The following is a 144,179-nucleotide window of genomic DNA, read 5'->3' as shown; positions in this document are numbered from 1 at the left end:
ATCTTTTTAAGGCATACTGACCACGTGACCCCGGCACACCTCAGGTCACTTTTCCTGTTTTCCCCTCAGACCTTTCCCTAGCATGATTACCTGAGACTCTGAATATAAATACTTTTTTGCCCCACTGTATTTTCACTACCTATAGGTAAGCCTTATTATAGGCTTACCTATAGGTAAAACTTGAAGATGGAAATTGACTTCCTCTTTAACCCCTTAACGCCCGCCGCACGACTATTTGCATCCGCAAAATGGCACGGACAGGCAGATGGGCGTATATATACGTCCCTGCCTTCTAGCGGGTGGGGGGTCCGATCGGGACCCCCTCCGCTGCGTGCGGCGGGCGGATTCCCTCGGGGAGCGATCCGGGACGACGGCGCGGCTATTCGTTTATAGCTGCTCCATCGCGATCGCTCCCCGGAGCTGAAGAACGGGGAGAGGCGTATGTAAACACGGCTTCCCCGTGCTTCACTGTGGCGGCGTATCGATCGAGTGATCCTTTTTATAAGGGAGACTCGATCGATGACGTCAGTATTACAGCCACACCCCCCTACAGTTGTAAACACACACTAAGTGAACACTAAATCCTACAGCGCCCCCTGTGGTTAACTCCCAAACTGCAACTGTCATTTTCACAATAAAGAATGCAATTTAAATGCATTTTTTGCTGTGAAAATGACAATGGCCCCAAAAATGTGTCAAAATTGTCCGAAGTGTCCGCCATATTGTCGCAGTCACGAAAAAAATCGCTGATCGCCGCCAATAGTAGTAAAAAAAAAATTATTAAAAAAAATGCAATAAAACTATCCCCCATTTTGTAAACGCTATAAATTTTGCGCAAACCAATCGATAAACGCTTATTGCGATTTTTTTTTCCAAAAATAGGTAGAAGAATACGTATTGGCCTAAACTGAGGAATTTTTTTTTTATATATATGTTTTTGGGGGATATTTATTATAGCAAAAAGTAAAAAATATTGAATTTTTTTCAAAATTGTCGCTCTATTTTTGTTTATAGCGCAAAAAATAAAAACGCAGAGGTGATCAAATACCACCAAAAGAAAGCTCTATTTGTAGGGAAAAAAGGACGTCAATTTTGTTTGGGAGCCAAGTCGCACGACCGCACAATTGTCTGTTAAAGCGATGCAGTGCCGAATCGCAAAACCTGGCCTGGGCATTTAGCTGCCTAAAGGTCCGGGGCTTAAGTGGTTAAAGTGCTCTGTATCTTTCTCTATAACCTTTACCTTAAGCATAAGTGATATATAGGTGACTTCAGAGTGAAAAGGAAAGGGTACCATTGGTTAAGGCAGCCCCTGTGCTCTAGTGCACTTTTGCTGGTTTGACAGAAGTTCTAATTAGAAGTCCACCCATGGCCCACCCTGCATGACAGTTTAAACCAATGAAACCATAAGGGCCAGTTATAATGGTACTGTTATTTAGGACATCTTTTGGCCCCATGAATCTGCAGGCCAAGGATCCTGTTTATTATGAAAGCACTGGGAGAAATGCTCTGTTACCAAACAGTATGTTTCAATTAGCATGAAATGTAATACATAGTATTGAAGGACAAAGCTGTACAGTGGTATCAATACAAAAATAGAGGTTAATACAGAAAAATGTGGGGCAGAGAGAATACTAAAACCTTTAATAATACCCATGTTGGTGCTGAATATAGACTTTACAAGACATATTAACAGCCTATTGGCATCAGCATGCGAGCAACCAGTTTGGAACTGGTGTCATCATTTACACTATGCCATTGAAATACTGGGAACCTTATTTACTTGCAGATAATGTTTTCTAAATCACAGTACAACTAAGATGATTAGTAATATCATTGCTGATTTGCCATAGTACAGGGGCAGTTTTTCTATTTTATTGGTACAAGATTAGGTGAGGTACATTGAAAACACTTTGAGCTCTTATTTCTCTTCAAGAACCTTCAAACACACCAGCCTTCTAGTTAAATACTAGTAGTTAGATCGCTAGTCCAGGTGATTCCCAAGACAAGCCTATGCACTGTATTTCCATGTATAATACTGTATACCAGCTCACAAACATAAATTGACTTGTACTTCATACACCACTTTTTATGCATTACAGACATTTTTGACTAATATGTGTACAGGCAAAGAAGAGTAGAGCAAATGTGTAATACTAATGGAATGTGTAGTACAATGAAAGATGTAGCACAATGTACAGTTCTTTGTCTTGCATATATGCCAGTTTTTTATTCTTACCTTTGTTTTTAAAAGGGTAATTATTATTTTAAGGCACTGAGTGACACAATATTCTATATACAATATTCATTTTTTGTTGAAATGGAGGAACATTTTACTAATTTATCAGATTTTTGTGAAATATTTCCGCCCCGTACCTAAAATGTTTCACTTATTTCTTGGAATATTTTTTAAATAATGGCTGGTATTTTCTTCTCTTTAAGCTTGAAGCACAGGGTTAGAGATGAAAAAACATAGGTCTGTGTGAACGTGGTACAACTTTTGGTATTTCTTGTTCAATTGCACCTACTTGTTTTCAGAACAAATGTCAACAGTTGTTAGAATACAGTGAAAGAAAGTTCTGCTTGATTTTGTCAATAAAATACAAGGACTGAACTTAAAATAGTTAGACATTTCCTCTAGAAATAGTTTCCTGAAAGTTTTAATTGGCTTCACTACAGTAGAATGACATTCTTATACCCTTACATGGAATGGAGTGTGAGTAATTGTAAAAGCCACATATCTGGACTTCCTCAAATGTCAATAATTATTAACGCTTTTTCATATGGATGTTCCATATCACAATGTCATCTAAAAATAAAGGACAGCACAAATTGTTTATGTTAATTTTAGCCCCACTAATTTTTGTCTTAGTCAAAAACCTAAATTCAATCACCACAAGCTAACAATAATTGTATAAATATGCCCCAAATGCAAAATATAAGTAATGTGCAAACAATGTGTAGGTGACTTCACAACACCCTATATGATCTAATTTAACAAAAAATTGTGTAGCGCAAACATACATATCATTTATATGTGTATTGCCCATTTTATGTATGATAATGTGACTTTATATCAATCCCAAAATAACTGCAACGATTTTGATAACACCACTGGAAATTGGTAACTTAATCAGTCTTCACTCCTCAAAGTACCTCCACCATTAGGAAAAAGACCTGCAAGACCGCATACAGTATATGGGTCAGACAATGCATCTAACTCTCTCCTCCAAAGCAAGAATCGCCTCATCAATCTACCTTCTCACAGTCACGATACTTTTACCTCCCTTTTTGAGAATGCTCAGTCATCATATAAACGCCAATGTAAAACAAAAACCATTGTGCTCACTATTTCAACTTTTATTACCACATAAAAAGGATTATAACATTTTACCATGTTTAAAAACACACTAGCTTTGGTATATAATCACCACGGTTCACAACGTGGGCTTCAAGATGGCCACGGGTTGACATTACAAGCTCAGCTCCTCCCTCTGGACTTGAGGTTGTTAAACTGTCCCAGATTTGTATACAACTAAAATATGTGGAAGTCATACTGGATACAGCCTGCATGCTATGGAGCTGGTTGAAGATTTAAAGTGTGATGCAGCGTACACACGACCGTTTTTTATGACGAGAAAAATAAAAAAATTTAAATTGGTCGTTAAAAACGATCGTATGTAGGCTCCAGAGCATTTTTCTCTACGCGAAAAATGGCCATTACAAATTTGGAACCTGCTCTATTTTTTCATGTTGTTTTTCTCGTCATGAAAAACGGTCGTGTGTGGTTAAGTTAATCTCAATGACTAGGCAAACCCATGAGACATCAAGGATAATATATCCTCTACTGAAAATGTGGGGTGTACACTCTTACCGGAAGTGGTGTTGTCACCGACATTCGAGTCCAAGTCAATCAGGCATAGAAAGCCAAGATCGGCAAACTTCCAGGACGATCATGGGAACCCAGGCAACTCCAAGGGCAGCTTCAGGGAGTCATGCAGGTGAAGTTGGAACACCGAATGTGAGCAACCAGATGGGAGGGCCATTCTGTGTTGCAACTTAGAATTTTCCACTTATGGGACATTTTTATATTTATGCTTCCACTCATTTATATATGTTTTTTTATATTTGAGATTGATTATCATTTCTAGTTTTTTATTTGTACAACATTTTTGGTACATAGATTATTGTTTTCTTAGTGCTACATTTTCTCATCTACCTATTGAAGCTTCATATGACAAGTGGTTGACAGATGGAGCAGAAGACAAAGAGCTAGATGCATTTTGCGCAAATGTTAGCGCTTACTCATTATCTGAACACAGTTGGTCAATATGGCTGTCAGTTTTTAATTGACCATGATGTCATGCATACAGTGTTTCACTGCTTCAAAGCTGAGGACGGGAGACTTCCATGCTCTGGCATTGATAAGCTTTGTTGTTGTGAAAAGGTGAGCAGTGAGTTGTCGTTCAGCATGAAAGGAAACATCTATGGGCTTAAAAATAAGTGCTTCATAAGGGTTTCTCTTGAGACTGGAGTGTGACAATGTATGAAGAAAGGTGTAGTCTCAAATCTACGGTCTACTCACTCTTGGACAAAACCACCATTGTTCCTGGTTGGGCACATCTATGGAAGCAAGTTGAGGGATTGATACATACGATTCAACCTAAGCAAGCCAGCGTATAGTACCAGCGGTACAACAATTTGTAAAAATTCTCAAGTATTGTGATTTTTTTTGTCATATTTTCATAAATCTTGCATCTAGATTATAGCTGTACTATTGAAGCATTTCTCTCTACCCGAGCTGTGGATCCTGGCAACTCTGTATATGCGACCTCATGTTTTCTTCTTTAATCCCCAGGCTAATTGCCACAAAAATGTTGGTTATTCTATTTTTTTACCATTTTGTAATGATTTACAGTCATGTACGTAATGCTTTTTCTTTTATATTCAGTGAGATGTCTATTTATTGCAGTCTGTGTCACCACAGGGGATTATCACTCTCCTATTTTTCACTGTGCAATCCAACCTTTGTCCAGTTTATTCACAAGTGTAGAAAGTTGGCTGGAGATAAAAAGTAAGGAGCAATAATTTTCATTAAACCAGTCAATAGACCTGTAAATCAAGCAACAGGTTTGCCTTAAAGCCAAAATCCAGTGTAATTAGCTTTTTTTATTCTTAAAGCATCTGCATCTCGGAGGGGAAAATAATTAAAAGCTGTTCTTACCTCCCCTAGTTCTGACACTGCCCTCCACTTCTCCGCTTCATTCAACCACTTCTGGTGAGCCCAGGCTGTCAATGACTCAATTGGACTAGTATCACACAGCCTGGGCCCTTCAGTAAAATGTTGCATACTTAGATATCACAATGTAAGCTCCATTTATTGCAGCAGTGAATACATGCCACAGAAGGCAAACACTTGATCTAGCAAATCATGCAACCATGTGGAAGACAGACAAAGTGTGCATGCTTTGTATTTTTTTTTTTAACTAGGTTAGGGAGGATTGGAGGTGGGCTTTAATTTTTCTGTTTAGTGGCAAGTACAAATTTTTGCTTTGGTCTCCTGCAAATCCATTCAATGCCATAAGCAGAAGAAAGTTAAAGGGGTTGTAAAGGTTCATTTTTTTATTTTCTAAATAGGTTCCTTTAAGTTAGTGCATTGTTGGTTCACTTACCCTTTCCTTCGATTTCCCTTCTAAATATTTTTTTTCTTTGTCTGAATTTCTCACTTCCTGTTTCTCCTCAGTAAGCTTGCCCCATCATCAGCTGGGGGTTAGTCAGCCAGAACAGCTTACTGAGGAAGAACAGGAAGTGAGAAATTCAGACAAAGAAAAAAAAACATTTAGAAGGGAAATTGAAGGAAAAGGTTAGTGAAAAGTTAGTGAACCTTTAAAACCCCTTTAACCACTTAAGGACCGCCTAACGCCGATATACGCCGGCAGAATGGCACGGCTGGGCACAATCACGTACCTGTACGTGATTGTTAAATGCCGCCGGAATCCCGCGATCAGTCCTCGGAGCTGAAGAATGGGGAGAGGTGTGTGTAAACCTTCCCTGTTCTTCGTTGTGGCACTGTCATTGATCGTCTTTTCCCTGATATAGGGAAAGGCGATCAATGACATCACACGTCCAGCCCCCACCCCCCTACAGTTAGAAACACATATGAGGTCACACATAACCACTAGGGGGCCCTGAATGGGTTAACTCCCAAACTGCAATTGTCATTTGCACAGTAAACAATGCATTTTTATAGCATTTTTTGCTGTGAAAATAACAATGGTCCCAAAAATGTGTCAAAATAGTCCGATGGGTCCGCCATAATGTCGAAGTCACGCCATTAGTAGTAAAAAAAAAAAAAGAATTAATAAAAATGCAATAAAACTATCCCCTATTTTGCAAACAGTATAAATTTTGCGCACACCAATCGATAAACGTTTTTTTGCGATTTTTTTTTACCAAAAATAGGTAGAAGAATAGGTATCGGCCTAAACTGAGGGAAAAAAAAGTTTTATATATTTTTGGGGGATATTTATTATAGCAAAAAGTAAAAAATATTGACTTTTTTTCAAAATTGTCGCGCTATTTTTGTTTATAGCGCAAAAAATAAAAACCGCAGAGGTGATCAAATACCACCAAAAGAAAGCTCTATTTGTGGGAAAAAAAGGACGCCAATTTTGTTTGGGAGCCACGTCGCACGACTGCAATTGTCAATTAAAGTGACGCAGTGCCGAATCGCAAAAAGGGGGCTGGTCCTTTACCTGCATTTTGGTCCGGGTCTTAAGTGGTTAAGCGGTACTTCTGTGTAAGGAGAAGCATGTGACAGTGCTAGGCCAATCAGCAATGTCAAAAAGGAGTCCATAGTCTGGTGTAAAATTACAACTCTGGTGACTAGTAGCTTACACAAGATGTTTCCTTCATTCACTGCAGCTAAAGGAAATATCGTAGAGTGAAAGGAAGGTAGGTATATACATCTGTGGAGGTCTGTGAACCTATTGCTTTAACCTGTAGAACAATATCCAGCCAGATTCACTTTAAACTAAAAACTTACAAAGGAGCTAGTCATCAAAGCATGGAAAAATGCAAATTATAACATCCATGTTGAATTTTTAAGTTTTGATGAAAGTCATTAAAATTACTATACTTTATATTGTACCAAACATAAATAATTGCAAAGCTGAAATTAAAGAACTATTCAATTTATTCAGTGAACTAACCTTTAGATTTATTAACAACTATATAATGCTCACAGATTTGTTGATACATTTTATATTATATATATATATATATATATATATATATATCATACATACACACACGCACACACTTTTAATACATTCCCTAGCTAAAAATCGATGGCAAGTTTGTCTCACTGCTGTCATTAAAAGTTCATATTCCCCAAACGGTCTTAAGATTTACAAATGCTTTTTATTTCCTACATGTAGCCCATGAAACTGTGAAAATGCCTTGGATGTCAGCATCAGTAATCATAAAATCACTCATTTGTTGTGCAAGGTGACCTGCTTATAGCTGTCACTTTTAAGACTTTGGACAGTTTTCATTTTTGGTTTATAGGTCAGGAATTCAGATACAGCAACACACAAAGCCTAAGTGCATTTTTACATTGGTCTCTAGCACCTGACAATATAATAGGTTATGTAGTCTAAAGATACTATTTCTGCTGTTCCCAGTCACCACTAGAAGTCCCCGTTTGGATACTGTTGATATTCTCAGCAATTAAGGTTTATGCACACTAGACGTTGAAGCCCTTGTGCTTGAGATTTCGGTATTTTTGTGCGGGCAGAAGGAACAGGTGCACCCTCCAGCCCAACTAGCAGCTGCTGTATAAGTCTATGGGAGGCTAGAAAATGCGGCTAAATGCTGTACTGAGTGGCGCCTAGGGATGAGTGTTCAGAACTCAAGAAGTCTGTGCCTGTGCCAGTGGGCATGAGGCCATTAAACGATTGCCCTATCACACATAAATGGTGTATCACTACTGAGCAGAATACCAAACTCTGGAAGAGTTTTTACTACTCTGTACTAAAAGGTATATAAATCTTTTACATACTTAAATGTGTTGTTCAGCTGTTGCCAATTATATGTTGTACCATAAGGTTGTAGTAGATTTATTATGAATTATCATTCATACAAGTGTAGAAAACAAACTGTTTAACCATAACAAAACATGAACCATTTTTCTTCTTGATCATTGCTGGACTTTTTGCTATATAAACAAAAAAAGATAAAATTTTCTTTATATACAGTTGTATTCAAAATTATTCAACCCCCACTGAAATTGATTGTTTTGGCCAGTTTGACATTGATTTTGATCATTCAGTCATCCTGCTTACAATTAAATCAAAGAGGCACGTGTAGGTCAGACAAATATAACATAACATTTATAATGAAATAACCACAAATGTCTTTTCTGTGCTCACATCATTATCAGTTTTATTCAACCCCCAAGTGACATTCAATCTTAGTACTTGTACAACATCCTTTTACAGTTATAACAGCTTTTAAACGTGAAACATAGCTTGACACAAGTGTCTTGCAGCGATCTACGGTATCTTCGCCCATTCGTCATGGGCAAAAGCCTCCAGTTTAGTCACATTCTTAGGCTTGCGCACTGCAACTGCTTTCTTCAAGTCCCACCAGAGGTTCTCAATCGGATTTAAGTCTGGTGACTGCGATGGCCACTCCAAAATGTTCCAGCCTTTAATCTGGAACCATGCTCTAGTGGACTTGGAGGTATGCTTGGGATCATTGTCCTGTTGAAAGGTCCAACGTCTCCCAAGCCTCAGGTTTGTGACGGACTGCATCACATTGTCATCCAATATCTCCTGGTACTGAAGAGAATTCATGGTACCTTGCACACGCTGAAGCTTCCCTGTACCTGCAGAAGCAAAACGGCCCCAAAGCATGATTGACCCCCCGCCATGCTTCACAGTAGGCAAGGTGTTCTTTTCATCATAGGCCTTGTTCTTCCTCCTCCAAACATAGCGTTGATCCATGGGCCCAAACACTTCTAATTTTGTTTCATCAGTCCACAGAACACAATCCCAAAACTTGTGTGGTTTGTCCACATGACTTTTGGCATACTGCAGTCGTCTCTTCTTATTCTTTGGAGACAGCAAGGGGGTGCGCCTGGGAGTTCTGGCATGGAGGCCTTCATTACGCAGTGTGCGCCGTATTGTCTGAGCGGAAACTTCAGTACCCACATCTGACAAATCTTTTCTCAGTTCCTCAGCAGTCACACAGGGACTTTTCTCCACTCTACGCTTCAGGTAGCACACAGCAGTCGAAGTCAGCATCTTCTTTCTGCCACGACCAGGTAGCGTTTCAACAGTGCCATTTGCCTTGAATTTGCGAATGATGCTTCCTATGGTGTCTCTTGGTATGTTTAACATCTTTGCAATCTTCTTATAGCCATTGCCCTTCCTGTGAAGAGTAATCACCTCGTCTCTTGTCTTCCTGGACCATTCTCTTGACTTCCCCATGTTTGTAACCACACCAGTAAATGTCTAGAAGGAGCTGAGTATCACAGTCATTTTAAAGCTGCCTAATTGGTGCTTATTAGGCTTTATGGCTGCTCCCTGACATCCACAGGTGTTTTCAATACCTGATTGAAAACACTTCAATGAACCTCTGTTCTTCAGAGTGGTAGTCTTTAAAGGGGTTGAATAATTGTGTAAATGAAGAATATACAAAAGAAACTGACTACTGTATTACAAAACCAATGGATGTAATTTTAGTTGCATATGGTTCTTTAAGAAGTCCTTGTAGAATTTCATTCTGAATACAATTACAAATGTACACTAAATTCCCTAAAACCCTTTACAGCATTGGGGGGTTGAATAATTTTGAACACAACTGTATTTAAGCCAAAATGTATTCTAATTTCAATAATTTTTTTTTATTAAAGTATAAGAAGTACAGTTAACATCCTAAAGCATCAGCAATTTTTGGATCGGTAAATAAAAAAAAAAAAACAGAAAACAAGTTGTATTTTTTATTATATTGCTCCAATTTAGTCCTGCGAAGTAACTCTGATAGTATATGTGTAAGAACATAAAGGGCCGGATTCACAAAGAGTTACGCCGGCGTATCAGTAGATACGCCGACGTAACTCAGAATCTAAGCCCGTCGTAGGTTTAAGTGTATGCTCAAACTGAGATACACTTAAACCTAGCTAAGATACGACGGCCTGCGCGGTCGTATCTTGGGGTGCAATTTTTCCGCTGGCCGCTAGGTGGCGCTTCTGTTGATTTCGGCATAGAATATGTAAATTACTAGATACGCTGATTCACGAACGTATGCTTGCCCGTCGCAGTAAAGATACGCCATTTCCGTAAGAAATACGCCGCGTAAAGATAAACATGCCCCCTAGGTGGCGTAGCCAATGTTAAGTATGGCCGTCGTTCCCGCGCCGAAATTTAAAAAAATTTGACGTCGTTTGCGTAACTCGTCCGTGAATGGGGCTGGACGTAATTTACGTTCACGTCGAAACAAATGACGTCCTTGTGGCGTACTTTTGAGCAATGCACACTGGGAAATTCCACGGACGGCGCATGCGCCGTTCGGGAAAAACGTCAATCACGTCGGGTCACCAAAAATTAACATAAAACACGCCCCCTCATCCTCATTTGAATTACGCGTGCTTACGCCGGCCCCATTTACGCTACGCTGCTGTAACTTAGGAGGCAAGTGCTTTGTGAATACAGCACTTGCCTCTCTGACTTACGGCGGCGTATCGTAAATACGATACGCTGCGCCGCCGTAACAATGCGCGCCCCTACCTGAATCAGGCCCAAAATAAACAAAATTGAGGAGAACTGAAAATTAAAATTAACTGACAAGAAATAAAAGAAAAGAAAATCATACATCTACAGTCCAGCAAATACTGATATAATGTGATCTTTATATATCTAATTAACATAATCAGTCTATTCTCTTACGAGAAAGTTAGGTAGATTCAAGCCAATCCTAAATTATGATTGGTAGTCGTCACTTCTTAATTTGTACCATTCAGTTCACGGTTTCCATCAAGAGCTCATTACTTGGTATTTACCTTGAGTTGCAGCGAACATTATGTGGTGTGTGTGTTGGTCATCTTAACAATTTCACTTAATGTGGGCATGATATGATCCCTCCAATGTCTCATTGACAGCTTGGTGCTTAACAGGACATGTAGGGATGGATTCTATTCACAGAGAAAAGGTGGCCATACATAGGTTTTGTGACGTTAATTGGAAGACCTTGGTCCAAAAGGCATGTATAAGCTGGCCATGACCATAATATATGATGAAACGTGCCTTTAGTTCTAAACTCCCTCCAACAAAGTGGAGAAATCGGGGCATCAAATTTTGACATGCTAAATGATGTCAAATACCAACAAAATTTAATTTTTTGGCTAATTCCCACAAGCTGACACTTTTTGTTGCTGCATAAGTTGTATGGAGTGCTTTTTGCCATTGTTCTGAGGTATAGGAAGTGTATAGGTTTTGTTCCCATGCTTTAATTTTAGAGGATTTAGTAAATATCATCTTATTGTTCAGTGTATTATAGAATAGAAAAATAACCTTGATATTAGTGGAGGGTTTGGTGAAATATAAAGCAATTCTCCATGGTAGTAATGTAGAGGTATGCAGGCTGGCATGAAGAAAATGATCAACCAGGAGAAACCGATATTGGTCGGAATCTTCTAGGCCATATTCAAATTGTACAGCCCTGAATGTTTTTAGGGTAGGTCTTACCATAAGGTTGGCTACTGTTATTATTCCCTTAGCTACCCAGTGTGCTATATGCAGACCTGGATTGATCAAGGCTAAACTACAGATGGGAAGTGAAAGGGGTATTGTAGTAGAATTCCCAACTTGCATATCTAATCATCTTTTCCAAGCATGAAGTGAGATTTTTTTAGTAGGAGAAAAAGCAGAGGTCAGAAGGGTGTTAAATCTGCTGGTCATTAATAAGTTATACAAATTATTACCAGGGATGTGGGATTCTTCCAGTTCTTGCCACCTTGTGTTTTGTGACTGGGGGAATCATGTTCTCAGTTGAGTAAGAATTGAAGCCATATAGTAATCCTTAAAGGGGTTGTAAAGGTACAATTTATTTTCCTAAATAGCTTCCTTTACCTTAGTGCAGTCCTCCTTCACTTACCTCATCCTTCGATTTTGCTTATTATTTTTATAAATCTTTTTATTGGTTTTAAAAAAAAAACAGTAATACATACATTGGTCTTACATTGTGTCAAGTCAATCCTTGCCAGGAGCACATCAGCACAACAGCAGAGTAATAAAACAAAGCATTCAGCATTGGTTGTGAAATAGAGCATAGCAGTGCGGCTCATGGGGCCATGCGATAGGGCAGTTCTCAGCCGTACAGTTTCAATTATTACAGTATTTATATATCAGTGAGCGCCTAGTACCCAACCGGGAGCTATTTAACAAGTTGGATCATTGGAGGGTCCGGAGGCAGTAGATGGGTCCCGCCAGCCATTTGGACCAGACTTTGTCATTTTTGAGCGGGCAGCCTCTGTTGGCATATGTGTCTTTGTAGAGTGGTAGGTTATCGTTAATTATTCGTTTCCACAGGGAAAGAGGTGGGGGAGTGGACTTGCGCCAGCTGAGGGCTATAGCTTTGCGGGCATAAAACAGGAGCAACCCTACCAGGGTGCGTCCCGCCACCATTGGAATAAGTAGTTCTACCAAGCCTAGCATGCAGATTGGCATTGATGGTTGCAACGAGATAGAGGTAACTTGTGTTATGCAGTCTACTATTTCTCTCCAATATTCGACAATTACCAGAAACGTCCAGAAAATATGAGTGAAGTCGCCGGGAGTCTCTCCACAGCGCCAACACTCTGGGAAGGAGTCAGGATTAATTTTGTGTAATCTATGAGGGGTGAAATATGCCTGGTGGACTATTTTGAATTGGATCAAGCAGTCTCTCAGAGAGACTAGGGAGCTAAAAGGGGAAGTCCCATATGTCATCCCAGTCATCAAAGTCCGGGATATCGTGTGACCATTGAGATCTCAGCTTCTCCAGAGACGGAAGGGAGGTGATTATCAATATAGGTGAGAAGTGTTTTTTTTTTTACACAATCTGTTCTATGAAGGTCTTCTAATGCAAACTGGACCAGCTGAGGGGGGGAGCCCGCGAATTGGCGGTTGAAGGCATGGGAGAGTTGAAGGAATCGAAAAAAGTAGGACTGTGGAACATTATAATCAGAGTTTAATTTGGAAAACGGGACCAGGGATTGGCCAGAGATAACTTGGGCCACTGTTTTGATGGTAAATTTGGTCCAGGCATGAGGCCCCCAGGTGACCACAGGCCGAACACCCGCTCAATAGTGGCTCCAGGTGCAGCAGGGGACAGAGAACAGGCAGGCAGGTTAGTTGGTCATTTTGAGTGGTTTAAAAGCACGGATGGCATCCTCACAAACACATCCCCCGCCGCTCACATCCAGACACGCCCCCTTCGATTTTGCTTTTAAATGTCCTTATTTCTTCTGAGAAATCCTCACTTCCTGTTCCTCCCACTAACACACAGCTCCCTACTCTATCTGCAACATAGAGAGCGTCCTGACTCTCCCGTAGTCCAAGAAAGGGGGAGAGCACGCCACTCCACACCAGGGAGAAAGCTTTGCATTACTGTGTGGAGTTACAGACAGAAGAACAGGAAGTGAGGATTTCTCAGAAGAAATAAGGACATGTAAAAGCAAAATAGAAGGATGAGGTAAATGAAGGGGGACTGCACTAAGGTAAAGGAAGCTATTTAGGAAGAAAAAATTGTACCTTTACAACCCCTTTAAGCAATATATGTGTCCCACCTCTCCCATTTTTCTTGATGCCATCAGTTTACTAAACGCACATCTTGCTCTTTTTCCTTGCCACAGATATTGGTTTACCAGAGACTGAGCAGTGGAGAAAAATAAGTTAGAGACTGGTATAGGCAAAGTTTGGAAGAGATTGAGCAATTGAGGTAACAACACCATCTTGAAAGCAGCTAGGCATCCTGACCATGATAGTTTCATCTTGGCTATATTCTGGAATTTGGAGCGGAGTGTACTGAGGAATGGAAGATAGTTAGCCATAACCAAACCTTCTATTGTGCCTGTCAATGTAATACCTAAATATTTTATCCCTTCGTCTCCCCAAGTGTATGGGAACCGTGAACCGAGTGTTAATTTTAGAGGTGGGTCTATACCCAATCCCAGTATATACGATTTGCTTTAGTTAACTTTGTAATAAGAAACCTGATTAATAATTCCTAAGCTAAATGAACCGAAGCCAGGAAAGTTTCTACCTCTGTAAGTACCATAATGATATCATCGTCAAAGAGGGTTCCCAGAAAGCCCCCCCCCCCCATACATCAGGGTTCCCAGATAGCCCCCCCCATACATCATGGTTCCCAGAAAGCCCCCCCATACATCATGGTTCCCAGAGAGCCCCCCTTTACATCAGAGTTCCCAGAGAGCCCCTACCTTACATCAGGGTTCCCAGAGAGCCCCCCATACATCATGGTTCCCAAAGAGCCCCCCCTTTACATCAGGGTTCTCAGAGAGCCCCCCCTTTACATCAGGGTTCCCAGAGAGCCCCCCCCAGACATCATGGTTCCCAGAGTCCCCTATACATCAGGGTCCCCAGACAGCCTCCCCCCATACATCAGGGTCCCCAAAGAACCCCCCACTTACACCAGGGTCCCCAGAGAGCCCCTCCTTACACCAGGGTCCCCAGAGAGTCTCCCCCATACATCAGGGTCCCCAGAGAGCCCTTCCTTGCATCAGGGTCCCCAAAAAGCCTCCCCCATACATCAGGGTCCCCAGAGAGCCCCTCCTTACTTCAGGGTCCCCAAATAGCCTCCCCCATACATCGGGGTCCCCAGAGAGCCCCTCCTTACAGAGTCCTCAAAGAGCCTCCCCCTTATATCAGGGTCCCTAGAGAGCCCCCCATACATCAGGGTCCCCAGAGAGCCCCTCCTTACATCAGGGTACCCAGAGAACCCCTCCTTACATCAGAGTCCCCAAAGAGCCTCCCCCTTACATCAGGGTCCCTAGAGAGCCCCCCATACATCAGGGTCCCCAGAGAACTCCCACATACATCAGGGGCCCCAGAGAGACCCCCCCATACATCAGGGTCCCCAGAGAGCCCCCCCATACATCAGGGTCCCCAGAGAGCCCCCCCATACATCAGGGTCCCCAGAGAGCCCCCCATACATCAGGGTTCACAGAGCCAATTCCATACATCAGGGTCCCCAGAGAGCCCCCCATACAGAGTCCCCAGAGAGCCCCCCTATACATCTGGGTCACCAGAAGCCCCCCCCATACATCAGGGTTCCCAGAGGCCCCCCATACATCAGGGTTCCCAGAGAGCCCACCCAATACATCAGGGTTGCCATACTTAAACATTCCCCCCCCAGAGCTTCCCCTGTACCTGGCTATGCACCTCCAACCCCCAGCACAGGGGGAGGTGGGAGGCCGCGATCGGCAGCTCTATGATGTCCATGGGCAGGGGGATCTCCCTGGGGCATGTAATTCTCTTCCTGGGTCTGTACAGTGGAGAGGATAGGGGCCTTTGACCCGAGCAACTCACTTGTACACTGAAGAGTGAAACTTGTAGCTGCCCGGGTCAGAGGCTTCCCCCCCCCCCCTCCACTGTATACACGCTGAAGGAGAAATACAAGTCCCAGGGAGAGGCCGCGAGCATCATACAGCTGCTGATCGCCACCTACCACTCCCCTCACTGCATCCCAAACTAAAAGCCGGAGATGCAGGGGGAGATGCCGGGTCTTGGGCCCCCCCCCCACAGCATCAGAACGGCAGGGCCCAGTCGCAACTGCAGCGACCCTGAAAGTTCCACCACTGGTGATCCGATATAGTTGGCTAGTGGTTAGATTAATACATTAAATATTAATGGAGATAGAGGACATCCCTGAAGTGTCCCGTTTGAGATGTCAAAAGGTTTGGAGTACAGAGCTGCAAAAATTGGACCAGAGAATCCAAATTTTTCCAGTACCAGGGCTAGATATTTCCAATGTATGCAATGAAAGGCCTTCTCTGCGTCCATTGATAACAGCAGAGAAGACCTTTGGTGGAGCTTGGCTAAATGTATAATGTTAGTCAGTCGTGTGGCATCTGAGGTCTGCCGTCTCTTGGTAAACCCTGTCTGATCAATGTGCATTATAAAGGGAAGTATATTTATTAGGCGTGTGGCAATAAGCTTAGCATACAATTTAAATTCAATGTTTAATAGTGAGATGGGTCTGAAGTTAGAAGGTGTATTCGGATCTTTCCCTGGCTTGGGTAGGGTCACAATCATAGCTTTAAGCATCTCGGGTGGGAGGGAGGAAGAGGCTGCAGCAGTATTAAAAATGCATTCTAGGTAAGGAGTCAATATGAGTTTAAAGTTTTGGAATATTCTCCAATAAAGCTGTCTGGACCAGATTTGTTTGCTGGGAGGAAATTGATTACTATATGCATTTCAGATGAGCTGAAGGGTAAGTTTAATGACATTAGTTCTTGAGAGAAGTGTGGAAGAGAATTTCTGTAGGAATCTATTCAGTGCTAGGTTGGCAAGTCCCTGCGTCATCTTTTAAAGCAGGGGTTCACCCAAAAAAAAATTTTTTAACATTACATCTAGCATACCCAGCATACTAAGGACATTTACTTTCTGCAGGTCATTTTTTTTTCTCCGTACATACCTTTATATTCTGATTTTGTCCAGGGCTTCCGGGTTCTGATGACTGCGGGACTGGGTGTTCCTATCCTTGGATTAGATGATTGACGGCTTGTGAAACAGTTCCCCTGTAGCACAACGCGCTTCACCAGATTTCCAGAAATAGCCGAGCTGCGAGTCGGCACTATACGGCGCCTGTGCAGTCAGCTCTACACGGCGGGCGCAGGTGCCGTATAGTGCCGACTCGCAGCTCGGCTATTTCCGGAAATCTGGTGACGCACAGACAGGGGAACTGTTTCACAAGCCGTCAATCATCTAACCGAAGGATAGGAACGCCCAGTCCCGCAGTCATCAGAACGCGGAAGCCCTGGACAAAATCAGAATACAAAAGGTATGTACGGAGAAAAAAAAATGACCTGCAGAAAGTAAATGTCCTTAGTATGCTGGCTCTAAGGTTAGAAATTTGTTTTTAGGGTGAACCCCCGCTTTAATTTGTTTAAAGTGCCATAATAATGACTGAAGACATCTGCTATATCCTGGGTGTGATATAATTTGTTATTAAATTGGGGATGTAATATACAAGATATGTTAGTTTTATACCTTAGGCCACGTAAGTTTTGCGCAAAAAATTTCTTGCCTTGTTTCCATTAGCGTAATATGTCAGTCAGACTTTTGGCTGTTCTTTCAAAGAATAAGTTCTTCAACAGGAGGCGGCTGAGATGGTATCTCAGTTGTGTTAACTTTTGGGACAGTAAGGGGGAAGATTGTGGTCTGTTGGTTTCTAGTAGAAACATTTTGTTGGCAAGAGCTTGCATACACATTTTCCGCTACCTCTTACTTCGCACCCAGTTTTATAAAGATACCTCTGATATACACTTTATGAGCGTTCCATAAAACAAACTGATCTTGCACAGAAGAATCATTATTGGAGAAAAATTCTAGTATATGATTTTCGAGTGTCTGTTTATATTCTGCCTGTTGCATAAGATATGGATTGGCTCTCCATATTGGAATTGGGTTAGTAGCGGCAGAATCTTCTATTGAAAGAGTTATGGAAGTGTGGTCTGACCACGTTATACTATTTATGTTTGAGGAAATAGACCTAGATAGGATGTTGATCAATTAAAAATAAGTCAATTTGTGTATAAACACGATGTGGTGGGGATAAGAAAGTGAAGTCCCTTTCACCTGTGTGTAGAGACCTCCAGGCATCAAATAAATCCTGGTTGTGAAGAGATGCTTGAAGAGAAGGGCTTGTGCATTTAGCACCTGATGTAAAGTCAATAGACAGGTCAGGAATGGCATTAAATTCTCCACAATGCACTAGAAGGCCCTTTTGGTGTGTGCATATTTTCTGGGGGAAAAAAAAAAAATCACACTCGGTGCTTGTTAGGCGAGTAGACATTCACAATTGTGTATGTAACAGAGTTGAGATTGCACACTAGGATCAGGAAACGACCCTGGGGAGCTTTGATTTCCTCATGTAGAGTAAACGCCACAGAGTTTACGATAGCTTTGAGAACTCCTTTTGTTTTGGAATCTGCATTAGCAGTGCATACATGAGAAAAACATCTGTGGGAGCAGATAGGAGATTGATTGCAAAAATGCGTTTCCTGCCCACAGATGATATTGCATTTATTAGAGATTGCTTCTTTCCAAAGGTATTTCTGCTTTACGGGTGATTGAGGCCTTTCCAGTTTATTGAAAGAAATGCGATTCCCATTTTGGTAGGGTTAATGGTTTTGTGTTAAATGGAGTTAATATTTTCATTGCTATAACAAGTGCTCCCTCTTGTGGCCAGAGCAGGAAGGAGGTAAAATATTTCTGGAAAGGATTTACAACATACTCACTGAGCGTGATGCATATCATGGATGCAGATGGGTAGATGATCTTCCAGGAAGATGATACTTCAGACAACTTTGCTGTGATGAGCTTACCATGAGTCATGGATATTCTGTGGCTTCCGACTGTTAGCAAAATAAGATAGAAAAGAAAAAGTCCAGAAACATAAAGAGAAAAACATTAGGCAACCATTCAAAATGTATAGGTACAAACCTTTAGGGAAATTACTCAAAACAGAAATGGGTGATACCCGCATGCAACACTATGCTGCTAAAATTAGGCAAGTTCAAGCCTAGGGATTTTCCTCTGTCTCCTCTTAGGGGACTCATATGGACTTGCAATTCCTAGCCGGGTTTAGACGTGCAATTTGGCGTTTTTGTTTGCAACTCTTTTCCTGTCAGATTCAACCTGTCACACAGGTCTAGTGGTGTCGTTGGCATTGATAGAATCAGGAAGGACCTTTCATTCTTTCAATAAGGAGAAACCTTTCTTCAGAGTCCACAACATGCTTTTGGCCTTCTTTTGTAATGCTGGTTTTAGTGGGGTTGCCCCATCTGTATATTATGTTGTGATTCCTGTGAAACTTTAGTGACAGTGCTCAAATTTTTCCTCTTTTGCAGGTTATGTTGGAATAAATCTGCATAAAATTGCAGATTTTGGTATTGAGAGGGTATTTGATTTTGCTTGCGCATTACCATCATAAGCTTCTCCTTAACGTGGTAGAAGTGGAGACACGTCACATCTCTAGGGAACTGATCTGGTAGGTACATTGGTTTGGGTAGGCGTTGAATTTTGTCAATGGTGACATCTAAATCAGAAAGGTCAGATAGGAGCGAATTGAACAGTGTTGAAGCATAGGATCGCATTTGAAGATCCCCCTTATTTTCATATTATTTCTTCTCAACCTATCTTCCATATCTGCTAATTTACTTTTAATCCATTCTGTCTCTCCTTCCTTTTCCCCATTTGCATCCACTAATTCATTCATGGTGGAAGCATATTCCCCCATTTTATTCTCTACGTGCTCCACTCTAGTGTCCATAGCCTGAATTGCACTGTTGAATCTGTGCATGCAAGTCATCATGTCAGCCCGAATTATGCTTTTTAAAGATAAAAGCATATCTTTTAGCAGTGTCCATAAAAGGCTGATTCATAGTGGGGAATGAATAAATGGATTCAGGGAGCTCAGCTCCTGAATCAGTGACAGGACTTGCTGCAGGGCTGCATCCAGCTCCATCCTTTCAAAATGTGGCTTTAGCCGGGCTGCCTGCTGTTGGGGTAGGAGGGTAGGACTGTGGGCTGTTAGGCGAATCACCATTTTGTGGCAAGATGTCAGTTTTGGATGTTTTTTTGAGCTTTAACTGCCAGGATGGATGATGACCCGGTGGCATCTTACCTACCTCCATGCTGTGTGTGAATGAAGAAATCTGTCAGGCGCTGTGGCTTTCTGTGCTCCTTTCTTTTGTTCTGATCCCTGGGTGTCCCAAAGTCGGATCGCCAGCAAAACGGGTGGAAAAGGTTCCCCCGGTGCCCGGTGAGTTGTTATGTGCCGCTGGGTCCCTTAGATAACTGGAGCTCTGGATTCAAGCTGACATCTAGCTCAGTAGCAGGACACGCCTCCCCTTGCCAAAATGTATTCAGCTACATAGTCTTTGGTAAAAAAAATAATTAAATACACTAACTGTAGAAAAATTGGCTTGTGTGCAAATTATAGAGTCTACAAACTATGGTGTATATAATTTCAAAATGAATCAATCCTGATGGCCTATCAGTAAATGTACTGTGGCCGGGCAGCAAGTGGTTAAAGTAGTTGTGAACATAGAAAGTGTTTAACATTGTAACACAGTTATGCAGGTAGCAACTGATTTTGCTTAGTTTCAGAAATTATTCTTCTGTTTTTAGAAGGTTAAACAGTTCTGTCATGTGACCATGCATCTCCTCTCCCTGATATTGGGGGGAAAGGTTACAGGACACTATGCAAACACACAGTGTGCCTGTGTTCCATAGTCTGTTCAGCCTGAGGCAAGATACAGGCTGTGGTAGAACAGGGGGAGTGTTCAAGAGGCAGGCTGTAGTTTGTTGGGGTTATGTACCAAAGGCAGGCTGTGATTGGTCAGGGGGTGTAGTGGCTAAACAAACTACCCCAAACAACCGAATACAAAGCAAGCATTACTACAAGACACTGTTGATTATTCAGCATCAGCAGGATCTCACACAAGAAGTTTGACTGCCATTAGAGTCACCCGAATGTGATGTTCAAGCTTTCCAGCAGATGCACAAACTGCCAAGATTGAGGACTGGCAACCCAGTTGTCTGCCATAGAAAATGTCTGCAACAATGTATAAATTGTTTACTTCTCATTTAAAATCAGATGTCTAGAATCACTATAGGGCTAGAAGGTATGTCCAAAAACAAAACATGGATGAATGTCTGCCAGATACAGTGAATCATATGGGAGGTTCCCTGTGAGTTTGGGCTGCATTTCTGTAAATTTGGTCACAACTGACGACATTCCCACTGCCAAGAAGTAAAGGCAGATTCTTAACCATTACGCAGTACCTCTGAGGGCTTAGAATTTGTCATAACTTCAAGTAAGAGAAAAGTGGTCACACAGAATATTGATTTTGTTTTATTTTCCGTTTACGGTACTTTCTATAAATTTCCTTATTTACTATATAAAAAAAAAAAATAAAGTAAAAAATAAAATTGTCATGGGGTTTCTGAAGACATTTATACTTGACAGCATTTTCCCCACAAGTGCTTTAATATTTTGCAAAACTCCTGACCTGAAAATTCAGTTTCACCAAAATTGATGTTTATTTCAATGCAATTGCCTGACATGCTGCCCTGAGAGGAATTCTGTGGTTGAATTAATTACCCAAAGAAATAAAATATATACATACACAGGAAGCAATTACTAGGCTATATACAGATTGGAACCGATAAAGATCTGGAGAGATCACCTGAAGGACACGATAATTTGGATCACCCCCCCCCCCCCCTTTTTCCTATGCTGTTATCTAACAGCAGTAAGGAAAGGAGCCATTGCACCTTTAGGTGTAATCGTACTGAAGATAAGAATAACCCAAGTCACATTGTCACCTTTGTCAGTTGAAATCCAGCACTTTAAGTCTTTGAAGACACCATTTACTGTTGAAGTTTTAGTCACTGTGAAGTTTTCAACACTTGCACTTTATTACGTGTAGATTCATAGAATAAAGCATATCGTATGAATTTTAATATTTTTTTTGCACATTGAAATTTTTTTTACTCATTTATTCTCTACTATGCATTACTTTTGATGTATGGAATGCATGATCTTCGCCACGTGTATTTGTAGGTTTTTGATCTTATACACTTAGCACTTTGTCACATTACTTTGGAGCGCAGCACCACACATTGGTTTATTTGACTCACAGGGGAGCAGTTCATTCTGCCCTCCTGTGACCCATTTTCAACAGACAGCAGGTTGGGCACTCTGACGGCTGAAGTCACAAAGCCAGTACAAGTCAGTGGCAAGATCATGACAAAGTCAGGATTTGTCCACAACCCTAGACTGCCACATGGCTCAGCCTCTCAGCGAGCCTGAGCCAGCTGCTCCTGCTCGCTCCACAGCCCAGTTTTCCAGTGAGCACAGGGGGGAAGAGACGGTGACTTACAGTCACCAGCTCTCTGCTCACGGAGCTCTAAAAATCTGAGCGATCAGCAGTCTTTTATCACTCGGTTCTCAGTCATAGAGCCAACGGGGGACTGATTCAGCATTCCACCAAGGTAAGTATTATAATAATAATAAATAATAATAAAAAAAAAACAACCCTTAGGCAAAAATAAGATTGGCTTTCAAAACTACCTTATCCTTGTAAAGGATGAAGGGTACCTTGCAGGACAAGGCTGCCAGCTCCAAAACCTTCCTTGCCAAAGCAATTGCTTTGAGGAAGGCTACATTCTGGGGAAAAGATAACAAGGGAATCTGACAAACAGGTTAAAAGGGAGAATATACTAGAAGTCACTGAAACACCAAGGCAAAGTTTTGTTCCTTGATAGTGCTGGAAACTCAGAGGTGGCTGTGGCCGGGGGGGAATACAGAGGTGGCTGTAAACGGGGGGATGCAGAGGTGGCTGTAAACAGGGGGGGATGCAGAGGTGGCTGTAAACAGGGGGGGATGCAGAGGTGGCTGTAAACAGGGGGGGAATACAGAGGTGGCTGTAAACAGGGGGAATGCAGAGGTGGCTGTGGCCGGGGGGAATACAGAGGTGGCTGTAAACGGGGGGGGGGGATACAGAGGTGGCTGTAAACAGGGGGGGGAATACAGAGGTGGCTGTGGCCGGGGGGAATACAGAGGTGGCTGTAAACAGGGGGGGGATACAGAGGTGGCTGTAAACAGGGGGGGGATACAGAGGTGGCTATAAACAGGGGGGGGGGTGCAGAGGTGGTTGTGGACAGGGGGAAATACAAAGGTGGCTGTGGACAGGAGGGAATACAGAGGTGGCTGAAGACGGAGGGTGCAGTGGTGGCTGCGGACGGGGGGGGGGGGGATACAGAGGTAGCTGTGGACAGGGGAATACAAAAGGTGGCTGTGGACTGTATTCCTATTATTCACTCTGTTTAACCGATTACCACCCGCATAACGTCATTTGACCTTGCAGACTGGAGCGGTCATATATAAATTATGCCTGAAGCTACAAGCATCATTCAGATATCTTCTTTTAGAGACAGCGATTTCCCTTCACCATAAGAATTATCATGGCTGCTGTTCAGCCACTTGATCATTCTTCCAGGCAGCGGGACGGGACGCCCCCGTCGCCCTCCGGTACTTCTCCTGGCTCGCCCCTGGCATCAGCGAACTGGAGAACTGACTGGCCCCGGATGCTGACCATAGAGACTTCAGTCAGGCAGATGGTTTCCGAGTCTCTATGATCGTTCAGAGGCCGGGCGCGATGTTATGATGTCACGCCCGGCCTCTGCAATTGAAAAACATTTCAGGCTTCCCTGCCTAGAGGCGAGATCCTATTCCTATTACAAGGGATGTTTACATTCCTTGTATTAGGAAAAAAAAAGTGATCAAACAAAAAAAAAAGAAAATGTAAAAAGAAAGTGTCAAAATAGAAAAATTAACAATTAAAAAAATAAAAATGAAAGCGCCCCTGTAACAGCTCGAAGAAGAAAATGCAAGTCGTGCCCACATATGTAAACGGCGTTCAAGCTATTGCTACGAATGTTAGAGCAAGAGTAATAATTCTAGCACTAGACCTCCTCTAATTCAAAACATGTAACCTGTAAAAAATGTTAAAGCGTCGCCTATGGGGATTTTTAAGTACCGAAGTTTGGCACCATTCCACGAGCGTGTGCAATTTTGAAGCGCAACATATTTATGTATCCATTTACTTGCCGTAACATCTTTCATATTATAGAAAAAAAAGCTGAGCTATCTTTACTGTTTTGTTTTAATACATTAAACTGTTTTTCTTTTTCCCCAAAAAATGCGTTTTTAAAAAATTGCTGCGCCAATTCCATGCAAGGTGCAATGACCGCCATCTTATTCTCAAGGGTCTCTGCTATAAAAAAAACAAAAAACAAAACATATGTTTGAGGGTTCTGTGCAATTTCCTAGCAAAAAAAAAAAAATTATGGTTTTTACATAGGAGAAAAATTTCACAAGTGGCCTGGGTAGCAAGTGGTTAACAATGTAATCTTCAAAAGTGTCCGTGTTATATAATAAACATGCAGCTATATACCTCATACCTCTCTCCTTTGGTCTGACAATTGCAGTGGGCAGGACCAAGGACATCAGTCAGGTGGGGAGGAGGCAAGTCACCTGAGCCCCAAGCAGTGCTCTTAGGGCCAATTCACACCAGATGCAGTTCTGTACAGTTTTGTGTGCATTTTTTCTGCACTAAAAATGCATGCACAGTGTTTTCCATGTATTCCAATGGCTCTAGTTCACACCATGCAGTTAGTTTCTGATGCAGAAACTGACTGCATGGTGTGAACTAGAGCAAACTAGAGCCATTGGAATACATGGAAAACACTGTGCATGCATTTTGTACAGAAAAAAGCACACTGAACTGAACAGAACTGCGTCTGGTGTGAACTGGCCCTAAAAGAGGTATATAACTGCATTCTTACATAACACAGACACTTTTGCAGACATTTATAAACAGACAACCACTTGTCCGTGGGCCAGGTGCCCATGAATTAAAGGGTCACTAAAGGAAATTTTTTTTTTTAGCTAAATAGCTTCCTTTACCTTACTGCAGTACTTGTTTCATGTTCTCATTGCTCGTTTTTGCTTTGAAGTAGCTGTAATTCTGCTGTGATCTCCACACTTCCTGGTTGTCTGGCTCCTTATGAAAAAACTCATGGGAGCTTCTCACGGTGGTCTAAGCTGTGTGTCTAAAACTCCTCAGAACCAATCAGATTCATTTTAAAAACAAAACACTGCCCTGGATTTGTTTGTTTTTGTTCTGTGGGTCTCTTTACTTCACATAAACATTAAACCAGGTTAAAACCGAAAGTGAAACTACAGGCACATTATATGATAGAATTTAATCTATTTTTAATCATTTTTAAAAGGAATCAGTTAACTTTTATGTCTCTATACCATGTAAACAGTCATTTCAGCAAAAAAAAATAAAAAAATAATCACAGGCATCGATGGGCTGGAGATTTAGCGACAGCGGGTCGGGTGCGGCCTGCCGACCGTTTAGAGCAGGGCACAAGGATGGCAGAACAATGTCCTCATTGAGATGGAATGCTGAAACCACTTTTGGAAGGAAAGATGGTTTAGGGCATTATATAAACTTGACATTGTGAAGTATGAGGAAGGGCTCTTTGTAGGAAAGAGCTACTGTTTCTGGTGTACATCTATCACATGTGATGGTCACCAGAAAGGCTACTTTGGAAAAAAAAACAACAACAAAAAAAAAGTGCCCTTTTATGGTGCCAAGAGCTAGATTCTGGTCAAGAGCGGCTTGTAGAAATGCCAGAACTCAGCATACAGAGTAATCTTTGGGTCTGAAATGAAGTAGGATTACCAAGTATGATAATAAATCTTCCAGCATGTGACTTTTTTTTGCCTTCATCAAGGCAAAACTGATAGGCTCAAGAGACCACTCTATCTTATAGGACCTGGGTTTCAACACCTTATTAAAGCCAGAGACTGTAAAAGCAGAATGATTAAAAGGGCCTTGAGATAGTAGGTCCAGTCTGTTGGGAGGAGGCCAGGAGCCTTCTGCAGAAAGTCCAAGTATGTCTGCGTACCAGAAGAAAATCACTGAATTCCTCTCCCATTGCACTTTGTGGCGCAGGGAAAATAGAATACTCAGTGGAGGAAAGGCATAAATTAGCATGAACTGAGACAAGGGATAACTAAAGCATCAGAACTAGATCTGGTGCTGGATACAAATAGGAGGTAGCTTCTTGTTGTATCTGGAGGCATCTGGAATTCCCCATTTTGGCATATCTGATTGAATTGGATCATTGCTCTTGGTCCTGGTGGGGGAGATAATCCACCTGCCAATTGTCCATCCTGGGATGTGGTCCGCAGGAAATGCTGTACAGGGAGTTCGTTCACGAGAGAATCTGGTTTACTTCCTTCAAGGCAGCCAACCTCATTCCCCCTTGATGGTTGATATATGCCACAGAGGTGGCATTCTGACTGCACACGATTTGGGTGTCCCTTTAGAAGGAGATCCAGTGCTGAGCTCCAAGATGTTGGTGGGTAGTTTGACATCCTCCTTTGACCATGTCCTTTGAATCATCATGAATGAAAAGACTCCTCCCGAGCCTGACAGACTTGCGCCTGTTGTATGAACTTGGTTGTACGTAAGGATTTTCACTCATCAGAATTGAAGTGCTGTTCCATCAGAATAAGGAATGTCTTTGGAGTTTGAGTTCACAGAAGCATGGATAGATCCAGAGAAAGAGCCTGCTTTTTTCCTCCCATGCTAAATGTAGGTTTTAGAGTGTTCTTGAATGAAATTGAGCAAAGAGCACTGCCTCGTAAGAGACCACTATTAACCCAGAACTGTCATAATGAATATCATTGTGGGATTTCTTTTGGCTCTCAATTGTCACGCACAAGCTTTTAGAGAAAGAACCTTCTTTTCTGGAAAACAGACCTTTGCTTAAGACCCATCTAGAATTAGACACACTTACATACTGTAGGTGCACAGTGGGCTGAAAAGCAGATGTTAGGCTGAAAGGCAGTACGAAAAAATAAAAATGGCCACCTGTCACTGCAAAATGTAGAAAACACTGGCAAATGGGAACACGTAGATGTCCACTGATGCCACGTGTTCGCCTTGTATCAGAGAGACAATTACTGACCTTGCTGATTTCATACAAAAATTTTGGAATGTAAAAGAATGAGGGATTTTAAGTTCAGTATAGAACAGATACTTTTGTTGGGTAGTGGTAGAGTGAACCTGTTCTGTGGTAGTACTGGTACAATGACTGCCTGGGACAAGAGGTGGGTCAGGGCCTTTTGAAAATCTGACTGCTCTTGGACAGTCTTTGGGGGAGTAGGTAGTGTTTAGAACTCGATCGTATATCCTTTAGAAAATTGATTGAACCACTGGTCTGGGATGAATGGGAAAGAATGCAAACTGCAACAGGCGTCTCCCCACTCGTAGGGGTGAGGGTGCCCTTTCATTGTTAAAAGTGCTTTGGTAAAAGTGTGGTGGCCTTTGTGGGCCCTGCCCTGTGCCGAAAGGAAGGGTGGAACATCTGCGTTAAATAGTTAAAGCCTGGGAAGATAGTGGAGGTGCTCCGTTTAGAGGAGCTAGAACCACATGAACAAGACGGCTTTGTTAACCGTCTTTGAGGAAGCAGACCTTTCCTCTAGTGACTGTTCTAATGATAGTGTCAAGTTCCTCTCCAAACAGGTGTCTTTTTTAAAGGAGTAGATGTGTAAGGCACATCTTACAGGCAGGTTTTGCTGTCCATGCATTTAACCAGGGAATTATTTGCAGATGGGGAACATTCTGAATATTTTTCATGCTGTTGTCCAGGGCATCTGCACAGAAAAGAGCAGATGTAAGTAGTTGTAATTGTTCTTCAACTGCCATATCCAGAAATAATATGGATATGTTGGTTAGTCATTGTCTTGGTACAGTTAGCTGTGATTTGATATACTGAAATAGCAGCAAAAGTTGGTTTCAGGGCTGGGCCTGGCAGGGGTAAGGAGCTTTTAAAAGCATCTCACATTTTCTGTCCAGTAAATGTTTAAAATATGGAACATTTTCATTGGGTACAGTGCGGTGCTCGTTTAGGACAGAAACAGCAGGGTCAACCACAGGAACAGCCCACTATTTTGTAAACTCTTTTTCAACTAGATAAAAGTTCAGAAAAGATTGCTGCGCTAGTAAAAATACTTTCAGGTGTGTCTTCCTAGACCGCACATTCTATCTGTGAACAGGGAAGGTTTTGCAAGACTTAGTACGTCTCTTTGTGCCAAAACAGGGGTGGGGAGACAGAAGAGAGTATACTTTTGCAGACAGAGGCAATAAGCTTTTCAACAATTGCAAGCATATTGTGGAAAGCTCCCTCTTCAATAAAGTAGACGAGCGTGGCTGAGAGAAACTTTTCCCCAGCTTCCTCCAAAAAACAGGAGTATAAGAGGTGGGGTGAGTAAGCATGTTTATGTAAAACGCATCCACCGAGCACCTTATTGGATCAATGCATGTCATGTTCCTTAATTTTATTTTCAATAAACTTTTTTGATTTTATTTCTGGATGTGCCGCCATGTTTCAATTGGATTATGGCCTTAATTCAGCAAGCTTTGTCCAGTGCTCAAAAACACCCCGCCTCTTCTCTCTGTGATACAGATGCAGACATTTCTGTTTTTGTAAAATAGGCTGTTTGTTGCATGCCTGAAATAGAGCTAGAATCAGATACTAAAACCGATGTTATGACTAGTTTCTGCTCTGCTGCAAGGGATGCATTATCACCGAGTATTGTGCAGACTTTTAGCAGAGGGAATGTTTGCCTGCTGTTCTGTTTGGAGTGGGCTTCCTTTTACCTGGTCTCCACCATATCTACAAGTAATGGCATGCCCCTCTGGGATACTCATGAGGTAGTGTGTGGGAGATGGGGTAAGTCTGTCTGGTCCATCAGAATTTAAAACAGTCCTTGAAGACCCCTTGCAGAATTGTTTACACCTGGTTTACTGCCTACTCCTACCACACTCCTGAACTGAATCACTCCCTGCAGCTATTAACACATTGCACCAAGTACCAAGGTGAGCATTCCACACAGGATCCCATGCTAGAAGCAACAAATACAGGCCATCCCCAGAGTGAGGTCCAGGTATGACTCCCAAGATTTTAATGAAGTTACACTGATCAGGCTACATGGCTTCAATAGACAGGGATGGTTGATTGAAGAATTCTTTAGCAAAATAATAAAAGTTGTGAAAATGTTCATTACCTACACACTAGCAAAAAAACTGAGGACTCTGCAGAGTGGGGTAGGGGGTTTAAGCCTTTAACCCAGGGTCTATGAGTACTCTGTGCCTGTACTGTAAAAATCAAGATAAAAGTTTGTCTGGCTTTAAAGAAAATATCCACCCAAAAATGAATTAGTTGTTTGCAGGATTGGGCTAACCAGATTGCTCATATGAATTTGGGTTGGTTCATCCAACTGTGAAACATCTTGTCCAGCAACAGCCTGGGCACTGGTAGCACATTCTATAATTAATTTATTCTCAGTAGATTAGGAACAGAGGATTTCTGCTGCTACATTGATGCTTGCTGTGTATTGTTAGGGCCTGGAACTACTGGCCTACTGAGACTGCAGTGCTCATTTCTGAAGACTGCCTTAACTCAGGTCTATTGTGAGAACTTTCAAGGCAGCAAGGCTGTGCAGACCAATGACACTTAATTTTCTCTGTTTCCCAAGTAGCTTTTGCAGTGCCAATCTTCTGTTCTGCAACTGTCACTTCTTGCTGGCTGCTCTTCAGGGACCACTGTACATCTTAATAGACAAGGGCTCTGAAGTGCTGCCTGTAAGTAGAGACGACAGCTGCAGATCACAGTAGGGGGCCATGATGGCCCAGGTTCCATACAATTGTGTTCCCCCATCCCGACTTGGTGATGTGAGAGGAATAACAGCTTATAGAAAAGCAGCCACAGGTTACTGGTAATAGTAGAGAAGACTATACATTGAAGGGAAGAAGACATTGTCGAGAGGGAATAGAGGAGCGTTCTGGCCAAAAACATAAAAGCACATGTCCTTGTGATGAAACCAGAGATAGACTTACCACAATATCTCTTGATAAGAATAGGAATGCAGATTTCACTTTTCTGTACCATTAACAAGAAATAAAAGTAAATGAGACTATAGCCAGGCAATCTTTATTGCTCACCTTTCACACAAACAGCATACATTCAGCTGGCTTTCTTCACAGCTTATCATGGCTTATTTACACAGTAAACCCAGCAAAAAGCATAATGTAGCTCTTGGAAAAGATCACACATCCACAAAAGGTTTTGATTCTTTTTAAATATTCCGGGCATAAACCCACTTTGCTCACAGAGTAGTGCATTGGTTGGGAGGCAGAAGAGGGAAAAAAATGGGGATAAAGTGGTGTGAAATCTTGCACACACAAGGGAGAAAAAAAAATGTTTAACGGTTTTCAAGTAATTTATCTGAAAATATTAGTGTTTTATGAAAGCAGCCGAGTCCTTTAAGGCAGCCACATTTGAAGACCACAGCTATGACTTGCTTAAGCAGCACTGATCCCCTTGAGCTGAATGTGATGTGCAATTGTTAGATGAAAGATGGAAGGCTTGATTGCCCTAAATACTGCTGTAGAGCTCATGTAATAATGGATTACCTTATCAGAAAAACAAATAGCAACACAATTTTTAAAGGGTAAGTGAACTTTATAATAAAAAGGAGCTTATCTTTTTTGCCCCCCTTCCCTGACTTAACTTAATACACACATGCATACTTAAGACAATCTGCTAGGCATGGTTTCATTGTTTGTTGGCATCCAGAGATGCAAGTCTTCCCTGCTCTGGCCGTGCCAGCAAATTATTTTTCCCCAGACTTATACAGGACCATCTCAGGAATTGAGTCAAAAGGGCACTCATGCTTAGGTGCAGCACTGCTGGATGTAAACAAACAGCCTTTAGATCAAGGTTTGTACACATCTCTGAAGGGGGGGGGGGGGGAGGAGGAGGGGGGGGTTAGGTCACGGTAAGTGGACAAAAAGAAAAAAAAATGCACTTTGTTTTAAAGTGCACTTGTACTTTAAAAAAAAATCACAATGTAATGCATTTGAAGGCAGTGTAAAATGTACACATTCATATAAAAATTATGTCAAAACCACAGAAGAAAAGCATATGGGGCTGCTAGTTTTCATCTGTAATGCAAGAAGGAAAAACATGCCAAGGGCATACTTAAGACAAAGTGCAGTAACCAATGCCGATCATCTTTTTCTATTTTGTTAGGAAATTTGACTGTTATCAAACATCGCTAACTGTCCTTTATGGCAGAATATGGCTGACATGGACACATCTCCTTTTCTTTTTATATTCATCTTTTATCATAATATGCATATGTGAAGAGACAGACAACATATTTTCATTGTAAAACTTATATGAAAGGCAGGATACCTTAAACTAAAAAGGAGCTCAAAGAAATCCCAAACAAGGTTAAATATATTTTCACTTTACTTAAGAAAAATATTTATATAAAAGAAAACATAAAAACAGCCCATTTATAAAAAAAAAAAAAAAGAAAGAATAAGAAAAAAAAAATGCAAACAGAAGTGGAGTTGCCGCCCATAGTGACCAATTAGGATGTATACTATTCATTGGGAAAATAAAACAAGGAAACCTACTTGTCATTTTGGGCTGACTCCACATTTGTTACAATGTGCCCCCCCCCCCCTAAAAAAATGTTTATTTTATAAAGATGCCCTAGCTTTGCAACAGAATATACTATTTGCACAGTCCAATTTTACAGTTAACAACCATTACCATATTTATTTCAAAGAACAAATAATTTTTGGAGATGTAGGGTGATAATGGCATCTAATGTATAAAGTCACACTTCCAGATCTGTGCTATGAATTTACCATCCCAGCAAGATTATTTACTTGTATAGTGCTTAATAGGCTGTCCTTGCCTAAAAAAAAAAAAAAAAAAAAAAAAAAAAAAAAATCAGACCGATTAAAATCTGACAGGCTGAAACAAGGAAAGGAGTATGCATTTGTTTTGTAAAGCAGATCTTTAATGGGGGGGGTTTGTAAAAAAAAAAAAAGAAAAAAAAAAAAACTGTCCTGAGCCAAGCAACTTAATACACACGTTTACTAAACTGTTGTAAACCGATAAAAATGTATGACGTCAACACATCCAGGGCACTAAATTTCTGGGTGGAGATTTTCATTTAACCTGTGAATATTACCACTCTGCAAACAGCATTTTCTTTGAGAATTTTGGAGTGAAAAATGTAACCTCAACAAACCGCATCTGAATAAACCCAACAGTGCGAACACATTTTTTTGTTATGTCCACACATGCATTAAAGCAATGGGACAGCGTAAAACAAAACCAAAACCAGCAAAAAAAAAAAAAAAAACTTTCTGATCAGGTTGTCACAACTATTACGTGAGCTCTACTTAATGTGAAACTAGAATGATCTCAACTGGTGTAATGTCTTCCTTGTCCAAAACCAGACTGATTATATTGATAACCTCCATGCTGAAAGTGCTGCTCAAACTGACCACCTTGGTTGTATGTTTGTGCACCACGGCCACCCCAACCCCCACCTTGCCCTCCTCTTCCACCACGACCACCTCTGCCTCCTCCACGGCCACTTCCTCGGTCATTGTGATGGCCACCATCTTGAAATCTGTTGTCTTGTTGATAGCCTCCTCCTTGATAACCACTACCAGAGTAGGATGAACCTTGGTAGCCTGCATAGCCTCCTCCCTGGTATCCACTTCCACCTTGATATCCACCACCTCCGCCTTGATATCCACCTCCTTGATACCCTCCTCCGCCACCCTGGTAGCCTCCAGATTGATAGCCAGAATCTCTAAAGCCTCCATCTTGGTAATGTCCACCAGAACCACTGCCACCACCATCTGTCCAGCCTCCTTGTACTTTACTTCCTCTACCGCCTCTGTTTCCTTGATCATAGTTACCACGTCCTCGTCCTCGGCCTCCACCTTGCTCATAGCCACCACGGCCACCTCCCTGTTCATAACCACCACGGCCACCTCCCTGTTCATAACCACCACGGCCACCATAAGACTGTTCATATCCACCTCTTCCTCCACCTCTACCACCACCTTGTTGTGGCCCATCTTGTCTCTTCTGCCAAGGTGGCATTTCTGGTGGAGGAGGTTCTATTTCATTGGGTCTTCCACCTCTGTCAGGAACTCTTCCCATTAACACCTGTAATAAAAAAAAAGTATAGTTTGTATGAACTGTGCAATATTAAAGACAGTACAGCTCATCATAAGAAGACAACAAAAATGGTATGGCTTAATACACAATGCACTTTATAGGAGGGAAAACATGCTCAGCCTGAAAATCAAAAGCAAGAAACTTGGGGTGTATCTTGCACTTATCACTTTGTAGGATGTCATTATTAAGCATCCCAGAGCAAAGTTCCTCAAACAGTGTATATTCAATCACAAGGGCAGTAGGGACAAAAATAAGCATGGGAAGGGGTAGAAACTCTGTGCATTAAAAGGAAGTCACCCATTGATCAGTGAACTGTATTCAGTAGGTCACCTTGTGTCTACTGCTGTGATTGAAATGCAATAAAACATGTTCTGCTGTAAAAAAAAGGTCAGTAAAGACGAGCAAGAGTTATAGTTTTTCTATGAAGCCAGCATACCCAGATTTTGCAATGTGTTTTAGAGTTTGCCCTTTGAAGATTACAAATCTCTGCCATCAAATGTATCCTACCGACTCTTAACATTCATTCCTCTGCTGATGGTGGTGTGGAACTTTTCCAATATCTGGGGGAACAAGCTTTTTGTCGCATACAGGTGGTAGGGTGGCAACAATTTCTTATATGCAACAGCAGAGACATTGTTTTCAGAAATAGGACGACACAAGAGTCTTGGAGGGTCACTGCAGTAATCTTACTATGAAGTTACAACCTGATACCAATAAGGCTGCATTCACACCGGAGCGTTTTTTTCGCCTGAAGCGCGACGCCCCAAAACGCTAGAGGGGAAAAAATACATTATTCTCTATGGAGATGGTTCACATCTCCACTACAAAACGCCCGACGCCCAAACAAGTTCTGGACCCTTTTTTGGCGCTCGAATTTGGGCGTTTTACATTGGTGACCCTAGACGCGTTTTGTCGCGGCAAATAACGTTGCGTTTTGTCGCGGCAAAAAACGCCGCAACACGATACGCTCAGGTGTGAATGCAGCCTAAGGTTCAATAAGAAGGCACTGCCACCAAATATGGAAAATTGTACAAGGTGCCAGTCCACACCTCCAGTGCATTGAAGAAACACAGGATTCCCACCTACATTAGTGCATTGGGTCTCTCTACCAATAAGCTACAATTTTAACCTTTTCACTGCCACCAACATATATCATAGTGCCGTAGCAAGGGGTTTAACAACACAGCAGCTTTGAGTGCGTGTAACTGACAGTTGTCTGTCAGGTGAAATAAATTAGATGGCTACATAGACCCCCCCATTACCAAGTAGCGTGCTCTCCCCCACCAGGTTTCCTGGGCTTTGCTGTTCAAATTGTGGGCCTGGGACCTCCATGACAAGTGTCATGGAATAGCAAGAATGAACATGAAAACAACGTAGTAGCATAGTTAAATTTGGACATGCAACACTGGATTGCTTACAAGCTGGACCAGTATAACCATGTATACATTCCAATGCCTAGAATTATTCTTTAACCACTTGCCGACCAGCTGTCCGCGTTATACGGTGGCAGGTCGGCACGATACAGCGAACCGTCGTAGCTGTACGTAGGTCCCTTTAAACAGGATAGCAGGCAAGCCTGCAGCATCGCAGGGGTGGCGATGCTTGTGACCGGCGGTCGCGTGCATGAGAGGCAGAACAGGGACGTGTGTGTAAACACACACATCCCTGTTTAGTTCTGTGAAAATAGACAGATCGTGAGTTCATAATAGCTAGAAACCACGATCTCTCATTTCTTCTAGGTCAGACCCATCTCCCTTACAGTTAGAATCACTCCCTAAGAACACATTTAACGCCTTGATCGCCCTCTAGTGTTAACCTCTTCCCTGCCGTGACATTTTTACAGTAATCAGTGCATTTTTATAGAACGATCGCTGTATAAATGCCAATGGTCACAAAAATGTGTCAAAAGTCTCCGACGTGTCTGCCAAAATGTCACAGTCCCGAGAAAAAAAAAATGCTATAAATCTATTCCCCATTTTGTAGACACTATAACTTTTGCACCAACCAATCTTATTACCAAAAATATGTAAAATACATATCAGCCTAAACTGAGAAAAAATTTGCTTTAAAAAAAAATAAAAAAATATAATGGGGATATTTATTATAGCAAAAAGTACAAAATATGGTGTTTTGTTTTCAAAATTGTCGCCCTTTGTTTATAGCGCAAAAAAATTTTTTATAAAAAAAAATGCAGAGATGATCAAACACCACCAAAAGAAAGCTCTATTTGTGGGGGAAAAAAAGGATGTCAATTTTGTTAATGTACAGGCTCGCATGACCGCGATGCAGTGCCGAATCGCAAACAATGGGCCGGTCAGTGAGCAGCCAATTCTTCAGGGGCTGAAGTGGTTAATGCCATCCCATATTTTTACACCGTTTAATGACCAAGTTTTTTGTTTATCTTTAGGACTGAGCCAGAAAACATTGTTAATGCCAAGTTGAAAAAAATTCTCCATAATCATTTTTATTTCACATTTTGCATAAGTCTGTTTTAGAGACACCCAGCAAAAACCAAACATTTACTATTTAATATTGGAAGACAGTGACTACATTTCAAATGTCAGTCAGTTGGAAGTTACATGAGCTAGAGGATCAGTTAAGGGAATGGAAATTAAATGCCATGTTCCTTTTTTGCAATAAGCTTGATGCTCTCAAGGGCCTAGGGACAAGACTTAAGAAATAAACAGTCATTACAGGTCCGTTTTTCCACATAATGAAATATGAAAATTAGGCTGGTTGTTATGAACAATGAAACATTTACTCAGGAATTCACAGGCCAATTATACTAGAATGTGTTCTCTTAGAATCATAATAATGCAGACTTTAAAGTGGAGGTTCACCCGGAAATTGCTATTTTTAACCTTAGATTGATGCTCATTTAGTCTAGGGGAATCGGCTAGTTTATTTAAAATCAAAGCTGTACTTACCTTTTTAGAGAGCGATCTCCGCCGCTTCCGGGTATGGGCTGCGGGACTGGGCGTTCCTATTTTGATTGACAGTCTTCTGAAAGGCTTCCGACGGTCGCATCCATCGCGTCACGATTTTCCGAAAGTAGCCGAACGTCGGTGCGCAGGTGCAGTATAGAGCCGCACCGACGTTCGGCTTCTTTCGGCTACTCGTGACGCGATGGATGCGACCGTCGGAAGACTGTCAATCAAGAAGGAACGCCCCGGTCCCGAAGATCGCTCTCAACAATGGTAAGTACTGCTCGGATTTTAAAACTAGCCGATTCCCCTAGGCAAAATGAGCATCGATCTAAGGGTAAAAAAAAAATGTATGGGTGAACTCCCACTTTAAATAAAACCATACATTGACACATTCAACTATGGATACGCCAACTTGAATGCAGTCAGATCTAAAAGTAGAAGGGGACTGGTAAATCATGTTTTTTGTTTTCCCTCTCCTTTCTGGCTCAACCCCATACTGGATGTTAATACCAGTGTTGTGTGTAGTCCACAATGTGCCACCTTTAAAATCATCAGTAAAAACAAATGTCAACTGCATTCCGTGACAATATGATCTGTGCAGCTTTTAATTCCATAGTCAATCTAGAAGATGAAATGGACATCTGGCATATGCATTTACCGGCATCTTTATTCAAAACAGGAAACCATGTCACAGCAGTTACACTGTCCGGTTATAAATTCTTATTAAAATGTTCAAATTAGCAGCTGGGAATTGTATTACTTAATAGAAAATTAATTTACACCTGAAATGACAGTTAGCAGGATGCCTTATGAAATCCAAATTTAAAAATCACAAGTACAGAGAAGGTAGCCCAGTGAAAGATGACAATATATTGCTCAGCCCAGCTTCACAGATGAGGAACTTTGACTTACCTGCATGTTCCATATGTTAGAGTACAGTACAGGACACGGGCAGAGTATTCATACACCATGTGTTACAGGCGTTTACCTTCAGGGGATTGGACACTAGCAAAGCTTTAGAGGATTTGCCATATTGATGAACACCCTTCGAGATGGCAAAGGACAGGGCCAAAAACTGGTATTGTAGGGGCCCCACAGCAAAGCTTGGGAAACCCCAAATGCACTGTAAAACTGGGGACACGTAAAATATGCATCTTTGATGTCCACAGGAGACAGAAAGCTCAATGACAAACCTGGTGAATTCTATACGTAAATTCTGAGCTTAAAGACATTCAGGGCTTTAAGGTTCAAGATGTCCCCCTTTAGGCTCCATTCACACCAAGGCTTCATGCCTTTTGCAGAAATGCAGGACATTTTTTTTTAACATGAGTTGACATTAATGCATTTTTGGAAAGGGTCAGGCTTTTTTTAAATGCAAAACGGTGCATTTTTTCACTAGACTTCAATGGAGAAGCTGCAAAAAAGCATGCAGTGAGTTTTTACTAGAATTTTGCCCAACACCCCCCCCCCCCCCCCCCAAAAAAAAAGCCTAAAAATGCAAAACACGGCAACATAAAAAAATTAAAAAAAATTGGAAAGTATAGCAAGAAGCACTGCAGAAACACTCAAAAGCAACATGCATAAATGTGAATCGAGCCTTAGGAAGGTGAACCGGTTGGAATAAAAGTCTTAAAAACAAACAGTTTTACCACAACTTTGGTCCAAAAGAACCAAGAGGGATTGACTGAGATTTACTAAAACTGGAGCACTCAGAATCTGGTGCAGCTGTGCATGGTAGCCAGTTTCTAACTTCAATCTAGTGGAACCAATTGTTTCAGAATTCACATAATTAGAAAATATAGTCCACCTGTGTGTAATTGAATTTCTGCATAAATACAGCCGTTAAGTGAAGCACTAGGTTTGTCAGAGAACCTTAGTGAACAAACAGCATCATGAAGGCCAAGAAACGCACCAGACAGGTCAGGGATAAAGTTGTGGAGAAGTTTAAAGCAGGGTTCGCTTATAAAAAAAAAAAAAAACATCCCAAGCTTTGAACATCTCACGGAGCACTGTTCAATCTATCATACGAAAATGTAAAAAGAGTTTGGCACAGCTGCAAACCTACCAAGACATGGCTGTCCACCTAAACTGACAGGCTGGGCAAGAAGAACTATAACAAGAGAAGCAGCCAAGAGGCCCATGGAAACTCTGGAGGAGCTGCAGAGAACCACAGCTCAGGTGGGAGAATCTGTCCACAGGACAATTATTAGTCGTGCACTCCACAAATCTGGCCTTTATGGAAGAGTGGCAAGAGAAAAGCCATAAGTTGTTCCATTTGCATTTTGCGAGAAGCCATGTAGGGGACACAGCAAACATGTGGAAGAAGGTGCTCTGGTCAGATGAGACCAAAATTGAACTTTCTGGCCTAAAATCAAAACTGCACATCACCATGAACACACCATCCTCATCTTAAAAAATGGCGTGGTGGCAGTATCATGTTGTGGGGATACTTTTCTTCAGCAGGGACAGGGAAGCTGGTCAGAGTTGATAGGAGGTTAGATGGAGCCAAATACAGGGCAATCTTAGAAGAAAACCTGTTGGAGGCTGCAAAAGACTTGAGACTGGGATGGATGTTCACCTTCCAGCAGGACAACAACCCTAAACATACAGCCAGAGCTACAATGGAATGGTTCAGATCAAAGCATATTCATGTGTTAGAATGGCCCAGTCAAAGTCCAGACCTAAATCCAATTGAGAATCCGTGGCAAGACTTGAAAATTGCTGTTCAGACGCTCTAGTCACTCTAGTTGTGCAAAGCTGGTAAAGACATACCCAAAAAGACTTGCAGCTGTAATTGCAGCTAAAGGTGGTTCGTCAAATTATTGACTCAGGGGGGCTGAACACAAATGCACGCCACACTATTCACATATTTGTAAAAAAAAAATCTGAAAACCATTTATCATTTTCCTTCCACTTCACAATTATGTGCCACTTTGTGTTGGTCTATCACATAAAATCCCAATAAAATACATTTACGTTTTTAGTTGGGAACACTTTAATGGTAAGGAAGGTTTTTTGTTGAGGATTCGTCAGAGTTAGAGTGTTACACCTTGTGGGAGGACTAGGAAGGAGCCAAGCTTGAGAGGCCTTGATGTGGAGGGATTGGGGGGAAAAAAAAAGCACACAGCCAAGACAGAATAGAGAGCATGGCCTGCCAGTGAGAACAGTCTGGCCAAAAGCCATTTCTTGGCCAAATTCTTTTTTTTTAAAGTTTTGGACAGACTTGGGAAGGGTAAATATCTTTTTATTTTTTAACTTGATAATTCCAATTGGGAGATTTCACCTCACATCCAATCTCTAAAGGCAAAGCAAGAAATAAGGTAAGCAGTTGTCACCAGGACAGGAAAATAAGGCAGGACGATCCATCCCTCTTCCTCTGAAAAATAGGTATTTTGTAGCAGTTTGTGTCCTTACTGGATTGGTACCCCATCACTTCCTGTCCCGAAAGACAATGGGAAATATTCCAAATGGGGTCACAGACTACAGTAAAAACCAGTCGGTGGTTCCATCTCTTCCGCACAGGCCAAAAAACTGCAAAAATAATATTTGCTTGGTGATGAGCATTTAAACCCATAAAGTTATTAACAAAAAGTAACTAACCTTATTTATAGCACAAGCAGTCTTCTCCCGGATCGATCCACTGCTGGTCCTCAAGATTTTCGACAGATCATGCCGCGCTGCCAGAAGATGAGCAAGAGAAATGGTGCTTTTGCTTAGTAAGGATGCTCGCTTCGGCTGGTAAACCTTGCCCAGTTTGTCAGAATGACTCTGTTCAAAATGAAAAATACAGACATTACACAACAATCGTTCTGCTTGTGTTTTCTGTAGCATCCTTTAATCACTTGTTCCTCTAATGCAGTGTTTCCCAACTCCAGTCCTCAAGGCACATCAACAGGTCATGTTTTCAGGCTTTCCATTATTTTGCACAGGTGATTTGATCAGTTTCACTGCCTAAGGCTGGGTTCACACTACTACACTACTTTCATCCTACTTTGCTCTGCTACATTGGTCCTACATTGATCCTACATTGGTCCTACATCCATCCTACTTTCATGAACAGGATACTACTTTGGTCCGACTTCAATGATATTCAATGGGTTGAAGTAGGATCAATGTAGGACCAAAAGTAGTACAGGGAGCATTTTCAAAGTCGGACCGACTTGTGTAGGACCAGTTAAGACAGCTCTCATAGGAAAACATTGATTTTCACACGTCATGCTACATGAGGCTCCCAATGTAGGACCGTTTGTCGGACAAGTGTTAACCCAGCCTTAGTAATTACCACAGCCGTTTCATCTGAGGGAAATCCTGAAAACATGACCTGTTGGTGTGCCTTGAGGACTGGAGTTGGGAAACACTGCTCTAATGTACCATACGCTGCACCACTCACTTTCTGTAACCCTTTTTCTACAACTTCACATTTTCACCTCACCAAATGTGGGTGACTGCACTCTGAGGTCTGCCATGATACATCATTCCCCTCAAAGAATTTAAGTGTCTATTACCCTGACCAGCTTTTCAAGCATTGCACCCTCTGCTTCCATTGCCTTAGTCCTACAATTGCTGTAAAACCAAACCTCTGGCCTGTGTGCAGCCTAAATACAACTGGTTGATATGCACAGTGCCCTAGGAAGCACAGCCATAAGGGGGAGAGACAACTGACAAATAGAATATTAACCCTTTCATGCCCAAGCCCCTTTCTGGACATGTTACTTACAAGTTAAAATTCATATTTGTGCTAGAAAATGAATTGGAACCCCCAAACATATGATTATGTATTTTTTAGCAGAGACCCTAGATAATAAAATGGCGACCATTGCATTTTTTATTTTTTTACACACGGTATTTGCGCAGCCGTCCTTCAAACACATTTTTTTGGGGGGAAAAGAGGCACTTTCATGAAGAAAAACAGTAAACTTGGCCCAATTTCTTGTATATTGTGAAAGATGATGTTACGCTGAGTCATGCTATGAAATTGTGAACACTTGTGCAATGGCAGCAAACTACGGTACGTAAAAAATTTCCATAGACAACGCTTCTACAGGTTACCTGTTTAGAGTTACAGAGGGAGCTTTAGTACTAGAATTATTGCTCTTGCGCCAATGATCATTGAAATATCTCACATTTGAACACCGTTTACATTTGCAGGTGCAACTTGCGTATGCGTTTGATTTTGTGCCCACGCTCGGAGGGACGGGGGGCGGTTTACTTTTTTTACATTTTATTTTTACACTCTATAAACATCCCTTGTGACCATAACAGTGACAGATACTCTTTATGGAGTGATCTGGGGTCTAAGACCCCAAATCTCTCCTTTGCACCTAAAAGCATTAAAAAAAAAGCCGATTCCAGCTATGTTTGGGTCTCCGGCCAGCTGGTGGAAATGCCGGCTGGTCGCTCGGGCCTCCCGCTCCTTGGGATAACAGCCAAGCAGCTGCTAGCAGCATTGGTGGTTATCCCAAGAAAGTGGACCGCTTGCGCTACAAAACGGTACTGGGGTGATGCGTACAGCTGCATGCATCACCCCAGTACAACCCCTTCAAGCTGAGGCTGCATATTTGCGTATGGTCGGTGTGAACGGGTTAAGCTTTTGTAGCCCCAAAAATCCAGGGGAAAAGAATTATTGGCACCCATTGGTTTGCCATCTTACCTTAGACATGCCTTACTCAACAACCTTCTTTATTCTGCATGCCTCGGAAAAGTCAGTCAGTTCTACATGAATAATGAATCACAAATCTTCCTTACACCAGTTACTCAGCCACTTGTTTAGCTCTCAAAGCCCCCCCGCTGTCTCTCTGACATGATTTATGACAGACAGCATTTTAAAGACTACCACCTAAGTATCTTAATTAAGGATATTTCATCTTTTTGACTCTTAAATAGTATCTCGTACTAATATGAACTGTGACAGTTGGGTCCTCAGTCCTACCTAACAATCTGTCCATCTAATCTGCAATATAAACCTGAGCGCCCAGTCAACAACATACTGTTCAGCAACCCTAGTCTTTGTGAGAGATTACCCTGTCTGTCCCTTCTTCGAATATCCAGCCACCGGTATCTATATACCCATGTTTATTTTTCTTCTTTTTAACCACTTGCCGCCCGCTAATGACAGATTGACGGCGGCAAAGTGGTTGTAGAATCCTGACCGGACGTCATATGACGTCCTCAGGATTCTGGGGCGCGCATCGCGGCGATCGTTGTTGCGGGGTGTCAGTCTGACACCCCGCAACACCGATCTCGGTAAAGAGTCTCTCACGGAGACTCTTTACCACGTGATCAGCCGTGTCCAACCACGGCTGATCACGATGTAAACAGGAAGAGCCGTCGATGGCTCTTCCTCACTCGCGTCTGACAGACGCGAGTAAAGGAGAGCCGATCGGTGGCTCTCCTGAAGGGGGGGGGTTCGCGCTGATTGTTTATCAGCGCAGCCCCCCCTCGGATCGCCACATGGACCACCAGGGATGCCCACCAGTGAAGGGCAAAAAAAAAAAAAAAAGTCTGAAAAAAAAGGGAAAAAAATAAAAAGATGCAAGAAAAAAAAGATGCTAATCAGTGCCCACAAATGGGCACTGACTGGCAACAAGTAAATCAGTGCTGCCCCACAGTGTCGCCCCACAGTGTCCATCAGTGCCGCCCCACAGTGTCCATCAGTGCCACCCCACAGTGTCCATCAGTGCCACCCCACAGTGCCCATCAGTGCCGCCTATGAGTGCCCATCAGTGCCGCCCATGAGTGCCCATCAGTGCCGCATGCCAGCGCCGCCAATCAGTGCCACCTCATCTGTGCCCATCAGTACTACCTTGTCGATGTCCATCAGTGCCATCTCATCTGTGCCCATCAGTGCCACCATATCAGTGCCCGTAATTGAAAGAGAAAACGTACTTATTTACAAAAAAAAAAAAAATCAGAAAAAAATAAAAACGTAATTTTTTTCAAAATTTTCGGTCTTTTTTTAGTTGTTGCGCAAAAAAAAAAAAAAAAAAATCGCAGAGGTGATCAAATACCACCAAAAGAAAGCTCTATTTGTGGGTAAAAAAGGACGCCAATTTTGTTTGGGTACAGTGTAGCATGACCGCGCAATTGCCATTCAAAGTGCGACAGTGCTGAAAGCTGAAAATTGGCTTGGGCGGGAAGGTGTATACGCGCCCTGTATGGAAGTGGTTAAACGGTATGTCGACCCATGCTGAACCACTTTATGCCCAGCCTACAGTCAAAAGACAGCTGGGCAGGACATTTGTTTATCCAGGTGGACTTCCTATTAAGTAACCAATCACAGCAGGTGACAGTTGTAAACAATGGATGGCTTCCTTTCATGCCATCCATTGTGTACAATTATGTTGCTAGCTGTGATTTTTATTTATTTATTTATTATGTCTCTGTTCCTAGCCGTGATTGGTCACACTAATCACATGGTACAAACAGGGCCAATCACAGCCCATCTGTACCATGCGATTAGGTGTGACCAATCACAGCTAATCACAAAACAAACTGAATTAGTTTAGGACATCGTTGTCATTTACACTTGGTATGGCCACGTCCCTCATTTCTTTCTCCCTACTTGTTAAGCCGCTATACTCACTGGCAAGGACAGTGTTTGTTTACACTTTGGATTACTCCGCCTTTTTCACCCTCTGCTTGGTCAGTGAGCCGTCTATCCCTATTGGTTCTTCCCTACGCCAATAGGCGGCGGAGATGTGCTCACGTAGATTGTAGGGCGTATCTATGCCCTGCTGGTCTCCACCCCTATCACCGCCTCCTTCCTTCGGTGACACTACGTCACTGAAGGCTTGAACGCATGCGCACCAGCACGGCTGACGCACGCGCTCTGTGGCCGCCACATGATTGGGCGAATCATCACCTATGACCTCGCGCACACACACACACACACACACACTGTTGCCGCAACGCGATAGGCCAGTTACCACCGCGCCAGCACCTATCAGATGCAGACGCTGTGACATCCCCCTTTTTCTGCGACAATTGTCACCACTGTTTGGAGATGACGCAGGGCCGCACATGGGGCTATTTATAGACGTGGAGGAATGCCAACAGGTGTATAGGCGTCCTCCATAACCAGGGGGCAAAGCACACGGTTGTGCAGCAAGGCGTTGAGTTCCAAGGTAAGATAGTATACAACTGACAGGCATGGCATGTTTAGTAACTGATGCCATGCAGAAATGTCATTATCTAATATACATTTCTGTACACTTTGTCTGCCCTTAGGACAACTTCATTGCTACCGCTTGTATCCACTTCCACTCACCTGGACTGGAGATCTTCAAGCTAGCAAGCAGTGAATTAGGTTTTATCCCCCTGTTCACTGGTGTCCGGCCTACCATACTCAGCCTATTGCCTGATCATCCGTGTATACCCTTGGATTATGCCCGTTTCTCTCTTGCTTACCAGCAATTGATCGCCATATCATTTAATGCAATTTTGCTTTCGCTTTAATGGTAAGACTATATGCATTATCCTTTTTTGAATTTGCCAATTTTGGTAAGCTTGCAATGCTCACACGGACGATTAGTCCAGAAATGTATTGATAGAAACATATCATTCCCATTTACAGATACTATCCCCCTAACTGGCTTGAATAGCATGCTTTTGAACTACAGCCAAGGTTAGGTCAAATAAGACCGACTGTTGTCTACCCTCAACGCGGTTAACCTTTTGTGAGTATGCAAGCTGGGATGATAACACCCCCCCATGTCCCCTTCCCCTCCATCACCCCCCCTCTTCCCTCTCTCCTTTCCATCCTCCTTCCCCCCCCTCCCACCCCTTGGGACAGCCTTGTGTTAGGCTGCCTTGTTTCTCTGCCACACATCCAACGCTGAACTTAATGTATATATGTATGTTTTTTTAAACCTTGTATGTATCATGTAATCTTTATCTTTATTTTTTTCTGATGTACTTATACAATTAACTTATTGTGTGTTTTTTGTATATGTTTTAATAGATTGAAATGTCTATGCTCCTGAGGAAGCGCTATTTGTAGCGCGCAACATGTAGAGCAAGCCCTCCTGTTCCTCTGGATCACCACTCGGTTTCACATTATACAGCCAACTTTACAATTATGCTTTGCACTTAAGCCTCTTATGGTAGAACTGTATCATTATTGTGACAACCTATGTGGACCAGTTATTTACTAAATTTCTTTTGATTTTATGTTTGCAACCGTTTTTATGACATTCTTATAATAATAAATGTATCTAGTTTTCTTACTTTATGTACCGTGTGCCTTCAAAGTCCAACTTACTAGCCTTTAGCCAATTCCAGTAAAAATTGTTGCCTATACCAGTGAAACTCACAGGTATAAACAAATCGCGTAAAGAAAATAAAAAAAATCTCGATCAATTCCCCAGAGAAGCACCAGTGTTACTATGATAACACTGTATTGCTCTGGTCAGTGTGTGTCAAAAACAAAAAAAAAATAAAAAAAAATTAAATTTCCTAATTTTCCCAAAAATTGTGACAATTATAACTTTTAAAACACTCACCATGCCTCTTACTAAATACCTTGGACTGTCTGCTTTCCAAAAAGGAGTTTTTTGGGGGGTATTTGTACTGTTCTGGTGTCTGTTCAGGCCTCAAAAGAATTGATAGTATATCAGGTATGATTGACACACACACACACACACACACACACACACACACACACACACACACACACACAAAAGTGAGTACACCCCTCATATTTTTCTAAATATATCTTTTCATGTGACAACACTCACTGAAGAAATTACACTTTGCTACAAAAGTAGTGAGTGTACAGCTTGTATAACAGTGTAAATTTGCTGTCCCCTCAAAATAACTCACACAGCCATTAATGTCTAAACCGCTGGCAACAAAAGTGAGTACATCCCTAAGTGAAAATGTCCAAATTGGGCCCAAAGTACCAAGATTTTGTGTGGTGACCATTATTTTCCAGCACTGCCATAACCCTCTCGGGCATGGAGTTCACCAGAGCTTCACAGGTTGCCACTGGAGTTCTCTTCTACTAATCCATGACAACTTTACAGAGCTGGAGGATGTTAGAGACCGTGCGCCCCTCCACCTTCCATTTAAGAATGCCCCACAGATGCTCAATAGGGTTTAGGTCTGGAAACATGCTTGGCCAGTCCATCAGCTTTACCCTCAGCTTCTTTAGCAAGGCAGTGGTCATCTTGGAGGTCCATTTGGGATCGTTATGTTGGAATACTGCCCTGCAGCCCAGTCTCCAATGGTAGGGGATCATGCTTTGTTTCAGTAGGTCATAGTACATTGGCATTCTTGGTTCCCTTAATGAACTATAGCTCCCCAGTGTCGGCAGCACTCATGCAGCCCCAGACCATGACACTCCCACCACCATGCTTGACTGTAGGCAAGACACACTTGTCTTTGTACTCCTCACCTGGTTAGCCGCCACACACGCTTGACACCATCTGAACCAAATAAGTTTACCTTGGTCTCAGACCACAGGACATGGTTCCAGTAATCCATGTTGTCAGGACTATTGGGGGTTAAAAGAATATATATATATATATATATATATATATATATATATATATAATAAACGCTATGACCAAACCCGAAGCCATCTTGTGTAAAGGGGTTTGTAGAAGGTTTTAATTGTATTATGTGAAGTTCTCCTAAAGGGGTTGTAAAGGTTTGTTTTTTATTTTTTAAATAGATTACTTTAAGCTAGTGCATTGTTGGTTCACTTACCTTTTCCTTAGATTTCCCTTCTAAATGTTTTTTTTTTTCTTTGTTTTCTTTGTCTGAATTTCTCACTTCCTGCTCCTCCTCAATAAGCTGTTCAGTAAGCTGTTCTAAATGACTTTCCACCTCTCGGATGATGGTGGAAAGCTTACTGAGGAGAAACTGGAAGTGAGAAATTCAAACAAAGAAAAAAAAAACATTTAGAAGGGAAATCAAAGGAAAAGGCAAGTGAACCAACAATGCACTAGCTTAAAGGAACCAATTTAGAGAATAAAAGACGAACCTTTACAACCCCTTTAAGATCGTAATTTCTCTGTCAGCCTTTAAAAGATAAGAAAATGGTAAGAGACTCATTTCACATGAGCTCACAGAACAACATTTTCTTTGCATGAAGGAGGGAAGGGGGCTTATTCAAATATGACAAAATGAAACGTATTATAATATTACTCAACTACAAATAATGTATTAACCAAAGTTACGTGGTAAAATTATATAAGAGTAATTATTTACATAATTGAACAAATTTTACATATGTGGGTTTATGTATTTTAATAATTTTTCTTTCATAATGTACTGTGTGGATATTCATAAAACCCATTAATACATACAGGCATAACCCCACTTTTAAGTACATAATGGGGTTCACTAACTAAAGCTGGAAAGTGAAAAATCAGGCTCACTTCTGCATAGAAATTGTATATATTATTATAATAAGGGTTACCAATATGAGATCCTATGAAAGGTTTGAAAGAAAAAGAAGCTGTATTGGTGAAATACACAGGGTTAAATTCCAATGATATGAGTTTCAAGGAATTTAACGATACAAGCCAATTGTGTAGGGAGATTTTCTCAACCCATATATTTCAAGAGGGCTCCACAATGTCTGGAAGAAATGGACACCAAGGTGTCAGCTTTAGACAATTTATTGTTTTCTGCCAAGCCAAGGTCAGAAGTAGAGGTAGACCGATATGGGTTTTTCTCTGGCCGATACCGATGCCGATATTTAGAAATCACGGCGGCCGATAGCCGATTTATGATGCCGATTTTTTTGGGCCGATATGTTAAGCCGATTTTTCAGGCGCTTTTGGGCTAAACAGTAAAGTTAGCCCATATTTATTTTTTTTCAACCAAAAGTTTTCTTTACCTGTTTTTGTGTGTTATATATATATATATATATATATAAAATGTAATACACAAAAACAGGTAATGAAAACTTTTGGTCGAAAAAATAAATAAATATGGGCTAACTTTACTGTTTAGTTTTTTTTTTTTTTTGTTAAAGTATATTTTTTCCCCAAAAAATGTGTTTGAAAGACCGCTGCGCAAATACCGTGTAACATTAAATATTGCAGCAATCGCTATTTTATTTCCTAGGGTCTCTGCTAAAAAAAAATATATAATGTTTGGGGGTTCCAAGTAATTTTCTAGCAGAAAATACAGGATTTTTACTTGTAAGCAACAAATGTAAAAAAAGATTTAGCCTTTAAATGGTTAAACTGAGAATTCTCCTACACGGAGTTCAGTTAATTGATAAGTAGCAACATTGTATATCTTTTCTAAAACTTGGCAGTCTGCCCAGGAGAGAGAGAGAGAGAGAAGTCTTCTACGGGAAGCACTTGCATTGACTTGTATTGCAGAAGCTTTTTGCAAGTCGCGGTGCTGAACTTATCAATCTGCTTTTTTAAAGCACAAATCGGCCGATGCCGATTAATTTAAAAACGCCAAATATCGGCCGATATATCGGCCAACCGATTTTTTTTATTTTTTGGGTGAACCCCCGCTTTAATTGTTTTGACATAGTCAAAACAGAACCATTTAATATTGTGGTATAGAAATTTGGAATTGTGTTATTTTTACCTGCAGCATGATATAATTATATTCCAAATATTAAGAGACATACACATTTGTCTTGTCAGTACATTCCACCTCAGGTTATCATCATACACCTGGAGCAGCAGCTCTTTTTCTTTGTATAAAGTCTGTACAATGGTTTTGTCGTGATATGTGTTTAAAAATAGATTCAATCTAAATTTTAAAATAAGTCTTGATTATCATGTTATCATTCAAATTTTTTTGCAATAAGAGCTTGAGTAGAAATGCGATTATCATTTGTATTCCCATATATATTTGATATTTTAAAGTATACCCATTTTTTTGCATTACCACAAAATATATCTGATATTTTACATATACATATATTTTAAGCATATGATTATTGTCACTTGTCTTTAAAATAGCATGGATAAACAAACTTGAATTACTTGGTTGTAATTGTGCAAAAATGTAAAATCTCCCAAAACAAAGATTTGCATAATTTCATGAATACCATATTATTACCATACAATATTATTGTAATATTTAAGTATAAACATTCTGACAATGTCCTTAGTCTGCTTGTCTTCAGCAAACTGTTTGCAGGCTTTCTTGTGCCTCATCTTTAGAAGAGGCTTCCTTCTGGGACAACAGCCGTGCAGATCAATTTGATGCGTATGGTCTCCGCACCGGCAGGCTGACCCCCCCACCCATTCAAACTCTGCAGCAATGCTAGTGGCACTCATATGTCCATTTCCCAAAGACAACCTCTGAATAGGATGCTGCACGTGCACTCAACTTATTTGGTCGACCGTGGCGAGGCCTGTTCTGAGTGAAACATGTCCTGTTAAATTGCTGTATGGTCTTGGCCACCGTGCTGCAGCTCAGTTTCAGGGTCTTGCAATCTTATTTAAAAGGTACTTATTTAGCACCGTCAATTCTTATAGCCTAGGCCAGTGATGAACCATGGCACCCCAGACATTTTGAAACTACATTTCTCATGATGCTCAACTACACTGCAGAGTGTATGAGCATGAGAAATGTAGTTCCAAAACATCTGGTGTGCCAAGGTTCGCCATCTTTATGTAGCGCAACAATTATTTTTTTCAGGTCCCCAGAGATCTTTGCCATAAGGTGCCATGCTGAACTTCCAGTGATCAGTAAGAGAGCAATAACACCAAATTAAACACACCTGAGACCTTGTAACACTAACGAGTCATGTGACACCAGGGAGGACAAATGGCTAATTGGGCCCAATTTGGACATTTTCACTTGGCGTGTACTCACTTTTGGTGCCAGCTGTTTAGACATTAATGGCAGTGTTGAGTTATTTTGAGGGGACTGAAAATTTACACTGTTATACAAGCTGTATACTCACTAATTTACATTGTAGCAAAGTGGTAATTTCTGTGTGTAGACACATAAGATATAATAATAAAATATTTACAAAAATGTGAGGGGTGTGCCCACTTTTGTGAAATATATATATATATATATATATATATATATATATATATATATATATATATATATATATATATATATATATATATATATATATATATACACACACACACACACACACACACACACACATACACATATATATATATATATATATATATATATATATATATATATATATATATACACACACACACACACACACACACACACACTTTATTTTAACAAAGAGAGAGACAGAACAAAAAAAAAAAAGCATTTAAAAAAATGATAAAATTAATTTGTATTTTAATGAGCAAAATAAGTATTTGACCTCTTCGCAAAACATGACTTGGTGGCAAAACCCTTGTTGGCCACACGGTTTGCACACATCTGAGGAGGGAATTTGTCCCACTCCTCTTTGCAGATTCTCTTCAAGTCATTAAGGTCATGACGTTTGGTAACTCGAACCTTCAGCTCCCTACACATATTTTCTATGGGATCAAGGTTGGGGACCTGGCTAGGCCACTCCAGGACCCTGGAGTGCTCTTAAACCACTCTTTTGTTGCCTTAGCCATGTGTTTTAGGTCATTGTCATGCTGGAATACCCATTCACAAACCCATTTCCAATGCCCTGGCTGAGGGAAGGGGGTTCTTACCCAAGATTTGACAGTACATGACACCATCCATCGTCTCTTTGATGCAGTAAAGTTGTCCTATCCCCTTAGCAGAAAACCCCCCCAAACCATAATAATGTTTTCACCTCTGTGCTTGATGGTGGGGATGGTGTTCTTGGGGTGATAGGCAGTATTCCTCCTCCAAATACAGCGCGTTGAGTTGATGCCAAAGAGCTTGATTTTGGTCTCATCTGACCACAACTTTCACCTGGAACTCCTCTGAATCTTTCAGATGTTCATTAGAAAACTTCAGACAGGCCTGTATATGTGCTTTCTTGAGCAGGGGGACCTTGCGGGCGCTACAGGATTACTGTGCTTGCAGGCGTAGTGTGTTAACAATTGTTTTCCTGGCAACTAAAGTCCCAGCTGCCTTGAGATCGCCTATATTCTCCCATTTAGTTCTGGGCTGATTCCTCACCATTCTTATGATCATTAAAACACCACAAGGCGAGAGCTTGCATGGAGCCCCAGACTCAGGGAGATTGACAGTTATATTGTGTTTTTTCTATTTGCAAATAAATCGCACCAACTGTTACCCTCTCACCACGCTGCTTGACGAAGGTCTAGTAGCCCATTCCAGCCTTGTGTAGGTCTACAATCTTGTCCCTGACATTCTTGGACAGCTCTTTGGTCTTGGCCTTAGAGGAGAAATTGGAATCCTATTGATTGCTTCTGTGGACAGGTGTCTTTTATACAGGTAACAAAACTGAGATTACGAACACTCCCTTTAAGCGAGTACTCCTAATCTCATCACCTGTATAGAAGACACCTGGGAGCCAGAAATCTTGCTGATTGATAAAGGATCAAATACTTTTTCTACACAATAAAATGCAATTAAAATTATAACTTTTCTGAAATGCGTTTATCTGGATATTTTTGTTGTTATTCTCTCTCGCTGTTAAAATAAACCTACCATTAAAATTAGACTGATTATTTCTTTGTCAGTGGGCAAACAAACAAAATCAGCAGACCGTTAATTATAAAAGGGCATTACCTAAAGAAAACCCCTTCCATTTCATGCTGTCAGCAATTGCACCACATGAAAGAAATGTCACAAGACCCGAGAAAGAAAAATTTCTTTCTTTACACAAGAAAGGTGAAGAAGATCTGCAAATCTTTACTTATTAGTCACAATACTGTAGCAAAAGCGATACAAAAATTTAACAAAGATGGAACTGCAACCATCTCACAGAAACATCCAGGCTGTCCACGGAGGTAAACACCTGGACAGTAGCATCTCCTGATGAGAAGGGTTGAAGGAAAAAGCCATTTAAGTTCACTGCAGTTTGCTAAAAAAGTACAAAGTGAAAACCGGGGCGATTGTTTCCCTTAGCATGGTTGTCGTCCACGAGGAAAGACTCTCCTAAAGCCCATGTACAAAAAAGCTGCCTAGAATTTCCCAGGGCCCATGCTGAAAAAGAAGACTACTGGGACTCTACCCTGGAGTGATGAGACCAATAAATGTTTTTGGAACTTATGGCTTCAAAACTGTATGGTGTTGCAAAGGTGAGAGGTACAAAAAATAATGCATGGTGCCTACAGTAAAACATGTTGATGAGAGTGCTTCTGTGGGCTGCGTTTCATTGACGGCATCATGAATTCACAGATGTATTGCTCTATATTGAAAGATAAGATGCCCAACGTTACTGTCTGCCCTTGGTCGTCGTGCACTTTTCCAACATGACAATGATCTAAAGCACACATCTAAGGCAACTGTTGCATTTCTGAGGAAGAACATGGTGAAAGTGATTCCGTGGCCAAGTAGGTCTCCTGATCTGAACCCAATCGAACACCCATGGGGAATTCTGAAGAGACAAGTTGAGCATCACTCTCCATCCAACATTCAGGCTCCAAGACCCCTTTCACACCGAGGCGCTTTTCAAGTGCTTTTGCGTTTAAAAAAAAAACAAAAAAAACGCGAGAAGAGCTCATGAAAACCTATTTCCATTAAGATCAATTAATACTTTTACACTGGGGAGGTGCGCTGCAGGTCCCGCAAGCAGCATCTTTAGAACGCCTAGAAAAATGCCTCAAACACATCTGTTCATTAAAATAAATGGGAAGCGATTAAACCCCAGCAAAAAGGTTCTTTTGAGTAATGCGACCATAAAAAAAGCACCCTGCTAACGCTGCAAAAACGCCCGATGTTTTATGGGCAGTTTTTGAGTGCCTCAGTGTGAAAAGGGGTCCAAAAGAGGTCAGTCTTGAAGAATGGAGAAAGAAAAATGTTGCAATAATGTTGCCAACTTGTTCATTCCATGCCAAGACGACTTGGTGCTGTCCTTACGAATCATGGAGGTATAACAAAAGTTTTTGTTGTGGGGTATATTAATTTTTCATTCAACTAATTTGAGTAAAAACTGAAGATTTGATAATCCAAGTTATATTCTTAAACTTACATTCATGTAATGAGCTAAACAAATATTCTGTAAAACTCAAAATTTTGGAAATGATTGTTGAATTCATTAAGCGATTGATTAACATCTTACTTTGCAAACGGGGTGTACTCATTTATGCTGAGCACTGTACCATAGTCTATGGACTAACTTCCCCAAGACTAAATATACATTGATTTTCTTTTCAAAAAAATAGAACATTTTGGCCCAAATTTATGGAGAAAGATTACTTATTTTCAAAATTTTAGAATAGAAACTAAAGAAAAAACACTTTAGCAAAAATGTCAGTGGTGATTAAACACCACAAAAAAAGGATAAAAAAAAAAAAAAAAAAAAGATAAAATTGTCATTCAAAGTGTGACAGCACTGAAAGCTGAAAATTGGCCAGGGCGGGAGGGGGTTAAAAGTGCCCGTTATTGAAGTAGTCAGACACCCATTCCCATCCACACTCCCCTGGCAGGTAGAGGACTCATTCTACCCTAGTAATGCTACCCTCATTATGCACCTGGGAATCTTTACTGGGGTGCATCGACTCAGGACTAGCCTCTCTAACACTTTTACCCCCTTCCTGTATTCTAACTGTATCCCAGCTATCCACCTCTGGGTCCTGAACCTTCGTGTCTCCTCTCTTCTCTACGGCCACTGTTGGCCAGAGGGACACTGATGCAGGCTGCGTGCACCCTACTTGGAGATTATTATCTCTTAACACTCAGATCTCTCAGTCTGTATTTGGCACAGGTGACAGATATCTGTGACACTGATATTTTTTAAGAAAGGACACTCTGCTAGTGTAGTGTAATTTATAGTTGTTTGTTATTCCACTGGTGGCATGTTCCTGGTTTCCAGTGCCCAGACCTGACACGCTGTATATTATGCATCTAGCTATAAACATCAAATTAATTTCTTATACTCTTTTTTTGAAATTCTACTCCTGAAGAAGCTTGTTGTGGAACACATGACGAGGGGCCTTATCCACAATCGGAGCGATCCTTAGCACTATGGCCATACATTTTAAAACCATACTTTGTAATTAATGATTACATTGTAGCAATGCATGGCTGTTGTGGTTAGGCCCCACAAGGGTGTTTGGAATGCTGAATGACATACTTTTAACTGGATGTTATTATTTGTGTTTTGTGATTTAAATAACGTTTTGGGTTTTATATAGCTTTTTTGTTCTTTTGTTGAGAGGTTACACCATGAAAGTCCCAAATCTACCCCTATCTTTGTTTTATCTTTTGGGGGATGTGGTGTCCTTATCCATGGATGACATGTTCAAGTTGTTAATGTTCCACAAGGTTACCAGAATTCTTTGGCTATGGAATCGGTGCTTCCAAACACATGATTATTTCAAAAGCACCCTAAAGACTTGCTTTTCTTTTTTTGTAAAAACAAAAACAAACACTATAAAATAAATCTACCTTTAATATTTACAGTATATTATTTTATATACAGAGAAATGGTAGAACTTTGTAGCATGTCCACTGTCCACCCACTGGGGTCTCTCCTTATTTACTGTGTGTACCAACAGGCATACTTTTGCTATTAAATCTGTATAGGGCTTATTGTAAACTGAGGTAAATTTCTACTTTCAGCCAAGGAAAAAAATAAATACAGCATTGCCCTCTAGTGGCCTGAGCTTGGAAAGTCTTCTAAGCAATACAAGGAACATGAGAGGGTTGTTAGAAGTGGGGAATTAAAGTGGTAGTAAACTGCGGCTTTAAAAAATAAAACCCTGCAAGCAATGGCAAAATGTGCTAGTATGCACTGCATATTAGCACACAAAATACTTACCTTAGAACATGGGTCTTTAAACTACGGCCCTCCAGTTGTTCAGGAACTACAATTCCCATCATGCCTAGTCATGTCTGTGAATGTCAGAGATTTACAATGCCTCATGGAATATGTAGTTGCGCAACAGCTTGAGGGCCGTAGTTTGAGGATCCCTGCCTTAGAACAAGCTCTCTAGCCGCATGCCGTCGCCGCTGACAGAGCTTCCGGGAGCCCTGGGCTACGGCACAGAGCTCTGAAAGTCCGGTATGGTATACTGGATCTTCAGAGCACATGCACCGGTGACATCACTGGCCGCATCCAGGGTGAATACTTCCTAAACGCCGCAAGTTTAAGAGATATTCACTGTGCCTATAATAAGGCTTCCCTGCAGGTATAAGATCAAAAACTTGGTTTACCGCCACTTTAATGAGGCTTCCAGATGTCACTTTTAGCGCAAGTTAAAAATGCTAAATAATCTGGCTAGTTACTACTTCATTTCAATGTAGACCTTCATTCTTGGGAACAAATATCTGAAGAAATAATAATAATGGGCTTTAAAACTAGACATTCATTGACTTTTTATGTACATAAAAAGTCACTGACAAAAAAAAAAAAAAAAATCTTACACATTTGATAAAACTTGATTATTTTTATTAAAAGAGAATTTCAAACATGCCCAATTACCTACAGAGATTTCAGTTACTATTTACCCATAAACATGGTTGTACTTTTATAGTAAGCCATTACGTACATGAAATCAATTCTACCGAGGTCAACACAAGCCTGCAGTAAACCAAAACCTAGTTGCTAGGAGTTAACTCATCCTGCACACTAATTGCTTTTTGCACAACTCACATTTACTTTAAAGCGTAGTTCCACTTTTTGTTGAAAAAAGATAAAAATAAAAATATTCTCTGGGTGATCTATGTGCAGTGCAGGGATTATAATAACTTTTGTTGCAGATTCCTACCTTTTGTTATTCTGAAGAAATCCTTGTATGTTCCTCTGTGCTGAGCGGTTTCACAACTATCAGGTGTGCACCTGCAGAGCACTAATGAGTATTTCTGCTGGGCCTGCAACCCTTTATACATGTTCCTACGGGGAGTATCTCACCAAAAATGTAATTTTTGTTGCAGGGGATGCCTGAAATCTGACTTGAATCTTAGGCAGACTTCTGGTAAAACTGGTGAGCCAATCACACAAACAGAAAATTATGTTTCTGGGGGGTGGAAGTAATCCAACCAGGGCTGTGGAGTCGGGGGAAATTTTGGGTACCTGGAGTCGGAGTCGGCAAACAATGCACCGACTCCGACTCCTACTAAATTTAGATTGGAATAAAAAAAAAAAAGCAAGTTTAAATGTCCCAATTCACAAAAAGTTATAATTAATGACTTCTCTACTGTAAGAATAAAGAACAATGCATGCAGTGCCTCACGTAACCGCAAAACGAACACGTTAAGTGACCGTGAAGAAGCATGCTTTTCATGTGCTTCACTATATGGCACGCAAGCAACGCACAATTAGGAGCTGCAATACTTATACTTTCCATAGTGTTGTGTTCTGCTTTTACAGGGAACGCATGTTAGAGAACCAGTAAGTGTCCAAATAAAAAAATTCCAACAGGAGTTTTATAAAGCACTAAAAGAAGTTGAAAAGTATGATCGCTCATCAAAACTTACTGTTGAAGAAGCCATCCTTGTTTATCCAGAGATCGTTAGTGATGTGGCCAGAATAGTTACTGCAATGCCACCCACCCAAGTCAGTGTCGAAAGATTATTTTCAGCCCTAAAAATAATAAAGTCTGACTTAAGAGCCTCTATGAAAGAGGATCTGGCAGAGGCAATTCTCTTCCTTAGAACTCTACATTGAATTGATTTGCATTTGCTAAGCCTATAACTACATTTCAAGATTAATATAAACCATTTCTAGGTTTTACAGATTTTGTTTTTGGTTCATTATTGATAAGCTTTGTTTTTGTTCTAAAACAACCAAATAATGTGGTTTGTATTTTTGAACTGGTAAAGATCCTGTTCCTGATGTTTATGCCTGCTGCTACTATCCAGCCACTTGATTGTTTTCATTGTGTTTGCCTTTTGCTTAAACTGTGCAATACAGTAGACTGTTGGCTTCCCAGCCAGTAGTCCTGTGGTAGGTTGCGTTTCTTTCCCTCAAGGAATGTATAAAATACATTCGCATATTAATACAGAGGAGTCGGAAGTACATAAAACTGAGGAGTCGGAATCGGAACATTTATCTACCGACTCCACAGCCCTGAATCCAACACAGGCTTGCTTGCTTGATCCATTTTTAAAACAATAGGCTTACCTTTGCTCGGTCTGACCAACCAAATGACTGTACAGTTACATCCAAACGTTTAATCAACATTTTTCTCCGGACTTCATATTCATTACTTATGGCTTGGTTAATTGCTTCTATTTTCTCCTACAAAAAAAGAAAAATATCTTTGTAATCAAAGTCAAAGTTTAAACAGGCACTGAAATTGAAAGTAGCTTTTAGGCTGGGTTCACAGCAGGGGTGTGGTGCGTCCCTGTTCTCCATTTCAGGGATGAATCGGCCCCATATTTTTTCCTGAATTCAGACCTGAAACAGAGCCAAAGACGCACAGGACCCCTGTGCAATCCGCTCCACAGCCTCCCCTGAGATGTGCAAACCAGCTCCATTGAGCTGGTCAGTCTCCTGTCATGCAAATTAAATTTGGGGAAACCTGCATCCAATTCAGGCAAGTGTGAACCCAGCTTTAATGTGCATTAACACACCTATAGCATTAATGAGCATCTCAGATGCATTGCACAGGCCCCTCAATAGCCCCGTTTTTATTCTTTAAAAATTCAAAAATCAGGAATTGACGCTTTGCACCCATGCCTCAAGATGCATTTTTGATGGATGTGGTTGTAAAGCATCAATGCCAGCAAACTACGCAGGCAATGCTATTCCTTCCTTGCCACAACGTGAGGCAACACCAACGCTGCTGTGTGTACAATTCTATTCTCTTCCTGTTTTACACAATCAGTATTTAGGATCACTGTATTCATATTTCGTCATATATGCATTTTTTTTCCTGCTTTATGCTTGCACCTCGTACTGTCCCCCAGCTGAATTTCTTGATTTTAGGTATGCCCCTTTGTGCCTATCTGGACCTATGGAGTCCTGCCAGAATCTCCACCTCGTGTGCACTCCTGTTTTGAACCACAAGCTTACGTGCAGCCAATCCTAGTGCCCCAAAGGAAAGCAGTGCGAGATACCAAACCAAAGCTCAGGAACTGCTGCCAATCACTGATGAGAACGAGAGGCATGGCTTTGGTTGTGTACCTGCATGTGAGACACTGGGAGCAGCTATACATAAAGCTTGTAGTTAAAAGGGAGGCACCTACATACCTAAAGTCAAGCAGGGCAGCCAGGGGGCAGTATATGGAAAAGATTAAAAAAAAAAAAAAAAAAACACACACACATACACACACACACACGGCTGAATAGTTTTGTGCAGAGACAAGATGAAGCGGCTACCATAAATTTGGTGTTTTTGTCTAGAGACCGAACGGATTTTTAGAAAATGTTGCACTGCGAAAGTCTGGGACAAAATTGGGCAAAGAAAACCTCTTTAAGGCTACCATTGGCTCCAAACCACTCATGCAAAGAGACGGATGACTTCTGAAGAAATGTAAACTTGAGATTGTAGAGTCTTAAGTCTCTACTGAAGGAGCCTTTCAGCTTTAAAATGCCCAGAAGGCGGCACAGGTACATAAAGTAATACATCTGTACTAGTGATGACTCCTGAAGCATTCAGGATTCACCCAAATCACTGCCATCTCTGGACAGTCAGAGAAACATTGTCTGACAGAGTCCTTGCCGACGGTTAGCTCAAATAGAGGATGTCTATGTAACTCACAATTGAGATATGCACAATAGGGCCAATGCTAGAGCCAGCACCTTGGTGAACACTAGGTGCAGACGACATGCTTAAGGGCAGGGCTACAAGCCAGTGGTGTAGTAGTCTCACCAGAAAGCGTAGAAGGCGCTGTTGTACTAGGCCAGGGGTCCTCAAACTACGGCCCCCAGCTGAGGCCCGCCGAGGACCTTTATCCGGCCCACTGCACGCAGGGCCAGTAGACGGCTGTGTCAGGAGATCACTGAAAAGTTTGGGCGCCCTGTGATAAAAGTCCCGCCATCCTCTTAGACCAGGTCGTGTGATAGACGCAGTGTTCTGTCTATATAGTCTAGGAGGAGGGCGGGACTACTTTCACAGCGCGCCCAAACTTTTCAGTGAGCTTCTGACACAACAGGAGATCCCGATGCACACACTGGCTGGTGAGACATCGTTGGGCACAGTAAGGCTGCAATGGTAAGGGGGGCTTGTAATGATGATGGGGGGGCTGCAATGATGAGGGGGGCTGCAATGCTGTGCTGTGATATGGGGGAATCTGCTGTGCTGTGATATGGGGGAATCTGCTGTGCTGTGATATGGGGGAATCTGCTGTGCTGTGATATGAGGGGACTCTGATGAAGGGATTATGTAAAATACTAATAAGTTTATGTTGATTAACTGTTTTTTGTGCACTACAAAAAAAAATATGTGCAGTGTGCAAAAGGTATTTGTTTATATATTTTTTCAAACTATAGTCCGGCCCCCCAACGGTCTGAGGGACCGTGAACTGGCCCCCTGTTTAACAAGTTTGAGGACCCCTGTACTAGGCAAATGTTAGAAAGCATCTTTGATGTCCACAGAAGCCAGGTTTCCCTAATGTGTCATTGCTTTCCCTCATCTGCTGGATTAAATCTGGATTTTTTGGACCTGAATGTAAATATTTATTGTCTTGAGGTAAACAAAATGGGACAAATGCCCACTTTAGGTTTAGGAACAATGCTGGAGTAAAACCCCTGAAATTCTGCTGAAAGAACTATGGCAATGATGCCTTGATTCAGAAAACCCAAGAGAGTTTGATAAAGATATGTTAGCCATAGAGTGTGGACTCACAGGTAGTTTGGAAGTGAGAGGATTTTGCAGTCTGCTACTTAGGCTTCTTCCACCTTTCTTTCTACCAGTAGCGTCACTGATACTATCAAGAGCTTGTTCCAAGAGGCACTGGCCTCAAAGGCTATGTGGATCAAACACTTCTTACAAGAGAACTCTGCAGTCTAGCCCTTTACACAAACATGCAACAGGAGGCGCATGTGAATAGGACGGGAAGCTTCCTGTGAAAACTGTCACAATGGAAATTTAAAGCTGAGGTCCGCCTAAAAAACAAAACAAAAAAAAAAAAACAGTGTGTTTCCCAAAAGACAGCGCAGGGGGGGGGGGGGGCAAATGGGCGTGACTCCAGCAGGAGTCTATGCCCAGAAGTGGGTGCAAATACCTGTATTATACAGTACAGTCCGCCACTGGTATGGTAGTCAGATTGGTAAAGCGAGACATGACTCAATTCTGGGTGTGACCAAAACACTTCTGAACCAAATCCTTGCAGAACTGAGAAAACTGGTCCCTGCTGAACTGGCCTAAATTTGTTCCATCTGTGGCCAATGTAAGAATTGAAACATTCCCCTTTAACTTGGGAGTAATAGCAGTAGACTGTGACCCCTCAAGGGTAGCTCAGCTAAAAGAGCAGAAACCCTGACCACACCCAACAAAGTCAAGGATTCAAAGAACGCAAAAGACAGCAGGATCCCAGGCTGCAGATGCTTGCATAATCAGTAGGAGCGCTGCATGCAGCCCTCCAAACCACTGAAAGAAATTGAACTGGAGGCATCTGGTACAACAGGACTGTACCTTCCCATTGGAATCAGACATGTGACTGGCTACAGAGCAGACATACAATGTACAAGCTTGGAGTAAGAGTCATAGCCATATGTATGTATGAACCCAGGCAGCTGATAGCAAGTGAGGGTCAGTGACTAGAGCGTTGGATGGCCAAAGGTGACAAAAGCCTCTCTAGGTAGGCAGCAGAGATCAAACGTTCAGGTGCAGCAGCAGGGAGATGTTACAGTATAACCAAAGGAAAGAGCATGGAAGCGTGTGCAATGACACTCAACCCAGCGTGTGACAAACACAGCTCTGCCCCACACCTTTATTAACCCATTCTAAAGCAAAGCATGCAGGAAAATTGAATAATGGTGCCCAGTAAAAAAAAAAAAAAAAAGAATTCTTGGTGCTCTACCATATCAGCCTATTCCCCAAATAAGTTTGCAGAGGCAGGGCAATTGCAGATGCAATGTTGGTGGCAGTGGACATGAGAAGTGAAGCCAATTTAGCCAGGACTGAGTCTGGAAAGCACCCCATGTGGAACTCAGTGCCCAAGGGTCAGTTATAGGCTAGCCCGGCAATGCCCAGTCCAGCAGGGTCCAGTTGCAGTAGAGTTCAAAAGCCAGACTAAGATTTGAAAACTGCATATCAGGGAAAATCTCCAGCTGCAGAGGAGAGCCTTGATTGAAAAAAAAAAAAGGTGAAAAATAAAGAATTGTTTGAAAAATACGGGTCAGCCTTTAAAAACAGCAGAGCTTAAAGTGATTTTAGAGGTCAGATTTTTTTTTTTTTTTATATATCTAAATGCATTCTATGCATCAAGATAAAAACGCCTTCTGCATGGAGCAGCCTCCCTCAGTCCACCCCAATACTTACCCGAGCCCCTCCTACCTGTTGTAGGATTGTGTTGGTCGCCCGGGACTCTCCTCCTCAATGGCAGAAACAGCAGTGCGGTGCCATTGGCTCCCACTGCTGTAAATCAAAGTCAGCCAATGAGGAGAGAAAGGGGGAGGGGCAGGGCTCCGTGTCTGAATGGATACACGGAGCTGCAGTGCTGCTTGGGTGCCACCATAGTAAGCTGCTTGCTGTGGGGGCACTCGTCAGGAGGGGGGGGGGGGGGGCAGGTGAGACAAAGAGGGACCAGAGAAGAATCCAAGCTACCCTGTGCAAATCCAGGAGGGGGGGGGGGGAGGGAGAGGGAGACACACACATTACAATCATTTTAAGAAATGTTCATCCTCCTAGGGTACTAAAAAATAAATCAAATAAAATACTGGTCTGGCCTACAGTTTGCCAGTGTACAATCTACTTGAGGACAGGAGGGAGGGGGAGATCACGGAGGTCCTCTCATCCTTGGACTTTCCCAGCAGACACTGTGTTCCGCCCATCGTGGACGTCCTCTTGTCAGAGGATGAAAAAAGGTCCATGATTGGCGGAACACTGAACACAGTGTCTGCTGGGAAACTGAGTCCAAGGATGAGAGGACCTCCGTGATAGGCGGTAGCAGAACAAAGCGTCAAATGTCGATCATGGACCAGAAGGAAGCCGCGAATTTTGAAAAATGGACGCCCACGACCCGACAGGTACACGTGCAAATGGGCATTGTAGACCCCTCTTTTCCGCTTACCATAGCTGCTGCATTCTCACCCTAGGATTATACTCGAGTCAATACGTTTTTCCATTTTTTTGTGGTAAAATTAGGGCCTCGGCTTATACTCGAGTATATACGGTATATTAAAATGGAGTCAAATAGCAAAATGTACAGATAACAGTTATGAACCACAAGGCCCATACCATAATTAAGGGTTAACATGGAGAGACACCTTTGTTTTATCCCAATTAAAAATCCTATTTAGTATCCTAATAAAAAGCAAAAAAAAAAAAAATCCCTGCCAGAACATGGTAGTGCTGGAGTCTAAATAAAGTCCATGTTTGAGAGAAAGAATGGTGTGGGAAAAGTCCAGCTTGCCCACTTTCAGCTGTAGTGACCCTGATCATTTCAGTTGGAGGACAAGGCATTGATAGAAGGGTACCCTCTCCTTTAGCTTCTCTAAAAATGTCAATGGGAGGTGGCCAGAGCAACCACATCTAAGCACCTAACTGCAACAGCTTGCCATCAGAAGGAATATTTGATCACCTCTGTAGCTAGTTGAATTTATTAAACCCAAATAACTACCATCACCATTGATCCCCAAGGAGGGTGCAACAAAATGAAAAAAGTTCACCAAGCTAAAACTGAGCCCTTACTTATGGTCTAGAGAGGTATAACTCGTAGGGGAGGAGCAAACACTTGTTTTTACTTTCACCCAAAGGCCCACCATGACCATCAATGAGCATTTGTAAGAAATCCTATCTTAAAATAAATCTGTGGTTTACTGGCCTACATTTGCATGTAGAGAAAGCCTCAAACTATTTTTTTTTTTGTAGAAGTACAGGCCCCTTTAGTGTGTACTGAAAAGCAAACTTTGGCACACAAATGCTTAGATTAACCACTTAAGGACCGGACCAATATGCTGCTAAATGACCCAAGGGGTTTTTACAATTCGGCACTGCGTCGCTTTAACAGACAATTGCGCGGTCGTGCGACGTGGTTCCCAAACAAAATTTGCGTCCTTTTCTTCCCACAAATAGAGCTTTCTTTTGGTGGTATTTGATCGCCTCCGCGATTTTTATTTTTTGCGCTATATACAAAAATAGAGCGACATTTTTGAAAAAAAAAAATCAATATTTTTTACTTTTTGTTATATATGCCAAATTTGATTTGATTTTATTGCCTTGAATTAAAAGGCCCACATCAAAGACTTTGCTGCTATTGCAAGAAAAGAAGGAAAAAAAAAAAAAAAAAATCTATATTCGGATGTCAACTACAGGTACTAGAAGTAAAGACTAAAATGGGCCAATCATTAGAAATTTGAAAAGATGTACAAATATTTTTGGCGATTTCTAAATAAAATGTACACATATACATTAGGTTAAAAAGGAAAAACTAGTTCAACAAACCCAAGGCTAGAATTGTGCAAAACAAATTCACCTTGACAATGTGCTTGTGGGTAAGAACAGACATCTCGTATATAATTTAAATCTCAACTCCCAGACATTACCGTTTATGCTTCAGATGAAGCATGAAAATATAACTGGAAAAGCAGCCTTTAAGGCATTCACTTTTGACCCGGGAATAAAAGAAATTAAATAAATCTATGTAAAAAATTGTTTTACGAGTCCAACAGCCTGCACAATCTTTCCGAACCAATATTACTCAAAAACAAAATTAAGAACTTGGATTGAGAGAAGCAGTGTGCAATTCTGTGCATATACTTACGATAGTTGCAAAGTAAGGATGACACAAAAGGATAAATAGCAATTAGATGCTGGGAAAGTCAATAGGGTCTACTAAAGATTTGTTTTAGGAATTCCACAAAATATCAGATTATTTTCTTGATTTCTTTCACCATTAATGCAGGTTGGAAAAATTGGATCAGATGCTCTACAATAACTCTGGTGACTGGATGATCTGGTAAATGTAATATGTTTAAGGACATTTTTTTAAAAAAATTTTTACCACTTCAATATAAGGCTCTTTTATCCCCTTCCTGTCCAGGCCAATTTTCAGCTTTCATTTTAAATTACATCTGAAGGGATATGCAACACTGTATCCAAATTACATTTTTATAATTTTTTTTGAGACAGATGGAGCTTTCAATTGATGGTATTTAATCACCACTGGGTTTTTCATTTTTTGCTAAACAAACAAAAAAACATAGAACATTTAGAAAAAAAAAAAAAAAAACTTGCAAAAAAGTAATTTTTCTTTACCGATGTGAGGTGATGAGGCTGCACTGATGGGCACCGATATGTTGCACGGATGGGGCTGCACTGATTATGAGTGTTAAGCTTAGTACACACAATTTTTGTGACATGCTAGTCTCATGTCGAAAGTAAAGAGGTTACCAACAATACGTACATTTTTGTATGACAGAATACAACGTCAGAAGTTACGTAATGTGTTGAATCATTTTGTATGTATTCTTTCATTTCTGAGCATGCGTAGTCTCTTACTGTTTTTTTCCGTACACCTATACTATCACTTCCCGCAATGAAATGGTAAATTTAAAGGGACAACGCCCGAGAAAAATAAAATAAAAAATCATTGGCTGTGGCTTTAGGTTTATGTTCCAAAAGGAACTCCTATCCAACTCTGACGCTCTAGCAACCTCAACATTGAGATCTAGTGAATTATAACCATTTGCCAAAAATCTGTTTTAACACAAAAGGTGTCTTTGGAAATCGGAAACATTGGTACAAGGTACTGAACGGAGCAAGGCCTGAAGGTGGACACTTTCAGTAGGTAAAATGGAGTTACGGTCTGTATTTCTAAAGCAGGGGTCTCAATCTGGCGGCTCTCCAGCTGTTGCAAAACTACAAGTCCCATCATGCCTCTGCCTGTGACAGTTAGACTTTCAATTGAGACATAGTTTTGCAACAGCTGGAGGGCCACCAGTTTGAGATCCCTGTATTAATGTATGTTTTAGTGGCCGGTTTATTATTCTCATGATCCCAAAAATTTATGGAAACATGGCTGGCCTCATAAGACAGGGTGATACCCCGATCATTTGCATTAAGTTTGGTCATAAAGGTGTCCAATGTTTTCCTACTACCATTCCAGATGAAGAGGAAGGAGAATTCAGGTCCTGCCTGGACATAGACAACATAATCCTCCTCCTACTTGGCCATGAATAAATTGGCCAGGCTAGGGGCAAAAATAGCACCCATAGCTACCCCACATCTTAGATCTTTTTGTCTCTCACTGTAGAGGTAGTCTCAAGGTGAGAGAACTCTCCAGAATGGGGACCAAGTGGATATTTATTCTCAAGAGCTACATTCCCCATGGTTTAAATGTAGATTTTTGAATAACTCCTAAACCGGTTTTTAAATTTTATTTTTAGTTTATCTATTGTGATATTTATCAATCCAAGTGTTATTTGTACGTTTTTCATTAAGCGTTAATTTTCAGATTGATTTATTTCATATAGTCCATTTATGGGGACACCGATATCTACATCATGTCAGGCGGTAGTAGTTAATCTATTCTGACCCCACTGTTATAGGTGAGGCGTGAGGTTGTCCATTTATATTCAGAGTGAGGCTTGGTCGTCTACTTCTGCATTATGAACCTATAACTGAAAATGAGGCTTGGTTAGACCTCCTTCTTTCCTTGTTACGAGCAAGGCTTGCAATTGCCTGTTGCTCATAGTGAGGCTTGGTTACGAGTTGACGGGGGAAAACAAAGCTTGGCTGGTTATGTTGGACATATATTGCAATGACAGAAAGTGTTCCTCATGCCCCGGAAAAAGTCCAATTGCGACGAAACTGGTTAGGCGAGGATACATTGAGCAGTCACCGCAAGTTTATCATTCTTCTGCAGCTTTTTATATATTTTTTTCCAAACACTATCACCATCTGTTTAAGTGCATCACACTCAATAAATACCCTAAGGGTTTTTACACTATTTGAAGTCCTGTTTATTTTTGGGTATTGCTGGGTGCCCGAATGATCTATTCTGAGTGTGGGACAGACGACTGGAAAGACGTACACCATCTGCACGGCATGTACTGGGGACACGTTACAGCCGATACTTCCATTGAAATTATAGATGTGCTATAAAATTCCTGCGCTAATAGGTAAAGAAATGCTGTGAGTCAAGTGCATGAACACTGTAGGTGAACATTAATAAGGGTTGCTGCTCTTAAAGTGTGTGTGCGCCTTTTAATATGTGATCAAAGTAAGAGCGCTACCTTGTGCTAAACTAATACATCGACACAACATAAATGCCATTAACCATAAAAAATCAATGCTATAAAGTGAATAATAATAGCTCATAGGAAATAGAAGTGTATCAAGTACATGAGTAGTGCTGCTTCAAAAAGTTTTCAATATGTGCAAAATAAAGTGCCAAGTCTGCAGAGTTTGAATGAAGCTCATGAACTCGATACTTGTCTATCTCCTATGGACTAATTACTTAAATCATTGAGTTTTTATGGTTAATGGCACCATTGGCATTTATTTTGCGTTATTAATGTATTAGTTTAGCACAAGGTAGGGCTCTTACTTTTAATCAGATATTTCCCATTGCGCTTTTGACCTTCCATAATAGAGGGCACATCCTAACTATATGTTGGCGATGTCACATAGTGAAGGATTTCTCAGGATTGTCTACTCACAAGCACTTGATTCAAAACAATATTGTTTTGTACCTTATATCATTCATTTTTGTTATTTGGACGGTTTTGAATACAGTTTGGACTTTTATATTATTTAGGGAATTTAAGCGCAACTTTTTTGTTTCACCATTGTTTGTTTTATTGCTCACATTTTATTGTTGCTGCCATTACTAGTTTACACACAAGTGCAATATTGTTTGTTGTACATCCCATCTAAGACTCTTAGGAACCATTGCTTCAGAAATATGTTCTAAAAATGCTGTATCCCATTCTGAGTGTATTTCTGTTATCATGAGGTTTTTGAGACACGTTCATCCTAGTTCCGTGTCAACACCTATAAGGATAAACAACACTTCATTAAATTCATTGAAGATGGTTTTACACGATGTGCAACTGCTTGGTGTATTTTAACATGTACATCGGTTCTGATAGAGACTGCAGGTCCATGGTCGATTGAGTCTTTTTGCACCAGAGCTGTGAGGATTTGAGTGGTCCATTATGCAGAAACACCTGGGAGATCCATTTTGCCTGTTAAATGTCTACTTACCTCTGCCTGTGTGACTCATTGCCGTAGTGTATTTGGGTTCACATTTTCTGGTAAGCATACCCTCATCACCCAAGGTAGCAGGAATCTCACATATTGGTGGCCATCCATATTCAAAGATCACCATCCTAAGCACGTATATGCACTTTCATGCACTACATTATTGCATGAGTACATGCACTGGCAGCCCAAGAGGACAACATACAGAAGATCTACATCTGTTTCTCCTCCATGGAAAGTGATTGAGCCTTTGAAGGAAAAGCAGGAGGTGTCTACTGTGTTTTATCCTTTGGGCTGCCTGTTTGTTTTGGCACAGTTAGCGTCCACACTAAAGCCTTGTACACACGATCGGATGGAATCTAACCCGATTGGATTTTTTCGTCAGATATCTGATGAAGCCGACTCATCAGTCTTGCCTACACACCATCAGTCAAAAATCTGATCGTGCCAAAACGCGGTGACATGCAACACTACGACGAGTCGAAAAAAAAAAATGAAGTTCAATGCTTCCAAGCATGCGTCGACTTGATTCTGAGCATGCATGGATTTGTGACCGATGGAGTAACATACAGACGATCGGATTTTTCTTTACCCATAGGAAATAAATGCTGTTATAATCCATTAAGTGGCCACCGCTGTATGTGCTTTTTAAAATATATGGCGTTTCATACCCGCATTTCTGTCTGTATATTCCGCTCATGTGACTGTCTGGTCCAGCCCGCCTCTCACCCCTCACGTCTCTCCTGACGTCAGCCTCACACGCCTCTCTTCTGATCTGATAGCTACAGTCGATGGGTGGGGCTGAGAACTCCCACTGACGTCAGGAGAGAAGAGAGACATGAGGTGAGAGGTGGGCCGGACCGGACAGTCACATGAGCGCATATACAGTTATGCACAGACAGAAATGAAGGTATGAGAAGCTATATATATATATATATATATATATATATATATATATATATATATATATATATATATATATATATATATATATATTTTTTTAGTTCATTAAAAGTCAGCAGCTACAAAAAGTGTAGCTGATGACTTAAACCAACACTTACCTGTCCCACGTTTAATCGATGCAGCCGCACGGGAGCCCCACTCCTTTCCCCCTCCTCTCCTCGGCACCGACTTATCAACTGTGGGCACCCGGCCGTGATAGCTTACGGTTTCACGGCCAGGCGCGCACTGTGCTCTGCCATTGGCCAGCCAATCTTCTGGGACCTGTGTTGTGTCCCAAAAGATCGCTGGCAGGAAGGGGCCACCTAGGGCGAGAGGAGGAGTCACCTAGGTGGCCGGGACAGGCCACTTTAAGGGAGTGAGGTGATTTTTATTTCAAAGCAGAGTTCACAGCCGGGTACGCATGTCTCTCTGCGCTGTCCTGCATAGCCAGGCAATCTTCTGGGACCTGTGATGTGTCAGAAGATTGCAGGGAGGAAGGGCCGCCTAGGTGACCCTAGCGGAAGTGAGAGCTCGTCGGTAATCGTGATGCATCGTGGAATCGAATCGTTGACCAGATCATTGTAATCAAATCATGAGACCAGTGAAGATGCGCACCCCTAATGTACACTGGCTCTATACATGACAGCATATGTAGCCTAAATAAATGTGATCTGGTGAATGGTAACCAAGTTATGTGCACACAAGAAACCAGAGTACACTGTTGTAAAATAAAAAGTGTTTATGAACTGTCAGTAAAGGAACCGTTTATTGTAATACGCTCAATACTAAAGTAGTGTTAAAATAAGGTGAGGCTTTTGGACTACTCTATACATTATAGAATTAATCCAGAGTGGAACATATGGAAACAGTAACATGCAAGCATACAACTTACCCAATGAGTTGGCCCCAAAGTCTTGTTCAGAAGAGGCTTTCCTAAATGACTAGGTGGCACTTTTGCTAAGGTTTCTTTTAACTAAAAAGAAAAAAAGAAAAATGCACCATTAACTCCTAAAACCGCAAGAAGAAAAGCATACACATTGAAGAACTGTAAAAGAAGACTGTTGAAAGTTAAAATATGCATGAAAACCTTCAGATCAATTGTGGACTACTACCGATACCACCAGAAGCTGTACTAGGCATGTCCAACACTTTGGTGATATTGCATCTTATATTTGTAACACTATTGGCATTCCCCAGAAAACCTGGAGTTTGCAGCAAGACAAACCAATATGAACTGATCTGTTTAAAGTGGAATGAAGTTGTATCTGAGCATCACAAACTGAAAACGCAATTTAATTAATTTTTAATACTCAACGCAAACTCCCCCATCCATGCATCTCTAGGTTTTATTTTGTTGAACAATGAAAAAAAAAACACTCCCAAGCATTTCTAACTGCTGCCATCTTAAATAAGGGAACAGGGTTCATGTAGCATTTGCATCCTTGAACCCATCTGCCCTTAGCTCAGACATCCAGGCAGGAAGGTGTGCTTAGCCGAGAAAGCCCCTCCTCCCCATGAAAGAAAAAAATGTCCTTGAAGAGTCATGGGATGTAGGACAAGGCTTTTCTTTCGTACAGAAACATTTGGGAGACCACGACCAACATATAAAGCAGAATATCTTACTTTTTTCTCTATTCCACTAAAAAACTGGAACATGGTTATATTGGCTGGGGGTTTTGACATTCCCAGAGTCATGCATATTGTCTTTAGTTCCTTAAAGACCTCACTGCCTCCTCCATCTTGTTCCTTCTTTATAGGTATATTTATAGTCAGCATTCGTGCAGCTTCAAGTTCTGATATCAAATATGCTGTAAAAAGATAGAGACGACACTTTAGAGACAAAGCATTTCCCACAACAAAGTTGTATTTGTTGCATATGGTTACAGCACAAAAGAATTTATACTTTCAAATGCCCTACATCTCAAAGGGTCTGTACTACCCATACGAACTTACCACATACTGCCCTTTCATAAATTTATAATAATGTTCAACCACTCTTCAATACATTTTAATACTGTACATGATGGAATGCAATGCGTGGATTAACCATAACTATTGTAAGGCATCTACATTCCTTGCAGTTTAAAGCGGTGGTTCCCCCTAAAACTAATTTCTAACAATAGATTCGTAAGACCCGTTACACTGCGGGTAGGCTGGCTTTTTTTTTTTTTTTTTCGTACATACCGAGATCTCCCCGTCTCATCCCTTGGCGGTGGGCGTTCCTAGTTGATTGACGTTCCTCGGACGGGCTTTCCGAAAGAAGCCGAACGTCGCTGCGCATGCGCCGTATAGAGTCGGCTCTATACGGCGCATGCGCAGCGACGTTCGGCTTCTTTCGGAAAGTCGTGACGTCACGTACGCGCCCGTCCGAGGAACGTCAATCAACTAGGAACGCCCACCGACAAGGAACGAGACGGGGAGATCTCGGTATGTACGAAAAAAAAAAAAAAAAAAAAACAGCCTACCCGCAGGGTAACGGGTCTTACGAATCTATTGTTAGCAATGTGTTTTAGGGGGAACCACCCCTTTAAATTACTTTGACTTTTAATTTAGCACCACAAAAAAACAAAAAAGTGATGGTAGCAAAAAAAAAAAAAAGCAGTCCATTTTAATATTATATAGCTTTAGGTTTGTCTCAAGCATGTTTGAATCCACTTACTGTTAACCGACTCGCTACCTCTGCTGGAATTCTATTACAGGCATCAATTCCTTTTCAGTAAAATACTGCTTTCTAAGACTAATTTTAAACTTTCCTCCAGCTAGAGGAACCACTCTAGTCACTTCCTGATTCTGCATACGGCATTAATTACACTTCATAGCAGCAAATGAGAGCAAGGCTGGGTTCACACTGGTACGACAGAGGGCGGGGGACTTATCGAAATCCTTTGATAGGGGGCCCCTAGATCCCACCATATGTGAATGGGTATGGGGGTACATTGTACCCCTACCCATTCAACTGGGGTAAAAAAAAAAAACACAACACACACACACACAATAGGTTTTTTAAAGTAATTTATTAGTTGGCTCCGGGGGTCTCTTTCAACTTTGGGAAGTCTCTTCCGACTTCTCCGCTCTCTCCGGTCTCTCCCGTTCTTCTCCCACTGTCTGGTGTCTTCTGCTCTTTTGCCTGCGGTTGCCCGGTCTTCTCCATCGTCTTCTACCCTCTGCTCTTCTTCCGATGTTGACACAACTCTATCCCGCTGTAATGCCGTGTGTGCAACGACTTATATTGGCATGGGGCGTGGTCACTGGGTGATGTCATCTGGTGATCCCGCCCCTTATGACGTCACCACCCGGAGCATGATGGGGCGGTGACGTCATACGGGGCAGGATCACATCACCCGGTGACCAGGCCCCATGCCAATATAAGTCGTCGCGCACCTGTCAGGAGCGTGCAACGCTCTTGCTCCTCATTCCAGGATCCTGGTTTTGGCTGTGGCATTCTACTTGTCTGTCCTTCCACCTGCAAGGTGATCGATGAGGCCAGCCTCGGGAGGGAACCAGACCTGATTTAAGCCAGCCAAGTCTGCATTCTCATGCTTGTGATATTGCATTTGTTACACATGCTCCAAGCTCTCCGTTTGCCCTGCTAGAATGGATTCCCTCGTTGATGACCTCGGATTGGATATTGACTTCTCTCTGAACTCTGCCTGCCTTTTGACTACGAATTAGACCCCGACTATTCTGAACATTGAATCACTCTGCATATCTGCCAACCGCACGTGTCGGTTTTCTCTACTCAGTTTGCACCTGCCACAGCATGGTAGCCAGGCGCTATAGTTTTTTGTACAGGTCCTGGGTGCAACAGAGTATTGGTAGGCTTGCTTGCCTTATGAGAAAGGGGGCTGCCAGAAGCCAGCTATAGTATCTGACCACTTGTGTTAGGTGTAAGCGTGACAGCACCACTTTACCACAACTCATTAAGAGTTTGCTGGGGCTGGCATAAAATTTTTGGCGGCTGTATGGGTATCCCTTGTGCTGTATTAGACTCACACCTTGTGTCATTGGGTAATGCACCCACCCTATTACATGTTGCACTATGTACAACTGCTATTAAAGGGTCACTGAAGGAATTTTTTTTTTTTTTTTAGCTAAATAGCTTCCTTTACCTTACTGCAGTACTGGTTTCATGTCCTCATTGTTCGTTTTTGCTTTGAAGTAGCTGTAATTCTGCTGTGATCTCCACACTTCCTGGTTGCCTGTTTCCTTATAACCATCCTACTGGGAGATTTTCGCGGTGGTCTAAGCTGTCATTACTGTGCCTCTCTAAAACTCCTCAGAACCATCAGATTCATTTTAAAAACAAAACACTGCCCTGGATTTGTTGTTTTTGTTCTGTGAGTCTTCCCGACTCACCTCTCACCCGGAACTTCATGTATGTACCTTTAAAACCGAACGTGAAACTAGAGGCACATTATATGATACATTAAATTCAATTTTTAATCATTTTTAAAAGGAATCAGTTAACTTTTAGGTCTCTATACCCTGTAAACAGTCATTTCAGCAAAAAAAATGTTTTCCTTTAGTGACCCTTTAATCCACTAGTGTAACAATCTTCTGAAGAAAACGAATACACTCTGCGAGATTAAATGCATTAGCATCTATATTACACACACACACACACACACACACACACACACACACACACACACCTGGCAATTTTTTTTAATGCTAAAGATTGCTTTTAAGTGGTGGTTTAGAATCATGTTTTAAGCAGTTTATAGGTATATGCATACATGGTCTCTCTTTTAATGTTATACACCAATAAAAGCTTTTTAGTCTTACATGTTTTCACATTGTGGTGCCTTAAAATCCTTCTCCCAGGTAAATTGTGTTTGTAATTATTTAATAAGTGTATTATGTTTTCACACTGCAGGTCCTACTGATTCGTTTGAGTCATTTTCACTGTTTGACGCCCCTACCTATGGATGGAGAAAAGGAGGGCTTTGACATTTTTAGGCACCAAGAACATTTACAGTGGGTATAGAAAAGAATCGCCACCTTTAAAATATTTTTTCTACCTTAAAATTAAGACACAGTTTTTTCCAGTTGTATTTACTCAGCAACTTATAACATCCATGTGAAAAATATAACATGTCTCGGGAAAAAAGCAAAAACCAAAAAAAAAAAAAAACAATCACCATGGAGTTGGAAAAAATTCTTGTACAACTCAATCAGGTGCAGCTAATCACCTTCTCAATGGCACACAAAGCCGTTTGACTCAATTGTGATACGCTGTGGTCATTTTGATTAGCTCAGCATTAAAAAATTTCCTGGAGCATTTCAGTCCCTGGTAGTACAACTGAAGCAAACAACTATGGGTGGAAAGGCATTGTTAAAAGATCGCAGAGGGAAAAGATGTGGACAGGTACAAGTCAGGAGATGGATAGAATTTGTTTTCAAAGGCTTTATCAATGCCTAGAAGCACAGTGAAGTCTATTAGGAAGTGGAAGGTATTTGGTACACAAAGCCTGCCTGGATCAGGATGTCACTCCAAACTGGATGAAAGGGAGGAAGAAGTGGTGGTCATTCAAAGGCCAATATGGATAGATGTCATGGTCAGATGAGACTAAAATGGAATTATTTGGCCTCAACATCAAACGATGCAATGCCTTGAAAAAGTATTCATACCTGTTGTAATTAATTTTCCAAATTTTGTCATGTTACAATCAAAAACGTAAATGTATTATACATCGGGATTTTCAGCGATGGACACAAAAGTGGCACAATTGTGAATTGGAAGGAAAATGATAAATGGTTTTCAATTTTTTTTTACAAATATCTAAAAAAGTTATGCACCGACATTTCAGTCAGCCGAAGCATACCGGCTAAAAATTTTATTTTCGGCATTATGCCAAAAGAATAAAAAGTGCCAATAAGGGGCCGATAACGCATGCACAGTAGCGGTGGCCGTGTGCCACCCATTGTGAAATGTCATCCTGGTGGCTCAAAGTCCTTCCCTCCCTCCTCCTCCACTCTTTGCAGAGCGGTGATCTCCCTGTGTGTCGGGGAGCTGAATTGTCCGGGCAGCCAATTCCAAGACATTGAAACGGTGTGACGTGATCACAAGAGGCGGGACAATGTTACAGCGGCTCAGGCAAATTAAATCCATCTCTGTGACAGCAGGAGATCGCCGCTCTGATTCGGGCACAGGCGAGGCTGCTTTCCACGGGCACTGGCGAGGCTGCTTGCATCCAACGGGCAGTGTGTTTAAGAGATTGCAGACATGATACAAGAGATGAGGTTCAACCTCTACAGGTAAGGAACTGAGAGTGATGCCCTCCCTGGTGTGGAGAACACAGGTGCTGGCTCAGCACGAACAATAAAGAAAAGGAATCTGGACAGCCACACTCCAATATAAGCCTTTATTGTAGCAGATAGTTAAAGGTTATGTAACAGCAGGGTAAGACAGCTCACGATACAAGAGATGGTTAGAGACTGCTGACTTCATTTTTCTTGAGCTTTTCTTGTACTAAAAAGGTGCCAATAATGTCCAACAATAAATTCTTATTAATTTAAATTGATGAAATTTAAAAGTCGAATACAATTTTGTATAAAAATATATTTTTTTTATAAACTGTCATTTTCGGTTTCCTTAATTTTCAGTACCAAAATTTCCATTCGGTGCACCCCTACTGAAAAGTGCGGGGTGCATTTGTTTGTATTAAGCCCCCCTGAGTCAATACTTTGTAGAACCACCTTTTGCTGCAATTACAGCAGAAAGTTTTTTTGGGTATGTCTCTACCAGCTTTGCACATCTAGAGAGTGACATTTTTGCCAATTTGTCTTTGCAAAATAGCTAAAGCTCTTTCAGATTGGATGGAGAGCATCTGAAGAGCAATTTTCAAGTCTTGCCACAGATTCTCAATTGAATTTAGGTCTGGATATGGACTGGGCCATTTTAACATGAATATGCTTACCGTGTTTCCCTAAAAATAAGCCCGGGTCTTATATTAATTTTGGCAATCAAAAACACAGTAGGGCTTATTTTCGGGGTAGGGCTTACCATTTCACGTGCTGTCTTCTTGCCCCCTCTCCCTGCCTGCCTGGCAGAAATCCCCAGTGTGAAGTGAATCAAACACGGTTGTAAACTCCAAGAATCCTTTCTATTACTAGAATATCAAAAGTAGAATATCATGAAAAAGGTGTGTGTTTCTGTGTCACATACCTTCTTACAGCGCCACTCGGCGCTTCCATAGACGGCTGGAGCTCTCTCCTACGATCCAAGCATTTCAGAGGGAGGGGGGGCAGACATCCCCCACCGACAGGCAGGAAAATAAAACATCAGCTAAGCGCCCCTTGGCGTCCTCCATAGCCCGCTGCGATCCAGCTTTGCAGAGGGAGGGGGTAGGTCTTATTTTCGGTGTAGGTCTTACTTTTGGGGAAACACGGTAGATCTAAATCATTCCATTGTAGCTCTGGCTGTATATGTTTAGGGTCATTGTCCTGCTGGAAGGTGAACCTCTGCCCCAATCTCAAGTAATTTGCAGACCAACAGATTTTCTTCTATGATTGCCCTGTATTTGGCTCCATCCATCTTCCCATCAACTCTGACCAGCTTAGTTATAAAAAAAAAAAATTTGCTAGGTGTACAATAATTATTACAAAAGCAAAGTGAAAAACAAAATCTGTGATAGGTGTCCTGCAGCTAGACTCAATAACCTTGATATAGGGCACAACTAGACTATAAACAAAAAAGTGTAGCGCTGGATAGTAAGTGAATGAGTGACATAAAAGAATACAAATTGATAAATAATCAGTGAAATGTCCATAAATCATGCAACGTTCTAGGTAAAACATGCATGAACGGTTCATAAGTGTGAGTATTAAATAAACTCAAACATTGTGGAAATAAAGGTGATGTCAATCAAATCCTGTGCAGCCTGCCACCTTAGGTAAAAATTAAGGCTTACCGAAAAGCCTGTGACCACCCTTGTTAGGGGAAGTCAAACAAGGCTTGGCAGAATAATGGTGTCCTCACGAGATCATGGAAGGAACTCCTCAATCAGCTAGAAGCAGTGATGGGCTATAAGTGATTTGCAAAGTTGGAAAGGCAATCCGTATACATCAAGGTATATAACCTTCCATAGATGCGGAGGCAAGGACCCAGTGGATGACCAAAATATATTAAAAAAGGAAAGAAAGCATCCAATAGTATAGGAGTTCCGCCAAAGGTTTAATAAATTCCAAAAGACAAAAAGGACCAAGTCCTCATACAAATAAAAGCTCCTTGCAAGGTGTAAAACAGCTCTGGTAAAGTATCGAAGCACTTCCGGTTTTGCGCATGCGCAGTGCGTGTACGTCACGACCCTACGACCGTTTCCTCATTACGGACGTCATCAGGGGTAGCATGGAAAAAGCAATACTCCGTGCTGATTGTATAAAAACGGATGGCTTTTACTGCCAACACAAGAACCTATTGGTCATTATAAAAGGATGACTCGCTGTTGACTTATGGGCAAGCATAATCACTAGGGAATATGACTCAATAGGGACATCTTGTGGGCAAGAATGATATATATATATATATATATATATATATATATATATATATATATATATATATATATATATATATATATGGCTTTTTTTCAGGGGGAACTTGGGGGAACTCAGTTCCACCACCTCTGGCTCAGACCCTTTGGTGCCTGCTCACCACAATCACTTGTAAACACAGAAGTCTGGTTTCTGTGTTTACAAGTGACAGCTCTGCACTCTGTGTGTAACCCCCCTGAACTCTGCACTCTGTATGTAATGCAATTCTGGTATTTAATGCCCCTTTAAGACCCTTCTACTGTTTGTGAAATCTGAACCGTGTCGTGGTTGAGTTCCTGCACGTATTTTCTGAGAAAAAAAGCTCTGTGTATATATATATATATATATATATATATATATATATATATATATATATATATATATATATATATATATATATATATATATATATATATATATATATATATATATATATATATATATATATATATATAAGCAAAACAATTAAAATTAAATATAAGAGCAAAGAATATATTAACAAGGATCCCAACAGTAATGTGAAGGCCCTTAGTACTATAAAAAAATAATTGAGGGGTAAGCTCCATCGCAACACCAATCCATATAAATATATTCAAAGTGGTAACACACACACACACACACACACACACAATCACTGGATGGTTATTCATAAAAAAAACAATACATAGATCTAAACAATGGTGTAACCATTTCCCTAGTAAAAAAAGAGTGGGACCCCCAATCTATAACATACAATGAAACCTGAAATGTGGAGATCAGGTTTAGTATTCCCAGAAGGTAGGGGGAATAACCAATTAACATAAAACTGGAACCCAAAGACGCAAGGGTCAAATCCAGTCCTACAGTGTAGTACACCAGGACATCAACTATAGCTAATAAGAGGAATGGCCATAAATCCTAGGTGCTCCACACAGTCGAAAGGGACATCAGCTGTTAATAAAACAATTGATGTCCCATTCAACATTCAAACCACCAAGGACGTGACATCCAAGCTTGTATATCCAGATCTGGATATACTTCTCCTGCCATTACCACCCCACCAGTGTGGTGTATACTTTTCCAGGGCCAAAGGCGGTACCTTTAGGATCTCTAGTATGTTTCAGATCGTAATGCTTGGAAACGTCATGTTTTATCAAAACCACTCTTGATGTTTGCGATATGTTCCCTCAGCCTCACTTGTAACTTGCGAATACTCCTCCCCACGTATTCCAACCCACATGGACACCTTAAAAATGTACATTACGCACTTAGTGCATGTGATAAAATATTTAAAAATCGGGTAAGTAATACCTGTACCAGTAGATGTAAACTCAGTAAATCTCCCTTGGAGCGCATTTATTTTGCAAACTTTGCACTTCCTACAGGGATAAAAGCCTTTCAGGTCTCCAAAGAAAATGGGACGAGTGGGTGGATCTGTGACATTTGGTGCTGTAGAGCAGTGGTCATCAACCCTGTCCTGCAGGGCCCACCAACAGGCCAGGTTTTATGTATTACCTTGGGGAGATGCAGTCTAGAATACTGCAATCACTGAGGAGCAAATGATATCAGCTGTGATGTATTTCAGTTATCTTGCAAACCTGGCCTGTTCGTGGGCCCTGCAGGACAAGGTTGATGACCACTGCTGTAGAGGGCCAGAGATTAGAGACACCTCTAAAGAGCACCCGAGGGTTATCTGACAATAGTGGTCCTAGGACACGATCATTTTTTATAACTGACCAATGTCTTGATTGGTTTTATGGCCCAGTGCTGACTGGAATAGGTAGTTAAAAAAGCTAGTCCAAAATCCTCTGTTCTCTACTGCAGTGGTTTATCATCCAGAAGCGTTTGACAGTCTCTGGCCCCTGTCTCAGTAATGAGTCCATGGTCATATTGTCATAGACCTTGCTTACAAACCTGGATTTAAGAATCAAAGCCTCTGTGAATTTTCACCAAATCAGTGCAATTACATAAAAATGGATTTGGGTAGGGCTAATTTCATGAGTTAATGATACCCCTATCGTTACCATTTAGGAAGGACAGGAAGGTTCCGGCAGACTCAACATCACCATTCCATATACATAGGATGTCATCTATGAATCTTTTCCACAGGACCAGCCCTGATGGCCTGTCATGTAAAACTAAGTCTCCCCCCCCCATTTGGCCATAAAGAGGTTAGCCATACTGGGAGAGAACTTCACTCTGATGGCCACGCCTCTTGTTTGGAGGTAGTAAGCTCCACTATGCCAGAAATAGTTATGCTCCATCGCGAAGTGCAACAACTCATCACAGAGTTGCACTGCGAGATGGAGATGTTCGAGTCGCGATAGAGAAAATGTCACACAGCGTCATGGCCCAACCGATGAGAGATCGCTGTGTAAAGCGATGCAACATCAGCAGTTATTAGCTTGTATGATGCCTTTCAATTCGATTTCACTCAACAGATTAATACCATGCTTGGTGTCCTTGAGGAAGGATGGGGTACTCACCACCAGTGGCTGCAAGTAATGGTCAATATACTTGCCCACACGTGCAGTGATAGAATCTATGCCACCGATAATGGGTCTTCCTGGGGGGTTGATCAAAGTCTTATGAATTTTTGGTTATATATACACACATAACTGGTAATCGAGGTGCCAAGAGTACCAGATGTTTTTTCTTTTTTATTCAAGATGCCCATATCGAGACCCTTATCAATTCAAGTTTTTAACTCATGTTTGAATTTGACAGTGGGGTCAGATGGTAAAACAGAATATGTTTCTAAATCCGAAAGGATCCTCAGCAATTCATCAGAGTAGGATTCCTTGTCAAGGATGACAAAAACGTATCTGCGGGGCGTACGACTATGTCCTTCCTATTACACAAGAATTCCATGCCAACCCCGATGTCCTGATGGGGTTTTGCCAACTTAGTCCTTAGATTATTCAAATCTTTCAGCACCAGATCCCGGAAAATATTGACAGTGGGAGCCAAATTGCCAGGAGAGATGAAAAGTGAAGCATTTGACGTCCCCAAATGGACGATGACAGATGCCTCCCTGGCTGATTGTCTAGTGGGGTTGCTTAAAATGTATCTTTCGATATTTACATTTACGAGTGTACTTTTGTACATCTATAAAAGTTTGGAACTTGTTAAGGTTCCGTGGTGGTACATACGTCAAACCTTTGTTTAAAGTTGAAAGTTCATTTTTACCTAAGGTGGCGGGCCGCACAGGATTTGATTGACATCACCTTTATTTGCACAAATGTTTGAGTTTATTGGATACTCACGCTTATGAACTGTTCATGCATGTTTTACCTAGAACGTTGCATGATTTATGGACATTCCACTAATTATCAATTTTTATACTTTTTTGTCACTCATTCACTTACTATCCGGCGCTACACTTTTTTGTTTATATTTTAAACTCTGACCAGCTTCCCTGTCCCTGCTGAAGAAAAATATCCTCACAACATGACGCTCAGGCCACGTTTCATGGTTTGCAGTGTTAGTTTTCCGCCACACAGAGTTTTTTCTTTTAGGCCAAAAAGTTCAATTTGGTCTCATCTGACCAGAGCACCTTCTTTCTTGTTTACTGTGTCCCCCACATGGCTTCTGGCAAACAGGATTTCTTATGGCTTTCTTCTTGCCACTCTTCCATAAAAGGCCAGATTTATTTTGTGCAGGACTAATAGTTGTCCTGTGGACAGATTCTTCAACCTGAGCTGTTGATCTCTGCAGCTCCTCCAAAGTTTCCATGGGTCTCTTGGCTGCTTCTCTAAAAAATGCTCTCCTTGTCAGTTTAGGTGGATGGCCAGGTCTTGGTAGGTTTGCAGTTGTACCGTACTCTTTACATTTTCTGATGATGGATTGAACAGTGCTCTGTAAGGTTCACAGCTTGGGATTTTTTTTATTTATTTTTTATAATTTAACCCTTTTTTAAAACTTTCTTCACAACTTTATCCCTGGCCTGTCTGGTGTGTTCCTTGGCCTTCATGATGCCGTTTGTTCACCAAGGTTCTCTGACAAACCTCTGAGGGCTTTACAGAACAGAGGTATTTATACAGAGAATAAAATTACACACAGGTGGACTCGATTCACTAATTAGGTGACTTCTGAGGCAATTGGTTCCACTGGATTTTAGTTAGGGGTATCAGAGTAAAGGGGGCTGAATACAATGCACGCCACACTTTTCAGATATTTAAAAAAAAAAAAAATATATATATATATATATGAAAATCATTTACAATTAATGTGCCACTTTGTGTTGGGCCATCACATAAAATCTCAATAATATTTAAGCTTTTGGTTGTAAAATTTCAAGGGGTATTGCAATACTCATCTGGGACAGAGGCTTTTGGAGGGGACTGGATGCTAGCCTCTTGCCTACCAACTATGAGCCCAAACATTTGAGGGAGCTATAAACATTTAGGAAGATGTTCTGTTATGTAATGCAAAAGGACATTATTAAAAAAGTCATGATAGTCTCTGCCAGCTTGGGACTCATAGCAGATTGTTGATGTCATCGGCATGCCACCTGTCTGGGGCACCCGGCCATAATGCGTTTATTGAAAGTAGGTCTCCTGCTATTGTATGAAGGTCTTTGTTTATACTGACCTGCAATGGGACCTCTGAGTCATCCAGGTGTCCAATTAACAATGTTTATTAGTATATGTTGGTTGTTGTCATATTACTGTGTGCAGTTTGTATTGTTAAGGTAATATGATTGGGAGGGGGGGGGGGTGTCCTCCTGGAGTGTATAAAAGCTGGTATTCTTGTTCAACTAAAACAGTTCTTATTATGGTTGACTCCAAAAACTGGTTGCCTAGTTCTTGGGGTGTAACTATAGCCAGATTTGCTGGTCTCGTGTTTCCAGAGCCTAGGAAGTGCAGTGAGTAACTACAGTTGGATAAATCAAAAACTGTCTTCATTTCAGGCTGCAAAGCAACAACATGCAATAAAAAAAAAAGGGGGGGGGGTGATTCTTTTCTATATCCACTGTAAAAGGCAAGTAGAACATTAAGCAAGTTAAGCTCTGCCAAAGAGGATTTATCCCTTTAGGCCCCATTCACACTTGTACAACCTGAAAGTCACGTGACTTTGCCATGACTTGAAGCAATGCCTGTGTAATCTTGAGGGCTATGGTCCTCAAGTTGCACTAAAGTAGTGCAGGGACTACTTTGAAGGCACATAGATGAGAACGGTACTTGTTGGAAATCATGGGATAAGACTTGTCATGTGACTTTGCAGTCTCAAGTCACACAATTGTGAAAGGGGTCTAAAACACATTAGCATACTTGCCTTGTGCAATAGGTACTGCAAAAGGTCTACATTGGTTATCCATAGGTTACTTACTTAGTAAAAGTAGGCAGTTCTTCTTTTCTAGAAGGCGCTTAGTGACATCTCCAGATGTCAAAGAGTTGTATGGGCAGTTCATCTCTGTCAAAAGACCACTAACTTCTAGTTGAAATCCTTCTGCCTCTGCAGGACCTATAAAACACATACATACATTTAAACATTTTATGTATCTTTCTGTTAAAGTATAACAATCCTAAAGCTCATTTCAGCTCAAGAATAAGAAAACATAATACTTAAAATGTAGTGGCTGTCTTCCTACCTTTTTTTTTTTAGCCTTCCTCATCTTCTCCTCCCTTCATTAACCCTCCTGGCGGTATTCCCGAGTGTGACTCGGGGTGGATTTTTTTGTGCTAAAAAAAAAAAAAAAAAAAAAACACGGTATCCCGAGTCACGCTCGGGGTAGCTATGCAGAGCCTGCAGCGCGCGCTGGCTTACCTTGTTCCTAGATCCAGCGATTCCACCGCGCTGTGTGAGCGAGCGGGACCTCGCTCGATTCACACAGTGTCCCCGTGTGCCGTCGATCTCCGTTCCCTGCGACGTTACGACGCACGGGGGCGGAGATCGGCGCCAAATTCAAAAAGGTAAACAAACACTATACATACAGTATACTGTAATCTTATAGATTACAATACTGTATGTAAAAAAAAAACAGACCCCCTAGTCCCTAGTGGTCTGCCCAATGCCCTACATGTTCTTTTATATAATAAAAAAAACGGTTCTTTCTCCCTGCAAACTGTATATTGTCCATAGCAACCAAAAGTGTCCCTTTATGTCAAAAATGGTTTTAGAGCAGCTAGAAAACAGCGATAATAAATTATAATCACCTGCAGAATTGTGCGATGGCGATTTGTGGGGAAATTCGTCATAAAAAAAAATAAAAAAAAATAAATGAATGACAGCAACAATTCTGCAACTGAGCAAATTTCAGTGATTTTTAGTTGATTACATTATTGAATAATTTTTATTAGAATTATATTATTTGTTATATTTATAATTATTTATTATATTATAATTTTGTTTTAAAAAAAATATGTCATACCCGGGATGCCTACTAGACTCTTGTTTGGTCAGATTTAAGCGAGTTATTCCTAAGAATTACAGGCCTACAGTATAAAACGCCAAATTTCCTTGCAAATAATGGTACCGCTTTCAGCACCTTTTTTCTGAAATAATCATACCGCCAGGGAGGTTAATAGGCTGAGCCTGCCAGTAACACTTCCAGTTCTAGGGAGGTGCTCACTCCCTATACTCTATATATGAAGGTGCAGCACTATCACCCTAGCATAGGACTACAGAACACTTCCCCCTTCATCTCCATAATCTAGGGGGGCACATGTTTTTTTAGTCTACAGACACGGCTAAGGGCTCCTTCCAACTGGGTGCAGTGACTGGCGTTTTCCTACATCATCACTGGTCACAAGAGCACACAGAAAACAATTACAGTATTTTCTATGTGCCCTGTTCACACTCCAACAGAGCCCCTGGGTGCAGAGCAGTGTGGTACAAAAATAAATAAATAAATATATATATATATATCATATCATAGTATGCATTTATTTGCAATGAACTGAAGCTCACCTTACAGCTCCATGTACTGTTATTTGCTGTTAATACGTTTTAGGGACTGTTTAATGTGATTAATTTTAGCTTGCAAAAAAAAAAAAAATTATGTCCCCGGAACCCCGCTTTAATTGAACAAGCTGAACTTAGAAGCCGATTGACTACCATGCACAACTGCACCAGATATTGCACTTTCCCGTTTTATCAAAATCAACACCTATGTCTTTTATAGACTGAGCATACTTTCTGCATACTTAAAGTAACTTCTGACTGTGCAGAACAGTCTGTCATTCACATTAGGGTTGCACCGATACTCGGGCAAATGCTCCCGATGCTTCACCCGATACCTTTGCATGCAGACTGGCTCCCGGAAGTCAGTGGGCGGAGAAGAGCACAGTAAGAGCGAGTTCTTGCAGCGGAAGGTAAACTTATGGGTCAGGGGTGTGGGTCGCAGCTGCATGTGCCACCCATCAGCATTGGTGACCCGGGTCGTCAATCAATAACGGAAGTGGCGGCCCAAGTTTCCGCTAGAGACTGTACACTGCAACGCCCATTTTGGTACACCATGCACTCGGCCTCAGTAGCCTGCAGTCACAAGGCGGCAGTGGACGTCCCGTTACACCCAGCCCATATAGTTCACCAACTATATAGGCTGGATGTAACAAGATGTCCACTGCTAAATTCTGACTAGGCTTACTGAGGCCGAGTGCAGGGTGCATCAAGATGGGCTCTTGTATACTCACTCTTATCGATTTTAATTTTATCATGCCAAGCTGCCGGCAATTATTAGTGCTGAATTTCAGTGCCACTGCATACCAAACAGTTTCATCTATCATTGCCCATAAGTTCCGCCTATTAGTGCCCATAAGTGCCGCAAATCAGTGGCACCTATATCAATAGTCTGTATTGTGCTTTGATAACTGTCACGACATAAAAGTGCATCGGTAATCAGCATTGGCGAGTATTTGATAAAAAGTTTTGGTACTTTTACTCGGTCTTAAAAAAGTGATATCAGTGCAACCCCAATTCACATTCATAAAAGGGCCTCATTTCTTCTTTTTTTTTTTTTAAGTAGAGTAATGAACGAGTATTCAGCTGCAAGTACAACTAGTACAAGATAGGCAAGTATGTCACATATGGAGCATGAGATAACCATGCAGAATCAAGAAACAAGTAGCATTTAGCATGGGCGGACATGTCAAACAAAAGGTACCAATTCAAACATGTGTAAAGAGAGGGATAAACCGGGGGAATGGTTTCATGGGGGTAGAATCATGTAAGGGCCACCCAACAGGTGCCCAGCAGTTTGGCTCACCCCCTAGAGGGGAGTGCCAAAAAGTCCAAGAATCCTGGGAAACTGTACACCGGGGTGAGTGGTAATAAAGCACTCGGAGGAAGGCCTACCTAGGGGCTTGAACCAGGCAGAAAGGGCTGCCTGGAGGCAAAACAAGGAAAAGACAGAGGCAGAAGGAATGTAATGGAGCAGCATGAAAGGAGGGGGGAGGACTCAAGGGAGGGGGAGAAATATAAAAAGGGGGGGGGGCGCAGAAGGCGTGTGCGTCATGTGCTTCAATGTGCAAATTAGGGTTTGGATCAGAGGGTCTATGCATAGTGGATATTAGGGGAGCAGTAGGGTGTCATTGAATACAGAGGGTAGGTAATGAGTAGCCCAGGGTCTCCAAAGTTTCTTAAATGTGTGCACTTTGTCCAGGATGACTGCTTCAAGTTTAATGTGAATCAGTGCGTGAGTAACTAGGTTTAGTAGCCAGTATGCATAAGGATGGATACTTTCCAGGCCTGAGCAATTGTCTGTTTGGCAGCTGTGGTGATGTGGAGCAGAAGCTTAAATTGGCGGTGGGTTAGAGCCTCAGGTTTGCTGTTCAGGAGAGCTACAGTTGGGTCCGGCAACAAAGGTATAGTGAAAATTTTTGAACGAATTGCAAACATCTCTGACCAAAATGAGCGCACTATAGGGTATGCCACCAAATGGGGGATGTGTGTGCCTGCCTCAATACAACTTCGAAAACAGAGAGGAGAGTGTTGTAGGAGGAATTTGACAATCCTGACGGGACCAGATACCACCTTGTAAGTACTTTATAGTTTGTCTCCAAGGCAGCAATATTGGGAGAAGAGTATTTAGTAGCCTGCCAGATATACAACCAATCGGGAGGGTCTATTGTAATGTTAAGATTCTTTTCCCACTTACCAACGTAATATGGGGGCTGCGCAGTTTCGGGGGTTAGGAGGTGAGTATGTCTCAGAGATTAATCCTTGTTTGTGGGGAACAGATTTGCACATTCGTTCCAATGGATTCGTTGAGGCTAAAAAGGGCCTCATTTCTAAAACTGGGTGTGATTATAGAAACCGGCCAAGTAGGTATTATTTTATATATACTGTGAGCGAGTGATGTCATAAGCCTAGGCCAATGACCAGATAAGAAACAGTAAGAGGGCTCTTTAAGGTATTTACTGACAGAAAAAAAATGAGATTAAGACAACAAGGGCAAAAGATTTAAGGAAAGGTTGCCACACTAACAGTAATTTCTTTTTTTTCACAAGAGCTGCAGTAAATTGCTTGTACTACTGCTCTGTATTTATTGCTGTATTACTTCCCTTTACATAGCTGTGTGCATTATTCCGAAGATGACAATGGACCGGTGTTTAGATTAAACAAAAAAAATAAAACTTGTTTTATTTTTTTACTCTCATGTGCAAGAGGCCCAAGTAAGGAAGACGGTTCATCACTGGTTTACAGCGTGGCTAATTTTTCAGAATCACAACCATTCATTTTTATTTCAAATCTACAATATGTAAACAGCCAAGATGGCCCTGGTTAGGTCACACTTCAACCACATGCCGACCAGCCACCGTCATGCTTCAGGAGGTTGGCTCATTCCTGCAAGTCGCTGTAGCTGTACGTCTGCTCCCTTTAAAGCTATAGCAGGTGCACGCCCGGTGAGTGGCGGGGGAGCCTATGTGCATGACCAGCGGTCGCAATGTCATCCAAAAATCGCTCCACAGAAAGCCAGAACAGGATCTGTCAATGTAAACAAACAGATCCCAGTTCTGACAGTAAAGTGTGATCGTCTGTTCCCAGTGATCAGGAAGAGCGATCACTCTCCTCCAGTGAGTACGCCAACCCCCACAGTTAGAAACACCTCCCAGGAAACAAATTTAACGTCTTGATCACCACTAGTGTTAAACCCTTCCCTGCCAGTGTCATTTATAAAGCACTGATCGTTGTATAAATGTTAGTGGTCCCAAAAAAGTGTCAAAAGTGTCTGATCCGCAATCCCGCTAAAAATCGCTGATCACCGCCATTACTAGTAAAAAAATAAATAATCAAAATGCCATAAATCTATCCCCTATTTTGTAGATGCTATAACTATTGCGCAAACCAAAAATATTAAGAGTACATATTGACCGAAACAGATGAAGATGTTTTTTTATTTTTTGGATATTTATTCTAGCAAAAAGTAATAGTTTTTTTCCCCCCAAAAGTTTTGTTTATAGCGTAAAAAAAAAAAAACAGGTGATCAAATACCACCAAAATAAAGCTCCATTTGTGGGGGGGGGGAAAGGATGTAAATTTTGTTTGGGTACAGGGTCGCACGACCGCCCAATTGTCAGTTAAAGCGACGCAGTGCCGTATCGCAAATAATGGCCTGGTCATTAAGGGGGGGAGAATCTTCCGGTCTTTAAGTGGTCAATGACTTACTATTAGTGCCTTCCACACTTTCTTCTATTGTGCAGAACAATTTCAGCTCAGCAACCAGCCATGCACAGAGCTTGGTATATTCGGGAGAAAGGGCTCCTTGAGCAGCAGCTTGGATCAAGGCACCATCATCCATTAGGGATCCTTTGTACCTAAGAGAATAAAACAGGTGAACTGACATTAATTGCATTTGTAACATACAGAGCCATATTCACAAATAAGGAATGTCCTATTGCCTATACAAGTGTGGGATATAATGAAATCTGACATTTATAACTGCACTGTGAATTCTACCACAAAGGAAACAATACTTTTTAATTAAGAGATCACAGGTCATTTATTTAAACAAAAGCATTATTGGGTGGAAGATAACTAAACCATGCAAATCACCTATTTTTAGAATAGAGCTGTGTAGCATAAATCAGAAATATCGACTTTTGGTAAATCAACCTCTAAGACCCCTACACATTTATGCCTTTTAATGCATTTTAGGTACAGTGCATATAAAAAATAAAGCAAGTCCTGCATGTTCCACATATGGTGTGCTTTCATCAAAACACATGTTCTATAGAGTTCATGGCTAACATGCCTAAAAAGTTACACACAGATGTGAACAAGGCCTAATACAACATTTGTTACATGAAGAGGAATCAGAGGGCAATAGGTAAATAAGTCCGCTGATCTGCATAATCGATCAATGGGTTTAGAGAAAGGGCCATTTTACGCCTTGTACACCGTCCTACAAGTTTCATTCAGCCCCCAAAAAAAACTGAGAGCTCAGGTTGGAGCCGATGTACCAACAATCCAAAATTAGTTCAGCGATATTTAACCACTTCAATACCAGGCATTTTCACCCCCTTGCTGCCCAGGCCAATTTTAAGCTTTCAGCACTGTCACGCTTTGAATGTCAATTGCGCGATCGTGCGATGTGGCTCCCAAACAAAATGGACGCCCCCCCACAAATGGAGCTTTATTTTAGTGGTATTTGATCATCTCTGCAGTTTTTATTTTTTGCGCTATACAAAAAAAAACACACACACAATGGGGTTATTTACGAAAGTCGGATCCACTTTGCACTACAAGTGCACTTGGAAGTGCAGTCGCTATAGATGAGGGGAAGCTCTGCTGATTTTATCATCCAATCATGTGCAACCTAAAATGCTGTTTTTTTTTCCTTGCATGTCCCCCTCAGATCTACAGCAACTGCACGTGTAGTGCAAAGTGGATTTGCCTTTCGTAAATAGCCCCCAATATGTTTTACTTTTTGCTATAATAAATATCTCAATTTAAAAAAAATATATATATATATATATATATATATATATATATATATATATATATATATATATATATATATATATTTTCTCAGTTTAGGCCGATATGTATTCTACAGAATTTTGTAAAAAAAAAAAAAAAAAAAAATCGCAATAAGGAGTATAGTGATCGGTTTGCGCAAAAGTTATAGCGCCTACAAAATAGGGGATAGTTGAAATTTTTTTTATTATTATTTTTTTTACTAGTAATGGCAGTTATCTGCGATTTTTGTCAGGACTGCAATATTGCGGCGGACAGATCGGACACTTGACACGATTTTGGGACCATTCACATTTATACAGCTATAAATACGCAGGGATTACAGTATGTGACTGGCAGGGAAGGGGTTAACACTAGGGAGCGATCAAGGTATTAAATGTGTTCCCTAGAGAGTGATTCAAACTGTAGGGAGAGGGGAACGACTGGGGAGGTGACCGATCGGTGTCCCTATGTACAAGGAACACACGATTGGTCTACCCTCCCTGACAGGACGTGGATCGGAGATCCAGAGATTCACATCCCTGGTTCTGTAACTGGCACACGCATCGGCACCCGAGTGACACGGCGGGTGCGCCCCCTAGCGGCTGGCAGAGCCACCTTGTGGACGTCATGTCAATAGGCAGGATGGGAAGTGGTTAATGGTCGTGCGTACTGGGCCCACAACCAGCTGTGTACGTAGCAGCCATTTTATTCATGTCTCAGCTCATCTCAGTCATGTGAAGGGCATAACCACAGTGACCTTGTGCCCCCCCCCCCCCCTCTATCCTTTTCTTTCAGTTATACCATACACAAACTGTTAACTGATGTCAGGACCTTCTGAGTCCATTGATCTGCACACAGATCCTTTCCATTAGCCAATCCACATTACCATCTGGAAACCCTTATAAAAGGGTCACCCTCACAAGCTGAACAATCCAGAGAACCAACAGATACCGGTCGTAAATAGCTCAGTTGGAGGCCAATACCGATAGCTGCAGGTAGGTTAGCAGTTGTAACTCCTGAACCAATAATAGCACAGCCAGAATATGAACATATTTATTTACTTTCCTCGGTTAATTTGTAACATTCCAAATATAGACACCCCTATGTCAGACCATACGGGAGCCTGTGGTACCCCTTATCCCACCTAAGTAAAGTAGACACCTGAAACCTGCCATATTTATTTTGAAGCAAAATTCATGCTGGACAATAAGTTACTGGTTGGCAAACTGTAAACTGGAGATATTGCAAGATATGAATACTAAACGAAAATTGTATTGGAGACATGGTCATGAAAGGACACCCAAGGACACTGCAAGTATTCTTCCCTTTTCAGGCCATTTTTTAGTTCTTTGTTGTTACAAAGAAATAAAGAGACAATAGAACACCATTTTCTCTGTAATTATTTGCACCGATTTGACCTTTTCATTATTAAACCTGATTTTGAAAAAAAAAAAAAAAAAGTGTTAAAACTGTCTTAAAGCGGAGTTCCACCTAAAAATTGAATTTCCGCTTAACCCACTCCTCGCCCCCTTACATGCCACATTTGGCATGTAATTTTTTTTTTGGGGGGGGGGTGGGGGGCTTCAGGAGAAGGGGGACTTCCTGTCCCACTTCCTCCTTCCGCCGAGGGGCTGGAAAGGCGATTAGCTTAATCGCCTTCTTGCAGCCCCTCCCTGTAGGCGAGCGCCTGTCCAATCGGACGGCGCCGCGTCGCTCGCGCATGCGCGGTGCCGCTCCCGCATGCGCAGTGGGTGCCCGGCCATGAAGCCGAAAGCTGTCACTGCCGGGTGCCCACACTAGGAGAGGGCGAGGAGCGGAGCCCCGGCCGGCGCGTCGCTGGAGCCGTGGAGCAGGTAAGTGTGTTTATTAAAAGCCAGCAGCTACACTTTTTGTAGCTGCTGACTTAATAAAACTTAAAAAAAGGCTGGAACTCCCCTTTAATGCAGCCTAAAAGAATCTCTTGAAGAGTGCTACTGAACAGTAAAAATCTTCTGTGTATACCCGTCTGTGGTGACAGTGTGTGTTACAGATGTTTATTCTAAAACCATAGTTGGCATTGCCAAGATTAGGTGTTCCTTCTCATTCAAAGGGAGGGGGGGGGGGGGGGCTTAATGCTCAATTTACCCAGTGACAATTACTTCCAGGCACCTAGATTGGGTCCCGCAAACTGGAAAATCTTTGTGCGCGGTGCAGCCGAGAGTGGCATTGTTAGGCAAGTCACCGCGCAATGCGAGATTGGCCAGTCCTTGGTCATGAGATGGTGAGGAGGGCAGGGGTCTGATAGCCGCTTCTGTTACAATCTCCCCTGCTGTTCTATTGAGTTTCTAGAAATTTCACATATTGCTTGGCACTTTAACCATCTGCCAACTGCTCACAGTAAATATACTGCGAGCAGGCAGCAGGTACAGGCACAATTACGTATATGTACGCCACAGCCTTCTTCCGGGTATGGGGCGCGCATGCACACGCCCCCTGCTGACCCAGGCTGCGATTTCAGTCAATGATTTTGGCTGAAACCTGCTGTGTCCATTTACACATAGTTCTGTTTTTACAAACAGAACTCTGTGTGCATAACAATCTGGCTGTTTCTTCTCTCTGAAAAGCAGAGAGAAAAAACAGCCAGATTAGAAAGTAAAATTTGTACAGATTACACATTGTTAGGCACACAATTAACCCCTTTCCAGCCAGTGTAATTAGTATAGTTTACAGTATTATCACTTAAAGACGTCAGTTAGCGACCCTCTCAGATAGTGTCTGTTAGGTTGCATTCACACCTGAGCGTAGTATTTTGCCGCGATTTTGCTGCGTTTTTTTACCGCGTTTTGCCGCGATATTTGCGGCATTTTTTACAGCGATTTTAGACAGGTCAAGGGTCACCAATGTTAAAAGCAGAAAAACTCCCAAATACGCCCAAAAAAAAGTCCCAGAACTTGTTTGCGCTTCAGGCGTTTTTGAACTTCTGGCTTCAGGCGTTTTGTAGTGGAGATGTGAACCATCTCCATAGAGAATAATTGATTTTTTCCCCTCCAGCGTTTTGTAGCTTCAGGCTTCAAGCTACAAAACGCTTAGGTGTGAATGGGGTCTTAGGGTAGGGCCCCATCACACTCCCACTATAAGTTGCTAATCACCACCATTACAGAATAGCATCTATCGCTGCATACAGTGCCTTGAAAAAGTATTCATACCCCTTGAAAATGTTCCACATTTTGTCATGTTACAACCAAAAACATAAATGGAATTTATTGGGATGTTATGTGATAGACCAACACAAAGTGGCACATAATTGTGAAGTAGAAGGAAAATTATTTTGTTTTACAAATAAATATGTGAAAAGTGTGGTGTGAATTTGTATTCAGCACCCCTGAGTAAATACTTTGTAAAACCACCTATCGGTGCAATTACAGCTGCAAGTCTTTTTGGGGATGTCTCTACCAGCTTTGCACATCTAGAGTGACATTTTTCCAATTCTTCTTTGCAAAATAGCTCAAGCTCTGTCATTGCTCATCTGTGAAGAGCAATTTTCAAGTCTTGCCACAGATCCTCAATTGGATTTAGGTCTGGACTTTGACTGGGCCATTCTAACACATGAATATGCTTTGATCTAAACCATTCCATTGTAGCTCTGGCTGTATGTTTAGAGTAGTTTTCAAGTCTTTTGCACTCTAATGCCGAGTACACACGATCGGACATTCTGACATCAAAACTGAGGAATTTTATCCGGCGGATTGTTTGCTCAAACTTGTCTTGCATACACACGGTCACACAAATGTCGGAAATGCCGAACGTCAAGAACGCGGTCACGTACAACACTACGGCGAGCCGAGAAAAATTAAGTTCAATGATTCCGGATTTTTGTGCGTCGGAATCGGCTACAGACTATCGGAATTTCCAACAAGAACTTTTGCAGTCGGAAAAATTGAGAGCCAGCTCTCAAACATTTGTTGTCGGAAATTCCGGATCTCCCAGCGCCGGGGCCTCAAAGATGTATATGCCTTGGAGGACAGGGGAGGAGGCGGGACGAGCGCCGAACATACACAGGAGAATTTCCTGTTTACAGGCGGCCTCTGTAATAGGAAGTCCCATCTCTGGCGCTGCAAGTGGACTGTTCTGTCCATCAAAGGCGGCGGGACTTTCTATTAAAGAGGCCGCCGTGTAAACAGGAGATTCTCCTGTAGGTAAACTTTGGTGCTCATGGGTGAATTCTTGGCAATGGTGGGTACCTGTGAGGCTGCAGATGGGCACTGACCCTTATTTTGCTTCACAGTTATTTAACCACTTAAGCCCCGGACCAATATGCTGCTAAATGCCCAAAGGCGTTTTTACAATTCGGCACTGCGTTGCTTTAACTGACAATTGCGCGGTCGTGCGACGTGGCTCCCAAACAAAATTGGCATCCTTTTTCCCCACAAATAGAGCTTTCTTTTGGTGGTATTTGATCACCTCTGCGGTTTTTATTTTTTGCACTATAAACAAAAATAGAGCGACAATTTAAAAAAATGCAATATTTTTTACTGTAATAAATATCCCCCCAAAACATTATATATATATATATAAAAAATTCCTCAGTTTAGGCCGATACGTATTGTTCTACCTATTTTTGGTAAAAAAAAAAAAAAAAAAAAAAAAAAAAAAATCGCAATAAGCGTTTATCGATTGGTTTGCGCAAAATTCATAGCGTTTACAAAATAGGGGATAGTTTTTTTTTTTACTACTAATGGCGATTTTTTTCGTGACTGCGACATTATGGCGGACACTTCGGACAATTTTGACACATTTTTGGGACCATTGTAACTTTCACAGCAAAAAATGCAGTTAAATTGCATTGTTTATTGTGAAAATGACAGTTGCAGTTTGGGAGTTAACCACAAGGGGCGCTGTAGGAGTTAGGGTTCACCTAGTGTGTGTTTACAACTGTAGGGGGGTGTGGCTGTAGGACTGACGTCATCGATCGAGTCTACCTATAAAAGGGATCACTCGATCGATGCAGCCGCCACAGTGAAGCACGGGGAAGCCGTGTTTACATACGGCTCTCCCCGTTCTTCAGCTCCGGGGAGCGATCGCGACGGAGCGGCTATAAACGAATAGCCGCGCCGTCGTCCCGGATCGCTCCCCGCGGGAATCCGACCGCTGCATGTAGCGGGGGAGGTCCCGATCGGACCCCCGACCCGCGGAAAGGCAAGGACGTACCTGTACGCCCATTGCCTGTACGTGCCATTCTGTGGACGTACATATACATGCGGCGGTCGGGAAGTGGTTAAAGTAAAAAAAAAATCCTGAAACGTTGTTCTTAAAGTGAAGGCATGTGTTATAAGCCAATAAATACAGTATATCCAAATAATACGCCCAAGCTCATCTCTTTACTCACACACAGCCACAAAGGCAAGAGAATTCTTGTTGGGCAGTGTATTGGTGCTTGGAGGAACACGCCTAGACCAAATGTTTATGATTCAAAGAATGTCAGGCAAGATGGTCGGACCTCACGCATGTTCACTTCATCAAATCTGGCCCTCTTTGAAAAAAGTTTGGACTCCACTGGTCTATGGTATAAACAGCCCCCTGGGTAACAAACAAGGCTCGATTCACTTAAAAAGAGAAGACTAAGCCCCATGTGTTTTTAATTTGGGCACAATTACCTATACAAGCAAACATTTCAGAGGAGCAACATCTCTTGAAGTACTGAAAAACGAACGAACTGCATGTTACATGTACATGCAAAAGTATATGCAGCTGTCTCCATCCCATGAATGATCGGTGCTTTACTTTTTTCTTCATCCATCATAAGTACTTACTATAATGGATTTTAGCTGAAAAGCTCTCTTCAAACTGTAGCGAGCCAAAAAAGAATGTGACAATTCGCAAATTAATGGCTCATATTTCAATGTCCTTGATTCACAAGAAACAAGTAAAAAAAATGTATGTATGTGTATGTATGTATGTATGTATGTATGTATGTATGTATGTATGTATGTATGTATATATATATATATATATATATATATATAAAATCACACACAAAAAAAAGTGAGTGTGATTGTAAATATTTTATTATATCTTTTCGTGTGACAACACTGAAGAAATTACACTTTGCTACAATGTAAAGTCGCGAGTATACATCATGTATAACTCAACACGCAGCCATTAATGTCTAAGCCGCTGGCAACAAAAGTGAGTACACCCCTAAGGGAAAATTTCCAAATTGGGCCCAAAGTGTCAATATTTTGTGTGGCCACCCTAATTTTCCCAGCACTGCCTTAACTCTCTTGGGCATGGAGTTCACAGGTTGCCACTGGAATCCTCTTCCACTCCTCCATGACGATATCACAGAGCTGATGGATGTTAGAGACCTTGCGCTCCTTCACCTTCCGTTTGAGGATGCCAAACAGATGCTCCACAGGGTTTAGGTCTGGAGACATGCTTGGCCAGTCCATCACCTTTACCGTCAGCTTCTTTAGCAAGGCAGTGGTCATCTTGGAGGTGTGTTTGGGGTCGTTATGTTAAAATAATGCCCTGCGGCGCAGTCTGCGAAGGGAGGGGAATAATGCTCAGCTTCAGTATGTCACAGTACTTGTTGGCATTCATGGTTACCTCAATGAACTATAGCTCACTAGTGCCGGCAGAGCTCACACAGCCCCAAGACCATGACACTCCCACCACCATGCTTGACTGTAGGCAAGACACACTTGTCTTTGTACTCCTCAGCTGGTTGACACCATATAAACCAAATAAATTTATCATGTTCTCATCAGACCACAGGACATGGTTCCACTAATCCACGTCTTTAGTCCGCTTGTCTTCAGCAAACTGTTTGCAGACTTTCTTGTGCATCATCTTTAGAAGAGGCTTCCTTCTGGGACGAAAGTCATGCAGACCAATTTGATGCAGTGTGCGGCGTATGGTCCGAGACTGACAGGCTGACCCACCCCTTCAACCTCTACAGCATGGCTGGAAGCACGAATATGTCTATTTCCCAAAGACATGCACTTGAACTCAACTTCTTTGGTCGCCGATGGTGAGGCCTGTTCCCAAGTGGAACCTGTCCTGTTAAACTGCTGTATGTCTTGACCACCGTGCTGCAGCATAGTTTCAGGGTCTTGGCAATCTTCTTATAGCCTAGGCCATCTTTATGTAGAGCATCCTCAGAGAGTTCTTTGCCATGAGGTGCCATGTTGAACTGCCAGCGACCAGTAAGAGAGAGAAGACCAAATTTAACACACCTGTTTCTCATTCACACCTAAGACCTTGTAACACCAACAAGTCACATGACACCGGGGAGTGAAAATGGATAATTGGTCCAAATTTGGACATTTTCACTTTCATAGGGGTGTACTCACTTTTGTTGCCAGTGGTTTAGACATTAATGGCTGTGTTGAGTTATTTTGAGGGGACAGCAAATCTACACTGTTATACAAGCTGTACACTCACTACTTTACATTGTAGCAACGTGTCATTTCTTCAGTGTTGTCACATGAAAAGATAATAAAATATTTTCAAAAAATGTGAGGGGTGTAGAAACTTTTGTGAGATACTGTATATTCAGCTTCCAGATTCAACACTGGTAAGAGGGGAAAAAAAAAAAAAAAAAAAAAAGGGAGGTTAAAAGGCGTAACATTTAATATAAAAGAAGAAAGTGACGTTAACCACTTGAGCTCCAAAAGGTTTTACCTCATTTTTTTTGCCATTAAGCACTGTGCTACTTTAACTGGTAATATCTACTCAAGTGAGATTGATGTCTTTTTTCACACAGAGCTTTCTTTTAGTGGCATTTGATCACCACTGGGTTTTTTATTTTTTAATATATATATAAATGAAAAATGAGTGTAAAAAAACAAACAAAAAAACAAAACAATATTTTTTTACTTTCCGCTACAAAAACATATACAAGAAGTAAAAATCGAAATTATTAATAAATTTGGACCAAAATGTATTCTGCGAAAATTAAAACCCAATAAGTGTATATTGATTGGTTTGTGTGAAAGTTATGTCTTCAAACTATGGTGTGTATATATATATATATATATATATATATATATATATATATATATATATATATATATATATATATATATACACATACACACACACACACATACACACACACACATACACACACACACATACACACACTGGAATTTTATAGTAGTAATGGAGGTGATCAGCGATTTATAGCGGGTCTATGATAGTGCGGCGGGCAATCTGACACTGGGTGGGAACTGACCGACACCACCAGTGACACTACGAATACTATTGACACTGGCTGGGAAGGGGTTAGCATCTCAGGGTAAACAAGAAGTTAATAGCTGGATTCAGTAAGAGTTAGGCCGGCGTATCAGTAGCTACGCCGACCTAACTCGGAATTTGCGCTGTCCTAAGTTTAAGTGTATTCTCAAACAGAGATACACTTAAACCTATCTAAGATACGACGGCTTGCGCCGTCCTATCTTAGGGTGCAATATTTAGGCTGGCCGCTAGGTCGCGTTCAATTGCGTTCGGTGCAGAATATGTAAATCACTAGATACACCTATTCACGAACGTACGTCCGCCCGTCGCAGTAAAGATACGCCAGTTCCGTAAGAGATAGGCCGCCTAAAGATAAAACATGCCCTCTAGGTGGCGTAACCAATGTTAAGTATGGCAGTCGTTCCTGCGTCGAAATTTGAAAATGTTACGTTGTTTGCGTAAGTCGTCTGAATAGGGCTGGACGTAATTTACGTCCATGTTGAAACCAATAGGTCCGTGCGGCGTACTTAGCCGCAATGCACACTGGGATATGTACACGGACGGCGCATGCGCCGTTCTTAAAAAACGTCAGGTCACACTTCATATACATAAAACACGCCCCTCCACATCCTCATTTGAATTAGGCACGCTTACGCCGGCCCCATTTACGATACGCCAGCGTAACCTTGCAGGCAAGTACTTTGTGAATACAGTACTTGCCTTGCAAACTTACGGCGGCGTAGTGCAAATGCCATACGCTACGCCGCCGCAACTATGCGCCTGCCATCCTGAATCCAGCTATAAGTGTGTGCCTAACAAGTGTTAATGTGTGTATTATGTGCTGCTTTTTACTAAAAAATCTATTTGTTCCTTCTCCCTGTGCGCCCTGTACCCAGAAGAGACCAGCGACATACAAGTACATTGCTGCGACTATATGAGCTGCCCATCTGCATTACAATACCAAACTAAACAAAAATGCAGACATGCCAAGTTGAAAAAGTGCAACCCTATATTTACCACCAATTTAAATACCTGAAGTACCAAGTGTTCTAGATTAGGTGCCAAGGATTATAATCTCATTATGCAGGCAGATCTGTCTTGTTTAAACCTCAGATATCTAGGGTCGGATGTTATCTCTGCTATTGATGTGTGTGCGTTCAACCTACACAAATTAAAACAATTATATATTTTTTTTTTTTCAAAATCAAAACGATTTGGCCTATTTGAAATTAACCATTCCACTGTAAGGAAGATAATCTACAAGTGGTGTATAACTACTATTTTGACCAGTACTGGCTGGCTCATGGAAAATCAGCCCAATAGCTGTCTGCTGCTAAACAGAACTGAACATTAAAGAAAGACTTAAACCCGATTCATGGAATTTGACCACATATTGACCATCTTCAAAGACCTTAGTCATGTGTCGGTGTTTCTGCTGTTTCTTTGCTCTTTTAGCAGCATGATAAGTTCTCCATCAACACAGATAAAACCAGCCTGAATTGTTTGTCAGGGTGGGAGCTATAAATAGATTAGCAGAGAGCTTGTCTTGTGACAGAACAGCTCTACACATCCCTTCCCTCCTCTACCTACATGGAGGGGGTGTGTGCGCTTTTCCTTCAATCAGCTGTCTCCCAGCGTATGCCAAGAATCCATACCTACTGCTGAATGAGGAAGTAAAAAGTCTAACCCGATGTTAGAATTCTAAAGAATATAGAAAGCTGAAGACAGCAGATATACATGCAAAAAAAACTTATGTAGGGAGATTTGTTTCATCCCTGTGCATCATCTGAGACTGGTAACTTCACTGGGTATATGTGAGGGATTACATCCTTTTTAATGTTGGTCTTTGAAGGCACAGGCAAAGACCAGGCCTTCTAGACATGTTTGGCAAAAACTGTAGACAGCATTTCAGGGGAACCTCATACCAACTGTGAAGCATGCTGGTAGAAATGTTATGGTTTGGGGTTATCACAAACATTTGTGGAAATACAAAATGTTAGAGTTGTTACCAGAACAAAAGGTAAGTGGTAAATAGGAACCCTTGTTCCAGAGACATCTAAGAAAAATTCCCCTTACTTTAAGAGATGGTTCATACACAACAATATAAACGGCCAGGCATTTTAAAGAGGTTGTAAAGGTTCGTCTTTTATTTTCTAAATTGGTTCCTTTAAGCTAGTGCATTGTTGGTTCACTTGCCTTTTCCTTCGATTTCCGTTCTAAATGTTTTTCTTCCCTTTGTTTGAATTTCTCACTTCCTGTTTCTCCTCAGTAAGCTTTCCACCATCATCCAAGCGGTGGAAAGTCATTTAGAACAGCTTACTGAACACCTTACTGAGGAGGAACAGGAAGTGAGAAATTCAGACAAAAAAAACATTTAGAAGGGAAATTGAAGGAAAAGGTAAGTGAACCAACAATGCACTAGCTTAAAGTAACCTATTTAGAAAATAGAACCTTTACAACCCCTTTAATAGTTAGACTTTTCCAAAACTAAATAATAAAAAAAAATGTTGGTTATACATACAATTTAATTTGAGGGGGGTGGAAATGTGGACTCTTATTTATCCCTACATGTAAACAAGTTTGTATAGTAGGTAAACAGTGAAACAAACACATAATTGATCAGCAGTATTTATAGAAGTTAGGAAAGCTTTGACAGCATAGCTAACCTGAACACATTGCCAAAAATAGGTTGCACCATAAACAAACAGACCGTGTATAGGATAACCTTTGACACTGGCTACCAAATGGTCATGGCCATAAAACATTCACACATTCCTTTGTAATTACCTTGAGGGTCTTGGATAGTCAATACTGAACTCCAGATTGAGCAAATATTATCTAAATACATTTGTCACGTGTATTTGAATCTTGGTGTGCTTTGTGCAGTAATCCTGTGTGAAATGTCACCTCTGTGCAAGAGCTTCCTGTAATAAAGACTGGTCATTGCTGCTCGCTCTCCTTGTGTGGATACTAGTCTGGACTCCACCCCTCCTGTTTTCCACAGGCAGCCTGTAGAGAATGGATAATATGGGTCCTTCCCACAGCTCTGCTCAGGCTATGTACAACACAAGGATGATGTCACTGCTAATTTCACAAGGCAATAAAGTATCTGGGTTTGTACAGGCATCTGTGAGCCAATCGTACAAGCAGAAAATGATGTTTCCGGGGGGCATTCTGTGTACAGAACACCTCCAGGTAGCCATATTGCATTTTCTGAAAATTGGCTGCAAATTGAAAAAGAAAGGTTATTTTTCATAACATTCAATTACAATATATGACTTGTGTTGCAATTGTATATGCTACATTATTTTTTCCCCCCACAAAGGTGGAGTTACCTTTTAAACAAACACTAGACCTGAGTAGTTGTAGCTATATGCGTCCCTTCTAATATTTCAAGCACTTAAGGCTACTTTTACATTGGGGCCATGGCCACGTTGGCGCTAAAGAGCGGCTCGTTTTAGCAGTGCTTTAACTGCGCTTTTTGGTTGCTAGCGGAACACTTTTAACCCCCGCTAATGGCTGAAAAAGGGGCTTAAAAGCGCCCATGTTACGGCGTTTCAGAAGCGTTCTTCAGGCGCTGCCCATACATTTCAACGGGCGGGGGGGGGGGGGGGGTTGGGACCGCTTTCAAACTGCCCCAAATATGCTGCTTGCAGGACTTTTCCAGTCCCGCAAGTGCACTGTCCCCCATCCAGGGCCGGATTCCTGACAAGGCCACCAAGGTCAGGCCTCGGGGCGGCAGTGGATGCAGAGGTGGCGCTGCGGCAACGGGGGGATGAAAAAACCTGTCGTCCCGGCAGAGGCCGAGTTTATATAGATGTATAGACATGTACAGTACGATTTAGTCAGATTGGGGCGATCAGGCGATGTTGGGTGTTACATATAGTTGGGGATTTTCTACTTTCACTACCAGTGTCAGCCAGCAGGGGGAGTGTCGGGCCGGTTATCACTGTCATCATTGCCTCTCCCCCGGACACTCACTTCCAGGACAACCGGGCGGGTGACCGGGAGAGTCTGGGGACCGGGAGAGGATGGTGACCGGTGCTGTAAGCTGTGATCAGAACTATGGGCACCCACCAGGAAGATGTGGCCATGAACGGCATTGGGGTGAATGCGCACCTCCATAATGACGGGGTAAGGGGGGGGAGGGATGCCACTGGGGGCACCGGGCAAGTGATCGGGGCTGCCAAGAACAGAGATCTGGGGGTCGGGACCCAATATAGATCCCCTGGACTCTTCAGTGTCATATTGGTTCTCTGTAATGCGATGACCTGTCAGTATCCAATCTAGGATTACTCTGTATACTACACACTGTACTGTGCTCTCCATCTACTGTACTGAGGATTATCCTCCTATCACTGATCATCACTCAGCTCAGCCTGATATATTATATATACAGTATACACCAGGGATAAGCAATTAGCGGACCTCCAGATGTTGCCAAACTACAAGTCCCATGAGGCATAGCGAGACTCTGACAGCATCAAGCATGACACCCAGAGGCAGAGGCATGATGGGACTTGTAGTTTGGCAACAGCTGGAGGTCCGCTAATTGCTTATCCCCGGTATACACACTGATAACAGTCAGCCTCTCTCTGCCTGGGTTCCTCTTCATCAGTCTTGCCAACCCAGAGGAGCCTGGAGAATAAATGATTGGCTCTGAGGTCCCCCATGCTATAAAAATGCCTTGCACAGATCACAGGACATCATCCTGATGAGTAAGGTGTGGGGCCCCCGGAGTTGTGTCCCTCCACCTGTATATGTAGGATTCGGCTGTACACAGGCGTACACTGCTAACATTCATTTATACACAACACAGGGGGGCACTGGAATACATCTGTGCTTCATAACAGTATGCTCCATGTGCTCCAACATTGGTAGGCAGTGTATAAGTGACACCGTACATTGGTGGGCAGTGTATAAGTGACACCGTACATTGGTGGGCAGTGTATAAGTGACACCGTACATTGGTGGGCAGTGTATAAGTGACACCGTACATTGGTGGGCAGTGTATAAGTGACACCGTACACTGGTGTGTGTGTTTGGGGCGACATTGAAGGACCCGGCCTCGGGGTGGCAAAAGGAGTAAATCCAGGCCTGCCCCCAACCAGCCTCCCTCCATCCATCCACACAACTGATCCATCATGAAATCCTCTCTTAGGCTCTGTTTCTACTACTGCGAGTTGTGTGACACATGTGAAGTCGCATGATAAGTCAAAATGCATGCATTTCAATGGTCCCCGTTCTAATTGGTGTAACTCAAGTTGCAGCGACTCCAAAAAAAAAAATTTGCACTACTTTGATCTGACTTGTTCTTGCATGGTTCTCACCGGTCGCATGACATTGCATTGTAGAGTCGCACTAATTCATGTGGCTTTGGGGACACAATAGTGGAAATCTAGCCTCATACCTGTTGCGGGACCCACATATATTCCTGCAGCTTTGACTACCCACACAGTGAAACACAGGACCTGCAGGCAGGTGCCATTAATCCTAATGGCATGCCACCCGCACTGGGAACCGCACTGTACTCGCAGTTCCCACGCAGGCTGCGATTTAGAAGTAGTGCAGGGACTTCAAACAAATGGGCTGTCGTGCCTGACCAAACACGGGCCACGAAAGTGTGAACCTTGCAATGTAAAAGTTCAAAGCCCTACACTGTAACTTATGATGTAGAGGGCCTGGCTGCCATACTTCATACTGACCAAAGCTGGTTGCTCGCTCGGTTTACAGAACACCTTACAGTTTTCATGAACACAAGGCGTTCTCTGAGTGGACTAGGTGGAGATTGTAATATCACCAATCAGAGAACGCCTTGCTTTTATTGAAAAAATACAAGGTGTTCTATGAATGGTGGTGGTGCAGGATGAGTGATCCCCTGTGATCAGGATGCAGGGGGGACAGTCGCTTGGCACAGGACCTTAGGATCGCAACCATCACTGTAGTAGCATCAAGTACTACAGAAAATGTCAGCTTCCACAGCAGCACATCAGACATGAGATATGCATTCTTACCAGACCATTGGGGCCGGACCAATAAATTATGCAACACGTAACAATTAAAGTAGAAGTTTAGTCAAATACTAACTAAGCTTAAACCTACTCCCACCCCCATTCTATGCCCTATACCAACTACCCTGTAAAGAAAAGATGTCTATACTTGCCTATTCTGAGGGTGCTCCGGTCACATAATTGGCTCCAAGCCACCAATTTAAATGTAGATAAGGACAGCCGATAACAGATGCCCCATAGTAAGCCTATAGGTGACGTCATCACCCAGGCACTGCAGCCGTTGTTGCCAATCTCTCCTCTACAATGAAGCAGGACTCTGGGGAGATCACATGACTGCAGCATCTTGAGAATAGGCAAGTATAGATGCCTTTCCTTTACAGGGTAGTTAGTATAGGGCATGAAATGGGAGCGGGAGAAGATTTAAGCTTACTTATAGCCAAGCCAGATTCAGATAGCTCTACGCCGGCGTATCAGTAGATACGCCGACGTAACTCTGAATCTACGCCGTCCTAAAGTTAAGCGTATTCTGGAAACCAGATACGCTTAAATTAGGCTAAGATACGAGCGACGTAAGTCTCCTACGCGTCGTATCTTAGGGTGCAATATTTAGGGCAGGCTGGCCACTAGGTGGCGCTTCTGTTGAGTTCGGCGTAGAATATGCAAATGACTAGATACGCCGATTCAGAAACGTACGTGCGCCCAGCGCAATTTTTCTTACGTCGTTTATGTCGAACAAATAGCTGGCCTAATCAATGTTAAGTATGGCCATCGTTCCCGCGTTGAAATTTGAAATTCTTACGTCGTTTGCGTAAGTCGTCCGTGAATGGGGCTGGACGTAATTTACGTTCACGTCAAAACCAATACGTCCTTGCGGCGTACTTTGGAGCAATGCACACTGGGATATGTACACGGACGGCGCATGCGCCGTACATAAAAAACGTCAATCACGTCGGGTCACCACCCATTTACATAAAACACGCCCCCTCATCCTCATTTGAATTAGGCGCGCTTACACCGGCCCCATTTACGCTACGCCGCAACTTAGGAGGCAAGTGCTTTGTGAATACAGCACTTGCCTCTCTGACTTACGGCGGCGTAGCGTAAAAACGATACGCTACGCCGCCTGAAAGATGCGCCGCCATACCTGAATCTGGCTATTAGTATGTGACTGGACTTGATTGTAAACCTCAGACAGCTGTATGAAAGAAGACTGTAGATAAATATGTACAACCTACATAGGAGTATTTCTTTAATTTCTATGCATCACTTGAGGCCAGTCACTTCACTGGTTATATGCAAGAGCTTACAACCAGTTTAAATTCAGCTGTAATCTTAAAGTAGAACTGCAGACAAACCGCTAAATACGAAAATGAAATACAGAAATGTGATCTGTTTTACCTGCCAAATAATTTCTAATTTCCCCGTTTATTCAGTCCCAAGATCTATACAGCTTTTCAGTTTATCGTTCGTCAGAACATTTCCAAACTTGCCCTTTGTTTTTTTGGCTCAAAAACGATTAATCGATGTTGTGCCCATTAACTGGCTGAAAAACGAACTGTCTAAATGACCAAATTTGACCATTTTTTGTACAGTGCATGGCCAGCATTAGGTTACATTCACACGGCTGAACAGCAGCAGCCAAGAATCAGATTTTTGCTGGCAGTTGAGAACACTGTGCGGCAAGCTGCGGCTGTCAGATTCATCACATATACAAATCAATGGCCGGCGCCGCTGTTATTCACACGTAACCACTTATCTGAACCATTACGTCCACGTCACAGACCAATTCTTGGTGTTTATAGTGTACATCCAAGTTTTCTACAGAGTTCTGGCTGTACAAAAAAAACGAGCTGCAGCCAATTGGCCAGTATTTGCAGCAAGAGCACAGAGTGCTTCTGTATCCCGAGATGGCATTTAGTCCCCTCTGAATGCAGCCATTTGCAGTTATGCACCCATATAAATGTGTGATGCCTTAGAGCGCTTTGCAATAACCCCTTTAGGTCGTCAGGAGTTGGCACTTTAAACTGGAACTAAACTCTCCCATCCACTACAGCCAATGGAGTAGCCATCCAAGCCTCTGTTTAGATCTGCAGTTGCAATGTTGCTGGACATGTGATGAGTGTTTCTAACATCAGGAATTTGATGACTTGACCGTTCAGTTGATAACTGTCAGAATTGTTTGTGCTCTTATTCACATGCCTTGAATGTAACGGTTTTGGGAAACAGCCTCAGTTCACACCATGAACCGCATGTGAATCACACAAGAACTGCGCCGCATTCCTGTTCAATTCAAATGCAATTCAGTGCAGTGCGATTTGAGCCCATTCATTTTGAATAGGCTCATTGGGACCTCATCGCACCCCAAAGTCGTGCATGCAGCATTTATGAAACTGCACTGCAACCGGATCGCGTAGCCATTTTGGGGTTTCGTTAAGATTGCATTGACACCCGGGGAAGAGCGAGAGATTTGAATGCAGGGAGGGAAACTGGCACAGATCTTGGAGTTTTCCACACGCAATAGTATGAATCTAGGTCTAAAGCAGAACTAAAGTCCTGCTGTCACAAACTAAGAGCACCTACTTGCTTACAGTGTTCTTTGGCATGAAAACTGAGCTGTGCATGCACAGCTCAGTTTATATCACAGTCTCTTCGCCAAAATGTCTGACTCCTGCGCTTGTACAAGCGTGACCTCATCCCATGCCGGCCAATGAAGACAGCTGAAGAGGCTTGCAAGGGACAGGGATCATTGAAGTAAAAGTTAAATACTCAAGTCTCTTGTTTCTTTAAAAATAACAAACATGTTTTATTTACCTTCTCTGTGCAGTGGTTTTGCACAGAGCAGCCTAGATCCTCTTCTTGGGTCCTGGCGGTCCCGACTCCTCCCACCTGTTGAATGCCCCCTCAGCAAGCAACTTGCTATGGGGGCACCTGAGCCAATCCACAGCTCTGTGTGTCCATTCAGATATGAAGCTGTGGTGTGGCCCCGCCCCCTCTCTCTTCTGAGTGGCTAACTGACTTTGATTGCCAGCAGCAGGAGCCAATGTCACTGCTGTTGTGTCTCAGCTAGAGTCCCAGACGGCCAAGGCACTCGTGCACATCGCAGAAGGAAGATTGAGCTCAGTTAAGTATTAGTTGGGCTGAGGGGGGCTGCTCTACACAGGTTTTTTATCCTAATGCATAGAATGTATTAGGATAAAAAACCTTCTGACTTTGCAACCACTTTAAAGCGGAGTTCCACAAGTGGAAGCTCCACTGATCTGCGTTCTCCCCACCCCCCCTCCGGTGCCACATTTGGCACCTTTCATGGTAAGGGGGGGGGGGGTACCTGTTTTGGCAGGAACAGGTACCTGTTTTTGGCAGCTACTTGTCCCCACTTCCAGGAGACCGGCCACGGCGCCATCCTTTGGAAGTTTGGCCTCCTCCTCCTTCCCCCACCGCCAGACCAGTTAGAAAGCGCATCGCGTTTTGTGCATGCACAGTAGGGCTTCACTGCCAGTTTCCCTAAACCACGATTGGCAGCAGTGGCAGTATCTGAGAGCCAATCTTAAATTGGCTGAGGTGCCGACATTGCAAACTCCCTGGACAGGTAACTGTCCTTATATTAAAAGTCAGCAAGTACAGTATTTGTAGCGGCTGACTCCCCCCATGCAGAACACCTGTTTTAAGGTCCCTTTATTTCCGCTATAAACTGGCTGTGACATCTGAGGTCAGCAGAAGGGGATCCTGATCATGCAGTACTGCGATTGGCTGCAGAGTACCGACGTCAATGGGAGTCCATCCTCATGGCCCCCAAACATCAGTTATTGACCGTGATCCGTCAGCGACAGCCCAGTCACAGTTCTGAAGGCAGGAACGGAACACACCCCACAACAAGACAACAATGCATATATATGCTGAAGCTGGGTGTTAAAGTGGATGTAAACCCAATTCAGGAAATTTGAGCTGGGCACATAATCTGTAGTGTTTTCTTATATCTCTCCAAAGCACCGTGTCCCATAGCTGTCTCCTGCTTTGTAGCTCTGTTATCAGCCTAATAACTTCTAAAAATGTTTTACAACACAGAAGATAAAATCAGCCCGAAGTTTGTGTCATGGGAGGTTTCTATAAATAGATTAGCAGGCAGCTTGACTTATCAGATTCCTTTCTTACTTTGCCTATGAGGAGGGGGTCTGTGCCTTTCCTCCAATCAGCTGTCTTGGCTGTATGCCAATAATCCACTCCCAGTTCTGAACAGGACGAGAACATCTCTAACACAATGTGAACTTTCTAACGAATATTTACAGCTAAAGACAGCTGATATACATGTAAAAAACTTATATAGGGATATTTGTTTCATCGCTGTGTATCCGGGACTGTTCACTTCACTGGGTATATGTGCAAAGAATTGTGGTCATGGGACTTTGAGTAAGGCCGGTCAGAGTAAAGTAGAGGTACAGACAATATAAAAAACAATAACAGTCCATTTATTATGTAAACTAATAATTATTCTTAGTGTACATAATACGATCATAAAAACGAATTCCACACAACGCTACATACATAGAATTGATAAAAAAAAAAAAAATCCCTTTCCTTTATTAAAGGGATTGTAAAAGGTAAAAAATAGTTCCCCTAAATAGCTTCCCTTACCTTAGTGCAGTCCTCCTTCACTTACCTCATCCTTCCATTTTGCTTTTAAATGTCCTCATTTCTTCTGAGAAATCCTCACTTCCTGTTCTTCTGCCTGTAACTCCACACAGTAATGCACGGCTTTCTTCCTGGTGTGGAGTGTCGTGCTCGCCCCCTCCCTTGAGGGGGCGAGCAGGACGCTCTCTACGTGGCAGATAGAGAAAGGAGCTGTGTGTTAGTGGGCGTCCTGACTCTCCTGCTCGCCCCCTTAAGGGAGGGGGTGAGCACGACATGCCACATCAGGGAGAAAGCCTTGCATTACTGTGTGGAGTTAGACAGAACAGGAAGTGAGGATTTCTCAGAAGAAATAAGGACATTTAAAAACAAAATCGAAGGATGAGGTAAGTGAAGGAGGACTGCACTAAGGTAAAGAAAGCTATTTAGGGGGAACATTTTTTACCTTTACAACCCCTTTAAACATACATCCCGTTTCATTCATATCTATATTTACTATTGACATACTCCTGATGAGAGGATGGATTCTCGAAACGCATAGAGTTTGTTTATTTCATTACAGTTTTACTCTAAACTGGTATGTAAGTAGATTTGGGTAAAGCGTAACACTTTAACCACTTCCCGACCGCCGCATGTAGATATACGTCGGCAGAATGGCACGTACAGGCACATTGGCGTCCCTGCCTAGATGTGGGTCGGGGGTCTGATCGGGACAGCCCCCCCCCCCCGCTACATGCGGCGGTCGGATACCCGCAGGGAGCGATCCGGGACGACGGCACGGCTATTCGTTTATAGCCGCCCCGTCGCGATCGCTCCCCGGAGCTGAAGAACGGGGAGAGCCGTATGTAAACACGGCTTCCCCATGCTTCACTGTGGCGGCTGCATCGATCGAGTGATCCCTTTTATAGGGAGACTCGATCGATGACGTCAGTCCTACAGCCACACCCCCCTGCAGTTGTAAACACACACTAAGTGAACACTAAATCCTACAGCGCCCCCTGTGGTTAATTCCCAAACTGCAACTGTCATTTTCACAATAAACAATGCAATTTAAATGCATTTTTTGCTGTGAAAATGACAATGGTCCCAAAAATGTGTCAAAATTGTCCGAAGTGTCCGCCATAATGTCGCAGTCACGAAAAAAAAAATCGCTGATCGCCGCCATTAGTAGTAAAAAAATAAAAATAAAATAAAAATAAAATAAAATAAAACTATCCCCTATTTTGTAAACGCTATAAATTTTGCGCAAACCAATCGATAAACGCTTATTGCGATTTTTTTTACCAAAAATAGGTAGAAGAATACGTATCGGCCTAAACGGAGGAAAAAAATTTTTTTTATATGTTTTTGGGGGATATTTATTATAGCAAAAAGTAAAAAATATTGCATTTTTTTCAAAATTGTCGCTCTATTTTTTTTTATAGCGCAAAAAATAAAAACCGCAGAGGTGATCAAATACCACCAAAAGAAAGCTCTATTTGTGGGGAAAAAAGGACGCCAATTTTGTTTGGGAGACACATCGCACAATTGTCTGTTAAAGCGACGCAGTGCCGAATTGTAAAAACCCCTTGGGTCATTTAGCAGCATATTGGTTCGGTCCTTAAGTGGTTAATGACAAACTATACGCGCTTCAAGAATCCATCCTCTCATCAGAAGTATGTCAATAGTATCTATAGATATGAATAATACAGGATGTACGTTAATAAAGGGAAGGAAAAAAATAATAAATTCTATGTATGTAGCTTTGTATGGAATTTGTTTTTATGATTGTATTATGTACCCTGAGAATAAATATTTATTTATTTGTTTACATAATAAATGAACTTATTTTTTATACTGTCTGTACCTCTACTTTACTCAGTGACCGGCCTCTTCTTTGAGTACTTATGTATTTACTGGTATGGAGGCCCGCCACTGTGGTGGTGTTAGTTCATATCTTTCTTGTTCACTGGGTATATGTGAGGGTTTACATCCACTTTAAAGCGGTAGTTCCCCCTCCAAAAAAATGTTACCCTTAGATTGATGCTCGTTTTGTCTAGGGGAATCGGCTAGTTTTAAAATCGACGCTGTACTTACCGTTTTAGAGAGCGATCTTCTCCGCCGCTTCCGGGTATGGTCTTCGGGAGTGGGCGTTCCTTCTTGATTGACAGTCTTCCCGACGGTCGCATCCATCGCGTCACGAGTAGCCGAAAGAAGCCGAACGTCGGCGCGGCTCTATACGGCGCCTGCGCACCGACGTTCGGCTACTTTCGGAGAATCGTGACGCGATGGATGCGACCGTCGGAAGCCTGTCAATCAAGAAGGAATGCCCATACCCGGAAGCGGCGGAGAAGATCGCTCTCTACAACGGTAAGTACAGCGTCAATTTTAAAACAACTAGCTGATTCCCCTAGACAAAATGAGCATCAATCTAAGGGTAACATTTTTTTGGAGGGGGAACTACCGCTTTAAGGCAGAACTCCAGAAAGGGTCATGGAAATATATTTCTTAATAGCCACAAAAGGCTATAAATTCAGTCACGTGTGCATCAAATACCTTTGCAAGCCCAAATATTACCTTGTAACAGTAGTAGCCTCACTGTGCAGAGAGCAGAGCCAGGGGAGGAGCTCAACAGGCTCCACCCACAGCTGGCTGCCTGCAGAAAATGACAGGAGAGGCGGAGACAAGACCAGTCATCCTGCTCAAGGGGAGAGAGCAGCACTGGCTGGTCTTTATTACCAGAAGCTCCTGCACAGATCTGGAAGAAACACAAAAAGCACACCAAGATTGAGGAAAGACTACACAAGACTTGTATTTAGAGAATATTCACTTATCTTAGAGTTCAGCTTTAACCCTTCTCTCCTTTACAGCCAAGGAAGCTGCCATCTTGGCCTCTGATCTGCAGGGGCCATTGTGCTGCACATGTGATCAGATGTGGGGTAATAAAGCGATTCAATGATGTATTAATGACAGATCTGCCTTCCTGTGTGTGCCTAGAGTTCAGAGCTAATGCTAGCTTTTACACCCACCATAGGAACACGACTGTCATTTCTAACACTAACAAGCAGCCACCCAATCAGATCCCACACCCATACCCTAAGTCTTCCAGGGCCTCCAGGATGTCATTTTCCATGTCACTCTCCATGGTGTGAGCGCTGTCTGTGCTGGTAGGTGATCCCCGGGGGAGAGAGGCTGACTGCGGTGGGAGGAGAAGCTTGGCGTCCGCCCGGGAGTGCTGCACAGGACACCTGAAAGACCAACGTGGAGCCGCCCGTGTCACCCAGCTGTCTGACAGCAAAGCACGGCTGCCGGGCTGGCAAGTGCGAGGACCCCGCTTTCTCACTTTCCTGTCCTCTTCCAATCATTGGGGTGTCCACCATGCTGCCTGCTAATTGTAAACCTTTTAACCGAAAACAAATAACGATTTTTTCCGTTCGCACACTCTGATAAATTACACATTTGAAATAAAATAATGAAATAACGCTAATTATCTGTCTTTTGTTCAGTAAAAATAACACTAGTGAAATAGTTGGAGCAGGCAATAGCATGATGCTCCTCGAGTGACAACCATATGCTGCGCTTTGTAACACGCGGAGAGGAAGTGAGTGCAGGTCACGTGGGCTCTAGGCAAGCTTTAGCCATACGGTGAAGTGTGGGCAGAGCTGGGGTTGGGAACGTGTAGGGAAGGTTCTGATCGGGGCTGAATGATTCGTTATCGGAAATTAGAAAGAGAAATAATGCCGGGGAGGGCTGTGTGAGACGCAAATGCAGCACGTGGCTTTCTGTTCTGCATGCAACAGCTGTGCTGATACATAGCCCCCCAACTGGCCCTGATTTAGACTAGGGTTGCCACCTTTTCTTCAAGTCAAACCCAAACACTTTAGTGGTGCACAGCAATGTTTTTATAATATGAACTATACATATATTTTGTAATTAAATAACATTTCTAATCGTATGAAGTTAATCACAAGAGTTCCCCCTTTACATCAAAGTTTACAGAGCTCCCTTTTACATCAGAGTTCCCCCTTTTACATCAGAGTCCACAGAGATCCCCTTTTTACATCTGAATCCGCAGAGTTCACCTTTTACATCTGAATCCGCAGAGTTCCCCTTTTACATCTGAATCCGCAGAGTTCCCCCTTTTACATCTGAATCCGCAGAGTGCCCCTTTTACATCTGAATCCGCAGAGTTCCCCCTTTTACATCTGAATCCGCAGAGTTCCCCCTTTTACATCTGAATCCGCAGAGTTCCCCCTTTTACATCTGAATCCGCAGAGTGCCCCTTTTACATCTGAATCCGCAGAGTTCCCCCTTTTACATCTGAATCCGCAGAGTTCCCCCTTTTACATCTGAATCCGCAGACTTCCCCTTTTACATCTGAATCCGCAGAGTTCCCCTTTTACACCAGAGTCCACAGAGTTCCCCCTTTTACATCTGAATCCGCAGAGTTCCCCCTTTTACATCTGAATCCACAGAGTTCCCCTTTTACATCTGAATCCGCAGAGTTCCCCCTTTTACATCTGAATCCGCAGAGTTCCCCCTTTTACATCTGAATCCGCAGAGTCCCCCCTTTTACATCTGAATCCGCAGAGTTCCCCTTTTACATCTGAATCCGCAGAGTTCCCCTTTTACATCTGAATCCGCAGAGTTCCCCCTTTTACATCTGAATCCGCAGAGTTCCCCCTTTTACATCTGAATCCGCAGAGTTCCCCCTTTTACATCTGAATCCGCAGAGTCCCCCCTTTTACATCTGAATCCGCAGAGTTCCCCTTTTACATCTGAATCCGCAGAGTTCCCCCTTTTACATCTGAATCCGCAGAGTTCCCCTTTTACATCTGAATCCGCAGAGTTCCCCTTTTACATCTGAATCCGGAGAGTTCCCCCTTTTACATCTGAATCCGCAGAGTTCCCCTTTTACATCTGAATCCGCAGAGTTCCCCCTTTTACATCTGAATCCGCAGAGTTCCCCCTTTTACATCTGAATCCGCAGAGTTCCCCTTTTACATCTGAATCCGCAGAGTTCCCCCTTTTACATCTGAATTCGCAGAGTTCCCCTTTTACATCTGAATCCACAGATTTCCCCTTTTACATCTGAATCCACAGATTTCCCCTTTTACATCTGAATCCGCAGAGTTCCCCTTTTACATCTGAATCAGCAGAGTTCCCCCTTTTACATCAGAGTCCACAGAGTTCCCCTTTTTACATCTGAATCCGCAGAGTTCCCCCTTTTACATCTGAATCCACAGAGTTCCCCCTTTTACATCTGAATCCGCAGTTCCCCTTTTACATCTGAATCCGCAGAGTTCCCCTTTTACATCTGAATCCGCAGAGTTCCCCTTTTACATCTGAATCCGCAGAGTTCCCCTTTTACATCAGAGTCCACAGAGTTCCCCTTTTTACATCTGAATCCGCAGATTTCCCCTTTTACATCTGAATCCGCAGAGTTCCCCTTTTACATCTGAATCCGCAGAGTTCCCCTTTTACATCAGAGTCCACAGAGTTCCCCTTTTTACATCTGAATCCGCAGAGTTCCCCCTTTTACATCTGAATCCACAGAGTTCCCCTTTTACATCTGAATCCGCAGAGTTCCCCCTTTTACATCTGAATCCGCAGAGTTCCCCCTTTTACATCTGAATCCGCAGAGTTCCCCTTTTACATCTGAATCCGCAGAGTTCCCCTTTTACATCAGAGTCCGCAAAGTTCCCCTTTATATCTGAACCCGCAGAGTTCCCCGTTTACTTGTGAATCTACAGAGTTACCCCTTTATCTCTGAACTCACAGAGTTCCCTTACATTGTAAGGTGGGACTCTGCAGACTCTGATGTAAGGAAGAACTTTGGGGACTCTAACATAAGGGGTGCTCTGGGAACCCTGATTTAAGGGGGAACACTGAGTACTATGATGCATGATGTAAGGGCACTGTGGCCTCTGGTGTAAAGGGGAACTGTGATATAAGGAGTGCTCTGAGAATCCTGATTTACCTTAGTGTACTTACTCAGAGAAGGGGGAGACTTCAGTCACAGACAGGGATGGATGGTGAGCTCACTCACCCCTGGCAGTCAGCACCTCTCAACCAGATGTATCTGAGGTTGCTGAACTTCAAATTTCCGGCCCACTTTCCTTTTCTGAGGCACAGTGCTGGGGATTGGAGTTTGGGCAGACACAGGGTATTGGCTGGAGGAAGAGGAGCAGATCGAGCCCTCTTTCCTTTCCCATCTGTATGTGGGGGGATTGTTAGTGCTGGCAGTGGGAAAGAGAGTGTAAAGCCCTGTACACACGATCGGATATCTGATGGAATCATCAGTCTTGCCTACACACCATCGGTCAAAAATCCGACTGTTTCCAACGCGGTGACGTAAAACACTACGACGTGCTGAGAAAATTGAAGTTCAATGCTTCCGAGCATGCGTCGACTTGATTCTGAGCATGCGTGGATTTTTGACCGATGGACTTTTTTAAAACATGTTCTATTTTTTTTCACCGATAGAAAACAAACCGATGGTCCATCAGTCTGTTTGTATCAGACAAACCGATCGTGTGTACAGGGCTTAACAGACACTCTCAGCTTAGACAGCTGGAGCCAGCAACCCTGCTGAGAAGCCAAAGTCCAATCTGAATAATGGCCCGGATTCAGAGAGCAATCCGCCTGCGTAACCATAGTTACGCAGCGCAATTGCTTGCTTGCGCCGGCGTTACGAATGCTCCTGATTCAGGAACATCGTAACGCCGACTGCAGCCTAAAATCTGCGTGGCATAAGGCTCTTATGCCACGCAGATTTTAGGCTGCATTCTTGCAATGACCGCTAGGGGGCGCTCCCATTGTGCTCAGTGTATAGTATGCAAATTGCATTCTAACACCGATTCACAATGTTGCGCTGGCCCTGCGTACGCAAGTTACGGAGTTTCCGTATGGCGTCTTTAGCGTAAGGCTGCCCCTTCTAATAGTAGGGGCAGCCAATGCTAAAGTATACCCGCCGTTCCCGCGTCGTGAAATTTGAATTTCACGTCGTTTGCGTAAGTGATTCGTGAATGGCGCTGGACGCCATTCACGTTCACTTTGAAGCAAATGACGTCCTTGCGACGTCATTTGCCGCAATGCACGTCGGGAACGTTTCCCGACGGCGCATGCGCTTTACGATCGGCGCGGGAACGCGCCTAATTTAAATGATTCCCGCCCCCTGCGGGATCATTTAAATTGCGCGCGCTTACGCCGGGCAATTTTGCCGGTGCGCCCTCGCAATTTACGGAGCTACTGCTCCGTGAATCGAGGGCAGCGGCGCAAATTTGCAGGGGGCGCAGGGCAAAATCGTTGCCCTGTGCCTCCGTAATTTATGCGCAATTCTTACTGAATCTGGCCCAATGTGTCCAGGCTTCAGGCAGTTGGAAACCCAGACACAATTCCAAACCCAAACTGTCCCGGACAGGTGGCAACCCTAATTTGGAGCACTGTCCCTCTGTCCCTTATTCCTCCTCATTTGTCCCTCATTTTGGTCTGATCTATATAGATGTATAAAAAATGTTTTATCTATTTTATTTTATTTTTAAAAAGTGTCTTCCACGCGCCCTCTTAGAAGACCCCATCACGTTGGTCGAGCTACAGCTCGCGGTGAGCAGCACTAAACTAGGAAAAGCCCCTGGACCGGATGGCTTCACGCTTCAATATTATAAGACACTGCTACCATCTTTGGGCGACCACCTGGTAAAGATGCTTAATGGCCTTACCGAGCATGGTACACAAGCGCAGATTTCCGTTATTCCTAAAGAAGGCAAAGACCCGTCCTATTGCGGTAGTTACCGTCCTATATCCCTCCTTAATACAGACATTAAATTGTTCACCAAAATGATTGCCACCAGACTGCAGTCCCACCTCCCCCACCTCATCCACCTGGACCAAGTGGGCTTTGTCCCAACAAGGGAGGCGAGGGACAACACCACTAAAGTCCTGAATTTTCTCTACTCAGCCACTCGTAATAGGACACCTAGGCCCAGATTCAGATAGGAGATACGACGGCATATCTCCTGATACGCCGTCGTATCTCTAAGGCAGGCCGGTCGTATCTATGCGACTGATTCATAGAATCAGTTACGCATAGATATGCCTAAGATCCGCCAGGTGTAACTGTGTTACACCGTCGGATCTTAGGCCGCAATTCCAGACCGGCCGCTAGGTGGCGCTTCCGTGTCTTTTTACGCGTCGAATATGCTAATGAGCATTTACGCCGATTCAGAAACAAACGTCTGGCCGTCGCTTTTTTTTTACGTTGCTTGCGTTCGGCTTTTTCCGGCGGATAGTTACCCCTGCTATGTGAGGCGTATCCTATGTTAAGTATGGCTGTCGTTCCCGCGCCGAGTTTTTAATTTTTATGTCGCTTGCGTAAGTCGTTCGCGGATACGGATGGACGTAATTTACGCTCACGCCGAAACCAATGACGTCCTAGCAACGTCATTGAGAGCAATGCACGCCGGGAAAATTCGCGGACGGCGCATGCGCAGTTAAATCGGCGTGGGGACGCGCCTGATTTAAATACTACACTCCCCCTAGCCGCGGAATTTGAATTCCGCCGGGGGGATTTACGATACGCCGCCGCAAGTTTTGAGGTAAGTGCTTTCTGAATACAGCACTTGCCTCAAAAAATTGCGGCGGCGTAACGTAAATCAGATAGGTTACGCGGATCTAAAGATCCGCTAACCTATCTGAATCTACCCCCTAGTATTTTTCTGAGTACCGACGCGGAGAAGGCGTTTGAGCGTGTTGGCTGGGCCTTTATGCTCGCTACGCTACGCCACATAGGGCTCGGCCGTAAAATGATGCACTGGATCTCGGCGACCTATGTGTCGCCGACAGCTAGAGTCCGGGCTAACGGGGTAACCTCCGACCCTTTCCAGATCACTAATGGGACGCGCCAGGGTTGTCCGTTGTTGCCCCATTCCTATTCGCCAGCTCGTTAGAACCGTTTCTTTGTCACGTACGGCTGAACCCTGATATATCCGGCGTGACAATAAACCGTACCCAGCATAAGGTGTCGGCCTATGCCGACGACCTCATGTTCTCCCTCACCAACCCCTCTGTCTCCCTCCCGACCCTCCTGAGGGAATTTGAACACTATGGAGTACTCTCCAATTTGAAAATTAATTACGCCAAATCGGAAGCCATGGGCGTGGGGATACCGCACACACAACTCACGCACTTGCAGGCCAGATTTAAATTGAAGTGGACGAATATACCTGGGCACACACATCCCCCAAACAATCTCACGGCTATACGATCTTAACTTCCCGCCCCTGCTAAAGACAATTAGAGCGCTCTTGAACAAGTGGCATACGGGACTACACTCTTCTGCCCACGCCACCTAGGCGACACTCAGCTGCCTGATTGACAGCTAGCTCTGGCTCTCAGCATGCAGCTGAGAGCCAAAGCCAGCCACCCACCCCCTCTCCAGCCTGGCGCTCCACTGAGTGCCGGAGGAGCAGAGTGGAGAGCAGAGACTGACAGTCACTGCTCTGTGCTCTAGGTGGACTAAGAACTGAGCAATCAGCGGTCATGTAATTGCTCAGTGCTTGGGCTTAGAGCTGAAGTTGAACAGCTGCAGCATCACACTGATGCTGCATCATAGAGGTGAGTATGTAGGTATATTTTTTAAACCTGTCAAACCCTACTTTGCTCTGGGTTAAGAGTGCATACCACACCAAGTGTAGAGGACAACAGTAGGTAAAGCACAAAGTGCCTCCCAAACAAAGGTTCCCCCAATACATTTCCCACTTACCTCCATGGCAAAACCACCTTCAGCACAAATTCCCAGCTCCATGACTTGTACTCACTGGACCTTGGCATGACGTGTTTAGTGAGTCCCCACAGTCCAACATCTGCTGATGAGTTCCCTTGCCTCATGTCTAGTGGTAGCACCTGTACAGCAAAAGGCACCCTATAATTGCAACATGCATATGTAACAGGCCAGGTCACAGGCTGCATTTAGAGGTGGACCAAGGAGAAGCACACCGCTCCAGGCAAAAATCAGGTGCAGAGGTAGATCACAGGTGCAGACCTCGGCTCACCACTGTGGAAGACGAACGAAACAAGGAATTGGTCGCACACTGGAACTCCAAATTAGCTTGATGTCATCTTTATTGTCACAATGGGTCAGACAAACATAGGGTTAAATGTGTCAACTGCTGCCCTATGTTTGTCTGACCCATTGTGAAGATAAAGATGACATCAAGCTAATTTGGAGATCCAGTGTGTTACCACTTCCTTGTTTTGTGCATTTAGAGGTGGCTGCAAGCAGAGGGCTCTCTAGTCACAATACATTTCAGTATAGTAACATCACAAAATGTCATTGGTGTCTGCTGCCACGGGTTTATTTAGCCACCTGTCAGTGCCACCTGTCAGTGCCAACCAATGCCACCTATCAGTGCCAGTGTTTGCAATTAGTGCCACCTATCAGTGCCAGTGCTTTCAATCAGTGCCACCTATCAGTACTGCCAACCAATGCCCATGAGTGCTACCTATCAGTGGCCATCAGTGCTGCCAATTAGTGCCCATCAGTGTTGCCAATCAGTGCCACTAAATTCTTCAAATTAGTGCTAATCAGTGCTGCCTATCAGTGCTTTCTATTAGTGCCAATCAGTGTTGCCTGTCAGTGCTGCCAATCAGTTCACTGAGTGCAGGGATAGGGCGATGAACTCAGCAGCCAGGCACATTGTCCCAAAGGTGCCGGCCTAGTGGAGCACAACTGAAATCTGTTGATGTTTATTAATTCCACATGCCGATCTTTAGTATAATAGGTAATCACCATAGTACTATTTACAATAAACTACTGGAGGTAAAATAAAAAAAAGTGTCAGTAAAATGCCTGCTGCTAAGCACTGTTACGTGTTCCCACACCACAAAAGTGCAGAGCTAACTTACTGATCAATAACTTAACAATAATGGTGGAATCCTCTAATGTATGGTAATCTCAATAGGCTTCAATATTACGACAATACCGGTCTCTGATGCGCAACTTCACATATAATACACATCAATATGAAAATAAGACATACTGTATCAAATGAAACTTAGCAGGGATGGTGGAAACCCCTCCTATAGATATTTGTTATCCACTTGCCGACCTCCTCATGTAATCATACGTCAGCAGAATGGCACGGACAGGCACATGCACGTACCTATACGTCCTCTGCTTGACGTGGGTCGGGGGTCCAATCGGGACCCCCCCCCCCGTACATGCGGCGGTCGGTAAGCCTCGGGGAGCGATCCGGGACGACGGCGCGGCTATTCGTTTATAGCCGCCCCGTCGCGATCGCTCCCCGGAGCTGAAGAACGGTAAGAGCCGTGTGTAAACACGGCTTCCCCGTGCTTCACTATGGCGGCGCATCGATCGAGTGATCCCTTTTATTAGGGAGATTCGATCGATGTCAGTCCTACAGCCACACCCCCCTACAGTTGTAAACACACACAAAGTGAACCCTAAATGTTACAGCGCCCCCTGTGTTTAACTCCCAAACTGCAACTGTCATTTTCACAATAAAGAATGCAATTTAAATGCATTTTTTGCTGTGAAAATGACAATGGTCCCAAAAATGTGTCAAAATTGTCCGAAGTGTCCGCCATAATGTCGCAGTCACGAAAAAAATCGCAATAAAACTATCCCCTATTTTGAGCAAACCAACCGATAAACGATTATTGCGTTTTTTTTTATACCAAAAATAGGTAGAAGAATACGTATCGGCCTAAACTGAGGAAAAAAAAATTATATATGTTTTTGGGGGATATTTATTACAGCAAAAAGTAAAAAATATTGCATTTTTTTCAAAATTGTCGCTCTATTTTTGTTTATAGCGCAAAAAATAAAAACCGCAGAGGTGATCAAATACCACCAAAAGAAAGCTCTATTTGTGGGGAAAAAATGACCCCAATTTTGTTTGGGAGCCACGTCGCACGAGCGCGCAATTGTCTGTTAAAGCGACGCAGTCCCGAACTGTAAAAACCCCTTGGGTCTTTAGGCAGCATATTGGTCCGGGGCTTAAGTGGTTACACAGATTAACTTCAAGTGCAACAACTTTTTAGTTGGGAGGTTCACACCATTATTGCACTTTGGAATTTTTATTTTTTAGATTGTTACACTTAAATTGGAGTTCCACCCAAAAATGGAACTTCCACTTTTTGGATTCCTTCCCCCCTCCGGTGTCACATTTGGCACCTTTCAGCGGGGAGGAGGGAGCAGATACCTATGTAATCCAGGTATTTGCTCCCACTTCCTGGCATAGATTATTGCAGTGACCTAAGCCACTTCCTGCGCCTACACTGTCCTCCCCCACTGTCTTCTGGGAGACACACAGGTCCCAGAAGACAGCAGGGACCAGTGAGGACGCACAGCGCAACTCGCACATGCACAGTAGGTAACCAGGAAGTGAAGCCGCAAGGCTTCACTTCCTGATTCCCTCACAGAGGATGGCAGCGGGGGAAGCTGAGAGCCAAGCGACTGATCGACTTCAGCTGCCGACATCGCGGGCGCTCTGGACAGGTAAGTGTCCATGTATTAAAAGTCAGCAGCTGCAGTATTTGTAGCTGCTGGCTTTTAATATTTATTTTTTAGGCGGACCTCTGCTTTAATTTTTTGTTTTAGTTACTATTATAATGTGAATTTTTGCACTTGAAGTAAATTTTCCACCACCCTTGCCAATTCCATGTCTTTATGGACCTGGTTTGTGCACTGGTGCGCAATCATGTTGGAACAGGAAGGGGCTATCCCAAAACTGTTCCCACAAAGTTGGGAGCATCAAATTCTCCAAAATATCTTGGCATGCTGATGCCTTAAGAGTTCACCTTCACTGGAACTAATGCCGCGTACACACGACCATTTTTAATGGTCTAGAAAAAACAATGGCCCGGATTCACAAAGCACTTACGCCGACGTATCTCGAGATATGCCACGTAAGTGTAAATATGCGCCGTCGTATCAATGCCCCGTGCCCATAAACTGAGATACGCCTGATTCATCCGACTGACGTAACTTTCCTACGCCGGCGTATCGTGGGCGCATATTTACGCTGGCCGCAAGTGGCGCTCCCATTGATTTCCTATGGAAATGAGGGAGATACGTCGATTCACAAACGTACTTGCGCCCGGCGCATAATATACGCGGTTTGCGTAAGTCGTACGTCCGGCGTAAAGTTATTCCCCATATATGAGGCGCAACCCATGCAAAGGTATGGACCAGGGAACACAGCCGTCGTATTTTACGTTGTTTACGTAGTACGTGAATAGGGCTGGGCGTAGGTTACTTTCACGTCGTAGGCAGTGATCAGTCGTATCTTAGGGAGTAGTTCCGACGTGATTCTGAGCATGCGCACTGGGATACGTCCACGGGACGGGGCGCATGCGTCGTTCGTTTTAAGTACTTGTGTGGCACTCGGCCCATCATTTGCATGGGGTCACGCCTCATTAGCATGGCTCACGCCCACTTCCACCTATGACGGCTTACGCCGAGGGAACCCAGCGCAGTTTGTGAGGCAAGTGCTTTGTGAATTCGGTGTTTGCCTCTCTGCGCTACATAGGCGTAGCGTATATTAGATAAGCTACGCCGGCGTTAAATATGCGACAATGTATGTGAATCCGGGCCAATGTTTTTTTGAACCCGATTCTTGTTAAGCCTGCCTTGCCTACACACGATCGTGATCGTAGGTGTAAATATGCGCCGTCGTATCTATGCGCCGTGCCCATAAACTGAGATACGCCTGAAAATAGGCTTCATCCGACTGACGTAACTTTCCTACGCCGGCGTATCGTGGGCGCATATTTACGCTGGCCGCAAGTGGCGCTCCCATTGATTTCCTATTCAAATATGGAAATGAGGGAGATACGTCGATTCACAAACGTACTTGCGCCCGGCGCATGATATACACGGTTTGCGTAAGTCGTACGTCCGGCGTAAAGTTATTCCCCATATATGAGGCGCAACCCATGCAAAGGTATGGACCAGGGAACACAGCCGTCGTATTTTAAGTTGTTTACGTAGTACGTGAATAGGGCTGGGCGTAGGTTACGTTCACGTCGTAGGCAGTGATCCGTCGTATCTTAGGGAGTAGTTCCGACGTGATTCTGAGCATGCGCACTGGGATACGTCCACGGGACGGCGCATGCGTTGTTCGTTTTAAGTACTTGTGTGGCACTCGGCCCATCATTTGCATGGGGTCACGCCTCATTAGCATGGCTCACGCCCACTTCCACCTACGACGGCTTACGCCGAGGGAACCCAGCGCAGTTTGGGAGGCAAGTGCTTTGTGAATTCGGTGCTTGCCTCTCTGCGCTACGTAGGCGTAGCGTATATTAGATAAGCTACGCCGGCATAAATATGCGCCAATGTATGTGAATCCAGGCCAATGTTTTTTTCAACCCGATTCTTGTCAAGCCTGCCTTGCCTACACACGATCGTAAAAAAATAGGGTCTAGCAAAGCGCGGTGACGTACAACACGTACGATGGCACTATAAAGGGAAAGTTCCATTCGGATGGGGCCACCCTTGGGGCTGCTTTTGCTGATTTTGTGTTAGTAAAAGTTTGGTGAGAGACGATTTGCGCTTTTCAGTCTTTGTGCTTTTCAGTCTGTTACAGCGTGACGAATGTGCTATCTCCATTACGAACGCTATTTTTACCAGAACGAGCGCTCCCGTCTCATAACTTGCTTCTGAGCATACTCGTTTTTTTCACGTCGTTAAAGCCTACACACGACCGTTTTTCACGACGTGAAAAAATAGAGCATGTTCTAAATTTTTAATGGCCATTTTTCACGTCATGAAAAATGCTCTGGAGCCCACACACGATCGTTTTTAATGACATTAAAAAACAACATTTTCACGCCATGAAAAATGGTCGTGTGTACGCGGCATAAGAGGTGGGTGCAACATATTTATTTTTTATAATAATGTATAATGGGCCAGATTCACGTAGCTCAGCGCATCATTAGGCGGGCGTAGCGCAACGCAGATACACTACACCGTCGAAACTTAGAGAGGCAAGCAGCCTATTCAGCAAGCAAATGCGCGCTGCGATGCGCCATCGTAACGTAATTTAGACGGCGTAACCCGACGTAATTCAAAGTGGGAAGGAGGTGGGCGTGATCCATTTAAATGAAGCGTGACCCCATGCAAATTAAGGTCCGAACGAATGGCGCATGCGCCGTCACGTGATCGCATGCCCCGCGTCCCACTGCGCATGCGCCCCAATTCGCCTATCGTATTCCCCCACGATAACCCAGCCCACCGTTTCCGCCCAGGGCATAAATCCGCCCAGACATGCGCCAGTCAAGTGCAAAAGTACACCTGCTGGTTTTGGTCGTTTGGTGTGGCTACTTTTGCTTTGTTCTTATCCAAAAAGATGTCTGAGGCTGCGTCTAAAGATAGGAGGGATAAAAACTTTAGTAATGAGGAGAAGGCGGTCATTATTGATGCCATGACAAAATATAATAAGTTCCTCCACGGCAAGGAAAGTGGCTCGACCAGCAAGGTCCGTAAGGATCAAATATTGGCACAGATTGCAGCGGAGGTGAGTGCCCTTGGCTATGCCAACCGGACCCCAGACAAGATAGCCAAGAAGATCAACGACCTGCGGCGTCTTGTGAAGGAGAAGGTGGCCAAGATCAAGAAACACAGAAGGGGCACCGGAGGTGGACCAGCCCTGAAGATAAGACTGACACCTGATGAGGAGGTCATTGCCAGGTGCCTGGAGAAAGAGCAGGTGGAGGGCCTGGAGGGCTTCGAGTCAGTTGATCAGCCCTTGAGGACAGGTGAGTGTGTTTTAGCTTTTATCTGGTGTCTAGCATGTGGGGGGGGGGGGTGAATATGTGACAAGTGTGTGGGTCCACCAACATGTGAATGTTTTGTGTCATCCACAGATGTGCAGGATGAAGCGGACCCATCCTCGGCTGCTGGGCAACCAACCCCATCCCAGGATACCAGTGTCCACACCTCTCCATTAGAGGAAGTGGAGGAGGAGAACGGGCACCTGGATGATGGCATATATCTGGGGGATGAGACCACCGTCGCTGGACCCTCCCATACCTCCACCTCCATAGGGGATACCCCCCCAAGGGACTCAAACTTCATGGGAACCCCCCCAAGGCCCTCAAATGTGGGATCCCCCCCAAGGGCCTCCACCCTTTTGGGAAGCCCCCTAAGGGCCTCCGACCTTTTGGGAAGCCCATCCTCCCTAAGGGAAGTGCCCTCAGGGGCCTCCCCATACTGTCGTCCACAAGCCTCACCTGCACCCAGGAAGGCAACTAGGAAGACGAGGGGTGATCCTGACGCATTAGAAGCCACTTTGGCTATGGACCTGGCCAGGCAGACCCACCATGTGGGTTTGTGGCATGTGATATGCGCCGGGTGGCAGCCAGCCTGGCCTCCATGCAGCAGACCCAGGCTGCTTTTACTGCCACCATGACCGAAAATGTGCAGGAGGTCAGTGCCAACAGCACTGCGTTGGTGACCTGCGTTAGGGACCTGGATGACACAAATTCAGGCCTTGTGGCAGAGGTCAGGAGCCTGGGAGTGGCCATACAGGCCAATACAGCAGCCATTGAGGCGGTGGGGAATCAGACCACTGCGGTCCTCACCCGCATAGCCCTGGCTTTAGAGGGTATCCAGGCAGCCAGGGAGAGACCGGGGGATGTTCCCCCTCCCAATGACCCCCCCCCACCCGCGGCTGCCCCCAGGCAACAGAGGGCACGGAGCCTTGGCACTAGGCATAGTCCACGTCGGGCCAGATGAGTGCCAGTTAGATTATTTTCTTTTTATACTCAATATGATTTTTTTTATTAACTGATACTCATGAAATGAGTGATATTATGTTATTATGATACTCGATTGGAGTTGTATTTATTTTATTATTATTCGGGATATATTTTTTGGAAATTATTTTCTGAGAAAGATACAGCAACATAATTGGAGCCTTGACGTGGCGTTGCTGCTCCCAAGTACCGCACGGTGTACTTCGGTCTAATCCAATTTATTGTGGTTTGGGGGGGGGGGGGTGTTAGGGACCACAGTGGTGTGCATGCGTGCATTCTCATTGTGACATGTTTCATGTGCGTGTTGCACGTGAAAATAAGCCTACCACGAGGCATCTCCTGACTGATCTTCCCTCAGCAGACGGGGGACCCTCGGTTGGGGGGGGAATGTCTGGTTCGGGGGTCAGGTCATGACGGAGTTCAACCTGCAGGCCCCTTCTCATGGCGAAATTGTGCAGAATGCAACATGCACCAATAATCTGCCACACAAAGTCTGGGGCATACAACAGTGTACCCCCAGACCTATCTAGGCATCGGAACAGTGACTTCAGGAGGCCAAACGTGCGCTCCACCACTCCCCGGGTACGTATATGAGCCTCGTTGTAGCTTCTTTCTCCTGGTGTTTGTGGGTTCCGGAATGGGGTCATCAGGTGGGGTCCCAGGGCATATCCAGAGTCACCTGGAAGGGAAAAGACAGGAGGAGGTTAGTCATGCATGTGCCCCTCGTGATGTCTGCATCATGGGGGGGACAGTCATGCCTGACACCCATGTCACTCACCAACCAGCCAGCTGTCCCCATACACGTTCTGTTCAAATTGTCCTGGGATGTCGCTTTGCCGGTAGATAAAGCTGTCATGGGTGGCCCCAGGGTGTTTAGCACAGACGTGCCATATGAGGCCTTGAGCATCGGTTATTACTTGTACATTAATGGAATGCCAATTCTTCCTGTTACGGTACATATGCTCAGCGTCACGGGGGGGCTGGAGTGCCACATGAGAACAATCAATGGCCCCCCCAGTGCGTGGAAATCTGGCTATTTTATAGAAATCGGTTCTTGCCTTCGCCTGCTGGACCTCCTGGGTGGGTCTCACAATGTGGTGGGACATCCGTCTCAGGATAGCGTGTACAACTTGGTGCACGCACCTACTCATTGTGGATTGGGACATCCCAGCCAAATTTCCACTGGTTCTTTAAAATGATCCACTGGCTAAAAAATGCAGGGTTGCCATGACCTTGAGCAGTGGCGGCACTGCTTGTGATCGATGTGTTGGGCTGGTGAGGTCATCCTGCAGGGATCGTACTATTTCCATGATGGCTTCAGTGTCAAATCTCAACAAGCGAAACACCTCCGATTCAACCATGCCAAAGAGGTCCATGCGATCTCGGGGTACCCTCTCCTGTGCCCTCCTCCTCCTCCTGCGTGCTTGTAGACGCCGTAGTACTATGACCACGGCTGCCCCTGACATGTTGGCACACAGATGTGTTGTCCTGCAAGTGTTGTTGCTCAGCTCCTCTGTCACGCTGCTGCTGTTGCTGCTCTCCAGCTGACCTGTGCAAGTCCGTTGCAAAGTTTCCCCTGCTTTTATGAAGGGTAACTTTAGATCGGGCGAGCAGCTTACGCGCACCGCGCGTAGCCTACGACGGACAATCGTACGCATGTGAATCGGCATTTCTCCCTCATTTGCATAATTGAATAGCAAATCAATGGGAACGAAGAATACGCCTAGCCTAAATATGCGCCTAAGTTTCGCCGGCGGAGGACAGTTGCGTTGGACGGGTGAAGCCTAATTTCGCGTGTATGTGCTTCTGTGGGTACGGCGCATCGATACGACGGCGCACATCTACACTTACGCCGCGTATCTCGAGATACACCGTCGTATCTCTTTGTGAATCTGGCCCAATATGTATAACATAATGTATAATTTTACAGCCCTGTTTAGCAACTAGAAGGTTCCACTACTGGTACAAAAATGTTTCAATCTACTGTACCTTTTCCATTTGCCATTTTATAATTTCTACCATCAATCAAGTCCAAGAAAAGACCCACCTTCTTTCTAAAATTTAAGGTATTGTCAAAGCCCTTATTTAAGCACCAGAAAACATTCACTTTGATTCTGTGAGCGATATTTCCAGAGAATATCCCACACATAGAAACAGGTCAAAGATGCCCAAAAAAATGTTGCGTATGCAGCAGAGAGGGAGTCAAGTAAGACATCCATTTTTAAGGGGAGTGTGGGGATGGGGGAATAGTTGCTGAGGCTAAACCCAGAGCATGCCCACCCAATTGATGTATGGACTGTCTCGGTACTGATAAGACAAAATGAACAACAATAAGTAAAAAATATATTTTTTATTATAATTAAAATGTTGCAAAATTTGAACAATAATGTACATCAAAGATTGGTCGGATTCTCTACTAGTTTCGCGGGGGACCTGCTTCTTCAGGAGAACCAATCTAAGGGAAATAATGCAATACAATAGTAAAATACATATAAGGCAATTCAGCAATTTTATTTTAATTATAAATTTCTTATATGAGGCTATACTCCCATTTTGTTCTATGCATTATACTGTTTCTAATGTCCTCTGTGCTGATGATTTGCCTACTGCCTTCATGGACCATGCCTCTCCTTGTCGCCTGAACTGACCTGTTAATCCACTATGGCTCTGCCTACTACTTGAACTGATCCTGGCCTGTTAGTCAACCATGCCTCTGTTTTTTGCCTGAACTGACCCTGGCCTGTTTATCATCCATACCTCTACCTGCCACCTGAACTGACCATGACCTGTTTATGGACCATGCCTCTGCCTGCCTCCTTTATTGACCCTGGCCTGTTTATCAACCATGTTTCTGTCTTTCATTTGAACTGATCTTAGCCTGTTAATTGACCATGTTTTTTAACTACCGCTTGGACTGACCTTTTGCTTTGCCACTATAGTAGTGGGATTCAGGATAACACGAGGGTCTCACGTATGTGAGGGGCTCCAGCCAGAGTAGTGTTTTCGAGTGGAGAAAAACTGTTTTTTGTTTTCTTCAGGTTTTGATGGATCAGGGTCTGGAGTCCGGAGACTTTGAAGAGCTTTGGGTGGGAAGAAAAATCTACCCCTGTGTCCAGGTCTTTAGTGAAACCATATGCCTCATGTTTCTGCCTTTTGCCATCTGACCCTGTTTTTCGACCATGCCACTGCCTGCCACCTGAACTGACCCTGGCCTGTTAATTGACCATCCCTCTGCTTGCCTCCTGAACTGATCATGGCTTGTTAATTAACCTTTCACTTGCCTGCAGCCTGAACTGACTCTGGCCTCTTTATCGTCCCCACCTCTGCCTGCTTCCAGTACTGATCCTGGCTTGTTTATGAACCATGTTCCTGCCTGCTGCCTTGACCAATACTATGGCAGGGCAGACCATGTCTCTGCATGTTGCCTGTACTGATAATGGACCGTTCATGGGCCATGTTCCTGCACACTACAGTGTATAGCAGCACAGCGCCCCCGCACTCTCCTGGCCGTGTCTGGAGCAGGCATGGATCATGCATCATGGTGGCACTGGCAACTGGCGGCGGCTTCCAGGCTTGTGGACAGGTGGAGCCTGGAAGAGGCACCAACACAGAGGAAGCAGGCAGGTACACAGTACAGCAGGTAACACTGGTGTGGTGAATAAAAACTGTTGCATATTGTATATATGTAATGACAGTTTCTTGTGTAACTGCATTTATGAGGATTTAGGTTGAAGATTGTCCTCCTGTTTTGGAGTATCCTGATCCCTGAACCTCCCTCATGATCATTGACATGGAATATATGTATATTACAATATCTGGCAAATGCCCCCACCCCCCCCCCCCCCCCCCCCCCCACACACACACACTGCATTGATTGGCACTGGTGACACTATTTGGTGGGCGCTGGTGACACTGTATTTGATGGGCACTGGTGACACTGCATTTGATGGGCGCTGGTGACACTGGGCCATATTCTCGTATATTTCCCGCGGGCGGCGCGTAAGCCATTTACACTCCGCCGCCCCAACCTACAGGAGCAAGTGCTGTATTCCCCAAACACTTGCTCCGTAGTTTGGAGCGGTGGAGTGTAAATGGCCCGGGGTAGCCACGCGTATCTCCAAGGGGGCGGCTTCTATTTAAATTAAGCGCGCCCCCGATTCTAACGAACTGCGCATGCGCCGGGCTTAAAATAGCCCAGTGCGCATGCTCCAGTTCTCGGCGTAAAACGTCAATGACGCCGACGTGTGCGTCATTGACGTAAAGTCGTATTCAAGAACGACTTAGGGAAACGACGTAGCCGACGGAAAAACACGACGCGGACCCGACGCCATACTTAACATGGCCTACGTGGGACTTGCGTAAACGTACCCCTCATATAGCAGGGGTAAGTTTACGCTTACGCAAACGACGTTAGCGCCGGTTACGCAACGTGAATTCGTTCGGGAATCGGCGTATCAGGCTCATTTGCATAAACAAATTAGACCTGAACGTAAAACGCCATCTAGCGGCGGGCGGAGTAATTACATTTAAGATCCGACAGTGTAGGTGACTTACACATGGCGGATCTTAAGTGTATCTATGCGAAAATGATTCTAAGAATCAGTCGCATAGATACACGGGCCAAAAAAGAGAGATACGATGGAGTATCCTGAGATACTCCATCGTATCCTTACTCAGAATATGGCCCACTGCATTTGATGGGCGCTGGTGACACTGCATTTGATGGGCGCTGGTGACACTGCATTTGATGGGCGCTGGTGACACTGCATTTGATGGGTGCTGGTGAAACTATTTGATGGGCGCTGGTGATGCTGCATTCGATGGGCGCTGGTGAGGCTGCATTTGATGGGCGCTGGTGACATTGTATTTGATGGGCGCTGGTGAGGCTGCATTTGATGGGCGCTGGTGAGGCTGTATTTGATGGGCGCTGGTGAGGCTGCATTTGATGGGTGCTGGTGACACTATTTGATGGGCGCTGGTGACATTGTATTTGATGGGTGCTGGTGAGGCTGCATTTGATGGGCGCTGGTGAGGCTGCATTTGATGGGTGCTGTTGAGGCTGCATTTAATGGGCGCTGGTGACACTGCATTTGATAGGTGCTGGTGAGACTGCATTTGATGGGCGCTGGTGAGGCTGCATTTGATGGGCGCTGGTGAGGCTGCATTTGATGGGCGCTGGTGACACTGCATTTAATGGGCGCTGGTGAGGCTGCATTTGATGGGCGCTGGTGACACTGCATTTGGTGGGCGCTGGTGACACTGCATTTGATGGGCGCTTCGTTAGAAAGGTGGGGTATACATGGGCAGGGCAAAGGAGGTGGGGTCAGGGGTGGAGCCAAGGGGGGCGGCAAAATTAGGTTGCGCCTAGGGTGTCAAAAATCCTTGCACCAACCCTGGTTGCCTAGCCCAATACTTTTGTTGTGCTTAACATGTCTCTGCCTGCTACCTATACTGATCCTGGCTTGTTTATGAACCATGTTCCTGCCTACTGCCTGAAACAGTACTTTGTCTGTGCTGACCATGTCTCTGCCTTCTGCTTGTACTGATCCTGGACAGCCTCACCATATTCTGAATCACACATAGCGCTCCCCTCCCTCTGTCCTCTAGTTCTCATATGTCACGGAGCTGGGTCTGTGTGTGCACGGTCCCGCCCCCCTAGACCAGCTTGTGTGATAGGCAGAACACTGATTCAATCAGTGTTCCATCTAGAAGACTATCACATGAGCCAGTCTAGGGGGGGCGGGACCTTGAACACACAGACCCAGCTCCGTGGCATACGAGAGCCGGAGGACAGAGGGAGGGGAGATCTGCATCCGCCGCTCAAAGCGCCCCCAGGACAGGCGGCCTACCAGGAATTTTCCCGGTATGCCAGTAAGCCAGTTCGGCGTTGGCCCCTATGTACATAAATGAGCTTTTTGTACTTTAAGCTGTCGTTCACTTCTGTTAGGAAATGCACTAAACTCGGGTGGGGTGGCTCTCATCCACTGCCTTGCTATAACTTTTCTTGCAGAGAAGAGTGTTTCATTCAAAAATATTTTGGTGAATTTATTCATGTCTGGTTCTGGGTATATTCCCAGAAGATACGACTTAGGGAGCGAGGTGAGGGGAGAACCCATGTTGTCATGGAGAAACTGTACAATCTGCATCCAAAAGCCATGAATCCTGGGGCAATCCCATAGTAGGTGATTAAACGTTCCAGTTGCCTGGTTGCACATTGCGCAATTGGCAGATTGGTCACGCCTATATCTGGATACTCTAACATACAGATAATCAGACAAAAAAAACATGTTTTTTTTTCCGACGGATGTTGGCTCAAACTTGTCTTGCATACACACGGTCACACAAATGTCTCTGGGATCTCTCTGGGATCTCCAGAGCTCAGATTTTGGGATTGAATAAAACTGGAAGAGCTGCGTTGTGCCACAGCGAGCTATGTTTGTGTAGGAGGGGCATTTGGAGCTTGGTTGTCTTAAGGTCCCATATGCGTTTGTTGTGGTGAAGCAAGGATGTTCTATCTCCTGCCGACTCTGCTACCTTCACTCTCCCTGTATTGGCAACTAGGGGGTCCCCAGTGGAGTGCGACCACTCGGGACATAAGAAGGTAAAAAATCTGGCCCTCTCAATCTTGTCTAAGTGAAACAGCTGGGACAATTGTGCCGCCATGTAGTATAAGTCAGGTAAGGCTGTTCCTCCCAGGTCTGTGGGATTCTTCAATTTGTCCCAAGGAAGTTTATGTCTACTCAAAGCACATACAAGATTTTGCGAAACAGCACCATTTTGACAAGCTTAATGCGTCCCATAACCCCCAATGGCAACCTGGCCCAAATCTGGGTCTTGTGCTTAAGCGTCTCAAAAAGAGATTGTATATTGAGCTTAATGTAGTCAGCAGGGGCCAGATTCACGTAGGAAGGAGCATCTTTGTGCGGGCGTAGCGTATCCTATTTACGCTACGCCGCCGCAACTTAGACAGGCAAGTGCAGTATTCACAAAGAACTTGCGCCCTAAGTTATGGCGGCGTAGTGTAAATGGGCCGGCGTAAGCCCGCCTAATTCAAAGTAGGCTGGTAGGGGGCGTGATGTATGGTAATGAATCGTGACCCCACGTAAATGACGCGCCTTACGAACGGCGCATACGCGCGCATGCTCAGTATCACGTCGCATTTTCTCCCAAAATTACGCCGGCTCAATGCTTAGTCGACGTGAACGTAACCTACGCCCATCCCCATTCACGTACGACTTACGCAAACAACGTAAAATACAACGCTGTTCCGACATTTCCGACATCCATACCTTAACATGACTTACCCCTTCTTTATGAGGGGTAAAGCTACGCCGGTTGTACACCTTACGTAAACAGCGTATTTTAATACGCCGGCCCCAAGTACGTTCGTGAATTGGCGTATCTAGCTCATTTGCATATTCAACACGGAAATATACGGAAGCGCCCCTAGCGGCCAGCGGAAATATGCACCCCAAGATACGACGGCGTAGGAGACTTACGTCAGACGTATCTTGGCCGAATTCAAGCGTAACTGATTCTATGAATCAGGCGCTTTGTGAATCTGGGCCCAGGTGTCCTAGTGATGCGCATGTCCAGATACTTAATAAAGTCCACTCTTTGTAGAGGAAGGTGGGCTTTGGCTAGTGTTGTTGGGAAGCTGTCTAGGGGGAGTATTTAGGATTTGTCCCAATTAATTTTGAGCCCTGAGTAGTCCATGATTTTTAACCACTTCCATACCGGGCACTTTTACACCCTCCCGCCCAGACAAATTTTCAGCTTTCAGCGCTGTTGCACTTTGAATGACAATTGCGCGGTCGTGCTACACTGTACCCAAACTACATTTTTATCATTTTGTTCCCACAAATAGAGCTTTCTTTTGGTGGTATTTGATCAACAAAAAAAAATGACCAAAAATTTAGAAAGAAAACATATTTTTTTGTTATAAAACATTGTAAATAAGTAAGTTTTCTCCTTTACTGATGGGCACTGATGGTACTGCACTGACGGGCACTGGTAAGGCGGTACTGATGGGCACCGATGAGGTGGCACTGATGTGGTGGCAATGATGGGCACTAATATGCGGCACTGATAGGCGGCACAGATGGGTACGGATAGGCGGCACGGATGGGCACGGATAGGCGACACGGATGGGCACGGATAGGCGGCATGGATGGGCACAGGTAGGCGGCATGGATGGGCACGGATAGGCGGCATTGATGGGCACGGATAGGCGGCATGGATGGGCACTTTAATGTGTTGCACTAATGTATGTGTTGTACTAAAGGATGCCAATCAGTGCCAAACAATGCCTGCCAATCAGTGATGCCCATTGTGGGCACTGATTGGCATCCATTGTGGGCACTAATTGGCATCCTTTTTTTGTGTTTGTCATCCCTGGTGGTCTAGGTGGGCGTCCCTGGTGGCATCTGTGGTGGGCATCCCTGTTGGTCTAGTGGCATCCCTGGTGGTCCAGTGGGGGGGGGGGCTGCACTGATAATCGATCAGCGCAAACCCCCCCTGTCAGAGGAGCAGCCAAACGGCTCTCCTCTACTTGCGTCTCACAGGCGCGAGTGAGGAAAAGCTGATTACTGGCTTTTCCTGTTTACATCGTGATCAGCCGTGATTGGACACGGCTGATCACGTGGTAAAGAGTCTCCGTCGGAGACTCTTTACCTAGATCGGTGTTGCGGGGTGTCAGACTGACACCCTGCAACAACGATCGCCGCGATGCGCGCCCCTGGGGGCGCGCAGTGGCGCAATATCCTGAGGACGTCATATGACGTCCAGTCAGGATATTGAAACCACTTTGCCGACGTCAATCTGTCATTGGCGGGCGGCAAGTGGTTAAAACATAAATAATATAATAATATGTAGCGCCCCCTTACTGTTCTGTGCGGGCGCTACGCTAAAGTTAGTGGGGAATGGGAGGATTGGTTTACTCCCATTGACAGTTTATGGAAATTTAGGCTGTTGCCAATTTCAGAATTTGTCCTGTAGGTCAGTCTGCGCTCCGGGGGTGCGTTATCACGCCCGGGCGGCAGCTGGCGCTAGAGGGGTTCTGACAGACCCACCTTCTCCCAGCAGCCAATCAGAGGAGTTCTTCCCTCGTTGGGCGTGCTGGGAGGGGATATATCTGGGCAACCGCCTTTGGGCCGTTCTGTTCTGTGCGGGGCCCGAGTTCCAGGTGCGGCATCCACCTTCAGGGTGCGCGCATCCATGGGCCCCGCCACCGTGGCCTGCTTTACTGAGGTCATGCACCATGCGGAGCCTCATCCTAACTTAGAGAGGGGCCCCAGCGACTGGCTGGGTCCCAACCTTCTGCTGAGAGGATCCTAGGTCGGGAGCTGTGCGATTGGCTCGGGAGAACCTAGAATCACAGGTTGTCCAGGAGGCCTAGACGAACCATCGGGGATCCAGTCACCACACTGCATGACAGGTATGTTCAAGCTGTCAGTGGGACACTATCTGAACTGACTGGGAGGATTCGCTCAATCTAATTTCCTAAACCTCAAGTTGTCAAAGCCTGTGGCAGAGGCCTGTTTCCTCCCAGTGATCCTTAAGTGGCGCCCCGGCTGCCAGGCCTGTGATAGACGTCTGTCCGGGGGCACTTTACCCACCCTGATTGTGGTGGCGACGAATTGGGTTACATTATTGGTGAGAGCAGGCTTGCTCTCTTTTCATATCCAGGGCCTGATACTAAAGTTTCTCTACGCTCATCAACTTTTCTCTACTGTGTGTCATGTTGATGTTGGCCATGTTTTGCTTTGGAATAAAGCATTGAAAACTCAATAGACGTCTGGACACTTGCTCTTTATTCACACTCACAGCTATCATCCCTAGATCAAGTCAAGAAGGTAACTTAATAGGCCGATCCCAAACTAAACAGCGGCTCCTTCGGGGGTGAGCGCTACACGAGGGGGCTCGCCTGGGATTCGGCTGTTGCCGTTGACAACCAGAGAAAATAGGGAGTGAGATTTACTAAAGAGCGAAGAGTGTTCGGTACTGTGTAAAAACTGTCCGGCGGCGAGGGAGTTAACCTTGCACCGCTAAGGTTGGGCGTACGTGCAGCTCAGCACGCGCCTGCAACGTGTCTGGACAAGTTTCCAAGTGGGAGGAGCCACCCTCCCCTGCGTGCAACGTGCACAGAGATTTTGCGCCAAGCAGTAGTACACCGCCCATCTACCAAGAAGGGAAGAGCCGCATGGCAATGTCTACCTTTTTGCAACCAGGGGGCGCTGCCCCGCAACATAGGTCACCGACCCCCATCAACCGTGACTTTTAGTGTGTTCGCACCATCAGGGGTGCCAGTGACTGACATGGGTGTGCGATTGTCTGCGCAGGGACAGTTTGTTCTCCTGTCCAGTAGAGGAACAGAGATGCTGGGCCTGGTCTGCCCCCGCTGCGGGGACCTGTCTGTGAAAATCCAACCCTTTGCCAGATGCCAGCGGTGCCAGGCCTATTTATTCGTGGCCATTTCACCCACGCAGGTCCCCAGGGAGTACCGGTTGAATTTCGTTACCGCCGCCCTTACTGCGGAGGAAGAGCCGACTTGGCCGGAATCCTCACCATCGGTGGAAATTGTGGAACCGAAGGTCCGGGACTCAGATGTGATTTCAGTGTCATCCAGCTTGACTTTGCCCTCGGCTGCCTTGCCACCTACTTCATTGGAGGTAAGCCTTGGGGAGAGGCCGGACTTAGAAAGTGTCCTGTCTATTGTGACAAGTTCATCGGATGTGACAAGCACTCAGGGCGATGTCCCCTCGGAGACGACCGAAACTTCCTCAGCGGTCTCTGAGTGGCACGGGCCCGCCCAAGAGGGGCTTATGGCAGCCTTCCACAGCCGTGGTCGAGGCCCACCTGTTCAGTGTTTCCCAGCGGACCGGCCAGGAGGGCCCCCGGCGGCCAAGCCCTCCGATTCCCTGTCGGCGGAGGAGTGGCATTTAACGGACTTTAGCCTATTGCCAGAGGAATCTATGGTCGAGGACTGTAACCTCACTGATCGCCTCCTCGAGTCCGGTCTCCCGGAGTCGCAGAACTCTGTGGGACCCAATGCCTCTGAGAGTACTCAGAAAGGGAAGACCCGCTCCGGCCGGAGCGAACCCAGTGAAGCCTACCAGCCATCCGAAGACGCTCCAAAATTGACTTGGGAAGCCGATGAGTTAAACTCTGTGTCTGTTATTACACTCATTGCACCGGATGCTTTGGTGTTACCGGGACATGGTGACACAAGAACTCTGCCCCGATTCGCTCGCGATTCGCTCGCGTGTGGTGATTCAGAAGGTTGCCACTGATTATGGTTATGAATACCCATATGTGCCGCCCCCTCTTCTTTACCAGATTGATCAGGAGAGGGTTGCTTGGTGCCAAGAGGCCATTGGGTGCACTTGAAGGCCCCTCACATCCTGGAGGGTGCTGATCCACGGATTCCCAGTTTAAACTTGAGGTTTGATCGTTGCCGGCGAGATTGGAGCTGGGGTCGACACATCTACCGGGACCGGGTTGTGTTGAGGAGCCCCAGAAAAGAAGGTCAGATCTTTACGGTGAAGTCTACCACGTCTAAGGGGGATGTTATTTGGTTGCCTGACCCCCGGTTCTATAAGTAAGATGCATGCAGGCTTTGCATGATTTGTTAGTTCTACGAAAGTATTGGACAAGAACTTTGTTCCCATTCTCCTGGATTGTCCCAGTTCCCCTACTCCCCCTGCTCCTCCAGAACCACATAGACTTCCTTGTGCAGAACTCTTTGGGGGGGGGTGGGTTCAGTCAGTTAGAGTGGAACTTTGTCAACTTTGGAGGAGATTTCGCGTTCAGGCCTGAGCGTGCAGTCCTCATCCTGACCAGAGAGGTTGCAAATGTTATAAATGATTGCATTGATATGTCAGGATGCATGTTGTATATATTTTTTTTCTCTCTTCCTTTTATATGCTCTCTTTGTATATACAGGTTTTTTTTTTTTATTCCTGGACCCACCTGCCATCAATGCTGCGGAGAATGGGCAGTCAGATAGCAGGGTTGTGTATGTGTGTATGTCATAGGTATATTTATAGATTGTAATGCCATGTTTGCAAATGTTTTTTTTTCCCTACTTTCCTGTCTGGTTCAGTATCAGATCAGCATTCGGGCTCGAATGCCTTAGGACACTGGGGACAGTGTAAATTTAAGTGGGAGGAGTATGTAGCGCCCCCTTACTGTTCTGTGCGGGCGCTACGCTAAAGTTAGTGGGGAATGGGAGGATTAGTTTACGCACATCAACTTTTCTCTACTGTGTGTCATGTTGATGTTGGCCATGTTGGGCCTTGGAATAAAGCATTGAAAACTCAATAGACGTCTGGACACTTGGGGGTAGATCCACAAAGAAAGTACGCCAGCGTATCTATTGATACGCCGGCGTAATTTCAAAATTCCCGCGTCGTATCTTTGTTTTGAATCCTCAAAACAAGATACAACGGCATCTGGGTTAGATCCGACAGGCGTACGTCTTCGTACGCCTTTGGATCTTAGATGCAATTTTTCGACGTCCGTTAGGTGGCGTTCCCGTCGTAATCCGCGTCGAGTATGCAAATTAGCTATTTCCAACGATCCACGAACGTACGAGCGGCCGTCGCATTCTTTTACGTCGTTTCCGTTTGTTTTTTTCCGGCGTATAGTTAAAGCTGCTATCTGGTGGCGTACTCAATGTTAAGTATGGCCGTCGTTCCCGCGTATAATTTTGGAAATTTTACGTCATTTGCGTAAGTCGTCCGTGAATGGGGCTGGACGCCATTTACGTTCACGTCGAAAACAATGATGTCCTTGCGACGTCATTTGGAGCAATGCACCCTGGGAGTTTTGACGGACGGGGCATGCGCAGTTCATTCGGCGCGGGGACGTGCTTCATTTAAATGAAACACGCCCCCTACTCGCCGCATTTGAATTCCGCGCCCTTTACTCCGCGAGAGATACCCTACGCCGCCGTAACTTACGGCGCAAATTCTTCCAGGATTCAAAGAATAGCAAAGTAAGTTACAGCGGTGTAGCGTATCTCACATACGCTGTGCCCACGCAGATGTATGTGGATCTGCCCCTTGCTCTTTATTCACACTCACAGCTATTATCCCTAGATCAAGTCAAGAAGGTAACTTAATAGGCCGATCCCAAACTAAACAGCGGCCCCCTCGGGGGTGAGCGCTACAAATATATTTAGTCCAGATATAATCATAAAAGATTAATATAATGTTTATAATAATAAAAATGAATATAATGCAAACAAATCAATGGACATGATTAATACAATTCTTACAAAGAAATGCATAAATCAATACATTTACATATAAAAAAATACATTGATCACATGATGCAAGTACAAACAAGGGAGAAAAATGTGTAATTTAGCCTAGGTTCACACTGCTGCGAATTCAAAATCGCGGTAAAATGCGCGGTTTTACCGCGATTTCGCGGCCGCGATTTTGCCGCGATCTGCCGTGATTTCTGCCGCAATTTAATGTAAATCGTGGCCCAAAATCGCAAAAAGTAGTACAGGAACTACTTTTTGAAATCGCAGATGCGGCGTCGCACTGATTAGGACAGTGCCATTGCCGACAATTGCCGCCGATTTGAGATGCGATTTGACATGTCAAATCGCATCTCAAATCGTTCCAAATCGTACCCAGTGTGAACCAGGGCTAAAACAAGATTGGGTAGGCACCCTTCGTCGAAAACCTGATGCGTTGGCTTCTTGACAGTCATCAGGGGTAGGATGCACATATTTACTAAAGAATCAAGTAAATAAATAATCAAGTTAATTAGGGATGGTAATACTAAGGTTGCGATGGGTCACTTCCTCTGAAATGTTTTTGAACCATGTTTGGGTAGGAAGAAGAATCTACCCCTGTGTCCAGGTCCTACCTGACTGAAGCCCCAAGCCTCATGTTTCTACCTGCTGCTGTCTGACCCTGTCCTGTTATTTGACCATGCCTCTGCCTGCTGCCTGAACTGATCCTGGCCTATTATTCGACAATGCCTCTGCCTGCCTCCTGGTCTGTTAATTAACCATTCATCTGCCTGTCACCTGAACTGACCCTGGCCTGTTTATTGACCGTGACTCTGCCTGCTGCCTGTACTGACCCTGGCCTGTTTATGGACCATGCTCCTGCCTGATGCCTGGACCTATCCTTTTGCTGTGATGACCACGTCTCTGCCTTCTGCCTGGACGATTCCTTTGGCTGTTGCTTACCACATCTCTGCCTGCTGCCTGGACCAATGCTTTGCCTGTTTGCTGTTCACGTCTTTGCCTGGCACAAGTACTGACCCATTTACACAGGGCCTTCTTACTGAGCGGGCACCCCTGGGCAAGGACCAGGGGCCCCAAGTGATCATGGGGCCCCATCAGGGCTGGCTCCGATCTAGGGGGATGCAGTACTCACTCTTGGCTGGACTGCGCATGTGCAGTTCCCGGCTCGAGCCAGCGGAGACCGAGAGTTTCTGATTATCTATCTGAGTGAGTGAAGCTATTTGTACCCTTCCTCTTCACTCAGCGCTCCTTATTCATGTTCCTCACAGGAGAAGCTGAGAGGGGGAGGAGTGGAGCCAGCCTACAGTGGAGGACAGAGTTCAGCCTAGCCTAAGGTAAGCTAGCTGAACAACATGCAGTCCTGTCAGTGGCTTATCTTAGTGGGCAGGAGAGGGGGAGAGAGGGGAAAGGATGGGCTCTGTGTAGCAGGCTCCTGTCTCATGCTGTTACACAAGATCGTTTGTGTGTGTGGCTGTGAACTGCTCTGCTTCTAAAGGGGGCATGTTTCCTGAGATTTCCCCCCAATCTCTATTACACCTCCCTGTGCCTACTTGCCAGGCATAGCCTCCTCTCCTGTATGACCACCTCTTGTGTCAGGCTGTGGCACTACAAATCCCAGCATGCCAGGAGAGGGGAGGCTGCAGCAATATCACAAATCAGGCTGGTTTTGTAGATTAAAAGTGCTGGTGTTGTATAGTGTGTGTTTTATAAAATGTATGATAATTATATATTTGATTACAGTAAAACCTTGGTTTGCGAGCATAATTTGTTCCAGAAACATGCTTGTAATCCAAAGCACTTGTATATCAAAGCATTTTTTTTTACAGAGTGTAAAAGAGAAGAGATGCACCTCTTAAGCCCTGTACACATGGCCGGGATTCTCGTCAGGAAAAAAACGTTGTTTTTCCTGACGAGATTCCTTGCAACATTTTCTTGCCAGCCGAGTGTACACACGTACGATTCAAAAGAACCGTCGTTCTTTTGAATGGTACGAACGCGGTGACTTCATCGACTACGACGAGCATGCGCTCATCACATTTGATGCCATTGCCGCCATCTTGCTTCACCCTACCTATGCCTTGGAAGCTACCGAGCATGCGTCAAAGTCATTTCGAGCATACGCGGGTTTCCATGGAGAAAGGTAAGTATACACACGCTCGGGTTTCTCGGCAGGAAAACACTGCCGAGAATCACGATGAGAAAATAGAGAGCAGGTTCTTTATTTTTCTCATCTAGATTCTGGGCAGTTTTCTCGACGAGAAACCTCAAAGCCTCATACACACACACGGTTTACTCTGCAAGAAAGCTCTGCCAGCAGTTTTCTTGCTGTTTCTGACCGAGAAAACCGTGCATGTGTACAAGGCTTAGGTGTAGCAACAAGTTGCTAAATGTTGTACCTTCATTAAATGTATCCATATTGCTACAACTAGAGGCTCTTCTCTTCCTTTTTATACTCAGCTGTGACATGAAACTACAATTATATCAAGACATCGCTTGTATATCAAGGCAAAATGTATTAAAACATTTTGCTTGTCTTGCAAAACTCTCTCAAACCAAGTTACTCGCACTGGAGTATATTTATTTGTTTATAATGGAAAGACAGAATAGTGGAGTGATGGGGGAGGTGGATGGACAGAGAGATGGAAAGAGTGAGGAGTGAGTTTGTGTCCTTGCACACATACAGGTCAGGTCTGTCTGTCAGTTTTTCAGGCAGACCTGATCGGACGCTCCATTCAACGGATGTCAGCGGTGACCTGTCCGCTGGCATCCAATCAGCTAATCCAGACAGATGGAAACCCTGTTTACATCCCTCTGGCAGGTGGGATGAAAACGGACAGGCAAATCTGATTTTATCTGATCCCCCATAGAGGAGAGCGGAGCTCTGACAGGTCCATCTCAGCACAGTGAGCAGAGACGGACCTGTCATCTGTCGGCTCAGCGGAGCAATCCCTGCTAAGCAAGCAGAGTTCGTGAATATGGACGTGTGTGAAAGAGCCCTAAAGAATAGAGGTATAGATTGGGTGACAGAGAGATGGATGATGGGATAGAGCAAGGCATTAAGGGATGTGAGCGAGACAGAGGAATGGAATGATGAAGCAAACGATGGAGGGATGGAGTTATGGAAAGAAAGAGGGAGATACAGAAGACTAGAGGAATGAAAGTGATGGAGGATAGAAAAGGTGGATGACACTGTACTGGTGTGGTGGTGATCAGGGACACTGTTGCTAGCTGCACTGGTCTGCCAGTACTGTGACTGGGGTGATGGTAATCAATGACATTGTGGCTGGTGGCACTGGTATGGAGACACTGTACTGGTGTGGTGATGATCAGGGGTACTATTGCTGGCTACACTGGTCTGGTGGCACTGGGACTGGTGTAATGGTGATCAGAAACACTGTTGCTGGCTGCACTGGTCTAGTGAGGGGACGATCAGGAACACTGTTTCTGGCTGCACTGGTCTGGTGACACTGTGACTGGAATAGCAGTGATTAAGCACATTGTGGATGGCTGCACTGGTTTGTTGACACTGTAGTGGTGTGGTGGCAATCAGGGACACTGTTGGCTGCACTGGTCTGAGGGGCACTGGGACTGGTTTAATAGTCTGGTGTGTAGGTGATCAGAAACACTGGGTGCACTGGTCTAGTGGGGTAACAATCAGGAACACTGATGCTGACTGCACTGGTCTGGCAACACTGCGACTGGTGTGGTGGTGATCAAGGACATTGTGGATGGCCGCACTGGTATGGAAACACTGTATTGGTGTGGTGGCGATCATGTATACTGTTGCTGGCTGCACTGGTCTGGTGGCACTGGGACTGGTGTAATAGCAATCAGAAACACTGTTGCTGGCTGCACTGTTCTGGTGTGCTGGTGATCATGAACACTATTTCTGGCCGCATTGGTCTAGTGTGATAACAGTGAGGAAGACTGATGCCCGCTGCATTGGTCTGCTGACACTGTACTGGTGTGCTGGCTGTACTGGCCTGGTGGCACTGGGACTGATGTAATAGTGATAACAAACACCGTTGAAGGCTGAACTTGTCTGGTGTGTAGGTGATTAGAAACACTGTTGCTGGCTCAACTGGTCTGGTGTGTAGGAAATTAGAAACACTGTTGCTGGCTGCACTGGTCTAGTGAGGTGATGACCAGGACACTGTTGCTGGCTACATTTGTCTGGTGACACTATGACTGGTGTGGTGGTGATCAAGGACATTGTGTATGGCTGCACTGGTATGTTGACACTGTATTGGTGTGGCATCAATCAGGAATTCTGTGGCTGGCTGCACTGGTCTGGTGACACTAGGATTGGTGTGGTGTTTATACAAAAAGAAACATACAAAAAAAGAAGCAGGGCGCACTGACCTTGTGCATTACCAAAGATAAAATGTATTTATATATATAGAATAATACTCACAAACAGGCTTTAAAACAAGGCTTATCAGTACTCCAGAAATTACGAGCAGTATATCTTAAAACCTGCAACCTGGACCAGATGTTTGGAGGAACCAAATGGCATCACAGACGGCTTACGTGTTAGGCCCCGTACACACCATAGAATCCATCCGCAGATAAATCCCAGCAAATGGGTTTCAGCGGATAGATCCTATGGTGTGTACACTCCAGCGGATCTGTTTCCGCGGATATATCTCCCCTGAGATGGATTCCAGCAGATCGAATATTTGCTGACATGCAGAACAAATCCATCTGCTGGAGTCTATCCCAACGGATGGATCCGCTGGTCTGTACAGACTCACCGGATCCATCCGTCCGAAGGGATCCCCCGCATGCGTCGTAATGATTCGACGCATGCGTGGAATTCCTTATATGACAGCGTTGCGCACGTCGCCGCGTCATAATCGCGGCGACGGCGTGACACGTCATCGCCAGAGGATTTCGGCGCGGATTTCAATGCGATGGTGTGTACACGCCATCGCATAGAAATCCGCCGAAATCCTCGAGAGGATTTATCCGCGGAAACGGTCCGCTGGACCGTATTCGCGGATAAATTCTATCGTGTGTATGGGGCCTTACAAGGAAGAACCCACTTCTTCAGAGCCTCACCATTACTGTGGCTCTGAAGAAGAGGGCTCTACCTCTAGAGATACTGCTCATAATTGCTGGAGTACTGACATGCCTTGTTTTAAAGCTTGTTTGTGAGTATTATTCTTGTTATATTTTATAAATAAATGTTATCTTTGGTAATGCACAAGGTCAGTGTGCCCTCCTTCTCTTTTTGTATGTTTCAGTTCTGAGGATACCCATTGTTCTGAAGAGGGCAGCAAGACCTTTGACATTCCATATTTTACCAAAAGAGTTGGCTACACCACCTACTCATTTGACTAAGCTCCTGAGCGCAGAAGATTGTATTGTGTTGAATGGTGTGGTGTTGATCAGGAAGTCAAGGCCAATCACCCCACTCTGCGATCTGCTGTGCCCAAAGGATACCGTGATCACATGGTGCGCGCCTCTACGCACTAGACATCACGTATGAGTGTTTTTAAAATGCCCTCTCATCCTCATACGTGAGCCATCCAGGTTTTAAAGTACACTTGGCAGATTGTATTAGGTCCCGTACACACGACCGAACATGTTTGCTGAAACTGGTCCGCGGACCAGTTTCAGCAGACATGTTCGGTCGTCTGTACAGCCGAGCGGACAGGATTCCAGCGTACATTTGCCCGCCAGACCATTTTCGAGCGGGCAAATGTTTCTAAACTTGCTTAGAAACATGACCGCTGGAATCCTGTCCGTCGGACATGTTCGGTCATCTGTACAGACTTACCGTACATGTCCGAGCGGCCGCCATCCCTCGCATGCGTCGAATGACTTCGACGCATGCGTGGAAGCATTGAACTGCCAGGGCCGCGCACGTCGCCGCGTCATCATTGCGGCGACGGCGCGGCCTCGTCGCCGCGTATCGTGTACGCGCGGATTTCTGTATGATGGTGTGTACAGCCATCATACAGAAATCTCTGGGCGGGCATGTACGCTGAAAACGGTCCGGCGGACCGTTTTCATCGTACATGTTTGTCCGTCTGTACGAGGCCTTAGAGTTAAGCCCCCGTACACACGATCGAAATTTCCAATGGATAAAGTCTGACTGACTTTTTCCATCGGAAATTCCGACCGTGTGTATGCCTCATCGGAGTAATTCCATCGGAAATTCCGATGAATTCCATCAGAGTTTAGATAGAGAACATGTTCTCTTTTACTCCGATGGAATTCCGATGTGATTTTGGTCGGACAAAGGTTCGATCCTGTGTACGGGGCTTTATAGAGTAATTATGAGCAAGGGTACTAACAATTATGTCATAATATAAAACATTAAATATAAAAAATTGTGATGGTCATTAATATTGCTAGTAAAACGTTTGTGTTTGTTTGATGAGCCCCTACATCCTTATTGTGTTCTGTGACCAGGAATCAGCAGGAGGAACCAGAACAGCCATAGGGGGTGACTTGCTACTTGACACACTATATTAGATGATTGGATTGGCGGCTGTGACTTGGATATAGAGCAGACTTTCAGTGCACTAGTTGCTGAACAGGTTAGTATAACGTTGCTTTCTACACAGGGCACTGCTGATGTACTGTAATTTGTAACCCCCTGAGGAGAAAAGAAAATGAAAAGGAATATTTATTTTAAAAAGTAGCATGTTTTTATGATAAACTGTGCTTTAGGAAACACAATGTAATTTAGTTATGGTTTACATCTACATTTATTTAGTAGAAATGCAAGGAAATATCACTTATATAAT

The 144,179-nt window shown here is 43.6% G+C and overlaps 1 protein-coding gene across 1 annotated transcript; it reads right to left on the bottom strand.

Annotated features, from left to right (window-relative positions):
• Nucleotides 1-30,756: 30,756 nt before the first annotated feature.
• Nucleotides 30,757-110,725, bottom strand: FAM98A (family with sequence similarity 98 member A). Its single transcript, XM_040350804.1, has 8 exons — nucleotides 110,468-110,725; nucleotides 87,250-87,398; nucleotides 81,970-82,104; nucleotides 69,748-69,932; nucleotides 69,017-69,097; nucleotides 56,991-57,107; nucleotides 39,464-39,631; nucleotides 30,757-32,924 (listed from the first exon to the last, which is right to left on the bottom strand). The coding sequence occupies exons 1-8, from the start codon at nucleotides 110,515-110,517 to the stop codon at nucleotides 32,166-32,168; spliced, it is 1,644 nt and encodes a 547-aa protein (XP_040206738.1). The 5' UTR covers nucleotides 110,518-110,725; the 3' UTR covers nucleotides 30,757-32,165.
• Between the last annotated feature and the right edge of the window lie 33,454 nt (nucleotides 110,726-144,179).

This window comes from Rana temporaria, chromosome 4 (assembly GCF_905171775.1).
Source record: "Rana temporaria chromosome 4, aRanTem1.1, whole genome shotgun sequence".
Lineage (NCBI taxonomy): Eukaryota > Metazoa > Chordata > Amphibia > Anura > Ranidae > Rana > Rana temporaria.
The sequence above is the reverse complement of the archived record's forward strand: the minus strand, read 5'-3'. Positions and strand labels throughout refer to the sequence as shown.

Excerpts from the sequence above, each read along its gene's own strand:
- FAM98A (XM_040350804.1), bottom strand. The coding sequence starts at position 110,517 with ATGGAGAGTGACATGGAAAATGACATCCTGGAGGCCCTGGAAGACTTA. Across the intron at positions 87,399-110,467 it reads GAGGCCCTGGAAGACTTAGG|GTACAAAGGATCCCTAATGG; the intron begins GTATGGGTGTGG and ends TTATTCTCTTAG. Across the intron at positions 69,933-81,969 it reads GAACTGCCTACTTTTACTAA|CATATTTGATATCAGAACTT; the intron begins GTAAGTAACCTA and ends ATCTTTTTACAG.